The sequence below is a fragment of the Vulpes lagopus genome, chromosome 4 (assembly GCF_018345385.1).
Source record: "Vulpes lagopus strain Blue_001 chromosome 4, ASM1834538v1, whole genome shotgun sequence".
NCBI classification, from domain to species: domain Eukaryota; kingdom Metazoa; phylum Chordata; class Mammalia; order Carnivora; family Canidae; genus Vulpes; species Vulpes lagopus.
Window position 1 is genome coordinate 50,625,701 of NC_054827.1, and position 119,208 is coordinate 50,744,908.

General features: G+C 39.1%; 2 protein-coding genes and 2 non-coding genes across 9 annotated transcripts; all 4 read left to right on the forward strand.

Annotated features, from left to right (window-relative positions):
* Window positions 1-14,489: 14,489 nt before the first annotated feature.
* Window positions 14,490-87,014, forward strand: UBN2 (ubinuclein 2). 6 transcript variants are annotated; one of them, XR_005987315.1, is made up of 18 exons: window positions 14,490-15,323; window positions 20,602-20,694; window positions 36,463-36,564; window positions 40,736-40,873; window positions 41,869-41,972; window positions 43,899-44,388; window positions 48,604-48,674; window positions 54,389-54,518; window positions 57,710-57,828; window positions 58,300-58,413; window positions 59,014-59,157; window positions 59,891-59,941; window positions 62,098-62,140; window positions 66,216-67,766; window positions 73,910-74,141; window positions 74,572-74,661; window positions 77,492-77,743; window positions 81,038-87,014. XR_005987315.1 is itself a non-coding variant. In XM_041752091.1 (17 exons), the coding sequence occupies exons 1-17, from the start codon at window positions 14,796-14,798 to the stop codon at window positions 77,539-77,541; spliced, it is 4,050 nt and encodes a 1,349-aa protein (XP_041608025.1). In that variant the 5' UTR covers window positions 14,490-14,795; the 3' UTR covers window positions 77,542-87,014. The 6 variants fall into 6 exon arrangements, 5 of the variants coding, with proteins under 5 accessions (XP_041608025.1, XP_041608026.1, XP_041608027.1 ...); XM_041752091.1 differs by having other exon boundaries at window positions 77,492-87,014; XM_041752092.1 differs by having other exon boundaries at window positions 14,490-15,257; window positions 77,492-87,014.
* Window positions 30,613-30,649, forward strand: LOC121490243. Its single transcript, XR_005987565.1, has one exon. It is a non-coding gene; the product is annotated as a U7 small nuclear RNA (small nuclear RNA).
* Window positions 87,015-105,645: 18,631 nt separating the features above from the next.
* TRNAR-CCU lies at window positions 105,646-105,718 on the forward strand. The gene has a single exon. It is a non-coding gene; the product is annotated as a tRNA-Arg (tRNA).
* Window positions 105,719-106,247: 529 nt separating this feature from the next.
* On the forward strand, window positions 106,248-113,228 carry FMC1 (formation of mitochondrial complex V assembly factor 1 homolog). The gene is made up of 2 exons (XM_041753711.1): window positions 106,248-106,493; window positions 111,081-113,228. Exons 1-2 carry the CDS (start codon window positions 106,356-106,358, stop codon window positions 111,282-111,284), a joined length of 342 nt encoding a protein of 113 aa, XP_041609645.1. The 5' UTR covers window positions 106,248-106,355; the 3' UTR covers window positions 111,285-113,228.
* Window positions 113,229-119,208: the final 5,980 nt, after the last annotated feature.

Consider the following 119,208-nt stretch of genomic DNA (forward strand, 5'->3'; position numbering starts at 1 on the left):
TAAAAAATTTAAAAAAAAACTAAAGGCAATAGGAATGTTTGTATCCCTTATAAATCAACACCTCTTGCCTCATTCGGGAGAAGCAATCAGAATGGATCTGAAAATCTGCAGCTAGAAAGATGCCCCTGCTTCCATGTGTGCAAGATGTGCAACTTACATCTGAGTACATGGAAGCTGAAGGAATGCTTTCCTCCTTTAAGGCTTGGTAAATTTAAAGAGTTGACAGCAGGTGGCCATTACTAGACCCCAATAGTTATATCTGCTTTTTTTTTTTTTTGTATATCTACTTTTTAATGGTAAAAATGAATTAGTAATTTACTAGTAGTTCCTATATGTAGGATTCTGTTCATTTGATTTAGATAAATAGTCATCTCTGCCTCTTCATCCTATAAATACTTCTAAGGTGTGTAGGTATTTTATGATAGTGTTCAAACAGTGTTCTGTCTGTTGAGAGATGCTGTCAGAGAAGCAGCGCTAGAGACCTGATGATGCACCTGTGACCTAGCTTCACTCTGGACTCCAAGAATAAGTAAAGAACAGGGGATCCCTGGTGGCTCAGCAGTTTAGTGCCTGCCTTCAGCCCAGGGTGTGATCCTGGAGTCCCAGGATCGAGTCCTGCATCAGGCTTCCTGCATGGAGCCTGCTTTTCCCTCTGTCTCTGTCTCTGTCTCTCTTTCTCTCTCTGTCTCTCTTGAATAAATAAATACAATCTTTTAAAAAATAATAATAAGTGAAGAACATAAGACAGCACACACTCACCAGATGGGTACAACCAGCTGATGGGTGTATGTTGACTATGTAGTTTATGGTCAAATGTATACTTTTTGTTACATCAAAACCCTTCCTTTAAATATAATCTAGATGCCATATAATTCTAGGGAGGGGCCACATTAGTGGCTGGAGCAAAGGAAAAGAAAGAAGCAGATGCAGCAGGTCCCTACTCAGGCTGCCCCTCTTGGGGCAACACACTTTACAGACCATCATATGGAGTAAGTACACTGCTCCAAGGACCTAAACTATACATAAACTATGAATACATTTTATCTAATTTTATTCATCATAGTTTTTGTATATTCATTCATCTATTCATGTATTTATTTAGACAGTTACTTATATCCAACTCTGTTCTAGAAGAGAATTGAGATAAATTACTAAAATACACATTATAAAATATGAATAGAAGGCATTTAAGAATAAAAGAAGCCAAGAGTAAAGTTCATACACAAAAGTACATACAAGAATTACTAAAGATGGGCCAGAAGTTCACCTTTAAGCTTCCTACCAACCAAAGCAAAGGGTAAAATATAACCAGATAAAAAATTCATAGTCCACCTATGTGAATGAACTCCCTAATGAGAAGAAAAAACTGGATTCTCAGTGATCTCTGATTGTTTCTTGGGTTCTAGTTACGTTTACTACACTATGACTTAGACATAACTACATGCTTCACAAAAATTTCAAAGGAGCCTTATTGCTTCCCTAAACATATACAGGTTTTTCCTACTGTGTACAATTAAATAATTACACTTGTCTTTCTATTCTTAATTTCCCCTATAAACATATAATTATACTCCTTTGCCAGTTTTCTGACCACTGGGTAGTTATTAATATGGTGGAGCTGAGACATGTTATTCAAGTTTTTAAAATTACAAGTGGTTCAGTTGGTAGAGCATACAACTCTTGATCTCAGGGTTGTGTGTTCAAGCTCCACATTGGGTGTGGAGCCTACTTTAAAAAAAAAAGGCAAATTACGAGTGCATGTTGGGATGAAAATGTGGGTAACAGTGACCTAAAGCATAATTGCCAGGTACTGTAAAAGCAGTGAAGGGGTGGGTTAGTGTAGTTTATACATTTACTAAGGAGATTCAATAAGAAATTTAGGGAAATTTTTTTTCTCTCTTGTCATGTAAGTAGTTACATAATATTCTCAATTTTGCCTCCTGGCACATAAAGCCTAAAATACGATCTGGGCCCTTCACAGAAAAGATTTGTTGAGCCCCACTCTAGAATATTGCCTTATCAGCCTCAAGTAAAACTTTCTCCAATGGAATATTTAAAAAGACAAATTTTTGGGACATGACTGTGTATAAGTCCACTTGCATAGGATATCTAAAGCTGTCAGATTCATAGAAGCAAAAAGTAGAACGGTCGTTACCAGGGACTGGAGAGAAAGGGGAAACAGCAGTGGTTTAATGGGTATAGTTTTAGCCCTCCTGGACACAGAAGTTCTAGAAATATGTTTCACAACAATGTGAAGATATGCTACTTAAAATGATTAAGATACTAAATTTTATGTTATGGGGAGTCTTTTTGACCAAAATAAAAAAAAAAGTAAAGGTGTATAAAAAGATATGCTGTACAAATACCAGTGAGAAGAAAGCTGGGGTGGCTGTCTGAATAAGCAAAGTAAACTTCAGAGTGAAGAGTCCAGAAAGCCACCTGAATCATTCACCTCATCTTTCAAGTATCCGTATTGCTCCCAATATCCCTGACTCTGAACAACTGTTCTTGCCAAAAGGCTGATTTATTTTCTTTGGATACTGTAGTTTTTCTTTTTAATCAGCTGCTGCAAGCCAACAGAATTTAATTAACTTACCATGAGTAAATGGCTTTCTTTGCTTGGTTAACAAAGGAACTACTCAGAAATATACTTTGGTTGAAGCCTCATCCTCGTTTATTCTTGTGAAGAAATTCTGCTGTGATGAAATCTCATTTTAAATTTTCTAATTTTTTGACCTTTGTTTTCCTGGGAGTTGGGGTTGTTGTAATGACTGCTTTTCTGGTCACGTGACCTTTATTGCATTCTCTCACCACTGCCACAGTATCATTACATAGCAAGCGTAATGTGTTGCCACCTAATTTGACACAAAACAATTCCCACTCCACTGTGCCTTAAAGGCTCTAATACCACGGGCTGAGGACCCATTACTGGAGTTTCTCTAATTATCAAGTGTGTGGATCCTAAAGATATATTTAAAGAAGGGAAAATGACCATTAGGTGGCTCTGTGGACCATTGGACCCATAGTAAGATGGACTTTGGCCAGGACTATATTTATTACTTGGTGGCTGCACTCCAGCAGTGGGCTTGTGGCACATTCTAGAATCCTGTGTATCACAGCCCTGAAAAGACCTGGGTATTCCTTAGTGTCCTGCCATCTGAGTAAATGGCCATAGGTCCTTTGTGGGAAAGGACTGAGGAAATCATGAAATAAATATATAGGGGATCCCTGGGTGGCTCAGCGGTTTAGCGCCTGCCTTTGGTCCAGGGCACAATCCTGAAGTCCCGGGATCGAGTCCCACATCAGGCTCCCGGCATGGAGCCTGCTTCTCCCTCCTCCTGTGTCTCTGTCTCTGTGTGTGTGTATGTGTGTGTGTGTTTGTGTGTGTGTCTGTCTGTCTCTATTAAAAATAAATAAATAAATAAATAAATAAATAAATAAATAAATAAATAAATAAATAAAATATATGAACTCCTACAGTTCTGTGAGTTTTGGCAAATGTATGCAGTCATGTAACAAGGACCAGATAGATGATTTGGTTTTGTACAACAAAGTTATTTTTTATAAAGAATCCCAAGTTTAGGGATCCCTGGGTGGCGCAGCGGTTTGGCGCCTGCCTTTGGCCCAGGGTGCGATCCTGGAGACCCGGGATCGAATCCCATGTCGGGCTCCCGGTGCATGGAGCCTGCTTCTGTCTCTGCCTCTCTGTGTGTGTGTGTGACTATCATAAATAAATAAAAATTTAAAAAGTAAATAAAAAAAGAAAAGAATCCCAGGTGTAACTTTATGCTCATTCTCTGTGGTCACAACCACTATTCAGGAATCTGACCTGGGCATCTGTCCAGGATGGCAGAGGAACTAAAAAGGAAAATTTTAGGGGGGTGGGGGGAGCCTGAGTGGCTTAGTTGGTTAAGTGTCTGCTTTTGGCTCAGGTCATGATCCCAGGACCCTGGGATCGAACTCCGCATTGGGCTCTCTGCTCAGTGGAGAGCCTGCTTCTCCCTGTCCCCTCTATTTCTGCTCTCTCTCATTCTCTCTCAAATAAATACAATCTAAAAAAAGAGAAAATTAGGGGATCCCTGGGTGGCTCAGCGGTTTAGTGCCTGTCTTCGGCCTAGGGCATGATCCTGGAGTCCTGGATCGAGTCCCACGTCAGGCTCCCTGAATGGAGCCTGCTTCTCCCTCTGCCTGTGTGTCTGCCTCTCTCTCCCTCTCTGTGTATCTCATGAATAAATAAATACAATCTTTAAAAAAGAGAGAGAGAGAGAGAAAATGATAGAAAGGGTGATGCAGACACAAGTTGCAAACAATCAAAAATCCAATCAATAAAAAAATAAGATCGATAAATGGTATTGGTCTTCTCAGTGGCAACTCTGAAAGCTATAAAACCATGCTGCATTGCCGTAAGAATTCAGAGGAAATTATTTCCAAGTAGAAATTGTCATTCAAATATGTAGTAGAACAAATATCTTTTCAGACATGTATATAAACATAAAATTATCTCTGGAATTATGTGCCAGACCAAGAATATGGGGGGGGGGAAGCTAAGGAAACATGAAGACAGGCATATAAGAAGTGAGAACTCCAGGTTAAGAGCAGGTGAAGAGAATGCCCTGGATAATGACGGGGACGTACTTCAAGGTGCTGTGCAACTGTTTCAGAGAACAAAACCAAGACAGACCAGAGCAGGTCAGAGGCTCCAGGAGAGACTTACTCAAAATTAAATAGAATACCTAGATTATTAACATACTGAGAAGAGAGTTAGGAGATAAGCTCTATAGAAAATGAAGCAAATGGGACATTGATTATTAAAATGTTCAGGGAAGGAAAAGTAATCATTGTGTACTTCATGGTTCAGCTGGAAAAAGCATTTATAGGCCCTAAAACTCTAAGTACTAAATACCAATTCAACCAAAAATTGATCCAACAGTATTAGGAGGAGAGGGGATGTAAAATGTTCATGTACGGAGGTGTGTGTGAGAAAAAGCTGTCTTCGTATTTTACTGCACAAGGGTAAATGAAAATAAAGTGCATGATTTAGTTCTAATAAGCATAGGTGGCCGAGCAAAACCAGAGAATTGCTTAGACAAGCCATATTTGCAGGAAGCACTTTGCCACGTAGCAGAGAAGACATCACTGTGAACAGCTCCACAGCTGCTCATCGGGGAGGTGGAGAAGGGTAAATGCAAGCTCCTGGGTCATAAGCTTAATACTTGCCGGATGGATGGTAGCCTGGGTGGCTCAGCGGTTTAGCATCTGCCTTTGGCTCAGGGCATGATCCTGGGGTTCTGCGACCAAGTCCTGCATCAGGCGTCCCACAAGGAGCCTGCTTCTCCCTCTGCCTGTGTGTCTGCCTCTCTCTGTGTGTCTCATGAATAAATAAAATGTTAAAAAAAAAAAAACCTGCCAGGTGGACACATGGCCCTGGGGTCCCCAGATACACATATTCACCAAAACAGCTGGTCCAGGAAAACACTTCAAACTCAAAGATGAGTAACTCAGACAAATGGACAACACAGTTAATGGTCTATAGAAAATTAACCCAAGGGATCCCTGGGTGGCGCAGCGGTTTGGCGCCTGCCTTTGGCCCAGGGCGCGATCCTGGAGACCTGGGATCGAATCCCACATCGGGCTCCCAGTGCATGGAGCCTGCTTCTCCCTCTGCCTATGTCTCTGCCTCTCTCTCTCTGTGACTATCATAAATAAATTTAAAAAAATTTAAAAAAAAAAGACTATCTCTCTTTAAAATAAAAAAGGAAAGAAAAGAAAAGAAAAAGAAAATTAACCCAAGAGAAAAAGAAGGAAGTCAAGTGGTAAACAAAAAATATCACCAGAAAATTGGTGATATGTACATGAAAGCTATAACTAAGTATTTTACTCAAATAGAGAAAATAGTGGTAATTCACTGACATTTCATATTTAAGGTATCATTAAAAGTAATAAATCAAGTAGTATATAAGTGTACTTTACAATTCCAAATTAAAGTATAAAAAAGAAAATTCTGGGGTACGTGGTACCTCAGTGGGTAGAGTGTGCGACTCTTGATCTCAGGGTTGTGAGTTCGAGCTCTATGTTGGGTGTGGCAATTATCTAAAAATAATCTTAAAAAAATAAAAAATTTCATCATTGGTCATAGTATGGAATTACAATGTCAAAAAGAAATCGAGGATTAAGCATATTATATAATTATCTTGTTAGGTCAAAAATACAAACCTTCCAAATTATCAGAAGTAACATATCCTAAACAAAGCGAACAGATCAGTTTAAGGGGGGTTTTTAAAGAGGCTTAAAGGAGAAAGCATGACATAAAATAAGTTGCCAGATCTATGCTCAAACATACCTCTCTTTTTTTTTTTAATTTTTATTTATTTATTTATGATAGTCACACACACACAGAGAGAGAGAGAGGCAGAGTTAGTAAACAGACCAATGCAAAAAGAGAACCAATGCAGACGTTTTAAATCACAATGTCATTGGTAAAAGTTATCCACAAAATTAAGCACCTTGCCACCTAAACATCAAAAAGGAAAAGAAGGGACGCCTGGGTGGCTCAGTGGTTGAGCATCCACCTTTGGCTTATGTTGTGAGCCCAGGGTCTTGGGATAGAGTCCAGCGTCAGGATCCCTGCAGGGAGCCTACTTCTCCCTCTGCCCATGTCTCTGCCTCTCTCTGTGTGTGTCTCATAAATAAATAAAATCTCTAAAACAAAAAAAGAAAAAAGAAAGAAAAACAATTTAACAACAACAAAAAGCAAATAAAACCCTAAAAAAAAAACCCTCTTAATTTTGGGGTAAAAGAGAGTATCCAAACTGTTCTGAAACTGGATTGGAGATAAAGCTCAAAGGACAGGTAAGCTCTTGAATCCTTATTATTAATAAACAGAAAAAAAATGAGTGACTTAAGCATCTTATCAAGAAGTAGGGGTGCTTGGGTGGCTCAGCTGGTTAAGCATCGGATTCTTGGTTTCAGCTTAGGTCCTGATCTCAGGGTTGTGAGATCCAGCCTCAGGTGGGGTTCCGCACTCAGCACGGAGTCTGCGTGTCTCTCTCTCCATATGCCCTTCCCCTCCGCTGGTGCTCTGTCTGTCTCTAAAAGAAATAGATTAAATGTTTTTGTTGTTGTTGTTTTTTTTAGAGAAACAACATTGAAGTAAACATAAGGACTCCACAAGAAAAACTGGTAAACTCTGAAATTGATTAATTTAAAACTAGAAAATAGGGTGCCTGGGTGGCTCAGTCAGTTAAGAGTCTGACTTCGGCTCAGGTCATGATCTCAGGGGCCTGGGGTCATGATTATAAAATGGTAGTGTACTAAAGATTGTTCTGCATATTGCATTTTTCACTTAAGACTAGATTTTAGTAATGAAATTTTTATTTAAAGATTTTATTTATTTATTCATAGACACACACACACACACACACACACACACACACACAGAGGCAGAGGGAGAAGCAGGCTCCATGCAGGGAGCCCGATTTGGGACTCGATCCCCGGTCTCCAGGATCACACCCCAGGCTGCAGGCGGTGCCAAACCGCTGTGCCACCAGGGCTGCCCAAGATTTTAGTAATGAGATTTTTAAAAGATTACATAGAATTCCATTGTATGGCTTAACTCATACGTGAAATGTATGCCAAAATCACTTAAATATATTAGCTTGGCAAAGATCAAAAAGTTTGATAACATATTGCCAATGGTACTGGGAAATAGAAACCTTCACACATAGCTAGTAGAATACACATTGATACTTACTTTGGAGGGCAGTTTATCAGATTCAAAATGCACATATTCTTTGATTCAACAGTTGAGTCAGATTGAGCACATTATATTTGCTGAAGAGTCGTTTCTATTTCCTTTCCCGTGAGCTATCTGTTCATATCTTTCTCCACTTTTCTATTAGGTTATTGTTTCCCTTTGACCGGTAGGAGTTCTTTATAGATTAGTGAAATTCACACTTTGTGCAATATGTTGTAAAATTGTTTCCATTTTGTCTTTTTTAAGATTTTATTTATTCACGAGAGACACAGAGAGAGAGAGAGGCAGAGACACAGGCTGAGGGAGAAGCAGGCTCCAGGTAGGGAGCCCGAGGTGGGACTTGATCCGGGGTCTCCAGGATCAGGCCCTGGGCTGAAGGCAGCGCTAAACCGCTGAGCCACCCAGGCTGCCCTGTCATTTGTTTTTGACTAGCTCTGTTCTGTCCTGCAACAATTTGTTTTAAATAGTTTAAATTATCAATTGCACTTGGAAAGGCTTTCCCTAGTGTGAGATTTTTCAATCTCAGCTGATTTCTTCTAAAGTTTTACTATTTCAAAAAAAAATAAATAAATAAAGTTTTACTATTTCATCTTTTACATTTGAAACTTCGATTCACTAGAAATCTATCCTTTCGTAAGGTATGAGATACAATTTTATTCTCCTGCAGATGGCTACCCAGTTGTCTTATACTATTTAATTCATTCTTTCCTCACTGATTTGAATATTATATATTCAACAAAGACAGGAAAATGCACAAATGGAAAAGTGGAAAGTGATTATAAACAGGGAATTTACAGAAGAGGAAACCTAAAGAACAGGTATATGAAGCAATGCTCAACTCCCTTAGTCATCAGAGAAATGCAAATTCGAATAATAATGACTGGCAAAAATTAAATTGTATTTGATGGTGGTGGTAGGGTGGAGGGCTGAAGTGATATAGGAACTCTCATGCAGCCATTCTAGAGAGCAGTCCCTTAATGTGGATCTGTGGCCTAGGACTCTGGCTCTCACCTGAGCATATGTCCCAAAAACATTTTCACACAGATTCAAAGGGCATATGAATGTGTTCACAGTTGCTCTGTGGTGGTGGTGGGGGAAGCAGGAGGTAATTTGAGCGTTCATCATTAAGAGAATACGTAAAACATGCTATTGCGGATTACTAATTAAAAGTTGTAAACCGATGGGGCGCCACAGTGGTTCAATCGGTTGAGTGGTTGACTCCTGATTTCTGCTTAGGTAATGATCTCAGGGTTGTGAGATCAAGCCCGGGGTTGGGGGCTCTGTGCTCAAAAGGCATGAGATTCTCTCCATCTTCCTTTTCCTCTGCCCTCCCCTCTGCTCTCTCTCTCAAATAGTTCTTTTTTTTTTTCTTCTAATTTTTATTTATTTATGATAGTCACACACACAGGCAGAGGGAGAAGCAGGCTCCATGCACCGGGAGCCCGACGTAGGATTCGATCCCGGGTCTCCAGGATCGCGCCCTGGGCCAAAGGCAGGCGCCAAACCACTGCGCCACCCAGGGATCCCTCTCTCAAATAGTTCTTAAAAAAAAGTTATAAACTGGTGTATTATTATAGCAATGTGGGCAGATCTTAAAAATATGGTATTGAGTGAAACAAACATAATGAGATATTATAATAATAAATTTACTATTAAAAATAGATGCAGGGCTGCCTGGGTGGCTCAGCCGTGGAGTGTCTGCCTTCAACTCAGGGTGTGATCCAGGGTCCTGGGATCGATTTCCCCAGCGGGCTCCCCATGGGGAGCCTGCTTCTCCCTCTGCCTGTGTCTCCGCCTCTCTCTCTGAATAGATAAATAAAATCTTTAAAAAAAAATAGATGCATATAAGACCATATATTTACAAAGTCACATGTAAACAAAAAATTAAACTTTATAACTTCTGTCATCGGGGTTAAGAATGATAATAAGATGAAATTTCAGGGAGGGGGGGAGTAGAGAAAGAGATTGATAATGTACCACAAACCAAGTATGATGAATTCAACCTTCTTTGCTTGAATTGAAAATGAAACAAGACAAAACTCAAGGTCACCAATAATCTCTGTTTTGCCAAGTGCAGGAATCATCTCCTTGTCCTCTTCTTACTAGACTTGGTAGCATTCAACAGATAGTTGACAGCACACTTTCTTGAAAGGCTTTTCTTCTAAGATCATGTTACTCTTCTACTTAAAAATTTCCAATGGCTCTGGTTTCATTTATAATAAAATCCCAGCTCCTGACACCATTCCACATAAGCAGGCCCCTATCTCCCTCTCAGATGTGTCTCTCTCCACCTTGCTCACCGTGCTCTAGCCACTCAGACCTTTCTTCTAACTCACCAAGTTTACTCCCTTCGCAGACTTTGCACTTGCTTTTCTTTCTCTGTTATATTTTTCCTTTGGATCTTCCCAAAAGATTCTGGTCTTGACTCAAATGTGTCTTCCTCTGAGAAGACTAACTAAAGAAGAATTAACATAACATTTCAACTGCAGTATATTCTACCTTTTTATGTTGATTGCCACTGCTATTGTCAATTAAGGTTTTACCTATTGTTCAACTCCAAAAGGCAACCGTCTTACCATATTCATTTTGGGGAAGATGGGAAACTAGAATTCGGAGACAATTCTGCTGCTCTGCCGCTAGGACATAACACTAAAAGAGAAGCACTAAACAGTGGGGTTGGTTTGTCCCTTTTCTATAAATATATGTCTCCATAGGTGCAATATTGCCATACCCTGGATTGAACATTAATATTAAACATGAGATTTGAGAGTTCGTAAAATTATCAAAATGCTGTGCTGGAAATGCTGTAGATAGTAATTTTTCACAAAAAAGGTATTAGTAGCTGGATCTCACCGAATATTTTATATACAACAAAACAAAATGCTTGATCTTATAGCATTACAGTTAGATGATATGAATACCTTAGATAATCTATGATTTTACACAAAGATATTCTGACTTTGCATTCAAGGGGAATTTGACTTTGACTTCTTCACAGCTTCCTCAAAGGCCCTTACTACTGAACAAGAGTATTTAGGATTTCCCAAATTCCCAAGAAAATGTGTAGGTAGATGTGCTCTACCCCTAAAGAAATCCCAAAAGCAACAAAATTAATTTTTTCTTACCTATTCAGTCTGTAACTGCTAAGGTGGCTATCCATTTCAAACTAGTGACTGCAACCAGTTAGAAGACTATGAAATTAATTTTAAAGGTCAAAGCAGCCTTTAAGAAAAATTAAACAGGCTATAACAGAATTTAATTTAATTTAATTGAAAGTATCAGGGCACCTCATCAATCCTTATTCAAGGCTAGAATCCAGGAGGAAGAGCTGATATATAAGCAGGTATTTCACTCCAATTCCTGGGTTAATTTGTTGGACAGATTACATTGTACAGTCTAATTTTATTTATTATGACTACTCATGATTTATAAAATTGTGTACAGGGGCATTTTATTTGTTGATAGAAGATCTAGAGTTTTCAATTGAGTTCCAATAAAGAACTTAATGTACATTTTTGGGAAAAGGTGTGTCATCATGTATGGTGTAGGTGTGCACTATATGTGTGTGTGTGTACTATTTATTAATCAAATTTGTGTAAATTGTTCTCAAAGAAGTTGCTTTATTATTAGAAGAAAAAAATAATAAAGTGAAAAATACAGGATCTGTGTTCAGGTTTACTTGCTAGATTTGGAAGTGCAGTGGAAACACTGAGAAAAAAAATGTTACTCTAATAATCAGAAAACAGATTTTACATTTTAAAGAAAAAGAGAATGCAATTCCAACAAGAGAAAGATTAATACCTTCAAAATTAAAGGACATTTGAAAATATAGCATATAAGTCCCTAAAATATGTTAAGGAAACAGGCATAAAGTTATTGATGCAGTTTCTCAGTTGCTTCACAAATATGAGAAAGACAATCTTTGTGTTTAGTTGTGGCAGGAGAGAAATGGTTCATACTCAGTGCTAAGAAACTGCTTCCTCCAATATGTTGGTGCATATGTTTTTGGTGGCAAAGAAGCTGATAAATTCAAAATTATACTTCCTGGCAATAACACAATATCAACTCAATTACCATAGAACATTGAGAAGAATCAATGATTACCATGGAGTTATAGTCCAACTTGATGAGAATACTAATTCAGTGAGTTAATACTTTTATGTCAGATATGTGTAGCAAGACCATTTTATAGAGGAGTCTGTATAGAGAAAAATATAGTTAAAATTGGAAAACAGCATTTAAGTCAATAAAAAAACTTCATGCAGTTTATAATGGATAACAATACATAAAAAGACCTGTATACAATTTATAATGGAATTGCAAGTAATGGAACAACAACTATGATCAGAAAACCATAGAGATCCAAAAAATTTGTTGAGGGACGCATGGGTGGCTCAGCGGTTGAGTGTCTGCCTTTGGGTGGGCAGCACTGCGTTCCAGCACTGCGTTCCAGCACTGCGTCCCACATGGGGCTCTCTGCCGGAAGCCTGCTTCTCCCTTTGCTTATGTCTCTGTCTTCCCTCTGTCTCCTATGAATAAATTAATTAAATTTTAAAAAAAGATAAAAATAAAAATCAAGCTCAATAGTAGACTGGATATACATGCAGCATTGTCTTCATGCATTCTAGACTGGAATCAGCCTATGAACAGGCATAAACTTCCATGGCTTTAAATAAAACCTTTACTAATTTGCTTCTGTACTATCTATATTAAGCTTGGTTTCTACATTGTATTATAAATACACTTATATTGTATTAATTTTGTTCTTTATTTTACACAAGTTTTGTGAAGGTGTACGTGTGTGTATACTGGGTTTCAATGTAGAATCTATTTCTGTGAGTTGTTCAAAAGTTGGGAAAACTATGCGTTAGAAGTTAGAAAATAACTTTGGAAGAGTAACACCTGCTGAATGATTTGGCCCACAGATCACCAGTTTGCCAGTGGAGTTAAATTGTGGATGATACTGACTATGCATTCTGTATGAAGTACAGAAAAATTTTTATTTTTTATTTAAAGGTTTTATTTATTTATTCATGAGAGGCACAGAGAGAGAGAGGCAGAAACAGGGAGCCTGACATGGGACTCGATCCCAGGTCTCCAGGATCAGGGCCTGGGCTGAAGGCGGCGCTAAACCGCTGAGCCACCTGGGCTGCCCTGAAGTACAGAATTTACTTTGTAGGTAAGTTGCAGCCAGGACAAGTAATGACGTAATAAAACGTGTTTTAGAAGCATCAATATAGGGGATCCCTGGGTGGCTCAGCGGTTTAGCACCGCCTTCAGCCCAGGGTGTGATCCTGGAGTCCCGAGTTTGAGCCCCACGTCAGGCTCCCCGCATGGAGCCAGCTTCTCCTATGTCTCTGCCTCTCTGTCTCTCTCATGAATAAATAAAATCTTTAAAAAATAAAAAAAGAAGCATTAATATAGTCTCACTGCAAGACTGGCAGGAAGAGACGGAGACAGTAAAGGGCTACTAAAGGACACTTAAGGGCTCCTAAAACAATGTAGAAATGAGACCACCAGGGCACCATCAGAATGGGAGCCACTGCAAAGAAGATAATGGAGGTAAAACATACCGCCAAGGAAAAATAAGAGCAGTTCAGAGGTGGGACGGACCCTTCGGGACATCCTTTCCATCGCTTATCTTCATACAGTTAGTAACAGAATAAAAAAAAGAGAGAGAGAATTTGTCTATGACGTCATACCGACGCCATTGAGACTGTCTGTGACGCCATACTGACTACATTAAGACTTTGTCTATAACGCCATAGTGACCACATTGAGAATTTGTCTATGACGTCATACCGACTACATTGAGTATGACATCATAGTGACTCCATCAAATAGTCATCAATAGGTGTTAACGTCGTCAATCCGCTTAATGGGATGAGCAGAAGGCGTGAGTTCGCTTTAGGATCTGGAGAAGAGTCCGGGACCTCGGGTTTGCTTCCTATTTGATGGAGGAAAACGGGCAAGAACTCCGTCATCCTTTTAAATCTGAATCCCAAGGAGTTCCTCAGAGGCGTGCCCACGGCCCCGCTCCGCCTCGAGTCGCGCGCGGTGGCGTCTGCCTCCAGAGCGCGTTCCCTAAAGCGCCACCAAATCGTGCTGAGAAGCAGGACGTCCTGTTGGTTTCGACAGTTGAGGCTTCACGGACGAGCCCGGAACTCTCCGCTTACTCAGTTACCCCAACTGCGAAACGTTATGGAGCGTTTTCACGGCGGTGCCCCGCACTGAGCGGCCCGCGCGGCCGGGCCAGGGCAGCCGGCGGCGGTCGGCGGACGCGAGGCCCGTGGGCGGCCGCCGCACCGCCAGGCTGGCTGCGGGGAGCCATTTCCTGTCCTCCCCGGGTCCCGGGGCGCCGCGGGGCGCCGGGCGGGCAGGCGCTGCGGCGGGTCCTCGCGTCCGCCCTCAGCCCCGTCTCCGTCTCCTCCTCGCGCACCCCGCTTGGCGACCCCGGTCCCCTAGAGCCGAACGCGGGAAGTGGGTGCCGCACGGGACCCCGCGCCACGACCCGGCCGGTCCCCGGCACAGCCAGGCGCCCGCTCCGCGCCGGGCGGCTCACGCGCGCCGCCGGTTTCCGGGTGCGCACGGGAAGCTCGGGAAACCCCAGACCCCTCCCTTTTAGGAAGGGCGCAGACGGCGTCTTCGTCTCCAAGGAAACCGGCCCTGCCCCGACGTCACTTCCGCTGACCTGTCTGGACTCCAGACTGTTGGGAGGAAAAGAGGAAAACTGAGCCACAGCCACGACGGTGGACGCGAGCGTGTCCTGTCTGCGCATGCGCCCGCTCAGCGGCCTGCTTCTATTTATGTGGGGGATCCAACATGGCGGCCGCGGCGACCCTGGCGATGGCGGTGGAGCCCATCAGAACATAGTGGCGGGGAAGGGGGCCCGGTGCGCGCTCACGGTGGCGTCGGCAGAGACGACTGAGGGTGGTGGAGGGAAGAAAAGCGACGGAAAGCAAAAGGAAGGGCGGGCAGGCAAGCAACTCGGCGTAGAACCGAGCGCCGGCTCGAGCGAAGGCGGAGGGCCAGAACAGTGGGGATGGCGGAGCCACGCAGAGTAGCGTTTATTAGCCTGTCACCGGTGAGGCGGCGCGAGGCCGACTACCCGGGGGCCGACCGCGAGCCCGAGCACCCTCGCGAGCCCCCCCGGCTGGAGCCGGCCCGGGCGGAGCAGCCGGCCCCGCGGGAGGCTGCCCCCCGGGCGGACGCGCAGCCCCCGCCGCGGGAGAAGCCGCTCCCCCAGCGCGAGGTCAGCCGCGCCGAGCCGCCCATGTCGCTGCAGCGGGAGCCCCCGCGGCCCGAGCCGCCGCCGCCGCCGCCGCCGCCGCTCCCTCAGCTGCACTTGCAGCCGCCCCCGCCGCGGGAGTCGGCTTCGCGGGCCGAGCCGCCGCAGAGGCCGCCGAGGGAGACGGTGCGCCTGGAGCTGGTGCTCAAGGATCCCACCGACGAGAGCTGCGTGGAGTTCAGTTACCCGGAGCTGCTGCTGTGCGGAGAACAACGGGTACAGAAGATTCTCCCTCACCCCCCAGACCCTGGGAGCCTCAGGACGCGTCCGCCTTTTCCAGTGGTTCGCACCTGCCGACGCCCGCTCTGCGCGTCTTGGGTCGCCCGGGAGGGTGGGCTGCAGGGCTGCAGGGCTGCAGGGCGCGGGGGCCGAGCGGGGGGACGAGTGCTGGGTGCTGCTTCCCCTCCCCCCCTGCTCCCCGGGGTCGGCTTCGGCTCCCACCTGGCTCCGCCGACCACCCCCCTCCCCTCCCTCGTGCGCCCGCCCCGGAGGCCGCCCGGAGCCGGTTTTCCTCTGCACCTTTCGAGACCTCAGAATTGACTCCTTTCTGCTCCCCACACTAAATTGAGAGGGGGGGGGGTGCTCTGCAAGCTACGTGGTTGGCTTTTCCTTGCGGAGCTCCAGCAGTCGTTCCAGTAGAAAAGAAGAAAAACCTTGGGGGACACGCCCCCCAATGCAAGCAGCGAGATAGTGTCACCCCTCCATGTCATCCTCCTCTTCATCACTGTTTGTTATGGTTGGCGCCTGAGATGTGCTTGCGTGCGTGGGCTGTTTCTCTTCTTTGAAGGGGTTTGAGAGTAAACCTCTTCAGACTGAAGATTCCACTGTAGGAATGATGAAGTGGGTTAGTTATTTGGTTCTTTTTCTCTCACGTTGGTATTGGTAAACCTATTTAGCTTTGTCTTCTCTATGGAGTTTTTTTTTTTTTTTTTAACTGTGATTGAATGGAAGGTGTCTTCTGCTTTATTGGCGCCGACCCATAATACTGCTATTTGAGTGTATATCATTAGCTTATAGGTCCAAAAGCTGGAGGGTGTTGGTGTTGCACGGGGCCGTTGTAATTTTTGGAGAATGATGGGAAAAAAAAAAAACAAAACCAAAACAGGTTTGACTTTTTAGGAACTGTCGAAAATACATAGGTATGCCTTCAATGGAACTAGTGAACAAGGGAGATAGGAGAGAGGTTTGTTGGTGATGGTCATTTTTATTGTAGGTTTTGGTGGTATTTAAAGTAAGCTAGAAAGGGAAACGTAAGAGAACAATTTCCTCTGTTGTTTAGAGATTATGCTCTTTATCAGGTGTTGCTTTAGCACAGGTCTAATGGATCCCAGAAGTCATTTGTTTTCATTCTCAACTATCTTTATAGTTGAATGAATGATTCTTTAGTTTAAAAATATGTTAAACAGTGTCCCTGGGTTTTGTTTATTTTAAGGCCAGTTAATCTTTTGATCATTATTTACAAATATTGTTGTGTGGTCAAATCAGTACTAAATGTTTGCAACCAAAATGACTTGTTAAGGGTAGAGATCATTTTGGCCATTTGCACAAACATTGTATCCTTCAGATTCACTCTAGTGCCCCTACTATTTATAAATGTGATGTTATTTCTTTTTTTCCCCCACAAGAATTTTGAAAACATTGGACCGGAGCATTTTTTCAAATAAATTGTATTTGATCTCCTACTCTGAGTTTGCAGTTTTACTCCTTAACCTACTTCATAAATTGTGGATGAAAAGCATCATATTTGGGCAAAAGTACGTTATGGTAGCTAACATTTGCTGAATTCTTCCTGTGTGGTTGCTAGACACAGTTCTCAGTAAGGAACATGGCTTATGGAATTTAGTTCAGCAGAGCTCCTGGAGGTAGGAGCCATTATCCCCCCACCTAACAAATGAGGCTGGTGCACAAAGCGCGTAATTTTATTAGTACTTCTTTCCATACTAATACCAATTCTTAGTCAAACAAAATTTCTTAAAATTGTATAGTTTAAATGTAGAGGATCCTGCCAAAGTGAACTAAAATGAGAATTATGGTAGACATACAGAGATTTCTGTATGAGCCTCTTTAATGCTATGATATTCATGCCATGATAAATTAATCATAGATATGTTTAAATTATGACAAAAAAGTTAATTTTGACACCCTACCTTGTTAATCTAATAATCAGAATTACTAGTTTTATGTAACTAGTACCTGAAAGATAAATAATTCAGTTTAATTTTTCTGTTTATACTATCAATTTAGGGTTATATTGGTCAAATTTTCTTATATATTCAGCCACATATTATTTGTTGTATTCTGGACAAAAAATACAATGCACATTTGTGACCTGAGTTTTGGCAGATTTATCTATGATTACTCCCAATGAACATATTTATTACGTGAGGAATTATAGAAAACATTTCTCTAAATGAGGTTGTCATATTTCCATGAATGGAAATCCTGGTAGTAGAAACCAACAAAAAGCAAGATGAGATCAATAGAATTGATCTGCAGAATGGTGATTCTCAAATTTGGTTTTTCTTCCCCTCAAGAGAAGTCTAGTTATTTTTTTTTCAGTCTAGTTATTTTTAAGGATGTTTAATATTTTCTAAATAGTCTAAAATTTTGAGTTGTAATTGAACAACTTATCACGTAACAGTTTAAATAGAAAGAGGGAAAGAGATCGTATAAAATAAAGATTCTAAATTTTGAAATAGCCATCTTGAATAAGATTTTAGTTTATGTTATTGGTACAAATCTGTCACATGTGAATACCATCTATATTGGGATACATTTAAATCACCCCCCCTTCATAAATACAAAATAAACACTAAAACCTTGAACTGAATGCAGTCAGAATTTTTTGTGTACTCTTATTTTTTTTTTAATAATAAGGAAAAGCATAGTTAAATGAGCGTATGTTGGCAAAGTATGAAAAAAGCCCTTCTTATCAGGTTTAAGTTCACAGGTTAACTAAACCCTTAACCTTGTTACCTCTGTAGACTACTAAGCCCTGATTGAGGTGGTTCAAGATGATGACTGAGGCATTGCAATCATCTCTATCCTCAAAGATAATTTGTTTACCGTTTCTGGCTAAAGAGTAATAGTACAGAACTTAGAAATAAGTTCTGGCAGTAATTTGATAAGCAAGTAAATTTTGTTTAACTCTTAGTAAACCAGAGAATCCGTTAACCAGAATATCCACTTGTGAACATGATTAATTGAGCATTTACTATGAAAAGAAAAATAAGTTATTATAGTGCCAATGTAGTTAATACTATTAGAGAATTCTGGGCTATTATGTTGCTTGTCATACTGCATATTTTCAATAATGTGAAAGATCTGAGGATGGTGTTAATGAGTTAACATCAAAGGACAAAATTATTACAATGTTATTACCTGTGGGTAGTTGATAATTTTGATATTTACTGATTTGCAGATCATCATTTCACCTGAAAAATAGAAAGCTTACTTAGAGCCTTGATTGTGGGTAGGGGTTTATTCCTTAAATCTGAGAGAAAAGTGAGTCACTTTTTTAAACTCTTTTTTATAGACTATCAAGAGTAAGAGAGTTACTTTTGATTCCTCTCTATATAGTCTATACAGAATGTTATATAATGGTATATAAGGTGATTCTTAGTAAAAATATATGTTCATGAAATGGGGCAGACCAGTAGTAAGACCTAGTATTTGGACTTCACAGTGACGTGAAGTAAAGTTGATAATGTCAAAGCATGGTGGTTGCCCAGTGTCCTTCAGTCTCAAGTTAAGGCTATCCCCTGAGCATACCTAGTATTTCTTATTTCATTATCAGTCTCTTCCTGCTGGTTTAATTATTCCTTTCTGATCATATATATTTTTTCCACTGGTAACTCCTACTGGGATAAAGGATTCTGTAAATACATTACTTATTACAATAGATACTTTAAAAAAATAAATTCTAAGATCAATTTTTTAAGCTTTAAAAGTATCTTTTATTCTAAAGCCCTAGATCTGATTGTTTTATATTCTTCATATTTTTCTGTCATATTTTTAGACTAATCATAGCTTTCATATCCAGAATGAAGTGTCTTAGTTCCAAAGTGTACAGATCTTTAGTCCCTTCTGTACTTTTTTCTGTATCCAGTATTTCAGTTGTAATATTTTTATTTTTAATTACCTGAAGATGTAATTCAGTAAAAACATCTAGCCTTCCTTTTTTTTAAATTTATTTATTTTTTTGCCTTCCTTTTTTAAAAACTTAACTTTGTAGTCAGTCATCCATAATTAGGTACAAGTAGCGTTTATCATTTTTATTCATGTGCAGCTCCTCCCCTCCTTTTTTTTTTTAAGATTTTTATTTATTTATTCATGAGAGACAGAGAGAGAGAGAGAGAGAGAGAGAGAGGAAGAGACACAGGCAGAGGGAGAAGCAGGCTCCACGCAGGGAGCCCGATGTGGGACTTGATCCTGGGTCTCCAGGATCACGCTTTGGGCAGAAGGCAGCGCTTAATCCCTGAGCCACCAGGGCTGCCCCTTCCCCCCTTTTGAATTGAAAACCTCTGTGTATAATGAAATGTGTCTGCTAAAATAGTAAACTTGAGTAAAGGACGTGATTTATCTTTTTGTTTGTTTTGGTAAATAGATGGTAAATGTGGGATCCTAGCTGTGTGTGTGGTTTTTTTAAAGCCATGTATTATGTTAAACTTTCATCCTCCCTGGCTAGAAGGAAGCCACGGTAATGTAACTTTTTTATTTGCAGCTTTCACTTTTCTTTTTTTTTTTTAAAGATTTTATTTATTTATTCATGTTTATTTATTCATGTGAGACAGAGAGCGAGAGAGGAAGAGAGAGAGAGAGAGAGAGAGAGAGGCAGAGACACAGGCGGAGGGAGAAGCAGGGTCCATGCAGGGAACCCGCCGTGGGACTCGATCCCGGGTCTCCAGGATCACGCCCTGGGCTGAAGGCGGCGCCAAACCGCTGTGCCACCCGGGCTGCCCAGCTTTCACTTTTCTAGCTTTGTTTAAAATAGTATGTACTCCCTGAATGAATATCCATGGACAAGAAAGGATAGTGGTATAGATTGAGGTTTTGATGCTGAGCCTCAACAGAAGGCTGAAGCAGCTACAGATACCCTTGTGATAGATAGCTCAGGGCAGATGATTCAGTGTTGATGCTGATTAATAACCTGGAGATTCTTTGAGAAGTATTTCCTGGCCAAAGCGGTTATCTTTGTTGGGAAGATCTCAAACTAGAGTTATAAGTGGGATTTTCATTTTCACTTCATTTTCTTGGGGATTTTTTTTTTTTTTTTTTGGTCTTTTTATTTTGGACAGGGGTGACCACAGACCATTTTGTGAGAGGAGACTATTTGAATTGTTGAGTTCTTCACCACCGAAAAACTTGAGAATGTGTACGAATCCATTAAAGCTGCAAGTGTTTTTGCTACAAACCAACATTTCTTTGTAGTTACTTTTAATGCTTCTAACTTACTTGTGTTAATATTTGGAAAATTTAACTCTTAAGTTTAAGGATATATTCAACTCTGGTTGAAGTAATGTTAATACTTCTATTTCTTTTCCTATTTACTTTGGATCAGAAGAAGCCCATTCACACAGAAGACCCATTTAATGATGAACATCAAGAGAGGCAAGAAGTGGAAATGTTGGCTAAGAAGTTTGAAATGAAATATGTGAGTATAATATATTTGCATTTAGGTAATTTTACTTTATTGGCCTCTTTTTTCTCTCGGTGACTGATTGGGAGGGCTTATAATATCCACTGCCCACTTTATTTTAGTCTCATAAATTGAATCCAAATAAATGGCTAGACAAAGATTCTGATAGGTTTGTGATGGCTATAATAGTAGCCATCATTTATTGTACTCCTTCTAGAGTCCAGGCAGCTTGCTTAACATATATTATCTCCCATTGTTATAGTAAAACTACATATTAAGTAATACTGACCATATTTTACCCATGAAGAAACTGATGCTCTGATTTCAAGGTTACACAGTGGCAAGAACCAGGCTGTTTAGCCAGATCTGCCTGGCTCTCATCTTTTGCCTTTTCTACTGCCATTGAGAAGGCTATTTTAATGCCTTTGGTATAGTAGTTCTCAAGCCTTTCTGCCTCATTAGAATTTAAGAGAATGAATGTGTGTATTTCTAGGATACACATTTCTGGGAGCAGAATCAATCAGTAGCAGCATGAAATTTCTTTGAAAGTGTCTTAATATTTACCTTAAAAATTCATGTACATTTTTCATTCTATGCCATAAACAGATTGATATTTGTTTTAATATAAAAGTAAATTCTGATTACCTGATTGTGAAGTTGCTTAACATTTTTCTCACATTTTTCTGGTATAATTGAGATTATAGGAAATCTCTCTCCCTCCCCATGTTTATCCTATGGTTTTACTCCATGGCCACTTTGCTAAAACATAACTCAAGAAAAGCAAGACCCCTTCTGGTTCTTCTGTGAGCATTGGAAAGTATCTCACAGAAATAGGAGGTCAGCTTACACTGGCTCTGTCGTTCATGTCATCCTCCAGATACAACTGGGGTCTTGGTTGACAGTTGTTGGCTCCTTGTGCTAATGAAGAATCCGTTTGGGGTCAGGGAAATATATGAAAATACTTTGGAATGTGAGTCACTGTGTGGGCCATACTTGACCACCAACATATTGTCCTTTGAGGAAATTATTTAATCTTTTGAGACCATGGTTTTCTTTTTTTGAATATTTTTCGAGGCTCCTTCTGGCTTTATATTCTGTGACTATATGATAATTTTAGTGATGGACTTGTGGGTGTTTTGATGGAAAGAATAGCAAAAATTGTTACTTAAACTGTAGTGTTTAATTACAATATAATGTTCTCAAATTAGAAATCCTAACATACTGTGGCTTTTTTTTTAAGATTTTTATTTTTATTTTATTTTATTTTTTAAAGATTTTATTTATTTATTCATGAGAGAGAGAGAGAGAGAGAGAGAGAGAGAGGCGGAGACACAGGCAGAGGGAAAAGCAGGCTCCATGCAAGGAGCCTGATGTGCGATTCGATCCGGGGTCTGCAGGATCAGGCCCTGGACTATAGGCGGCGCTAAACCGCTGAGCCACCTGGGCTGCCCAAAGATTTTTATTTTTAAGTAATCTGTACACCCAGTGTGGGGCTTGAACTCACGACCCCAAGATCAAGAGTTGCATGCTTTACTGACTGAGCCAGCCAGGCACCCCTATGGGTTTGTTTTACAAGTTAATACATTGGTTAAATTTAATGTTTTAACCAGGCAATGTATTTACATGGTTCAGAACTCAAAAGTTATGGAATGAAAAATCTTTCATTCTGTTGTTCACCTACATAATCTCACTTCCTAGAGGCATGTAACGTTTTTTGGGGTCCTTCAGACATATTTTATGTATATCTCTGTATATACATATATTACCCCCAGCCCCCACATCTCTTTTTACACATATTACAGAATATACAATTCTACTCTTTGCTTTTTTCAGGTACTCTAATTTGGAGATTTTTTTTTTCATATCAGTACAAAGAGAGTTTTCTTATCTCTCCTTTTTTTAGGGCTTCATGGTATTCCATTGTATGGACATACCACAATTTATTTAACCAGTTCCAAAATGATCTGAGTCCTTTCCAAAAATTTGCTCTTATAGTGTTACACTAAATTACTTTGTAGCATGGCATTTCACACATTTGCAAGTTTATCTGTTGGACAGATTCCCAGTAGAATTTTTTAGGTCAAAAGATTTATGTGTTTATTTAGTTTGGGTATATATTACGAGTTTCTAAGTTACCAATTTCCATTCTCTCCAGCACTACATTAGAGTACTTAATTTTGCATAGGTTATGAAACTACGGATTAGAATTGTCCTTCGCAAATGGAAAAATTCCTAGCATATGATCCTATAAGTGTTGTGATTCAGTATTTGATGTATTGCCTCAGAGTTAGCATTAAATGTTTTTGGGGAGGGGCAGCCTGGATGGCTCAGTGATTTAGCGCCACCTTCAGCCCAGGGCGTGATCCTGGAGACCCAGGATTGAGTCCCATGTCAGGCTCCCTGCATGGAGCCTGCTTCTTCCTCTGCCCGTATTTCTGCCTCTCTCTCTCTCTGTGTTTCTCATGAATAAATAAATAAAATCTTAAAAAAAAAATATTTTTGAGCAGCCTTTGGATGGTACTTGGCATGGAAAAACCAATGTTCTGAAGAGGTTGGTTGATGTGTAAAATTGAGTTCCAAATAACTGGGCTATCTCCAGGTACTGTCATTGTGCAGGGATAAAATGTTGCTCTTGTTATCTGTATTTGCTCTCTAGATTTTTATTTTACTCACTGTCTTGTTTTCATTCTAAGTGGAGGATTTAAAATGTCTTACCTTATGAAGCCTTTATGCCCTATGCATATTACAGGTATTAAATATGTGTATTATAGCAAATTATTTGGACTCTTGTAAGAAAATCATCAAGTTAAAAGTGACCTGAGAGAAGACACCTCATTCAGCTCTAGGCTCTGGGCTGTCACAAAAGATCACTCCTAAACAACAAAGATTTTTTGGTGTTCAGAGGTAGCAAATTCAGATGTCTATGTCTGTTTATACTTATGCATATATTATATGTATATGTATATTTTAAATAAAGAAACTTTTAAATATCGTATGTAAAATCTTGTAAAATGTTAACCCACCAAGGTTACATTTCCCTTAAAAAAATATTTTTTCACAGTGACAAAAAGAGGACTCAATTCTTGGAGGTTTATAAAACATAAAACTGGCCACCTTCTCTTCTTACTTTTGTTTCCCTCATGTTATAATTTAGATGTCCTTATCATTATTTCTGAAATTCACTTAAGGTCACTTCTAGTTCTTTGTTTTTTTAATAAATAATAAAGTAAGCATTTGTATTGAATGTACAAAGGGGCATGATACTTGCCCTCTCCTGGAACTTTCAAAATATTTGGGAAGATGAGACATATATATGATTCACAAATATACTACTGAACAGTAGTGTGTAGTGCCTATGGAATCGAATGACTGGAGATTTGAAAATGAGCAGAAGGGCCAGTTCCATTCTTGAAATTGGAAGGAATTTTGGAGACTTTGGTGCAGAATCATTGAATGGATTCTTCCAGTCTCCTGTGGAACCACATTTCTCTGTAATCCCTGGAATAGCTTTCCTATCCTTTGTAGGATATCGAGTGGATAAGAGGCAGCAACAATGTATTGAAGTGGAAGGAGCACAGGATTATGAGTTAGCACAGCTGGATTCTGCTCCTGTCTTTGCCATACTAACTAGCTGGGTGACCTTAGTGAAGGCTCTTGGCGTCTTTATGCTTTGGTATCTGTGAGGGGAAAACAAGATCTGCCTAGCCAACTTTATATTTATAGCACGGGTTTTGTCAACGTCAGATGAAAAAATAGATTTTTAATGTTGGAAATATTTAAAGTGCTATCTAAATATGAAATACTGTTTATTTAAACATATCACTCTTGCAGAGAACTGCTCCATCTTATTCTGTATATGTCATAAATTCTTTTTAACATAAACATGTATGGGATTTTCAAACTCTATTAACTACTCCGCTGATTTTGATTTTTTTAGTTCAGGCATTCTGTTCCAAATGGCCTTTATGTTTAGTCCTTCAATCACTGTTTACAGGTTTACTAGGATCGTCTTAAAAGACCATAATACACATTATTTGGAATCCTTTAAGATAATCATTGAGCCAAAAGTGGCCTGGGAGAGGATACTTTGTCTAGTGCTAGGTTCTCACAAAAGATCATTCTTAAACAATCACTGAAGATTGTTATTGACCATAGTTTACTGTAGTTCAGGAGTAGCAAATTCAGATGTCCCCAGCATGCCCACTGAAGCATCGGTAAAGCAGGCCAGGTAGGTGGACAGTGAAGCTGGGGGATTGTCTGAAATAGGAAACAGGTGCTATTCAGCTTCAGCCCTTGTCACTTCACAGGGACCTGGGCTTAGGGTTGCCGATCTTTACATTTCTCCAAAGAAGGCTGAAATCTGGATATTTCTCTTTCTTTTCTTACTTTTAAATGTTGGCTTCTGGTTAAAACACCTGCTTGACGAAACAAAACATCTGTGGGGCACATCCGGCTCTCAAGTCCTAGTTGTAGGCATTGGTATGCCTACAACTTTTTTTCTAATTTATTTAATTCATCAGTCCATCTTTTTTTTCTAATTTCACCACTTTTTTTCTAATTTATTTAATTCATCAGTCCATCTACGCTTACATTCTTTCTGCCCCTTCTTTTCTGTGAATCGGAGGGGTTGGAACAAGTGGGAGGGCTTGCCATTTCCATTGTGGAGGAGGATGCATTTGCAGGATGTTTCAGAGAACTGAGCAAGTTAAACTCCATTGGGGGTTTTCAGATACAGGAACAAATACGATTCCCTGAGGGGTGGCTGGGTCTATAAGTGATGTTAGCAATGAATTGAGTGGTTTTTGGAAAGTGTGGAGGCAAGTTTATGGGCTTCTTGTGGTCTTGAGTATGTGTAGCTGTTGGCAAGTGCTGGAGAGGAGTTGTGTGAAGTGGAAAAGGCCATCACTCGTGGGAGAAGGAAGGAGAATTGTGGAGTTTGGGATGTATCTTTTCACTTGTAGCAATTGCTTGGGGAAGGAGGATTGAGACAGTTTTGGTAGTTGAAATGCAGTAATAGAAATTATAGGGAGTGTAAAATTATAAAAATAGCACCCTGTATTGAATTGTTTGTTTTTTCCCTCTATCTTGTTTTTATTGCCTTGTCTTGTTCCCCTTATGTTACTCTCCAGGTAATGTGACAATGCATGTTCAGCATCAGTTGCTACATATTTTCTTGGGAAAAGCAATAGAACTATTCGGTACTTAATTTTACCTCGAGTATTCTAAGTTGGTTATTGTACATAAATCTTATTACAGAGCTAAGTCCAACTTTGAACACTTTTCTATAGGCTCCAAATTTTTCTTGTTGGTTACTATAGGAAGGAAGTATGATACAGGTTAAAGAGGATTGTGTTCTTTTCCTCATTAGCAATTTTTTTTTTTTTTAAGATTTTTAAATTTATTCACGGGAAACACAGAGAGAGAGGCAGAGACCTAGGCAGAGGAAGAAGCAGGCTCCCTCCAGGAAGCCTGATGCAGGACTCAATCTCAGAACCCCAGGATCATGACCTGAGCCAAAGGCAGACGCTCACCCACTGAGCCCCCCAGGTGCCCCCTCATTGGCAATTTTAAGTCTCCCAATGTTTAAGGTAAAAATCCTACTTTGCTGAATATCCTCAATTTCTAACTCAATCTTTAGATGGTTTCTAGATTGTGTATGCGTTTTCTGAGGCCATATAATACCGTACAGATCAGCGAATGCTGTTCGCTTTGATGAGTAATAGGCTTCTTCTCTAAGCCATCTCGGGCATAGGATAACCTGTGGTGGTTGGAAGATTGCTTTTGTGATTTTTCTGTTACTCCAGCTATCTTGAAAGATCATGCTATTCTGGAATTGGATATAAACCAAATAATCTAAATGAAAGTGCTTAGCACAATATATGGTGCTTAGCAGGGGCTCAGCTAAGACTGTTTGCATCTGAATGACCCATGGAATAGGAAGGCATGTAGTCTGCCAAGCATTTATTAGCATTTCTAAAATCACATTATGACTTTAAAATTTGCTTACTTTACCATACAGACTTTGAATACCACATTTTTTTGCTTCATTCTTTGTGATTTTGGACTCTCAGAGCCCTAGTAGCTTTGTATTTATTTTAAGAGGGAGAATAAAGGTAGATTTCATGTATAAAAGTAATTCTGAGCAGTCTTATAAAGCAGTTGAAAAAAAAATAAAGCAGTTCAAATGGAGTTAATAAACTTTTTAATAAAATATATGAAAAATCTTGATTTTCTTGTACGGCTTTTTTTTTTTTTTTTTAAAGATTTTATTTATTCATGGGAAACACAGAGTGAGAGGCAGAGACCTAGGCAGAGGAAGAAGCCACCCAGGAGTCCCTGCTTCGTAACCTTTTAAAACAAACTGAGGTTGGGGGTTCTTAAATACAGGGCAAGGGGGATCCCTGGGTGGCTCAGCGGTTTAGCGCCTGCCTTTGGCCCAGGGCGCGATCCTGGAGTCCCGGGATCAAGTTCCACATCGGGCTCCCAGCATGGAGCCTGCTTATCCCTGCTCCTGTGTCTCTGTCTCTCTCTATGTCTATCATAAATAAATAAACAAACAAATATACATCTATTTATCTATCTATCTATCTATCTATCTATCTATCTATCTATCTATCTTTAAATACAGGGCAAGGGGCAGCCCCGGTGGCTCAGCAGTTTAGTGCCGCCTTCAGCCCAGGGCCGGATCCTGGAGACCCAGGATCGAGTCCCACATCCGGCTCCCTGCATGGAGCCTGCTTCTCCCTCTGCTTGTGTTTCTGTCTCTCTCTCTCCCTCTCTGTGTGTCTGTCATGAATAAATAAATAAAATCTTAAAAAAAAAAAAAAACATTAAAAAAAATAAAATAAATACAGGGCAAGGAGGAACTCTTAAGTAATAGTTTTCTCTGTTGCAGTTACCAGTGGTAATCGTGTGACATGACATGCCCTTTCAGTGCCTTGGCCTCTGAGTTAAACAAATTCTCTTCAACTTCCTTAAATCCAGTAGGAATGATCGAGAATCAGCAGTTTTAGGCTATTTGGAAGGAAGGCCCTATATCCTAAGTCGTGATTAAAGAAATCTGTTTACACTATATCTGTGCTGTTAAGTCAGCTCTTGCCTGTCTTTCTACTGACTTAAATTTCTCTTTTTTTCTATTGGTAGGTTAAGGAAATCAAAAGAAATGGAAAAGGATAAGGTTGTGACTGGGCTAGACAGATAGGGAAGCTTGGTAACCAAGAAATATTTTCTTCTCAGTTATAAGACTGTAGTCTTAGCATCAGTGTCATGCTTCCTCTGTCTTCCATAGGTAATGAATGTTGCTTATTAGGTCTCTTATTACTTGGAGGCAACTAGGAGGGAGGTGAGGGAGGGTCCTGTGCTAAGAACATCTTGTTTGTTTTCTAGCTTAGTATTATAGTGTAATGAGACAGCATTGGCTTGAAACACTGATTATCAGGTTAAACAGGTACTAATGATTCAGTAAGTCATTTTCTTCTGAGTCATAGTAAACTAGTGCCCTAGGGGAGTAGATTTATTTATTTTATTTTTTTTTAATTTTTATTTATTTATGATAGTCACACAGAGAGAGAGAGAGAGAGGCAGAGAGTCACAGGCAGAGGGAGAAGCAGGCTCCATGCACCGGGAGCCCGACGTGGGATTCGATCCCGGGTCTCCAGGATCGTGCCCTGGGCCAAAGGCAGGCGCCAAACCGCTGCGCCACCCAGGGATCCCCGGGGAGTAGATTTAAATGGGGTTCTTCATTTTAGGTGTAGCAAAACTCAAAAGGTGTTTTTTTTTTTTAATTCAGAAAATAAACTTTGTGTTTTTATTGTAGGCATTTATCATGTAAACTGTGAAGCATCAACAACTGCAAAGGTTCAGGGAGTTTATCAAGTAAGACTGATTCTGTTGCAGGGAGTCTCCTTGCTAAGGCTGCTGGAAAAGAGACCAGTTCAAAATAGGCCTAGTAGGGAGGACACTATAATATAATCTTTTGACAATCTATCTTGAGTTCCTTAAGTGAAATTTTATTTTATTTTAAAGATTTCATTTATTTATTCATGAGAGAGAGAGGCAGAGACACAGGCAGAGGGAGAAGCAGGCTCCATGCAGGAAGCCCGATATGGGATTCGATCCTCAGACCTGGGACCACACCCTGAGCCAAAGGCAGACGCCCAACCACTGAGCCACCCAGGCGTCCCAAAGTGAAATTTTAATATTTGTGAATTGTCTTTTTGACAGCTCTCCGTTTGGTTCCAGTTTATACTATTTGCATATCACTGGACTTGAGCACCATTAGGGAACTAGAGAACTAGAGAGTGGAAAATAAAAAAGAAGAGGTAAGGCAGAGAGGGCGAGCCAAGGGAGATGAGTTTCCAAGAAGGCCAGAAGAATGAGGAAAAGTAAATTGAGGCCAGAAAACTGTACTGTGATGGCCTCTTTGATGAAGGAAGGAACTGGGATGTGCCTGACAATAAATGCTTTGGCAGAAAGCCATAGGTAGAGGAAAGACTATTTAACCCTGGCTAATGGGAAGGGATTTAAGAAAGAGCTACTCAGTTGTGAGTTTGTCAAATACAGCTTGTCCAAAGGACAAGGAAGCAGAACCATATAAGGAGTGAAAACCCAAATGGTATTGAACATTGGGTGGTCCACACCTAAGAAAATTTTTTTTTCTTTTTTTAAAGATTTTATTTATTTATTCATGAGAGACCAGAGAGAGAGGCAGAGACATAGGCAGAGGGAGAAGCAGGCTCTTCCCCATGGGGAGCCCAATGTAGGACTTGATCCCGGACCCTGGGATCAAGACCCGAGCTGAAGGCAGACTCTCAGCCACCCAGGCGCCTCAGAAAGTAAAATTCTTGAACAGATAATACATGTACTTAACAAAAACTCAAAAGATACAAAAGAAATAGGATGTCAAGTAAATCTCCCTCCTATTCCTGACTCCTAGCTAACCATTTCCCTCCTTAGAGATAATCACTGAGTTTCCTTTCCTAGAGACGTATTTCTGTATTTACATATTTCATAGATTTTGTTCATTGTAAAAGAATATATAAATACAGATAAACAGAAGAAAATAAAAATCACCTAATCACCTATAATCCCACTGCCAGGCATAACCAGTTGGATGTGTAGCCTTTCAGGGCTTTTGAAAATGCTTATATGTTTATGAATGTGCTTTCTTGCACTTACAAAATTATTTTTAACCATTCAGGTAACACATGGATACATTCTTGTTATTAAAAACAAATTTGAGGGGATCCCTGGGTGGCTCAATGGTTTGGCGCCTGCCTTTGGCCCAGGGCGCGATCCTGGAGTTCCGGGATCGAGTCCCGTGTCGGGCTTCTGGCAAGGAGCCTGCTTCTCCCTCTGCCTGTGTCTCTGCCTCTCTCTCTCTCTTTCTCTAAAATAAATAAATAAATAGATAGATAGATAAATAAATAAATAAAATATAAAATAAAATATAAAATAAAATATAAAATAAAATATAAAATAAAATAAAATAAAATAAAATAAAATAAAATAAAATAAAAACAAAATTGAGGGCAGCCCGGATGCTCAGCGGTTTAGCGCCACCTTTGGCCCAGAGCATTATCCTGGGGACCTGGGATTGAGTCCAGCATCAGGCTTCCTGAATGGGGCCTGCATCTCCCTCTGCCTGTGTCTCTGCCTCTCTCTCTCTCTCTCTCTCTCTCTCTGTGTGTGTGTGTGTCTCTCATGAATAAATAAATAAAATTTAAAAAATAGTAAAAACAAATTTGAGGGACACCTGGGTGGCTCAGCGGTTGAACACCTGCCTTCGGCCCAGGGTGTGATCCTGGAGTCCCGGGATTGAGTCCCACATTGGGCTGCCTGCACGGAGCCTGCTTCTGTCTCTGACTATGTCTCTGCCTCTCTCTCTGTGTCTCTCATGAATAAATAAATAAAATCTTAAAAAAAATTTTTTTGAAGTGTTTCAGCTCTTTTAGAATTTGTCCAGAAACCAGGTTTTCCGGTTTCTACCATAGGAAAAATAATTTTCAAGTAATACATATTAAACCAAAATCTCTTTCATTACACCTCCAATTATATCCCTCCCCAATTGGTAAAAACCATGGTTATCTGCTTGCTAGAATTCTTTGAGCATTTTATATTACATCTATAGGCATATGCTGCTGCGGTGTGTTTTTCATAAATGACATCCTACTGTTTATATGAGAAATAAAAAAGCAAGATCTTGTTATTTTAATGTCATCTCCACAATTACCAGTTAGGTTGAACACTTTCAAAAGCTTGATGAATATTAACTTCTGTAAATAGCCTGAACTATACATAGTATTTGGTATACTGCTTTTGTTGCCTTCTATATTATTAAATATTCTTTACCACATTATTTTAAAGTGGCTGTTAACATTGAATGCATGTGTCATAGTATATGTAATTTATACCTTTGTTATTGTTAAGATACTATAATTGATAATGTTTGGTGAAGATCTTATACTTGTAAAACCCTTTTTTTGAGAAGGATTGTTAGTGAGATTAATACTATTACTGCTAAGTAAAGCTTTAGCCATTTTGTTTACTTAATCATTGATTCACATTTACTTAATTAGCCATTTTATTGCATATATTAGATTATGGACTCATAACTATTAATAACAGCTACACTTTCTTGTGGTAACCGCTGATCACCTCGGCTAGACTTAAATGTTCCTAAATCTTTCTAGTTATGCATGAATTATTTGTACTTCTGCATATGTGTGATTGTTCCCATTTCAACAGAACTTATTTGTATTTTAGTTTTCCCTGGTTAAGTCTTACAGGCAGCTTGCTGTGCCTAGACAAAAGAATGTTAGAGCAGGAAAAGATTTTGATTTTAAATAACAAGCATCAAGGAGAAAAGTTTTAAAACTTACTAGCTGGGAAGGGTGCGAGACCTCAGAGAGGAGTAAGAGATTATTCCCAATAAGGAGGAGGCAGAGGAAAGATAAGCTTAAGATTGAATTGATCAAAATGTTCACCTTGGAAAATTACAAGAAAAAGTTGGAAAGGTAGTTTATTTATTTTTTTTTTAAGATTTATTTATTCAGAAAAGACACACAGAAAGAGGCAGAGACATAGGCAGAGGGAGAAGCAGGCTCCCTGTGGGGAGCCCAATATGGGACTCGATTTCAGGACCCCAGGATCATGCCCTGAGCTGAAGGCAGATGTTCAACCACTGAGCCACCTAGGTGCCCCTGGAAAGGTAGTTTAAATCAACATGTAGAAGGCACTTAATGACATATTAAGGGTTTTGGATTTATTTTATAATAGCTGAGATGCTTTTGAAGCATTTTGGGCAGGGAAATGATACGAAATGGTATTTTAGAAATATTAATTAGATGATATGCAGTATAAATTAGGATAAGTGAGGGAAGAGAGGCTAATTAAAGCATTCGATACGTTTAAATGAAAAACAATGGCCAACATTATAGATAGCAGTGGCAGGTGGAATGGAAAGGAAGTTGTAGATGTGAATATTCACTTGAACAAAGGTTTGTGGGGAGAGAGTTGAAGTAGAAATCATCATGATTCTAAAAATGAATTTAAAAATCACTACTGAAAAAGAAAAAATAAAAATCACTACTGAAAGATAATTTGAGTGCATACAATTAATTCATTTTAATTGCATAACTTTATGGATTTTGACAGATGTACACAGTAGTATAACCACTACCACAAACAAGATACAGAACAATTTCGTCTTCCCAGAAAGTTCCCTTTTACCTCTCTACAAATAATGATCTCCCTTCAGCTCTTGTCCGTCCCTGGCAATGTCAGATCTACTTCATGTCATTATAGGTTTTTTGTTTTTGTTTTGCCATTTCTAGAAGTTTTCTGTAAATGGGAATCTTAAAGTCTTTTATGTTGGGCCCCTTTCACTTAGTATGAATTCACCCATGTGTTTGTTACATGTTATCAACAGTTCCTTCCCTTGTATTGCCTGATAATCCTTTTATATGGATGTACCACAGTTTGTTTATCCATTCACTGGATAATGGATATTGGGTGTTTCCAGTTTTTGGCTGCTACAAATAAAGGTGCTCTGAACATTAGCATACAGGTCTTTTGTGAACATACATTTTCATTTTTCTTGACTAAATATAAGAGTGGGATTATTAAAAAAAAAGTGGGATTATTAGGTTATATGGTAAGTATATGTTTAACTTTATAAGAAATCCCCAACCTTAAAAAAAAAAAAAAAAAAAGAAATCACCAACCTTTTTAGAGTAGCTGTATCATTTTGTACCAGACATGTAGGAGAGTTATTAGCTCCACATCTTTATTGTTTGGTATCATCAGTCTTTTTTTAATTTTAGCTAACCGTTGAGTTTTAAGGAAGAAAAACAATGAATAAAATGGAAATGTTAAGTGGGAGAAGCTAATTTGGAGGTGACTGACAGGGGGACATTGGTCTCAATTTTTGGTATTGAGTCTAAGGTGTCTCCAAGTGGGAAAATGACCCCAGAGATTCTTTAACATATCTTTTTTTTTTTTTTCCTAAGATTTTATTTATTCGGGAGAGGCACAAAGAGAGAGAGGCAGAGACAGGTGGAGGGAGAAGCAGGCTCCATGCAGGGAGCCCAGTGTGGGACTCGATCTTGAGACTCCAGGATCATGCCCAGGCGCTAAACCACTGAGCTACCCAGGGATCCCTTCTTTAACTTATCTTCTAGAACTTTTTTTTTAAAGGTTTATTTATTTATTTATTTATTTATTTATTTATTTATTTATTTATTTGATGAATGCAAGTGGTGGAGGGTAGATGGGGCAGGGGAGAGGGAAATTCTCAAGGAGACTCCCTGCTGAGTGCAGACACACACACCCCCATGACTCCGACTCCATGCTCCAGCCCAGGCGCTAAACCACTGAGCTACCCAGGGATCCCTTCTTTAACTTATCTTCTAGAACTTTTTTTTTAAAGGTTTATTTATTTATTTATTTATTTATTTATTTATTTATTTATTTATTTATTTATTTATTTGATGAATGCAAGTGGTGGAGGGTAGATGGGGCAGGGGAGAGGCAAACTCTCAAGGAGACTCCCTGCTGAGTGCAGACACACACACCCCCATGACTCCGACTCCATGCTCCATCCCACTACCCTGAGATCATGACCTGAGACGACATCAAGAGTCCTACACTCAACAGACTAAGCCACCCGAGCACCCTTATTTTATAGAACTTTTAATAGAGGGGCACTTTGAAGTCAGATAGTCATGAGCTTGAAGATTAGCTCAATTATTTCACCTGTGATTGTAGATTATTTGCCCTTTCCAAGCTTTAGCTTTCCCCATTTGCCAAAAGTGAAATAATAGGGTAGTCACAGTTAGAATAGGTGCTAATACAAAGTTAGCATTCAGTGAGTCCATCATCATTATCATCATGATTGGTACTCATATATTTTTTATACCCCCCCCCCCAACTTGGGACTTTCTTGCAAATCTCTGAATTTTTTTTCCTTCCTAACTGATTTCCCTATCTGCTACACTCCCCACTATAACAGCAGGAGTGATTTTTGTTAATCACTAATTATCAGTTTACTGCCCTATTCTAATCCTTTTAGTGGCTTCCAAAAGTGATTGCTTCCACTCATCTTTGGGCATAAACCTCTCAGGAAAACTTTGATTAAGTCCTTTGTTAAATTGGGCAGCCCCCGTGGCTCAGCGGTTTAGCGCTGCGGTTTAGCGCTGCCTCCGGCGCAGGGTGTGATCCTGGGGTCCGGGGATCCAGTCCCACATCAGGCTCTCTGCATGGAGCCTGCTTCTCCCTCTGCCTGCGTCTCTGCCTCTCTCTTTCTCTGTGTCTCTCATGAATAAATACATAAAATCTTTTTTTCATAAAATCTTTTTTTAAAAAAAGTCCTCTTTTAAAAAAGTCCGGTACCACCTATATTTTCCTTTCTACTGTTTATTATTACTGTAATTATTTATTTAATCTTCTCCTGTATACAATACTATAAAATCCATGAATACTGGTACTTGATAGGTACTTAATTTGTTGAGTGGATTGTCTTGTTTTAAGTTTCTTAGGACATGCCTAGGTGGCTCTGTGGTTGAGTGCCTGCCTTCAGCTCAGGATGTGATCCTGGGGTCCTGGGATTGAGTCTTGATTTGGGCTCCCTGCATGGAGCCTGCTTCTACCTCTGACTGTCTCTGCCTCTCATTCTCTCTCTGTCTCATGAATAAATAAATAAAATATTTTTAAAAAGCAGTGTTTCTTAGGACAGGACTTTTCATACTTAAATTCTTTTTCTTTCTATAAATATACTATATTTTCCTTTTTGTTTTTTAATTTTATTTATTCATGAGAGAGACAGAGAGAGAGAGAGAGGCAGAGACACAGGCAGAGGGAGAAGCAGGCTCCACGCAGGGAGCCCGACATGGGACTCGATCCCAGGTCTCCAGGATCACGCCCAGGGCTGAAGCCTGCGCTAAACCGCTGAACCACCCGGGCTGCCCCTTGCCTCCTTTGCTGAAGATTAATCGGGCATATAATCGTGGGTTTTTTTTTTTCTGAGCTTCCTATCATATTCCATTGATCTATGTGTCTTTTTTTTTTTTTTTTGCCAGTACCATACTGTTTTGATTACTGTAGTTTTGTAGTATAACTTGAAATTTAGGATTGTGATACATCCAGCTTCATTTTTCTTTTTCAAGATTGCTTTCACTATGGGGCACGTGAGTGGCTCAGGGATTGAGCCTCTGCCTTTGGCTCAGGTTGTGATCCCACTGTACTGACTGCGCTAGCCAGGTGCCCCTAAAATACTTTTTATTTAAAAAGATTATAGACTCACATGAAATTGCACACATAGTACAGAGAATTTCCCTCGTACCAATGACACTTTCTTCCAGTGGTGATATCTTACAAAACTATAATTATCAAGAGTAGGAAATTGATATTGTCACAATACAATTAAGTAGACTTCAGATCTTACACCAGTTTTTGCATGCCCTCATGTTTCATTTTTCTTGTATGTCTAATGTGTGTAATTCTGTGGTGGTTTAGAAAATTTACGAATAGTTTGGATTTACAAAAAAGTTGCAAAGATAATAAGAGACTTCCCATGTAATTCTCACTCACTCTCTCCTATGACATCTTAGGTTTGTATAGTAGATTTGTTACAGCTAACAAACCCAGCGTTAGTATATTCTTATTAATTAAGCTGTATGTTTATTTTACTAGTTTACTCCTAATGCCCTTTTTAGCTACTGGATCCAATCCAGCATACTATATCACATTTAGTTTTTTTGTCTCCTTAGATTCATCTAGACTCTGACAGTTTTTTAGATTTTTCCTTGTTTTTAATTACCTTTACAGTTTTGAGAAATACTGATCAGTTATTTGTAGAGTGTCCCTCAATTTAATTTGCCTGATGTTTTTCTCATAGTTTAGTTTGTTTGATGTTTTTCTCATGGTTAACTAGGATTATAAGCTTTTGAGAAGAGACCACAGAGGTGCCATTTTTATCGCATCATATCAAAGGTACATGTTATCAATGTGAATTAATCATGTTGATGTTGAACTTGATCACCTGGCCGAGGTCATGTTGGCCAGGTTTCTCACTGTAAAGTTACTTTGTCCCTTCCCTTTCATACTCTACTTTTTGAGAGCAAGTCCCTAAGCACAATTTACATTCAAAGTTTGGGAGGACTTAAATTCAGCCTCTTGGAGGGGGAGATTGTCTACAGAAATTATTTGGAATTCTGACAGGTATTTTTTAAGTTTATGGAAACAGCATGAGAACTGCCATCAGTCTAACATATCTGTTTTTTGCAGGGTGGGAAACCCCGTAAACACCGGAAGGATCGGCTACAAGATTTAATTGATATAGGCTTTGGCTATGATGAGACAGATCCATTTATTGATAACTCAGAGGCTGTGAGTAATGTATCTTTAATATAGCAGCAATTCTTTGGGATAGAAGTCAACAATAAAGTTACTAAAATAGTTCAATATTTGTTTTTACTAACTAATCCTCTGTTGTACATTTAAATTGTTTCACTTTTTTGTGCTTACAAATGATTGAACATCTGTATACATTTATCTTTGTGTGCTTGAGTAAATATGTAAGATAATTAGAGAATGAAAATATATGCATAGGATAAGTTTCTAGCATTGGGATTTATTGATCGAGGGTGTTTATATCTTGAATTTTTATTGATATTCCCAAACTTGGGCAGGTGCATTTCCAAATGCCTTCTAGATAAGAACCCATACGAATTTGAAGATTGGAGCTCCTGGATTGAAGTTAATCTGGCAGACATCTTTAAAATGTACTTTTTTTTTTCTTTTTATTGCTGCCAAGCATTATTACATTGGTGGTGATTGAATGCCAGCCTTTATCTCTGTCTGTTTTGATTAAGTCCTACAGCTTTTCCCCTAGAGTCGTCTTTCTCTTAAAAAATGAGGAATTTAGGAAAGCATTTAAGGACTGTAGTAGTCCATTGACCACATAGCAAATGAGTGAGGGCATATCATATTTAGGGGTAGATAAGGTATATGTTCTTACATTCTTAGTGCACTAGAGTAATCTAAACCCTGACTTATGATATCCTCTGCGTTGTACAGTGATTACTTAGAATATACAAAAAGTGATGCCTAGGTAAGCATTATAGTACCACCCACAAATTAGTATTTCTTTTTCCTCTTACTACACTCCTTGGTAATATAGATGATGATAAGGCATATAGTGGTAGGAGACTGCTGGGTAGAACTTTCAGCAGGAGGCATAGTGGATACCCTGTCATACTCCCAAGTTATTTTAGTGTCCTGACATAAACTGGTTTACCATATCAGGGGCAACCTGGTCTATAGGAGTAAAATACTGACAATATTTTGGAGTAGAGAAGTCTTCTTGTTACCAGAAAGGTTGAGAAACCTTTTTGTAGGTTAAGGGATAGGTTGTTTTTAGGAGTCTTGACCTTGACATGAAACACAAGTCAGAATTCCTAGATTCTAGACTTAACTAGGTTTCTAGAGATTTTAAGCAAATCTTTTAGCATTACCCAGTTTTCTCTGCTACAGTCAGAATATTTGAATAAAGTGTTTTTCAGACTGACTTTTGGAACCCATCACTGGATTATATATCAATTTAGAGAGTATGGCCAGCATTTTTAATGATAATGAAGTAGAATAGAATAGGAGCTATCATAGTAAATCATAGTAGATTATGTGAGTTTTTTTTTATGTGTAGATGTGTGTGTGCATGCACTGGGTTTTGATGTGTAAAGTATTTTCCACTTGGGTGGTGGTGAACAAAATTTGAAAGCTACTGTTTTAATAAATAAGGACAAATTTTGTAGGTTAAGTTGCATAAAAATTTTATAATTAGTTATTGACATTTAGAGGCCAAGGTAGGTTCCTGTTTTGTAAGAGGAAATTGAATTAGAATACAGCTTGTTCATTGACTTGCCAAATAATTTTGCATTATTATCTTAAACAGATTATTGGGTTCTTTTTATGAGATATTTCAGACATAAAACAATTATAATCCAACCAAATGATTTTCTGTTCTTTTCATTGATTGTATTACCAGTAAGCTTTCGTTGTTTGTAATTATTTGATAGTGAAAATAATCCAGTTCTAAATAATTGTCAGCCTCATGTACTGCCTGTTACGATAGATACCTGAAAATAAATGCTTTTGAAGATTATGTTTAATCTCACTGATACCGCCAAATTTTGTAAAGACTGAAAGGAAAAAAATTTTTCTTATTAATAAATAGTAATGCCAGGCATGAGTTACACTTTTATTTAGGTTGTTTCTTTTAAATTTCACTAGAACTTCCTGGAGTAAGTAGTGTTGTCACTGTTCCACAATCCCAAAGTATTGATGTTAAGAGTTTTCCTCTGAGTCACAATTAACCAGTCATTGACAAAGGATCTAAATCCAGGCCTTCTGATTTTCAAGTTCAGTATTCCATTGTTTCCTAACACATTCTACTTAAAAGGCTAAATTATATATGCATAGAGAGCTTGTTCTCCTGAAGGGTGCTCCAATAGGAAATGCTTAGTAAAATACTGCAGCATTCAAACGTTAAATATACCCATGTTGCCCTGTAAGGTAGTGATGAAGGTGTTTCCTGATGGAGAAGCTGCTTAGTGTAGTAGATAGTTTGGAATACAGCCAGGGCCGCTACCATAAGCTAAAAAAATTACTCTGGCAAGGTTCTTAACCTCTAAATTTGGTTTTCACTTACAAAATGGGAATAATACTTGTCTTTTTTGCCTCAAAGATATCAGGAGGACCAAGTGAAATAATTTATATGAAGGAGGATTGTAAATTTTAAAGCAGTGTAAGCAAAAAGTACAGATGTGTTTGTCAGTTACACATTTCCAAAAATAATTACTATAGAGTCATTTCACTTCTAATTCTCCACTCTGCACATCACTCCTTTGCTTACAGATAGTACCAGACCCTTTCTGAAAGTTTTACTCCTGGATCTTTTAAGAGTAGCCCATCAAATAAAGCAACAAGAAAGCAATTCATTCCTTTCCTGCCCTCCACTTCATTTCTTTTTGATCCTTTATGATTAAACTGGAAATTCTTTCTATTTACCATTTAATTGAAATGGATACAGGTTGCAAGCAAAAATTTTGTTTTTAGCCTTTATATTCTTTTTTTTAAAGATTTTATTTATTTATTCATGAGAGACACAGAGAGCGAGGCAGAGACACAGGCAGAGGGAGAAGCAGGCTCCTTGTAGGGAGCCCGATGCGGGACTTGATCCCGGGATTCCAGGATCACGCCCTGAGCCAAAGGCAGTCGCTCAACTGCTGAGCCACCCAGGCATCCCAAGAAAGTCAGATTTTTAAGGAAACTCCTTTGCCATGGACAAGGACTATAGAGAAGGTAATAGTTACTATAAGAATATTAAGGCTAGGGACGCCTGGGTGGCTCAGTGGTTGAGTGACTGCCGTTGGCTCAGGGCGTGATCGTGGAATCCCGGGATCAAGTCCCGCATCGGGCTCCCTACAAGGAGCCTGCTTCTCCCTCTGCCTGTGTCTCTGCCTTGCTCTCTGTGTCTCTCATGAATAAATAAATAAAATATTTTTTAAAAAATCCGACTTTCTTAAAAATGTAAACTATGAAAAACCTATAAGTAGAGTTCTGGGGACCTTGGGTAGCAGGTATCTAGCTTCTATTAGATAAGTAGTTTGTTTTCTTTTTCTCAAGCACTACGGACTCCATTGTTTGGTTAAGATTGATTTTCACTTAATGTGTGTTTTTTGTCCATTTTAATCAGGTGAGAAGTAATAAACTTTAAAATCCAAGCTTAGAGGACATCAGCTTAAGTGATATTTTAGGTCAGACCTTCAGTCTAGTTTAGATAATTTGCATCTCTTGCTCCAAGCAAAGTACATGGCTCATTACAGTGTATGCTTACTGAAGTAGGTAGTTATTTTTGTACTTCCTTTTTAAACACATATGCTATTTTTGTTTTAAACATATAAAAATTTTTCACCAAAAAGTTTAGAGCCAAGACAGAAAAAATAACTTTGTTCTTCTTTATAATCTCCATATGAATAAAATTATATACTGGTATTATAGGAAATGTAATTTATTCTTTGCCTGGACATTTAGTCATCTGTTTTAATTAATGTGTTTAATTTAATTGATCCTGATCCTCATCAGGATCATTTGTTCTTGGGTGCCTGGCTGGCTCAGTTGGTAGAATGTGTGACTCTTAATCTCTGGGTTGTGGGTTTGAGCTCCACGTTGGATGTAGAGATCACTTTAAAGATACATTTTAAAAAATTGTTTAAAAAAAAGAATCATTCGCATTAAGAATAGTAGCAGTGATTTTTAAATTTTTCTTAGTAGATGATAGAATTTGCTTGGTTATTCCAGAATTTCCTTTCTTTCTGAGTAACCTGCGGTTATTTTTATCCCAGATACTAACTTTTTCTAAATTTATTCCATAAACATCCTCAGTGCAGTTTTGTAGTTAGGATTTAAGGAAGTTGCTAACATAGTGATTGAATTTCTTTGATATATTTATAGAGTTAATAATAGGATATATCTGAATCCTTTTTTTTTTTAAATATAGTATGACGAATTAGTTCCTGCTTCTCTAACAACAAAATATGGAGGCTTTTACATCAACACGGGCACTCTGCAGTTTCGCCAAGCTTCAGATACTGAAGAAGAAGATATTACAGACAACCAAAAGCACAAGCCACCCAAAGTACGTTTATCCAACATGGCAAGAGTAATGAGTATTCAGCTAATAGGGTATACTTTTTAAATTTATTTATGAATATAAGAAAAAGAATGCTAACCATTGTGTAATGAATCTGTAGTTATTTATGTGCTTTAAAGTAAAATTATATAGATATGGGGAAATTGATATTTACATCATAGAATTATATTTTCTTCTAAAACTTCTTTCTCCATATGTAGTTTAATAATCTGTTTGGGGGATAAGGGTAAGTTTCTAGGGTAAGTTAAGACTTAGTATAGAAGGACGCCTGAGTGATTCAGCGGTTGAGCATCTGCCTGCGGCTCAGGTGTGAACCCAGGGTCCTGGGATCAAGTCCCACATTGGGGTCCCTGCAGGGAACCTGCTTCTCCCTCTGCCTGTGTCTCTGCCTCTCTGTGTGTGTGTGTCTCTCATGAATAAATAAATAAAATCTTAAAAAAAAAATTCTTGGTACAGAAATGATTATAAAAAACCATTAACCTTTCCTAAGATCTAATTTATAACACTAATTCTATGGAGTGTATATATTGTTTTAGGAAACGAATAGCGTGTCCTTAAGTGTTTCTTGAAATGTGATCCAAGGACTTACTTGTGCCAGAATCATCACAATTTTTTTTAAATTAATTTTTATTTATTTATGATAGTCACACAGAGAGAGGGAGAAGCAGAGACACAGGCAGAGGGAGAAGCAGGCTCCATGCACTGGGAGCCCAACGTGGGATTCGATCCCGGGTCTCCAGGATCGTGCTCTGGGCCAAAGGCAGACGCTAAACCGCTGCGCCACCCAGGGATCCCGAATCATCACAATTTTTGTAAAAATCAGGCAGTGCTTGTAGACCCCAAAGTCTACATTTATAACAAAGCACTCTTAATGCACACTGAACTTTGAGAGAAAACAGTATCTTAGGTGCTAGATTGATAACATCATGGAGTAAATTGTTTATACTCAGATAAGTGATACGTTGTTCTATCATTTGCAGATTCCCAAAATAAAAGAAGATGATATTGAGATGAAGAAGCGGAAGCGGAAAGAGGAAGGGGAAAAGGAGAAGAAGCCAAGGAAAAAAGTACCCAAACAACTGGGGTACGTAAAATTAAATGTCATAAGGGAACTAGGGTCATAGCATGACTAGCTGCCCTTTTAAAAAGATATATTTAGCTTTAATTCATTCAGTTTAGCTGGATCTAATTTAATACTATATAAATGTCAATAACTATTAACATTTTAATATTAATGTGTATTAAGTATTAGTAAGTAGAAAGCTTCATCATCCTAAATTAACATTGTATTTATTGATAAGTAGAGACTTTATCATTTTAGAGACTCATGATGTTTTAGATCAGATTTACAAATTAGTGCACTAAGTATTCTGCTCATTACAACTTTTTACCAACAATAATCAGTTTGAAAAGATAGTATAAACATCAAACAAATCTTTTATACTTTCTGTACAAAACTAAGCCTAGTTTTTGAGGACTGGTGGTAGTCTTAGTATGTGTGTAAGCAATTTGTAGTTGTTTCACTACTTAAAAAGTCACTTATTTTATTTAGCTTTTCTTCATGCTTGTGACTTTAGGTAATGATATTATCTCTAAAAATCAAGTAGAATTTCTCAAAAGACTTAAATCATAAGAATAAAATGTTTATACCATGCATTCATAAAATTACCAGTTCTTGCTTTTTTTTTTGAGGGGAACTAAGGGACAGAAACTCTGAGAGGTTAGATTTTCTTTCTCTCCTTAAGTAGGGGAGGTGCATCTGAATTTTGGGCTATCAATACTCAAAAGGTTATCGTAAGGAGATTAACATACCTCCATACAATATCCTCCCATAAACATGAGATTTTAATGACCCTGGAGTCCTTAAGTAATTAAGGAAAAAATATGTATATTACTAATGCATGTTTTAAAAGTTAATTATTTACAAGCAAACTTCTTTGGGAACAAAGTCTTTATAATGCCTTCTATTGAATTTGTTAGTTTCTCAAATTCATAGCTTATTCATGCAGCAAATATTTATTAAGTACCTGTTGTATACCAGACATTGTGGTTTGGGAATATATGACAATAAATGAAATGTGGACTTTCCTCGAAGGTACAAACATCTTTTTGATTCGGTAGTGCAGAGTAGAAGCATATAAACCATAGAATATAGGAAAGGTTTCTAGAGACAGTGATAACTAAACTGAAACTACTTTTCCCCCATGGTCTCTGTAGGAAGAACATTTTCTTCTCTTTTTCTTTTTTTTTTTTTTTTTTTTAAGATTTTATTTATTTATTCATGAGAGACACACACAGAGAGAGAGGCAGAGACACAGGCAGACGGAGAAGCAAGCTCCATGCAGGGAGCCCGACTTGGGACTCGATCCCAGGTGTCCAGGATCATACCCTAGGCCAAAGGCGGCGCTAAATCACTGAGCCACCCGGGCTGCCCTGGAAGAACATTATCATAGAAAATTATACATATGTGATTGCCTCCCATGGCTCTTCCTAGAGGGGAAAATGAAAATGATCAGAAGGTAGTAGCAGATAGAATAGGGTCTAGAAAGATTTTGTATTTCTTTGGCAGTTTGTAGCACAAACCACCTGGGGTACCAGCTTGAAGTTGTGCTTGTGTGAGCTTCTCTGGTCACTTTGAGGAAAGTGCATTTCTTTACTTTGTTAATTTCGTAGGTGACTACTTTACCAAATATGCTTAAGAATGTGAACATTCCAAAGAGTAGTAAGTTTAACTTACTATACTCTCATAAACCTGTGGCATTCATTTTGTTGTTTCTTTCTGTTAACTTTGGTCCTTTCATTTTCTTCACTCTGATGGCCATTTACCCTCAACCTTTCCTCAGTGACAGTCCAGATGATGAGGAAGATGCTGTGATAAGAGGATAATTTAATAAGAGATTTGTTCTTCCACCTATCATGATTGTTTTGATGATCTGTGCCTACTTATTTACATGAAGCTTTAAACTTTAAAATCATACATAGCCTAATGGATGACTTTTTTTCTTCACAGAGTTGTAGCTCTAAATTCACACAAGTCTGAAAAAAAGAAGAAACGTTACAAAGATTCTCTTTCTCTGGCTGCCATGATACGAAAATTTCAGAAAGAGAAGGATGCGTTAAAGAAGGAGCCTAACCCTAAAATCCCAGTGAACTTAACGACCTCTTCTCTGAATAAACCCCCATCCACTGCTGTAGTGTTGGGAAATGATGTCTCAGACTTAAATCTGAACAGTGCTGATCCGGACCTCCCCATTTTTGTTGGCACAAATGAACACGAACTGTTTCAGGAAGCTGAAAATGCCCTAGAGATGCTAGATGATTTTGACTTTGACAGATTACTGGATGCTGCTTCTGATGGTAGCCCCCTCTCTGAGTCAGGGGGTGAGAATGGAAACACCACCCAGCCAACCTATGCCTCTCAGGTTATGCCCAAGGTGGTGCCTACACTCCCAGAGGGCCTACCTGTCCTTCTTGAAAAACGCATTGAAGACCTCCGTGTAGTAAGTGTAATAATTCCCTTGTTTCTTATTTGCTACATAAACATAATAAATGCTTCGTATAAGACAAAAATAATAACCCACAATCCCAACACCCTTATAAATAAACAACTTTTAATTTTCTATATTTCCTTTTATGCATTGGCTGTATGCATAGGCCTTTGATTTTAAGTAGAAATATGTGTAACTATAGTTACAGAATCATATGGGTGACTTTTTATTATTTCATTTCATCTTAAACATTTTTTAAAATATTTATTTATTTTAGAAAGTAAGCATGTGCGCACACAAGTGAACACAAGGTGAGAAGGGCAGAGGAAGAGAGAATCCTCAAGCAGACTCCCCACTGGGCATAGAACTCAATGTGGGGCTCGGTCCCAGTACCAGGGATCATGACCTGAGCCAAAATCAAGAGTTGGACGCTTAACCAACTGAGCCACCCAGGTGCCCCTCATCTTCTAAATGTTTTTCAGCATAAGTTTCATAAATACAATTTTTACTATAAAAAAAGTTGTGTAAAGACAACAGAGGGAAAGTATAGGCAAATAGTTTTATAATAGACATTACAAAAGTATACCTAAATTTGGTCCAAACTATATTGACATCCAGTTATTTTATAATTGCTTTTTCCATCTAATCCTTTCCAGCTTAGTAAGCATGCGTTCTTTAGTAAGCATGCATTGTGTTCCCATTAGGACAAACCTGAGAGCTGAGTTTAAGCATGTCACATTAGATACCTCTCCAGATGGACTTGGATTCATAATCTTTGTTTAGCTACAAATCCACATGAATGTCATCACACTTACCCATTTAGTCTAGGGAGATGGTATTTTGACTTAAAATAACATGCCAAACCTAGCTTAAAATGCCCTTCTTGAGTGTGTTTATTTAGTGTGTTTATTTGAACCCATGCTATATTTTAGTTCTCATTTTTTCCCTAACTGTAAAAGTAAAATGCACAATACAAAATGTATTATCATACATAGGGAAAGATCCCCCATAAGCTGACATTCCCCATCCCCAACAAAGATAACCATTATTAAACTACTTATTTTTCTGGATTTTAATCCATGCAATTGCAAATATTATACTATTATAAAAAATAACTAATGGAATGGTAATGGACTATTCTACAGCTCTCTGCTTTCTCCTGGGATTATGGTAACCCAACCTAAGTCATGTTTTTTTTTTTTTTCTAAGTCATGTTTTAAAATTTACTAGTCATCTTTATATTGTATTTATTTCTTGTAACTTTTCCTAAATTATAAATAACTGATTAGAGGAGTATTTGATTTATTTGATTTTTCCAGTAACTGGCCCACAGATCTTATTTTTAACAATTCTGTATTTTTTGTTTTTTTATTCTTTAGCATTTCTTCTGAAGTAGTGACTTAGTTCCTCTGTATTTTTACTTATTTTACTGTACTTCATTAGTCTAGAACGTAGAGAAGTATGTTAAAATATCTCATTGTATTTCTTAGATTATAAATTGTGTTTACTGTCATTTTTGCTTTATTTATTTCCATGCTATGATGTTTGACCTATAAAATTCTGGATGGCTACATCTTTGCAGTCGTTATCATTTGAAGGTGACTTTTTGTATATTTAATGCCTTTTACCCAAATTTAGCTTTGTCTGATTTATTGTAGACTCCTTTCTCTTTATTTTTACATGGTACCTACAGGTTTTCTCATCATTTACCTTCAACCTCTTTGATTTTCTTTATTGTAGCACTTTCTCTTACAGCATATTATTTCCTTTTTTTTTTTTTTTTTTTAGCATATTATTTCCTAATTGACCTCATCTGAATCTTTTAACAGATGATTTTATCTTTTTACAATTGTTAAAATTATATAATCTTAGTCATTTTTTTAATCTTGTTTCATTACTCTTCTCTTTCATTTTCATTGTTTTGCTATTTTCTGTGCTTATTTTTCGAAAAGCATTCAATCTGTAGTTTCAGTAATAGATTTTTAATTTAATATTCTCAGCTATTTTGTGTAGGAAATATAGGTACTAGTTCTTTTTATGGTTTAAGAAACCTGGGGTAGGCTAAATAGCTTGGTCAGGTCCATGCAGCTAGTAAGTGGTAGAGCCAGAATTTAGCCACAAGGGTTCACTTGACTCCAAAATATGTGCTTTTTACTATCCCATGTTACTATCCCAGGTTCCCTAAAAACCTTTATTTTATTCTAGGTTTTAAAAAGTGTTAGTGATATGATCCACATTTTTAAAGATATTATTAATAATATAGCTCTTGTTTATGTAGCGGAAATCTGTAGTGTGTATTGAGTGCAGTGCTGTTGTGTTTCATATAGCATTTACCATTCAGGAGACAGCGCCCTGATTGGGGTTAGTGTATTTTACATACTGTATCTCTAATCCTCCAACAATCAATTGAGGTAGATAGTCGTCGTCGTCGTCGTCGTCTTCTTCTTCTTTTTCTTCTTCTTCTTTTTTTTTTTTTAAGATCTTATTTATTTATTCATGAGAGACACACACACACACACACAGAGAGAGAGAGAGAGAGAGAGAGAGAGAGAGAGAGGCAGAGACACAGGCAGAGGGAGAAGCAGGCTCCATGCAGGGAACCTGATGTGGGACTCGATTCCGGGTCTCCAGGATCACGCCCTGGGCTGAAGGTGGCACTAAAATGCCGAGCCACCTAGGCTGCCCAGGTAGTAGTCTTCTATTTAATAGATGAGGAAACTAAAGTTCAAAAGTTAAATGATTTGCCCAAGGCCACATAATTTTTAAAGGGCTGAGCCGTGACTCAAAGTCAGGACTTAAAGGCAGGCACTCAGGCACTCCCCGTATGCTGTGTTATATGCCATTTTCACTTCATAAACCGAATTGGTTAGTAGTAAATGTGTTACAATCTTGTAAAAGTTTTGTCCTATTTTATATACCAAAAACTATTCTCTCCTTCTCTGTAGTAGTCCTACCAGAGTTAATACAGCTGCTCCCTAACTCCTTAGTAGGAAATCATCAGTAAGACGTTTGATTTCAGTTACTGGTATCTATGACTTCTCTATATTTTCTTTGATATATGAGATGGTATTTTTTCTTTAGGAGGTGAGAACTCATCTTTGGCTCAAATGCTTATGTGTGTATGATAAGGAGTTGCTTCTTGTGGTTCTTTTCTTACTTTGTAATATTCTCCCACTATTTAACCTCTTGACTTTTTTTGATTCTCCTTCTTGAAGTTTAGTTTTCCTTATAGCTTTCATATATTTCTGCCCCCTACATATACCCAGTTTTCATTCTTTCTATGAAATACCGAGGCATGGCTTAGAAATTTCTTTTTATTTATTGCCTATAAAATGATCAAATAACTTGGTGGGTTGACAGAGTCAGCATATGGCTTGCTCAGATTATTAGATCAGGCTTCTTGGTATTTTACATCTCATGGACCTCAACTACATTGTTTGTGATTTTTCCCAGTAGATTTTGCTTATGGTAGAGTGTGTTGGTATACTTGGTTTCTGGTCACCTGGTTGAAGTGACACACAAAATGATGAAATTAAGCTCATTGCATTAATTTTTGCTTATCCCTTGATAATAACTTCACCTGTTTCTTTGTTGTTAGTAACTAGATGGAACCTAGACAGGCTGCAGTATCTTTGTGCAGGGTTGCAGTGTTGCACAGTTGAAGTCAGAAAGCCTGTGATCTGAGTCCTGGATCCACCACTTAGTAGTAGTGTGATTGGGGGCATGTTATGTAACATCTGACAGATTTGGGTTCCTTGTTTGTATAATGGGAGCTGTCATGCCAGTGTCATTGGCTGTTATAAGGATTAAACATGGTAATGAATATAACATATAGAATATCAGACAGATATTCTGTAGACACTCAGAAAGTGAGACATCTGCTTTCTATTATCTTGGAGACCACAGCAATAATTAATAAACCTATGGATAGTCAAAGTACACAAGATACCTAAAGCACTAAAAAGTCTTGTATGTATAATTTTGTTAATTTAGGAAGATTAAGAAAAATTAAATACAGATATAATACGAAATAGTGGTATATATGCTGAATTTGTTTCAACAGTGTAATTGCCTACTCATGCCAGGTACTAAGCTGGGTACAGAAGATACAAAGTGAAAAAAATCACAATAGCCCTCATTCTGAAGAAGTTTATTCTTTAGTAAATAGGTACGGAAACAAATAATGTGTTTATTGAAAGCGATATCAACAATCTTATGTTTCTCTAGGCTGCCAAACTTTTTGATGAAGAAGGAAGGAAAAAATTCTTTACACAGGATATGAATAATATTCTTCTGGAGTAAGTAATTATCTTCTTTAATTAAAAGATTATTTAAACTTTAAGAATTCATTTAAAAATATAGTTAGTTACAACTTTACAGGTTGAATGTTATTTTAGATTTAAATGTATTTTTTGTCACTTTATATGAAAGTGTCTTTCTGGAACAGCTCTGAGTGTTCATATTAAATGTGGTATAATTTTCCTTCTATTTTCATTCAGACTTGGGAAGAATAATTCCATTGGTATCTAACAAGGTTAATTATAATTCATACAAACATTTATAACCAAATGGAAAGTATGGTTTAATATTCTCATTGTGAGGCAGGAGGGGGCCGTGTGGAGAAGACAGAGGGAAGAGTGGAAGGGGAGGCTGACTACTGAGACAGAACACAGATTGTATTTAAATTAGTGACAGTTTTGGGATGGCTCTGTGGCACAGCGGTTGAGGGTCTGCCTTTGGCTCAGGGCGTGATCCCAGTCTGGGGATCAAGTCCCACATCGGACTCTCTGCATGGAGCCTGCTTCTCCCTCTGCCTGTGTCTCTGCCTCTCTCTGTGTGTCTCTCATGAATAAATAAACAAAATCTTTTAAAGAAAATAAATAGTGACAGTTTTCACTCTTAGTTGGAGTTTGATACTGACGAAGCTGCAGGTTTTAAGGTTGTGGTCCAGTAAGCTATCCTTATAAACCTTTTGGTTTGTAAATTTTGACCATTGGTTGTAGAAATGGAGTGTATAATTGGCTGCAAGCAGAACTAGGTATAAAAAGCAATTCTGGAGAAAGCAGATTTTACTCCTCTGGCACAAACATAATGTGTGCCTGCCTGTGGTGGTTCAGTAGTGTGTGTGTGTGTATAAATAAATAAGCAGTGTTTCCAGTACTGTGTGTGAGTCCTGGTTGAGGAGGTTTTTTTGTTGTTGCTGGAGGTAAATATACATTGGAGGTAGTTTCTCATTAGATACAAAGGATGATGGATTGGTTTGCTTTGATAACTATTTTTGTTTGTTTGTTTTTCCCCCTCCCCCTTGATAACTGTTTTAATTAAGTGCAGTCTCTTTCTCCAGAGTACTTAAAAAATCTTGTTGGTGTCTTGCGGAAACACATAACCTAGTACACTACTGGTGTGATGACAGAGAAATTTCTTGTTTCTGTTCTTCTTTATTTTAGCCAGGGATTTTCAGATTGATTCTGTCTGCCTGGAAGCAAGGCCAAATGCTTCCTGCCTATGCCAGCTCCTTTTACACCCCAGATTCAATAAACAGTGTAACCATTACTCATCAGAGCTGTCCCAGATTCTCTAATCAGGAATCTGACTGGCTTCTTTTTCTTTCCACTCAAGAGTCCTAAGCTTACTGGATCGGGTCCTTTTTCTGTGACTGAGACAGTGCTTTTTTATTTTACTCTTCTATAAGAGGGACTGACTTTTTCTTTCCTGAGAGAAACAAAGGACCATCCTTGGGACATAACATCTCAGATAAGCAGAATATCAGCAGATTACTCACAGGCTTTTCTTTCTCTCTCTCTTTCTAAAGATTTTACTTATTCATAAGAGACACAGGCATAGGGAGAAGAAGGCTCCCTGCAAGGAGCCTGATGCGGAACTCAATCCCAGACTCCGGGATCACACCTGGAGCCAAAGGCAGACGCTCAACTGCTGAGCCACCCAGGCATCCCTCTCTCTTTTTTTAGGTAATCTCAACACCCAGCATGGGGGTCGAACTCATGACCCTGAAATCAAGAGTCACATGTTCTACTGATTGAGTTGGGCAATTGTCCCTCCCCTCCTTTAAAAATGTTTTTATCTTTAAAATTATTTATTTACTTATTTATTTAAAAGAAGGCTCCATGCCCAATGTGGGGCTTGGACTCAAGACCCCGAGATCAAGAGTTGCATGCTGCTCCAACTGAGCCAGCCAGGAACCTCCCCAACAGACTTCCCTTAATCCTCCCTATGTCTATCTTAAATCCTCCAGTTGTGTTGGAATCCATCTATTTTTTTATTTCGCTGAGTGTGCCTCCAGTTCTATAAGACATAGTATTCAGAGTTTAATTTTTTCCATTTTAATCACTTCTTTATGCCCGTGGCCTCTGTTTCCTTTTCCTAAACAAACATCCCTTATTTCTCTGGACTGAGTTGATCTTCTGAGGGTACATGGTACATGATTATTTTGGGTAGTAAATTCATATGAAGTTATCCGGGTACACCAGCTCTGCCTCAACCACTGTTTCCTTATGCTTGGTAGAAAGAGGGGTGAGTTTGTTGGAATAGGGGCCCTTTCTCTTTCTGCCTAATTGAATTTGACTTGGATCAGCAAATACATAACATACCAGCTTGATCTCTTCCCCTATTTCCTCTTTTACCTCAAGCATACATTTACTAACAAAGTCTTGATACTCTGCCTATGATCCCATTCCAACCTGAGTTCTGTTCAACAAATGCTCTAAAGTTGTTTAGGGACAGGAGGGATCTACATCCCTCTTGTATATTATTAATTAACACATCAACAGGCTTTTGAATTTTTGCTATAAGTAAAAAATATTGTGGATTTTGTGTTTTGGTTATTGCTGCCTAAGTCTTCAGTTACTAGTTTTCAGTGGTTCTGTTATGTGAACAGTAGTGGTAAGATATCTGGAATACTTGAGGAAAAATTCAGGAACTTCAGTAGATTCCTGAATTCATGTAGACTTTGCTGCTGCTGCTGCTGCTGCTGCTTCTTCTTCTTCTTCTTCTTCTTCTTCTTCTTCTTCTTTTTTTGACTAGTATTTTCAAACTGATTGAATGAAATATATATTCTAGGGCTTTTAAAAAAAGATTTTATTTATTTATTTGAGAGAGTGAGCTCATGAATTGGAGGGGAGAAGCAGATTCCCCACTGAGAAGGGAGTCTGACATCGGCTAGATCCCAGGACCCCAAGATCAGACCTGGGCTGAAGGCAGACAGACACTTAACTGACTCAGCCACCCAGACGCCCCTATATTCTGTTTTTTATTTTTATTTTTATTTTTATTTTTTAATTTTTTTTTAATTTTTATTTATTTATGATAGTCACACAGAGAGAGAGAGAGGCAGAGACACAGGCAGAGGGAGAAGCAGGCTCCATGCACCAGGAGCCCGACGTGGGACTCGATCCCGGGTCTCCAGGATCGCGCCCTGGGCCAAAGGCAGGCGCCAAACCGCTGCGCCACCCAGGGATCCCTATTTTTATTTTTTAAAAGATTTTATTTATTTATTCATGAGACAGAGAGAGAGAGAGGCAGACACAGGCAGAGGGAGAAGCAGGCTCCATGCAGGGAACCTGACATGGGACTCAATCCTGGATCTCCAGGATCATGCCCTGGGCCAAAGGTGGTGCTAAAACGCTGAGCCACCCGGGCTGCCCCTATTCTGTTTTTTAAAAAGAGGGAGAAAGATGCCTGGTTGGCTCATTTGGTAGACCTTGTGACTTGGGTTGTCAGGTCAAGCCCCACATTGAGTCTATGTAGAACTTACTTTAAAAAAAAAAAAAAAAAAGACTAAACAGAGGAAGTTGATGGGATAAGATGTGTCATATATATCAACGGTGGGGAAATGACTATTTCTAGAATTCTGTGTGAAAATACAGGTAAGACTAAGTATTCCTGAGCCAGAAGAATCTTGTTTATAAAGTTGGCCATTGTTTCATCTAATGGATTCCTATGTTGAGTTTCTTGGAGGCTTCTTCAGAGGCAAATAAGAGCCTTGTAAAGATAGGAATACAATAGTGGGTTTCAAGCTCATTTACTCACAAAACCCAGTGTTTGTCCTCTATTGCATTATCAGTGGATGATCCCAGTATGTTTTTATCCATTTAGAACCTGTAGTGATCGCATGTTCATAATTTATTATCAGAGGTTTGAGACCTACCCATTGTAACTTTCATGCATGGATATCTGCTTAGGGTTAGACCTCACTGAAGGAAGCAAAAGAACCTGGTGGACAGAAGGAGGCAGGCTCAGGGAAAGTTTGTTGCTTTAGGAGAAGCTTTATTTCTCTGAAATGTGAAAATAACTGAAATTTAAACTTTTCATTGCCAGGTGTTTTAGGTACTTCTTAGGCCTTAGAAGATTGGAATTCTTAGAAAAAAAATGTGTGAGGGATGTGTGCTTAAAATATACTGTTCTCTGGTAGGAATTTGTATATATTTGTGATAGACCAATCCATCACCTTTAGGGTTAATATGCTTCTCTAATTTTTACCTAGTAATGGCTTAGGAGCAGGGAGTCAGCTCTTTGTGTTTTTCAGTTTCTCCCCTCTTTGGAAACCACTGATTTTTATAAGTATGTCACTGAGTCACTCTATTTTTATTTGGAATCTCTTACTACTTGGAGTTTCTATTTTATTTTCAGTCTCCACTAACTTTTAATAATGGGACAAGCCTTGAAAGTCTCCTACCTAGAGACTAGACTTCTAATAAAGATCCACATATAATGTTATTTAGCCAAATGTTTATACACAGAATTCATGACAATAGTGATTGTTTCCCATATGATCCTCTGCATTTAACATTCTGGGTCTAATAGATTCTAAACTTTTTTCCATTTATATATTGTGTTTCACTTCTCTAATACCAAGAATTTTTATTGTCAGCGCTAAAAGCATAATTTTCCACATTTTGTTGTTCCTGAAATCGCAGTGTATCTTATAAGTGGTGGATATATTTCATATGGGAGGATTTCTTTTCTTCCCCAAAAGCTGTTAATTGAATTTTTGGATTCATCTTTAAATTGTGAAAAGTATTTGTTAAATCTCTGCATCTTCTCTAGAATAGAATGTGATGATTTGGACATGGTTTTTTGCCAAGAGTCCCAGGTTGGTCTTGGCCTTCAAATTAACATCTGTTCCTATCGTTCTACAATAGCAGTTCCCATCTTGGAAGAAACCTCAATTATTTATTAGTAAACTTGTCTGGTTGAGAATATGGCAGCTGTTCAAACTTTTTTTTAATGACTCTTAAGCTAAATACCTATTTAACAGTTTATTTTTGCTGTAAAAAACTAATTTACAAATGGAAACAACTGAAAAATTGGAATAAACGGGACAAACTATTAAATATCTAGCTTATGCAATGCAGGCACAATAAGGGAGACAAGGATGGATGAAACAGTCTGTATATGTAGCCAGAAGGGCTTCACCTTTTCCAGATCTGCAGTTTTTTCCAACATGTCTAAAGAAAAAGTATTCTAAATTCATTGAAACTGTGTGACTCTCTAGCTTAGCAATTGCAATGGGGGAGAGAGGCTGTGAAATATCTCTAAGGAGATGAGCTTCTGTTTAATAATAGGGTTCCCGTGCTTTACCCAAAAATGTAGGCTTAAATGTAGACTTTGCCCCTCTTCATCAGAAATTATTCACAGGGACACCTGGGTGGCTCAGCGGTTGAGCGTCTGCCTTCGGCTCAGGTAGTGATCCCAGGGTCCCGGGATCAAGTTTCGCATCAGGCTCCTTGAGGGAAGACTGCTTCTCCCTCAGCCTACGTCTCTGCCTCTCTCTCCCTCTCTCTCATGAATAAATAAAACCTTTAAAAAAATGATTCACCAGTTTATTTATGGTTATATAAATTATCTCTACATTTTTTTCCTTGAAAAATACTGTCTAGGAAATCATAGAATGATAAAACGAGAGAAGAGTCACTCTTCTAGTGAGCCTTTGCTTCCTTGCTTGTGTTGGCACTTAAAAGAAATTCTATACTATTTATTTGTTGTTTTTGTTCAGCATTGAGTTACAGCTACAGGAACTAGGCCCTGTCATTCGTAGTGGTGTCTACTCCCATCTTGAAGCTTTTGTGCCATGCAACAAAGAAACACTGGTAAAACGTCTAAAGAAGTTACATCTCAACGTCCAGGTAAGAGGAGGAATAATAATATCCATATCTGGAGGCTTATCGCTGGTTTCTATTTGGGACTTTTGCATATTAGTTGCTTTTCAGTCTTACTGTATGTATTGAATAACTATAGGAGTTATTAAAGACACATTGGATCTCTTGGAAAAATTTACTGTTCAACAATTGATAAATCTAGATGAGAATGTTTTTTAAGGCGTCGATTCTTGGGCTGGTAAGTTAACTTTAGGTCCACAGCTGACACAACTTTACCCTCAACAACTATCTGACAGATTTATAACTCAGTTTTTTTATTACTAAAACGATTCTATGCAGATATGTTCACACCTATCTTGCACAAACCAATGGAAAGAACACAGAGTTACATGTAAACTTAGAGATTTTTTTGGTGTAATCATCCATGTTTTGCTAGATTCTCCTGGTAATTGTCCAACTTTGAATGCTTCCAGTGGTCAGAAACATTTCATTGTAATACCAAAAAATTCTTCCAGGCACTGAGACAAATCCAAGGGCTTTCCACCCAGATGCTTTCTACCCTGTTGGTCCTAATTGTACCTTTGAGTCCACTCATAAAACTAATCATTTGTCACTTTTAGAGCTTTCGTGTTTTTGAAAGCTTCTATTATGTCCCTTCTTTCACTTTATGTAAAATGGTTTTTAGTACCTTCACTGTTCTGATTACTCTTCCCATAATTTATTTGATTACATATTTTTAAAATATTTATAACCTGCAAGTAATGGAAAAGAATTTAAATGCAGTTTAAGACAAAAAAGGACTTCTTTTTTCTATTAATAAAAGTATTTCATGGAAGTAAAAATACAGCCAGGAAGGGATAGGAACTGATCCTTTGGATTAATTCTTGTTTCTCTCTACCTGTCTCCCCATGTCTCATTTTTATCTTTCTGTGTGGATCTGAAAATAAGATTATCCTCAAGGTTTTATATTACAGAAAAGCGACACACACAGACTGACTGAGCCCTCTCAACTCGGTCTAAGCTCTTGGGTTCTGATTATACTATCTTGGGTCAACCAAAATTTTTCTGGCCACATAGCACAACTTGGCTGTCCAAGGCCCCCCATGGCTCTAACGAGGGATTGAATGTGGTGCCCTGGACCACTAGTAATGTGATCTGACAGGCATAGAATTCTTTATTATAGGTATTATACTTCTGTTAATAAAACAATTAAGAGTCTGCCACATGCTAGGCATGGAGCCTGCTTGAGATTCTCTCTCCCCCTTTCCACCTCCCTATACACACACTCTCTAAAATAATAATAATAATAATAATAATAATAATAATAAATAAATTCAGAGTTTTTTCTCAGTTTAAAGCAGAGTAATAAATAAATGAAATTTACTCGAGGTCACAGATTTTATGTCTGTGCCTGGCTCCTTCAGACATTGACAGTTGGAGCTTACTGCCATACATTCAGGATGACAGAAATGGTCCAATAAAAAAAGATCTAGAGGTAGGAGAACTTTTTGCATATTATATTTTCTAAGGAATATTTCAGATTTGATGTTTGAAGTTATTTAATATGCCTGTTGGTTGTAGAAGGCATTTATCTTAATCCTTGCTTTTCTTTATATGGTTTTATCATGTACATTTATAATCCCTGAATACTATATTGTTGGATTTTGTATATTCTTGAGCTTCAAATAAATAGAGTGATATTATCGCCATACTTTTCTTCTGCAGCATACTTTTAAAAATGTATGTATGGGGATACCTGGGTGGCTTAGCTGTTAAGCACCTTCCTTCAGCTCAGGGCATGATCCTGGAATCCTGGGATCGAGTCCCACATCAGGCTCCCTGCATTGAGCTTGCTTCTCCCTCTGCCTGTGTCTCTGCCTCTCTCTTTCTGTGTCTCTCATGAATAAACAAAATATTTTAAAAATTAATAAAAATAAAAGTATATGTATGTATGTATTTATTTATTTATTTGAGAGAGAGAGAGCATGCACACCAGCAGAGGGGAAGGGCAGAGGGAGAAATAGGCTCCTTGCTGAGCATGGAGCCCGACACAGGACTTGATCTTAGGACCCTGGGATCATCACCCGAGCCGAAGACACCTACTGAGCCACCCAGTTGCCCCATGCAGCTTGCTTTTTTACACTGAACATTATGTACCTCAGATTTATTTGTCTTTACGTGTGGTGAACTTCATTTTTAGAGTACATTTGCTGTACAATCTATAAATATATTCAAATTAATTTATTCATTTTACTGTTGATGGATATTTGGGTTGTTCCCAGACAGATAGTCTCAGCTACATAATTAAGAAATGATCACCTTGGGGGATACCTGGGTGGCTCAGTGGTTGAGTGTCTGCCTTCGGCTCAGGTCATGATCCTGGGGTCCTGGGATCAAGTCCTGCATCAGGCTCTCCATAGGTAGCCTGCTTCTCTTTCTGCCTATGTCTCTGCCCCTCTCTCTGTGTCTCTCATGAATAAATAAATAAAATCTTAAAAAAAAAAAAAAAGAAGTGATCACCTAGGAACCATGATACTAAATGTTCATATTTTTTAATGGAATTTTTATAGCAAACACTGTCATATGTATAATAATACTTACTAATTAGCATGCATGAAAATAGTAAGTCTTCCAGTTTCCTCTTTCTTTTTGGCCTTGACCTTGCATTTTTGCTTGCCAGTGTAGGTCACAATTAGTAACAATAAACGAAAGAACAGGATGCCAACATCCTGTTGGTAGTCACCCAAACCAAATTGCATGTTCCATTGTTGGCAAAGCAGTATCTCCTCTTGCGGTACTGGTTCCCTATCCTAATGAGGATCAACTAGTAGTGGTCTGCACAATGTAGATTTTGTTCTTTATTTAATCCTAAAGTGTCCATATAATGTATTGGCCAAACGGGCATTTTTAAGAATGTAAAGGAATACATTGTGTGTCAACTAAACTCAAATAAAAATTTTTAAGAAAAAACACTATTAATTATGCTGGGGTAACAAGCAAAAAGTGGGATTCTCATTGGCTGCCTGGAAAGTTTGGTTATCCTAATTTTATATCCAGTTGCATTATGAAAAGTCATTGTGGTAGAAGAAATGTTTGGATTTAAATATGTTTTTAAGGAATATGTTTACATTTCAAATCTATAATCAGTATCTTTTGAGGATCTGCTTTAATTTTTGTAAATATGTTTTAAAAAGCTCTTAGTATATTTTTTTTGTCAGGATGATCGTTTAAGAGAGCCTCTGCAAAAACTGAAACTGGCTGTTAGCAACGTCATGCCTGAACAGCTATTTAAATACCAGGAGGACTGCCAAGCTCGTAGTCAAGCTAAGTGTGCCAAGTACGTACCTCTTTTATTTGCACCAGCTTTGCATTTGAGAAATATCTTTAGCTCGTAAGGATTGGTCTTATATAGACTGCATCACCAAGTAGAAATCCACATATGCCACTGAAATGGTATAATTGAATATTTTCTAAGTGACACAGCACTTTCCATTCAATTGCTTTGGTGTCAGAAGCAAAAGGTCTCTTGATTTAGTGTATGGGTATGATCAGAGCAAGAGCTGACACTGGTCAGATATTCACATGTCAACCAATTTGACTGGATAAAGTTGGACACAAATATTTCCTAAACTGAAAGATAAGTATTCATGGCCTTATGTTACAGTTTGAAGACCTCATTTACCAAACCATTTTATAACACATTTCAAAGTATTATGTATAAAATTAAGCAATTTAACAAGTGTCTCTGGAGTATATCATTGGCACTATTGGGTTAAAACTCTGCTTCATAAATCTTTTTCATTTTTAGGTTGCAAACAGATGAAGAACGAGAAAAAAATGGATCCGAGGAAGACGATGATGAGAAGCCAGGGAAACGTGTCATAGGACCAAGAAAGAAATTTCACTGGAATGACACCATCAGGTAAAATTTAACCAAAGCCTTCACTTTTAACCAAATAGATAATGCAGAACTAAGGTTTCTAATAAAAAGGATATACAGTAAATAGAAGAGTAGATTGGAAGCTACCAAAGATTAGTGTGTAGGAAAATTCATTCCATTCAGGACCAAAGGAAGATTCATTTGGTCCTGATATTCTTAGAGCGCTCTCACTTTTATTTTCGTATCCTATTTTTTTATAAGCTAATCTTCTAATAATTAAGTGTAAGTCATACTGGTTTCAGAAGGTGAAGTACTCCATATACTTGTATAATCAGTCATCTTTTTTACCAGTATTTCAGTACTCCAAGTAGAGGGTTTGGCTCAGGACTATCCTTTCAGTCTTTGGTGCCTAGATGAAAGGTATCAAAGGAAATTGTTTCATATTGGGGATTTGGCTGTAGTGCAATGAGTGATGTGTATTGGAAATTATTTATCTTCATGTCATCTTCTGAATTCTTGAGATAATATTCTTTATTATTGCTGTCAGATTTATGTGCTTTTAAAAAAATCTGTTTCAAGCTTAATTTTCCACAATTTTGCAGTCAAGATTTATATATAAATATATATTTTTAATCTGTTTAGAACTTTGTTATGTAACCTTGTTGAGATCAAATTGGGATGCTATGAGTTAGAGCCAAATAAAAGCCAGTCCGCTGAGGATTATCTTAAATCCTTTATGGAGACAGAGGTGAAACCATTGTGGCCTAAGGGCTGGATGCAGGCAAGGTAAGAAATATGACATCCTAGATTTTACTTTACTTTCTTATTATTGCTATTATTAAAGATACATATATATACACACACGACATTCATTTTGCTAAGAACCTAGTGTGGTTAGCATTCTATACAGTCATCTCAGATGATCTCTGCTTTGAAAACTTCAAGCACTGAAAAGACAAAACAATCACATGGACCTGGAGATACAGAGATTCATATAAAGAGTGATATTTTTTTGCCAGCCACTTTTTCCTTTTTGCACCTGAATTCGCTAATAGAGAAATGGGAGGAGGAGAAGATGGTTATGAACTTTGGGAGGGGAACTTCACAGGGGTATCAGGAAGATAAGGAACCAAATACAAAATTGAGAGATAGGAAAAGACACCCCAACCTTACCTTCTGTTGAAAATAGTCAATGTAGAGTGGTATCTCAAAAATTAAGAGTAGCCCAATTTAAAGTTTAAGGAAGTAAGAATGTTAAAATTAATAAATTTGGTTATCTCAAACTCTCATTTTAAAGTGTTCCATCTAAAATCAACAAAACATCTGTTGATCTGTTAAAGATTTAAAAAAATAAATGTGCCATAAAAATCCCCACAAAATAGATTATTGAATTTACTCTGTGCCATTATAACTCTCATTTGATAAATAAGTAATAGACTGTTGAAAATCATGTAACTAAAACAAAGTGGCGATCATTATCTGTTACACAAAAATGATCATGTTTTTTTAACTTTTGCAGAATGCTTTTTAAGGAAAGCCGGAGTGTACATAATCATCTTACTTCTGCTCCGTGAGTAAAACAGAATCCAGATTACTTCATTTATTTTTGCTCACATTATGTGCTTTAATAAACAAAAGTACTATTTATTACTGCTAGGTGAAATAGTACTTTTTTTTTTTTTTAGGTGAAATAGTACTTAAATGTACATTTAGATAATCTCCCATTTTACAGTAGTAAAATACTTTAAAAAAGTAACAAAAAAAAAAGTTCTCAGGCTAGTCTCCAAAAACCTGAATCTGTGCTGCCTGAGATTTGGTAGTTAGGAGCCATGTAAACAGGAAGGCTCTGATGGTTTCCTTTGTTCCTGGGCTGCCTTCCCTCCAGTTCTTTGGTGTCTTCCTTCTTTTCCCCTCTACGACCATCAGTGTGGCTAACCTATAGCTTTGTGCAGTCCAAGATGGTTTCGTATATATGCCTGCCTTGCCTTGCCTTACAGAGTGTTTTATTCCACAAAATTAACTTATTCTTCATTTCCTTCCCTTCTTTTCAAAGCTGAGTATTCCCTTAGTGATATGATTACTGAAGAAAGGTCTCTTAACCTGATAGGCAGTAGTAAAAGCTGCGGTTTTTGTGGTTGCATGTTTGGGTGAATATGACTTGACTAGAATTTTATTTTTACCGACAACTTGGGGCCGTTTCTCTGTAGCATAGAAGTGTGGTAATAGTTAATAAAATATTAAATTAGCAGGGTATGAGAATTTATGGATCACTGTAATTCAGTATTCTAAGAGGTCTGGTTAGCAGTATTACGGAACTCTGCTTGTATACAATTACAGTGGAAATTTTTTACAACTCTTAGAAAGAACACTTTGTTAGCATATTGTCAGAGTTGTATTGAGTTGGTTGTGGTTTTCAGTTTTTGCTGTTTTTATTGCTGGTGGTTTAGTTATCCTGGGGTGGGGGGAAATATATGTATTGGTGTCAATAACATTTCTGGCCTTTAACTTAACCATAGTTATAAAATTACATATGTTTTACAATTCAGATATAAATAATTAATTCCTTTAAACCTAAAGCAGATGTTTATATAGATCCTTTCTCCCAGTTTTTTTTAGTAGCTATATTACTATGACTAAGTTCTATTTTGTATCAGAAAGTGGAAATCTATGGGATACGTGGGCCTGGACATCTTTTGCCTCAATAGTCTTTATTAAAAAAACTTTGAAAATTACTTTTGTTTTAATGAAGTTGAAGATTGACAGTTTTTTTTTTTTTTTAAGATTTACTTACTTATTTATTTATTTATTTATGATAGACATAGAGGGGGAGAGAGAGAGAGGCAGAGACACAGGCAAGGAGAGAAGCAGGCTCCATGCTAGGAGCCCGACGCGGGACTCGATCCCGGGACTCCAGGATTGCGCCCTGGGCCAAAGGCAGGCGCCAAACCGCTGAGCCACCCAGGGATCTCCAAGATTGACAGTTTTAATCAAGATATTTTTTAATTTAATGGATAACATTTCAACATATTGAAGTTGAAATAACCAGTGTGAGATATTTTAGCTTGTTAACCCTTTAATTATCCAACAGACATTTGAGTATTTTCTCCTACTATGGAACCTGTAAGATTTTTTTCGTCTTCAGACTTTTTCACACTGCTTCCCAAAGGTACCAAGGTTCCGTGGTAACTTTTTTGCATTTTTTGTTCTGTCATTTTGACATTTATTTGTATTTTTATATTAAAATAATTTTCTTTAAAAATAAAGATTTTTTTTGTTTTAAAAATAATGCCCCATTTATAACTTCTCCCCAAATTATGGTTTAATTTGAGCTGAAAGTTTCTTGAAGTTCATTTTCCTATAAATAATTATAAATTCTTAGCAGTTCTTTGAAGTGAGTCCTTAGGCAGCTATGTTACCCTACCTTGAGGTTTTTTTGTTTTTTTTTTAATTTTTGAGTATTTGCATTTAATTTTTAAAAAAAACCTTTATCTACAGTTCATGTTTTGCTAATGGTTTGGCCTTTCTTTCCAGTTGATTGAAATTGAAGGAACTGTTACTGTATATTCACATATAAACTGAGCACTTACATATAGTTCCTTCCTACATAGAGTTTTCCAAATAGCATAAGAAATTATTTACCCATGTAATGACAAGATTATGTTATAATTTCCTAATGAGTGACCTAACTGCTACTGAAATGGCCTCCTTTTTCATTTTTTGTCTTAGGGCAAAGAAAAAGGTGATTCCTGCACCTAAACCCAAAGTGAAGGTAAGTATTAGTCATGATTGGGGAATGTTGAAATACATTCTTAAGATGCAAAGGATATATGTGGTTGTTTTTTTTTTTTTTTTTTTTAAGATTTTATTTATTTATTCATGAGAGGCAGAGAGAGAGAGAGAGAGGCAGAGACACAGGCAGAGGAGAAGCAGGCTCCATGCAGGGAGCCTGACATGGGACTCGATCCCAGGACTCCAGGGTCAGGCCCTGGGCTGAAGGTGGCACTAAACTGCTGAGCCACCTGGGCTGCCCTATGTGTTTGGCATAGGTAGATAGGTACCATACTTTTAAGAAGAGTGTTTTTAAACTTTGTAAAAATCCTAGAACTATTGTATTTCAGAGAATTAAATTGTAAGATTTAGCCTAATATGTTAAAAGTGCTCTATCAAATATAACAAATATCCTTTAAAAGCATAGTTGAGATTGCAAGTATATGAGAAATCCATAACGCCCAAAACAAGCTGCTGCCAGTGTTAATCTGTCATTGAAACTTTGGTTGCCTTTAGGTGCCTTTGCTGATTTTCATCAGTTGCTTTATGATTTATTTTTAAATATCTTCTCAGAGCACAGCAGATAGGGTTTTCTTAGCCTTATATAGGTTAGGAATTAGACTGAAACTATGGATAAACCTGGGAACTTCAAAGGATAACATCTTTAGTAAAAGAAAGGACTAGAAAAGAAATCCGCTCATCAGCAGAAAGATAAGAAACTTGGGTGTCTTGGCCTGAGTTCTAGAAATCCTTCCTGAGAATTTTCCCTGGTTTCAGAGTTTAATTTATACTACCTACAAGATCTGGGAAATTCTCAAGCTTTGAAAATAACTTAAAGGTATTAGATTAGTTATTAACCCAGGGCAGATGACAAATCACATTCTCTCTGGAATAATGCCATTTCATTCCAGGCCTCAAAGGCTTACCACATATATACTATGTCAAACAAGAGCTTAAAATCTGAAAATACAGAATATATAAGGAAATAAGTTACTATGAGTGAGAGTCAGCAGAAACATTTGACAGAATTAGATCCCTGAGAAGGGCAAGTGATGGATTTATTGGGTTTAGAAATAAAGGAATCTAACTTGTTTAATATTTAAAGGAGAAAAGGGGATAAAAAATACCAAAATAGATAAAGCAGAGTTGGGAAAAAAAAAAAACAAGTATATAACAAGTGAAAATTGTAATAATTCAAAAGTAAAATTGTAAAGAAAGCCCACATCTTTAGGTTTTGAACTTTCACCCTAGCTTTCATCTCTTTAAATAGATGAATTTCCTTGCTTATGAGGTCATTGCCAGAAGGTCAATATTTGTTACTCTGTAGCCTTCTTAACTTTTAGTATTAGAAGCTCTTTGTATACAGAGTAAATAGTCCTTCTATACCTCATTTGTCTTCTAATCCAAATAATACTGAGCCAGTATTTCTTCACATCTGTTGAGTTCATGCTTTGCTTGACATTTTATTTTTAAACTTCTAATTCTCTCCATAAAGTGTTGATTAAATTTTAATGCGTGTATTCAAACATATGATTAATTTATCAGAATTCTAATGGTGACAAGGGTGGTATAGGGGAATTAACCTGTTTTTTGTGTGTGTCTTCGTGATTAAATTACCGTTTCCTTTTCCCCAAAAGGAAAAACTATTGCTGATTTGTGTTTTTCCTATCCTGCCACCCATCAAATACCTATTTTAGTTATAAAGGCAATAAGAAAGTATAGTAGGAAATGCAAATGCAGAAAAGTAAGGAGAAAAGTAGAAGTATCCAGGGAGAAAAAGCTCTTCCTTTCTGGTACACACTCACCATCCCTTCTTCTGTATCTCTGTCTTTGCCATCAGTCCTTCCATCTATCCAAACAGCCATTCATTTGTTCAGATTGAATTAACATTTTATAAATGGGATAACCTACTTTTTAAACTCGAGTATATGCCCTGGAAAATCATCTCTCCTGGTATAAATTTATATAGTATGCCGGTGGATATATTTAACATTACTTTTATAAGAAAAAATCAATTTAGGGGCAACTGGCTGGTTCAGTCAGAAGAGCATGCAACTCCTGATCTCAGGATGTGAGTTCAAATCCCATGTCAGGTGTAGAGATTATTTAAATAAAAAATAAAACTTAAAATAAAAAAGTTATTTAACAGGTACTTGGCTGGTTCATTTGGTAGAGCATGCAACTCTTGATCTCAGGGTTGTGAGTTCAAGCCCCACATTGGGCCTAGAGCTTACTTTAAAAAAATATTAAATAAATAATCGTAAATAAAAATGAAACCAGTTTATTCTTTTAAAAAAATAAAAAGTTACATTAAAAATCCATTTATATTGGTAATGCTATCATTATTATTCTGATATATTTCCCCACCCTCAGTTTCTGTACTTTTTAATAAAAATGGTATTTTCACTAATGATAATTGGATGGATGGCATGTCAAAGCAAACGTGTATCATAGGTATTACCCATTTGTCTTAACAGTTTTGATCTCAGTGCAGTTACACTACAGAATTCTGAGAGGCAGCAGGCTTTTCAATCAGGGCTTGTAGAATAGCAGCTTAGAAAAACTGCTGAGGAAGTTAGAGTTTAACAGCCTTCTTAACAGCTACTTTACTGTAATACCTTAGAAGGTGATGGTAAAGACACTTCCTCTCTATTCTTTCCCCACTCAGGTTTAGGTAAGTGCTGTATAAATTGATGTGTAATTCGGGACGCCTGGGTGGCTCAGCAGTTGAGCTCCTGCCTTTGGCTCAGGGCATGATCCCAGAGTCCTGGGATCGAGTCTCGCATCAGGCTCCCTCCAGGGGGCCTGCTTCTCCCTCTGCCTATGTCTCTGTCTCTCTCTCTCTGTCTCTCATGAATACATAAATAGAATCTTAAAAAAAAAATTGATGTGTAATTCAAGACTTTGGGGTTAGGTTTTTTTGAGTTTGTTTTTAAGAAACTAATCAAAGAAACTTTGAAGTGCTTTTTATGTAATGGTTTTAATTCTTCTTAATCTTAAAAATGACGAGTCAAATTCCTTATATTTCTCTTTTAAGGAAAATGGTTGCTTTTTTTTTTTTAGATTTTTTTTTTTTAATTTATCTGAGAAACAGGAGAGAGATATCATGAGCAGGAGGGGGGCAGAAGGAAGGGAAAGGGAGGGCTCCACACTGAGCACAGAGCCCCACACAGGCCTGATCTAATGACCCTGAGATCACGACGAGCCAAAACCAAGAGTCGGAAGTCCAACCGACTGATATATTATCATCCCTGGCGCCCTGAAACAAATATTTTTTAATTCTTTTGCTCTTTGAATATTTTAAACTGTGCACTAATTCTCTTTTCCTTGAATTTTAAGAAACTTCATTTTTTTGGAAAAAAAAATACAAAATTCTCTTAGGTATTCAGAATTTTAATTCCCAGTACCCTTGTTTTCTTAATGTATAGTGCCTTGCTCAAAGTAGGCATTTAGTAAATACCTGTTGAATAAATTACAAATGACTTCTACCATAATGAATAGAAGACATAATTTAAGTATACTTGGATTGAATCCCAGTTTGATGTACCACTTTCTCTACGTACTGAGTATGGGTGGCTACAGGACAGGGCATACAGAGGCAGAAATACAAGGGTCCAGAAAGTGAGCATTAGTTCCTAGCAAATCATACCTCAGAAGAAGGGTAGTGTCTTAGGATAAAGGCAGAGTTTCTCCTACGTACAAGGAGAATAAAAAGAAAGTACTCTCTGAACAGATGGATTTGGAATAGTATCTGAAGATCTGATGCAGGTGGGTGGGGTGAAGGAGGGTTTCACCAATAGTGTAACTAGTGTATGAATGCTCTTTTGGCTTGGTTTTAAGTCTTCTTAGAAGAGCTTACTAAGGCGTAGCAGCTGTGTTTAATGGATCAGATGCTCTGGCTTATGAGGACAGTTCAGTCAGGAGCTCTGTCCTCAGAACTGCTTTGGTTTTTTCAGTCTACAGCTACCAATAGAATTTTAATCACTGCAAGACTTTCTTAGTCCTTTTAAAGACTAATACTTAGTAACTATTTATTAATCATTTAATTTGTTCCACTATAACGCTGTTTATGCTAGGAGTGTAGTCCAAAAAAGGACCAGAAAACTCCTGCATCCCTGGTGGCTTCAGTTGGGGGTCCTTCCGTGAGCTCTAGCACATCTGCCGTGGCCTCTACCAGCTCCAGCTCTACGACAGCGCAGGAGACCATCTGCCTTGATGACTCCCTAGATGAAGACCTTTCTTTCCATCCACCTGCACTGGATCTTGTTTCTGAAGCTTTAGCTGTTATCAACAATGGGAACAAAGGCCCTCCAGCTGGCTCAAGGATAAGTATGCCAACTGCAAAACCTCGTCCAGGACTGAGAGAAGAAAAGTTAGCAAGCATCATGAGTAAACTGCCGCTGGCTGCTCCTAAAAAACTAGATTCTCCTCAGACTGCACATTCATCAAGTCTTATTGCTGGTCACACAGGGCCAGTACCAAAGAAACCCCAGGATTTAGCTCATACTGGCATCTCTTCAGGCCTTATTGCTGGTTCTTCAATTCAGAACCCTAAAGTTTCCTTGGAACCTCTGCCAGCCAGGCTGCTTCAACAAGGACTACAGAGGTCGAGTCAGATCCATGCTTCTTCCTCTGCACAGACCCACGTGTCCTCTTCTTCCCAAGCCCAAGTTTCTGCCTCCTCTCATGCTCTGGGGACACCAGAGGCCCAGGATGCTTCTTCGTTAACACAAGTAACAAAGGTGCACCAGCATTCAGCTGTCCAACAAAACTATGTGTCTCCATTACAAGCTACCATTAGTAAATCACAGACCAACCCAGTGGTGAAATTAAGTAATAATCCCCAACTTGCCTGTTCGTCCCCGCTTATTAAGAACTCGGATAAGCCACTTATGTACCGCCTTCCCTTATCTACTCCCTCACCTGGAAATGGTTCTCAAGGGTCCCACCCCCTGGTTTCTAGGACAGTACCCAGCACCACTACCTCCAGTAACTATTTAGCCAAGGCTATGGTGTCACAGATGTCCACGCAGGGTTTCAAATCTCCCTTCTCAATGGCTGCATCCCCCAAACTTGCCGCATCTCCAAAACCTGCCACATCTCCTAAACCCTTGCCCTCACCTAAGCCTTCTGCCTCCCCCAAGCCCTCTCTGTCAGCTAAGCCTTCGGTATCAACTAAACTTATTTCTAAATCCAACCCCACTCCCAAGCCTCCTGTACCCCCAAGCTCTTCCAGTCCAAATGCACTAGTAGCCCAGAGTAGCCACTCCAGCAGTAACAACCCAGTCCATAAACAGCCCAGTGGGATAAACCTCAGCAGACAGTCACCCACCTTGAATTTGCTGCCCTCTAATCGCGCTTCAGGCCTTCCATCCACAAAAAATCTTCAGGCCCCTTCAAAGCTCACAAATTCCTCATCCACTGGAACTGTTGGGAAGAATAGCTTGAGTGGAATTGCAGTGAATGTACCTGCCAGCAGAGGTAGCAACCTTAACTCAAGCGGAGCGAATAGGACTAGTCTCTCTGGGGGAACAGGAAGTGGAACACAGGGTGCTACTAAACCGTTGTCTACTCCACATAGACCATCCTCTGCCTCAGGGTCTTCAGTGGTAACAGCCAGTGTGCAGGTATGTATGTTCTATACGTTCAAGGGATAAAGTGTAAGATTGTGTGATCTTTCCTGTGAGTCCATTTAATAACCATATGTATAGCTTGTTTATAATAGCTTCTTACAACTTATAGACAAGGAATGTTCCTGGTGCTGATGTCATAGTAATGGGGATACTTGGTGGATGAGGTTTTTGTTGGGATGTGGATTTTTTTTTTTTTTTTTTTTTTGGTAAAGTAACACATACATGCTTTCGCAGTTTTTGAAAAACACGTAAAATGCATATTTAAAACTATATGTTGTCAAAAGTCCAGAACAAATCAGTGACTTACAAGTTTAACAGACTCTCACTTGTCTCTCTTCTCCCCTTCTCTAGTCCCCCTTTCTCCTGGCAACTTCTTGATTTTTTTACTTAATCAAATTTTACATTCATGGGTTTTTTTCCTGTAATCATTTGTCTTTTCAAAAAAATTTTTTATTTTGCATGAATTTTACAGCTATTCATATAGAACTCTTCACCAGATTATTGTCAGTATTCTTTTATACCACAGTTTCCCCATTTGTGAGTTCTTAATTTAAATTTATCTCACAGTTAGCAGGAGTGCCTCACTCAAGGAGTCTTTTCAAGAAGGCTAACTTGAAACCTGTTTTACCGTAGCTCGAGCATACCTGATGATTTCTGTGCTGTCACACTTGAGTATGTGTAGACTTCTTGGGTCACTGTCTCCCTCCCAATCTTATAAATACTGTTCCACTGACCTTTGCTTAGTATTCAGGATTATAGGGAAGTTGTAGGCTGTCCAGTATTTTGTTACCTCGTACGTGCTTTTTCTGCCTAAATGCCTAAGATTTTCTCTTTTTCCTTGAAATTAAAGTATCAAATTTAATTTAATTTTAATTTTTAAATTTTAATTTTTGTTGATTTTGTACCTAGAACGTGGTAACACTTTTCAGTCTAATAACCTGGTGGCTTTTTCAGTTCAAGAATATTTTGTCCTGTGATGTGTTTCATTATCGTTTCTGATCCATTTGGCCTAGGTTTGTTGAGAACTCTGTATCACTCCTATTTCATCTCTTTCTTTCCACAGCCTGTCACTATTTTCATTTTTCTGCCTCTCCTTATATTCTGAGACTTGTCAGATTTGTCTTTCACGTGATCAGTTTGATTTCTTAAATATTCTTCCTCCCTGTCCCTCACCCCAAAAAAGTAATACATATTCACTGTAGGCAAATTCACAAAAAAGAAAAATCACCCGTCATCCCACCACTGTTTATATTTTCCTGTTACTTTTTTGGATTCTTGTCAAGAAAGTGAGTTTCACATAATACGCTGTTTCACAACAAGCTTTGAAAAAATATGTAACATTTTATGATGTATTAGTCATTTAGATTATTAAGTGCTTTTTGAAGACATGACTTTTGTTGATTTGTGGAATTCTGTTGCTTTGTACTGCTTCCTGTGGATGGGGAGTAGGAGCATCTAATAACAGAATGGTTACCTTGCTGTTTGTAGATGTTTTCTGCTCTTCAGTACAAGTTAAACATTTGTATTCATAAACACGTGAAGCCCAAATCATTACTCTGCCATGACTGTAGGCTTAGTAATGAATGAATTTATTCCAGAATTCTAATCTACCACAAAATTCAATTAAATGATACCTTTAGTAGGTGAAATCTGGGACTCACTGATGTTTTATCTGCTTAGTTTTTTATCAGAAATAAAACAAAAAACCCTACTGATCAGGGATTGTATGTTAAAATCTAAGTTATAACTAAGGTCTGGAAGGTAGTCCACAATCCTCTTTGTGTATTACCTTTATTAAAATGTTGACTGTTTTTGACATTAATCTTCAATTTGAGTAAAGAGAATTATAACAAATGCCAGTTTCCTGCCACATGGGTCCTCTTTCCTAGTATCAGTTACTTTTAATTCTCTTAGCTTTTTCTGTGTTTTTAAATATTAAGAATGAATGGAAGACAATTTATTCTCTTAACTTCTTGTCATGATAAGGCTTTTAGCTCTGTTTATGCCTTTGCCATTCTCCTGAAAAAGTAAAATTACAACTTTTGCTTAAATCTGTGACTAAAATATTGTCTCTGTTGAGCTAAATTGTAAATTATGGTTTCATTTGCTTTTTTATTTTAAGTTTTTGGCTTTTGTCCTGAAGAAAAATTACCCCCCCCCCCCCCCGCCGCCCCTTCACTTTGAATTTAAGGTTAAATGTCTCTCCATCCTTTGTCATCTCCAAAGTCTCAGTTATATCCCTGTCCCACCATTGCCCACATCCTTCTTGTATTTGATCTTTTACCCCAGGAGAACCTAGATATTTGGCATAACAATTCATTTGTCAGTGGAGAACCTACATGGCAAAATTTGCATTTCCCTAAAGTAAATGCTTTCTTCTGGTTTTCATCCTTTCCAAAATGACTTTATGATTTTAAGGCCTTAATTTTCCTGCCTTTAGATTTGATCCTTTTTATTCTATCTTATTGGTTTGGCTGAAGAAAAGGTCAGTAATTGAATAAGATTGTGACTTTGGGAGAACCTGTGGTTTGTGGGTTTTTTGGTTTATGTGTTTGTTTTTTGTTTTTTTAATGTAGCCTCTAGATCCTGTCTCTCTAGCTCTAACACTAAAAGGAGATTCCCTGTCTGTGTCTGCAAAACATTCAACTCCTGTCTGAAAGAGCCATCTGTTCATTTGCAGAGTGAAAAGGACAGGTCCTGAGTTTAACAAGTTAAAATCTTTCTGGGTTCAGATTATTACCTCCACCTGCTTTCTATTTAACAATTTCCTGTTCAAGGCTTTCCTCTTCTTTCTTCCCCTTTGACTTACTGATTTTCTAAGAATTCTGTCTTTGCCACTTTATAATTCCCAAAATAATTCACTCTTTAAGCAAATGTTTTGAAGTGTTTAATATGTGCCAGGCACTCTTCTAGGTGTTGGGAAGATAGGGTGAACACCATACTCAAATTTCTCCTCTCATGGAGCATATATTCGGGTAGAGAAATACAAATGTTTAAAGAATAAAGTGCTATGAAAAATTAGAACAATAATAAGGTGCGATGTTGCTAACGTAGACAAGGGAGTTAGGGACAGCCTCTTTCAGGAGATAACATTTGAGCTGAGAATAGAATAAGCAGGCCAGTCATTTGGAGATAGGAGGGAACACACAGTCCAGGCTAGAGGGATGGTACGTGTGAAGACACTGAGATCAGAAGGAGCCTGATGTGTAGGTATGCATGGCTGGACTAGAGAGAGATGGATAGCTGATGAGGTCTTACATCAACCAGAACTATGTGATGAAGGACCTTGCAAGACCATGATAAGAACTTGGAGTTTTAATCTGTTGTGCAGTGGGACACCATTGGAGGGTCTTCAACAGGAGTGGTATGGTTTGATTTATATTTCAGAATATCACTCTGGTTGTGGAGAATGGAGGGCAGATGCACTCAGCAAAATAAAACGTGGTTAAAAAAATTCTCTCCCTCTCTCTCTCTCTCTCTCTCTCTCTCTCTCATATATATATATATATACACACACACATAATAAATGCCCACCACAAGAAGAGCATGGTTTTCCTTCATATTTTTCCCTGGAAATGAGATACAGAGGACGTGAAAGTATTTTTTATTATGGAGCATTACCCTGAACTGTGTGCCCATTTTAGGTTGATAACTTTTCCTGTATGCTTCCAAATGATATCAACAGTAGGATACCTGATTTTGAAAGATCTCCATCTTATAGGAGAAATTTATAAATGCCATGTAACATTTAGTCTGATGTTTCATTTTAGTTTTATAAACAAAAGTGGATATGAAGGTTTTTTGAAAGTACAAAATGTTACGCAGTTACGCATGATACCTTTTTTAATTGCTCAATTACTTAATTTGGGGAATTGCCTTAATTTACATTTTCCAGCTATTTTAATACTTCTGTTAACCTCCTCCAGAAAAGCTTGAGTTCTTCTTATAAGCAGTATTTAATGTTCCTCTCTAGGGGGCTCCACTTGGGGCACATGGTTTTGGAGTTGTGCCCCATATTATCCTGAGGTTACAAGAGAATTGTGATCAAAAGAAAACTTTTTAATTCTTAAATCGATGTGGGATCTCTTCTATCCAAATTGCTTCAAAATATCCTTATTTCTAACTTAGTAATTCTTTCCAGTGTATCCATTTTGTATATCGTGGTTGACCCAGTAAGGGAAAGATTAGAAAATAAGTAGCCAAATCCAAGCATAAGGTGATGAAGATTTGTATTTAAGTGTTAGAGAAACTGGATTAAAGAAAAAAAATGGAAAAAAAAAAAAAAGAATGGGCGTGTTGACAGTGAGTTCATCTCGTTTTTTTTTTGTTTTGTTTTGTTTTTTAAATGATGCCTAAAACTAAGGTTTCAAGCCCAGGTGTTGGGAAAAAATGAGACTATTAATGATAGCAGTGGACATATAGGGTGGGGGTCACATGATTGCAGGAGCTGATGAGTTCAGTTGTTGATGAGTGTTCCATATCCAAGTGACATTCCTCCCTGAGCTTTTGGATTTACAGGATTGAAACTGAGATGGGGATATAAATTTGAAAGCTACAAAGGAGATAAGGAAAGGGAAGGCTTTTGGAGAAAGAGTGGAAAACCAAATTGGAAGCCTTCTGAAGGATAGTCTTCCCTTTTTTGTTTAGCAGTGGGATGGACTCTTAGATGTATAAATGTATGTACTGTGGCATATATGAGATCAATTAACATTTTTCTCATATATTAACTAAGAAATAAAATTATCAGACCCTTTATTAATAATGTGTACTACTAGAAGAGGAGTGAGCACACACAAGAAACCTGGTAATAGTTAACATTGGTTACTAAAAAATACTCAAAGAATTCAGTTTTATTTACTAAATTTAGAAATGTAAAATTTTTGGCCAGGGAAACTTAGAATTGGTAAAGACTACAAAAGGAAATTCACAGTTGCAGAAACTATCATAGGTGATATCTGATACTAAGACAATTTTATTGTAACATTTGTTGATAAGTACGTGTAGAGAAAGTCAAAATGGAAAAAAAAAAAGTCAAAATGGGAAAAGATTATTGCTGAATAGAAAATTGTTCAAAGGATTAAATTAGCTTAATGAAGTGTAAGTAATTTCTCAGAGAAAGCTAATTAATGTTAGCATATTTCTGATTTAAATGTATTTTTCATACAAAGGGCATCAAAGCCCAGATAGTTAAAGCATTTTTAACACTAAAAGTGTTAAAACACTTTTTGCCTTAAGGAGTCTTAACAAGTTCAGAAAAGTAATGAAAATGGAAACCAGCTTTCAGAGGTTAAGGAGAAATTAGATAATGGGGAAATGAGGGGTATCATTTAGTAAATTTGATTAACAAACGAATACAAATAAGGTTGTTTCCAGGAGTTGAGGAAGAGCCAGGAATACCTCTAGTTGTTGTTGTTGTTGTTGTTGTTGTTTAATACCTGTAGTTGTAAGGAAAAAAAAAAGAGATGAGATCTCTGTATATGACAAGGCAGAGGAAAAGAGGAAACTTGGAAAAAGGTATAATACTGGATATTTGGACCAGCAAGTTCGGCATAGGTGGGATTCATGGCATAGGTAAGATGGTTAGTTTTGGAGAAGAGGCAGGTGAGGCTAATGAAGGAAGAGGAAGACCGACCATTCAGGAAGGCTTCAGTTCCTTAAGACGTTCTGATGGAACCAGAGGATACTGTATTACGAGCTCTCAGAGGGTCCTAGTCTGGAACAGTAACCACAGGGATTGTGTCGGGAAAGATGATAAAGCAATGAAATTACCAAGCATTTTCAAAGACCAAATTGAAATCACATGGAATTAATGACCAGTAGCTCAGATAGAGAGGCCAGGAGCAAAAGTGGAAAAGTGGAATTCTGAGGTGAGGAAAGAGTGAATAAGTGTTAATATAGGCATCAAATTAAGTTAAGGAGTTTAACGTGGTGATGAAGAGCTGAGTAGAGAATTATTTCCAAAACCAATATAGCTCTTAGAAATACATTTTCACCTCAGTCTTAATTTTCTGTCTCATAACATTTCTGTTAAAGTGGATATTGGACACAGTCTTGCACCCATGAGAATATTAAATAAAATAAATCAATTCAGGTTAAAGATTTGATTTCTTATTTATTTTGACCCCTGGTTTCTGCAGTCCACAGCAGGAGCATCATTATTGGCTAATGCCTCACCTCTGACTCTCATGACATCACCTTTGTCTGTAACAAATCAAAATGTGACTCCTTTTGGGATGCTGGGTGGCCTTGTTCCAGTGACCATGCCCTTCCAGTTTCCCTTGGAGCTACTTGGCTTTGGAACGGACACAGCTGGAGTGACAACCACCTCGGGATCTACCTCAGCCGCTTTCCACCATAGCCTAACTCAGAGTAAGTACGGCTCTCTCAGCTATTTAGCTACCTAGTTTGACAGAACAGGAAACCCCATGAGTTTATACTCTTTGAGAGACGTCCATTTGGAGCTAGGGAAGGTTACAAAAAAAATTTTTTTTAAGAAATAGTTTATTTCATTTAAATATAGTAAGTCATTTTAGAATCAGTTTTTATCTGTAATTCTTAAATGAACTATACTACATTTCTATCAATGAAATTAATAATAAGGAAGTCAGATTTGCTGGGTTATTTGCATACACATCCATTTTTATAGAGAAATTTTTTAATGTATGTGCTCCAGTTTAAGAAGGACTTTGAAATCAGGGGCTGTACTTATATTAGATAAATTAAACTATTTTATTTTTGATCTAAGAGAGCTTAAATCCTAGGTTGAAGAAGATTACTGACAAGTCTTTTTTTCTCTCAGATTTACTAAAGGGTTTACAGCCAGGAGTTCAGCATGCAGCAACACTTTCCCACTCACCTCTGCCTACACACTTACAGCAAACATTCAATGGTAAGAAAGCCACCTATGTTTTCATCTTTTAATATTTATGTAGATTTATAGATTGGATTATAAGTCTTTTCTGAAAAGTGAAAGGGATGACAAAGGTTGGAAAAAACATTTTCGTATGACTGAATCTTCATTAGCAACAAATTCCTTGTAAGAAAAAGGAAATAAGTAAATGAGATCTTTTGTTACATGCAAAAAAAAAGCCTTTCTGAAAACATGTATTTGTTATATTGAAATGATGACAAGAGGATTTCATAAAACAGTGTACAGAAATCCCATTGTAATGGTTCACATGTATTGCGGGTTTACTAAGTGCCAGATAGTTTTGTGACTACTTATATGTATTAGCTAATTCAGTCCTTACAACAGGCCTGTGAGTGAGCTAATGACGATCCCCATTTTTATAGATCAGGAAACTGAATTTTGAGATAAGCAACTTGCCCAAGATGATAATCCTAGGAAGTGAGCCGAGATCCAAATCTGGGAAGTCTGACTTGGTAGGCTGTATTATTATTTTTTTTTTTTAAGATTTTATTTATTTATCCGTAAGAGACACAGCGAGAGAGACAGAGACACAGGCAAAGGGAGAAGCAGGCTCCCCACGGGAAGCCCAACGCAGGACTTGATCCCAGAACCCCAGGACCATGCCCTGGGCCAAAGGCAGACACTCAACCACTGAGCCACCCAGGCATCCCTGTAGGCTGTATTCTTAACCATTACACTCTTCTGCCTTTTTAGCAATGATTCAGTCTATATGATCCAAACTGTATGCATGAGATACTTGCAGGCCAACTAGATCACCCTGAAATCTGAAATTAGATAGTGGACACTGCACATCACGTATTGGCATCCAGGTTCTTGCTTCCATCATCACTTGACCTCGGTAGGCTGTCCATACTATTCTTGAAGACCATTGTCAGGATCTTTTGGACAGAAAACTGTTCAGCTGTTCTCTGAACTTTAGTGGTTGGATGGGGCTTTGCTATTCTTCTCGGTCCCTGCATTTAAAATAATCTTGAGGGATGCCTGGATGGCTCAGTGGTTTGGCTCCTGTCTTTGGCCCGGGGCATGATCCTGGAGTCCCAGGATCAAGTCCCATGTCGGGCTCCCTGCATGGAGCCTGCTTCTCCCCCTGCCTGTGTCTCTGCCTCTCTCTCTTTCTCTGTGTCTCTCATGAATAAATAAATAAATAAAATCTTTTTTTAAAAAAATGATCTTGAACAAGTTTACAGTTGACCACATTTAGAAATGGGAGCTATGTGGCAATCACAAGGCAGCAGGTTATATAATTAATCCTGTTAAAAAACCTAAGTGGTAAGCTGCCCCAGACTCAGCCCTCCAAAGAATGAATGTAACTTTTATATAGTCACTTTACGTAAAATATAAGTTTCTATAAAGGCCTAAATAGTAAGTATTTTCAGCTTTTGTGTTAGTCTCTATCACAGCTACTCAACCCTGCCACTGTAGTGCAAAAACATAGACAAATAATGTTAACATAAGTGTAGCTGGGTACCAATAAAACTTGTACCAGATGGTGGGCCACATTTGGCCCTTGGGCCAAACCTCTAAGGAATCATAGTCCAGTTAATAGGAGTATTTTATTTTGCTAATTTACCCCTGCCTCTTTGAGCACAGTCCTAGCCATTTTCTGATAGAATTTAGTCATACCTCAGGTCAAATAATTGTCTCTACAAACACAAGTACATAATGTTTCCTTGTAAATGGAAAAACCAATTCCTCAGATGTTGTCACCAGAGTTATTTTAATAGTGTTCTATTTATACAGCTTTTGAAACAATCCTGTTTCACTGATCTATCTTTTCTTCACTAGAGCCAGTTTGGTTTTTTGTTTTTTATTTTTTCAGGTTTTACTGGAGTAATTTAGATATCACATAAATGAGCCTAGCAGTGTGACATGGTCCTTTCCAGCCATAGGATTGATCTTCTAGTACCGTAATTTGATACTTTCACTTGTGTGTCTCTACCATTCATTCCTCCCCTGACTTTTTCTCTCAGGCCTAGGAGATTAAGGCTCATTTTCCTTGCAAATTAGGCAATAACCTATTAAACTTCCTCTACATTTTGTTAGCTCTCAAGGTCACTGAGTCCTACTCTTGCCCAGTTTAAATAGAATAACCAACATTTTCCCAACAAAAGTTAAAAAGCCATGTGTAAACCTAGAAGCCATTGTTTCCAGTAGCAGACTTTTCCTATCACAACTTTTGCCAGGTTAGGACCAAAACAAAGTCTCAGCTGGATTTTTCACTTACTAGTATATCCCATTCATTTACATAAATAATTGAGAATTAACTATCAAATGCTGTGTCATGGCAAGAAATTTAATTTCACTTGCAAGAAAATGAAATTGACCTTGTCTTCTAAAGGAATCAAAAGATATGGTAGGGGGCAGCCCCGGTGGCCCAGCGGTTTGGTGCCTGGCTTTGGCCCAGGGTGTGATCCTGAGGCCCCGGGATGGAGTCCCACATCGGGCTCCCTGCGTGGAGCCTGCTTCTCCCTCTGCCTGTGTCTCTGCCTCTCTGTTTCCGTGTGTCTTTCATGAATAAATAAATAAAATCTTAAAAAAAAAAAATAGCATTTCAACTGAAACCAATTGAATCATAGTCACTTGAGATAAAAGGATCATTTTTGTTGAGTTCATTTATCTCCTTAGGTTTCTTAGCTTCTATAATGTGCTATACCATGTAAGATATTAAAGGTTGTCTTTTTAGTAATGTCATTCACATGGAAATTAAGAGTTAATTGTTCTCCTTATTTTTATCTATTGTTTTTTTGTAACATGCTAACCCATGCCAATTAAACATCTCTCTTCTCAGATGGAGGCCAAAGTAAAGGGGACACTAAATTACCACGGAAATCTCAGTGACTTCCCAGCAAGCGATGGAGATGAGACACTCAGCTGGCTGATGGAATCTACCTGATGGGAAAGTCCTCATGTGGTCATAGGGCTGCTGTTCTGTCGATGTTTACATTCTCTCGTCCCAAGCACTGTGGTGAGGAGGAAAAAAGGAAAGAAAACATGACTTGAGTAAAGCCAGATGCAGGAGGAAGAAATGCTTTCGTGCAAAGTTAGTGACCTTTGGTCTCCTCTAAAGAAAGACAAGTTACCATATTAACTGACTTGAAAGAGACTCAGTTGTCAAACCCACAGAAGTACAAATTTGATTTTTCCCCGGGGAAGGAAGAAGGAATCTGAGGATTTGGGTATACTCCATCCATCCTGGGGGTTGGATTTGAACACTTGTAGACATAATTGCATAATAAAAGGCAATATATCTGGAATTAGGCCAGTTTGTCAGGAGTAACAATCATGTCTATTTGAGTGGACTATGCAGCAAATTTGCCACACAAAAAAATTAATGACCCTGTGTCTGATACAGACAGTAGCTGAGTAAATATTGTACCCTCACAAGTCCTGAACAAACTTGAATCTTCTCCAGTGTGTAGCAATTTCCCATGTAAATCAGTGGACTAAAGATGCTTCAGGAAAGTTATTTTAGCACAGTGATATATATTATTAAATCATCGAGATTTTTAAAAGTCAAGAAATTTAGCTTGTTGCTCTTAACAGATGAAACTTCGATGTCCCCTTTTTGTAAAAGGGTCCATTTCCTCTTCCATTCAGAAGCAGGTACCTAACTCTTCTTCAGGTGATTTGTGCATCTGGTATTGACTGATTCTTATTTCCATTCTTGATGTTAAATGTGGCTGTGTTCACATTTTTCTCTTCAGAAGTGGGGATCTTTGACGTAGGGCTGCAACTTTGGTGCTCTTAGCCCTTGCAGGCCTACCACTCTGAACTGTAAATTTCCCCAGCTTCCCCTTGGTTCACAACTTCTCCTGGTCTTTTAGCTAGTGGTACTTCAGGTGATTCTTAATTACTGATATAGACAGGTATAAGTGTGTACTGCACATGCTTCTACATTGGTCATTCAAATGGCATATATATATTTTTGGAATTTTTAAGATAGTATTTTAAAGGGAGGAATTACATTAGGATCATTATGTGTACACGGGATTATTTTTTATAACAATCACAATGTATTTTTACTCCCTGTATCCAGTGTAGTGAATTTGATTTGGAGCATTTGGGATCTTAAAGCTTTATTAATATTTACTGAGAATATTGATATGTGAGTAAACCTGCAGATAATAATAAGACTGCTTAGTTATTATTATAGCTTCCTTATGCAAATACATCTGCAACAAAGGATGTTAAGGGAGAAATTTATGGTTCTTTTTGGATACATTTGATTTGTTTTTGTTTTGCCTCATCATTTATCTTGTCTCTGGCAATCTCTCTTTTTTTTCCTCCCTATTTAGGCTTCTGAATGTTTTCAAACTGTAGCCAAGATTGGTGTAAGCTTGATCCATTTATAACAAAAAAATAACCTAGAAAACAGTGTCAGATTGGTAGTAGCAAGATCACATGTTTTCCTTACAAGTTTATAAATTTATTCAAATAAGTATATTAAATAAGTGGCCCTTTTCTCCTTTTATAAGCAAAAGTCCCAAATAGCCATTAGGACTGAATAAGTTACCACAGATCTGTTCAGATTTGTATCACTTGTATTTTGACTTCAAAGTCACATTGGCTTGCTTCATAGCAAAAAGTTAATAAGTAACTGAAAACTTTAGTTCCAAGAACTTGTTACAGTAAGGGGAAAGGATTATTTCAGAAGAATCGATGTAATTACTTGCCTCTAAGAATTTAGTTTAGCAGTAAAACAAATAAGAATGTTGTGTCAACCCCAGTAGATATTTTGGAAGGATATTGGGATGTTCCCGAGAGATTTGACTTGAATTGAATATGTTTGATTAAAGGTTATTTGGTTTATTTAATTAGCGAAACTTACCCAATTCTTGAGTTACTCTAATGTAGTATTCCTGTTGCTTTTACCTAAATTGGAGAAAGTCATCTTTGCTAATACTAATACTATACAGGAATTTTCCTTTGGGAAGCTAGCCTTGGTGTCACTTCCCACACCACGAGAGTCAGAGTGCATGTTAATCTCTCTTCCTGCTGATAGTTGTGCGTGCATTCATCTGTTTGCAGATATACACAGATTTATTCCTGTATACAAATCCATTACTAGTTTAAGTCAGGGAATAATTTCAATTTCTTAAGTCCATCAGTTCTGAATCATGCCACATAAAGATTCCTGATGATTCTTTTGTCTCCATTAGAGAAGAACAGGATTATCAATTCTTCCCCCAAGTATTATTTTATAACTAACCAGTAAAAATATCTGAAGGCCCTTGGTCAGAGAAGTCCATATAAACGGAGATGATATTCTCTTCTCTTCTGTCTTGATTCCGTGAGGACGCCATATCCCTCCCTCAGCCCTATACCACATTTTCACTAACTTACATCCGTTTCAATCAAGACTACGCTTTTATGTTGTACAAATGAAACAAGCATCCTTATATTTCTTAATAGATAAGTATGATCAGAGAGCTCCTACATGTAAATACAGAACTATTTCTTTTCTAGATCATAACATTGAAAATGGTGTCCATACTTTATGGGCACCTGTCTTTACAGTTTTTCTTACTAAATACAAACATATAAATTGGTTATTTTTTAGCACAGAGACTTGTGACTCATACTGTATTTTTGCACTTAAAAAGTCAAATTATGTTATTTTTTAAAATGGTGAGTAATCGGAAAGGATATAGAGCAATGTGTATTTCTGAAGAGCATTAGCAACATCCCAATGCAAAAATAATCAGCACACTTAATTATGTCCCACTCAGCGGGATTCTTGATTCAGGAAAATTAAGCTGTTTGTTTTCAATTGTCTTGTATTTAAATTGCCTTCAGTGATGTATAAGCTGTTACTGTACATACAAGTTAATCCTCAGTATTCACAAGCAATAACGGTCAGCAGAGTTGTCTTCAGAGACAGCAGTGCTGAGCCTCAGTTGGAGACTGTTTGGGAGCAAAGTGTCAAGCTCATTCAGAGCCTCCAAAATCAATGCAAGCAATAATTCCACTATAACTCAATTGTAATTCTTTCTCATCTGCTTCTGAGATCAGAGGGTAAAAGAAATTATGGTTTAAAAATAACCTGAAGAAAACTGGGAAAAAGAAGTGAAGTTAATCTGAGGAAATCAGAGATTGTGTTCCTACATTCTTTTATGCCTACCACCCCTTTGATGGATGGTGTTAGCCCAAATTATATATATTTTTTAATATCACAGAAGTTGAATAGGGTTTATTGCATCACTGAGGTAGGAGGAAAAAAACCGGGCAGATACATGTTTGGATACTGTGGGTTTGACACCTGTCTGAAAACAACTTACTGGAAAAGATTTTTAACCCAGGATCTTTTTTTTTTTTTTTTTTTTCCCCAAAGCAGATCTAAATTGTTTACTACCCAGGTTTGGAAAGGGCAGGCCCTTCTAGTCTTTCTTCTCCGGTTGCCCTTACCACACCCCTTCCCGCCTCTACTTGGTTCACGACAGTTTCTGAGATGGAAACTCTACTGTTATTCAAACTGCCATTGATTGTGAGAACTCTCTGTCCCTTGGGACCGTCTCCTAGAACTCCAGTTGTCTATCATACTTGCTGCTACACTTGTACAATGAACTTTGCCTGTATTGGTCGATTATAATCTAATTTACAGTTCTTTAGGAGGTTTTGTCATATAACTTGACCCATCCATGTATAGAGTTAGGATACTTTATTTTAGGAGTGTACCATAAAAGCACACTGGTCCCTGTATTCTTTTTATTATCACGTAGGTTTTGAATTTGTGTTGGCTTTTTGTTGTTGTTGTTGTTGACGTTTTGTTTCTCTTTGTTTTAAATTAGAAATAGCAGAATGAGAAAAATCTATAATCAGGCCAAACTTGAGAACTTTCCCTTGTGCTTCAGCATTATAGATTCTGCTAACCATATGTTCTCAAAAGGGGCACTTTTACTTTCTATTGTGCATGTATGATGGTTTTGTTTTGTTTTTTGCTTTTGTAATGAAGCAGAAGAAAAATCCAGTCGTGGGTAAATGACTGATGACAAACATGTTATGCAATTTTATTTTATAAAATTGAAGGGGAAAAGTTTAACTCTCTGTAAATCATTTCTTAGCTCTGGTAAAATGCTTATATTACTCCTCTAAAACATGCTCAATTCAGGCCTTTGTCTTTGTTAAGTGCCTTTTTTTTTTCTTTCTTTTTCCCCCCTCTTGAAAGTGTTCTCAGATATCCTAAAGTACAGGCTAATAAGTCAGGGGATTCAGGAGGAAGAATCTCAAACTTGCCAATGTCATGTCATGCTGTAATACTCTTCCTTTTCTTTATATGTATAAGGATATATGTGTAAGATACATACATATATATGTGTATATATATGTAATATATATATATATAAATAACTAGTAGCTGCTGTACCATTGCATCCTTTTCAGACACATCCCTGTCAGTGTTTGCAAAACTTCTGGCTTGTTTATTCCATTGCTTTTAGTCAATTGAAATGGGTAGATTGGGAAATTGTCTTTACACAAGATGCTATCTTCCCCCTTTGAATATGTTTGTTGAAGTTAACAAAAATACATAAATATAGTAAGTCACTTATTTTAAGTAAAATAAATTTAGTGGACTCATTGGCTATTCCTGGATATAACCCACTGCTCTGTGCCCTTCACACTTGGCATGGGTAATATGGAGAAAGCATTGGAATAACAAGAGTCTTTTGAGGGTCCCATTGATAAGGCGTACTGTGGCGGGCAAGGCTAAGGATGTCGGGGAGCTAGAGTTCGAAGCTCGGTTTCGTATCTGAATAGGTTTTGAAGGAAGTTAGCAACTTTGTCAACATTAAACATGCATCATATTTTCTTCTGGAAAATAAGTTTTGAAGAATTCATACAGCTGCATATCTGTTAAAAGGTTAATAAACTTAGAAAGACTTCAGATACTCATGTATACACTCATATAACCTATACTATTCTTGAGAGATCTTCAGTTTTCTTTTCATCTGCCAGATAATTACATTTGGCTTAATCTGATTTTATGGCTGTTTAGATTTCTCCCTTGAGCAGAATGGCATCATCTTCAGTATCTTAAGATTCATCTGTTTCTTGTTGGAAACAGATCTGCACATTAAGGGAGACTAAGTTGAACCAATCCTGAAAGCCCAGTACAAATATGTCTAATAAGTGCCCCCTTTTAAAGACCTTTCAATTGGGAAGAGGAGACAGGTGGCTAACAAGAAAGCAGCGGCTCCTGGTGGTGTTACCTGATAGCCAAGCACTTATCAGGCAGCCTCAATTCAGACATGTTACTCTGGAAATACTCTGTTTAACAGGGGGAATATCATTTAACCTTCGTGCCTCAGATTACCCATTAGAAAATTGGGTATAATAATATTCACCTACCTCCCAGGGATATCAGAGACTTTACTATTTCAAAAATACTTTGAGTTTTTCTAAAATGTCCTATATAATTAAAGTATGACCATCTTTCCACAGAGGCTAAAAAACATTTCCCTGTGATGGGTATAAAAAGTACCGTATGATTTTTGAGTTTAAAGAAAATCACTGGAATTCTACTTTAGATGCATATTATTTAAATATATTTGTGTGGGATTAAAATGGTTAGTTTCAGGTTAACAGGTGTTGGGGGGGAATAACACTAAGTTTCTTAATTATAAGTAGTTTTTTTTAAGCCTTTTATGATGTTAATACATGTGTGATTTTTGCCAAGGTTGTGGAGCTACAGCTAGGTAAAGTTTGGATGGTTGGTTATTGGAGTTGATAAGTGATCCTGAAAGTTTTATCTCCCTCACTTTAACATCTTCTCAATCTAATTTCCTTATATCACTTGTTTGGTGATGGATAGTTAAGTTGTTAACTTTCGAAGAAGGAATGGGTGTCTTCTCATTCTTGTAAATCAGAAATTGTGTACTATTCCTGTCACTACAGGTATATCCAGCTTTGCACCGAAGGGGCAAGCACTACACGCAGTCGGTTGGGTATACTGTTAGCCAGTCTACCTTTGTGTAACTTTGGCTTCTTCCACCCATGAAAGAGGTGGAGCCATCCACTGCTCAGGTTGTAGGAAAGTGGGAGGGGGGAGGCAGGACTCATTTCTTAGCTGGGGTGTGGGTGGGAAGGGTAGGGGTAGAAGGAAACATGTTTTGCCCATCTCTGAGGAAGATCATTTTATCCCACCTCTCATCCTGGCATGTTAGGTCGGGATACTTAGAATTTTCCTTTATCATTTACAACAACAGGAAACAATGGATGCTGCGTTTGTAGTTAGGGCTAAATGCTAAGTAAGCAACAATTGTTAGAGTGTATAGATTTAAATTATAGCACATATTCAGGGTCAGGAAAGAGAATGTAGAGGGCGAGAAACTGTTACCCAGCTCAAGTGAGTCGAGAGCACCAGGCCCAAGCAGACAAAGCATCTGGGTTAATTCCCACAATCAGTGGAGGCCCGTTTAATCTCTTAGCGATAGGACATTTTTGTCTTAAAATAACTTTTTGGTTTTTTACTGCTTTTTCCAGACAAGGCCTTAGTTAGTAACTTCTAAATATCAACTATGCAGATAAACATACTCTTTATTTTCCACATTTTCCCTCTTTTTCCATTCTTCAAGTAATAGCTGTTTAATGACTTCTACCCAAAGAAATAAGGCATAAGGGTTTTGTTGAATGTGTGTTTGTTCCTCTAGGGAAAATTAACAGAAGCATAAAACAGAGATATTTTTTGTGTTAATCTATCCTAAAATGTGAACTTTATATTCAGACACTTAAGTACAGATCCTCTTATTGGTGCAAAACTGTAGTGAGAATCATGAAATGTCTTTGAGTCTTTAGAAAAAATCATCCCAGTGTTCAATTCTGAGAAAATACTAGATTCTGTGGCACAGTGTTCAGGTTTGTAGAGCTGAACAGTTGGTCAGACTCTAATTAAAAATAGCTTTGAATATTTAATGTTGAATTCCTTCTTCCTTCTTACCTCTAGTTTGAGCTCTTAAGTTAGTCCTTTCATCAGCCAGTTGCTACACTAGGATATTGGTTGCATATTGTTAAGAGTCTGGAGAGAAAAGGTTAGATTTTCACCTCCTTTTCTCTCTCACTCTGGCCGTCTTTCCTGGGTCTCTGCTGCCTTCAGAAATGAAGTGTATAGGCAGAGTCTAGGACACTGTTCCTATCCTACCACAGACTCCGAGACAGGAACTAGTACGATTATCATCAGACTGCCTTTGAACAACTTGATAGTAAATTACATTTTTCTCAGATATTCCCAAAGTATTATTCGCCTAAAAGTAGCTATTTGTGATCTTTATTTAATTGCCTCAGATTGTGATTCTTTAGCTTCTCAACTTTCTTACGTATTGCCATTTATAGTGGGCTAGCAGTTTTCTGAACTGTTTTCCCAAACAGGTAAAGGATACTTTCAGAAACCTCAGTAGTATAATTAAAAGGATCTATATGTCCAGGATTTGGAGTCATCACTGGTGACCAGAATTGTTTTTTCTCTTCTCCCTTGTATTAAAAACTAGATTTCTTTATCACTATACAGTGTAGTTGCTACAGTTCATGGCTTTCTCTTGATACTTTTCAAGGTTATTCAAAAGAGATACAGACCTTTGTTAAGGGCTCTTATTTCTCATAATATTCTGCCTTGCTTATTTTCATACTTCCTCTAGAATAAACCTGCTTTGCAAAGGTCTGCGTCACACAGGCCATATAAATTCTTAGAACCAGTTTTATGCTCCTCAGAAAACTCTGTACGTTATTTGCTCCCGTTTTGCTAATGATAATATAATTCTATTTTATCTTAAATCTAGTTTTAAAATATTTTATAATAGAGCACTAATGAACACCTAATTGAAATACAAAAAAAAAAAAAGATAACTCTTACTCAAGATAACTTGGAAATATTTCTGTTTTTGAAGTGAACAACTCCTGTCTACCCTCTAAGCACATTGAAGTGTCAGTAGTAACTGAGATCAGCCAGTCGGCACGTTTTTCTGTGTGACAACCTACCTTTAGTTTCTTGAGAAAGACCTTACCTATCCTATTTTTTCTGTCCTTGCAGCCATACACTTTCTGTGCTTTTTTTTTTTTTTTTTTTGGTGGTGGTGGTGGTAGGGGGTGATGGGTTATCATCAATTATTCTGTGCTGCGTGCAAGGTTAGCATGCCCTGTACCAGCACAGTTTTTCTTTCCCATTCCTGCAAAACTACCAAGGATTACCCTGATTTTAGCTAGGGACACTCAAAGACAAGTTATTCTCAGCTGATGAAATTATTGCTGTTTATATGGTTAGTTAGAAAGTTGGCCATCTTTGTCCAACTTTTTAAATCCTGGCTATGCCTACATAATTAATTACATATACCATCTGAGACTTTCTGATAAGCAAGGGGCCCTTCCACCAGTAGAGGCAGGTTTCCAACCTACAGATAATTTCCTCCCATCTATGGCCAGCCACAGAAAAGATTCACGCTTTGTATTGTCCTTTTGTTAGCTCTCATTGAAAAATTATATTATAGAAAATATCAAAAATATCAAATTGTCCTTAAGAAGAGTGTGTAATCTGGGGCTTACCCTTCTGTTTTGATCACTTAAACATTGTCAAGCTTAAAAAAAAAAAAAAGAAAAGATACTTCTGGCTGGTGAGAATTTTGTGCCCCAAATAATATGTTAATCAAGTTTACCAAGGTAACTAAATGAGGGGTGTGTTTTCTCTCTTTTATTACAAAAGAACGTTTATTTGCAGTTGAAAATTATTGTGGGACTGCAGATCTATTTGCTATAACTGATTGGGAATAAGGATTCTGATTTTTAGCCTGGGTAAGCACATATTTCCAACACTTGTGATATGAATTTTGATAAGGGAAAGACTTTTTTGTTTGGTAACAGAAGGAAAAACAGGACTTATTTATACAGTGAAAGTTCACTCTGTAGAGGAACTTCCCTCCAGGTACACATCTTCCTCTTACTGTAGCCGCTTCCACACTTGATAGAGATGCCAACATGTTCCACAACCAATCTTGAAGGAAGGAGCCTAAATAATTGCTGCTCCTCTAGGTGAAGGGCACTGATCACTGTCTTGTATTTGTTTATAGGGAGGTGCGTTTTTGCTAACTTGAAGGGATATACTGTATTTTAAATAAGTGTGTGACTTAATATTTTGGGATTTTTTTTCCTCCTTTAAAACTGGACCTGAACACAGCTTTGAGTTGATATTTGTAATAATCTCAGGACCTGAAAGATTGTAGCATTTAGTGTGTCTTAAAAATTATGTACTGTACCAGCCATGGATTTTTGTAAATATACCTGTCTCCCTTTTTTGTATTATTTTAGTAAAAAAAAATAATAAATTTAAATAAAAGGGGGTGGTGATGACATGTGAATGGGTGTGGGTATGTATGTGTGTGTGTTTGTATAAGGCTCTTTTGAGACGAACTGGTGCTTGTTTAATTTCCGGCTCTGATCAGAGCAGGAATATGGACAAACTGCTGCTACTGAGCCCTGCACTGAGCCTGGGTATTTCCATTTCGTCTTTCCCCATGGTTGATTGAATATGGGCTGCCAGGAGTTGACTAAGAAGTTAAATTCTTCTTCCCACCACCATCTTGCCTTTGCATTCTCTGTTCTACACACCCTTTGAATTTTAATGGTAAAGCTTTCCAAACTCTGGGTGGTTTGCTGGTCTCTAGTTTTTAGAGAGCTCTTGTCACTATTTTATAAGAAGAAGAAAGAAGGACAGGTAAATTTTTTTAACCAAAAAATAATCACATATTTCATAAAACCCCAATGAATTTTGGATATGTGAGAGGGCTTAAACATTCCTAAGTATGGATCTGTGAATTTAGTAAATTAGCCCCATGGATATACTCCTTCAGTGCAGGGAATTTTTTTTTTCTTTCTTTCTTTCTTTTTTTTTTTTTTTTTTTGCAACAGCCTTGCTCATATTCCAGGTATAGCTAGCAAACCCCTGTTTTAAAGCAGGAGCCTTATTTGATTCAGTGTAGATGTTTCCTGTCTATCCTTCTGTGACAGGACCTTTTACATGAGTGTTTTTTTCTTTTGTATGTGTTATGTGTTGTATTAAATAAAGAGGAATGTACATACTATTCTTGTGTCCATTGTATTATTTGGCCAACTTGGGTTTTGATACCTCATTCTTTCAGTAATGGTTCAGTATTCGTTGTCTGTATCGTACTGTGCTGGGTGCTATCCGTTACAGAAGTAAAGGGCAGGGTCCCCACCTTCGGTGTATTAAACATTTTGTAACCTCATGACAAGTTAAAAGATAACAGTTCAAAATTTGTCACAAAGTTGTGGTCCATTGCCGCCTGACCTCTGAGTTCATATCGGGGAAGAAACTGGACTGGAGAAATCTGGGAAGGCTTTGTCAATTGGATGGCACTTGAGCCGGTCTCAGGATAGGGGATGTGACTAGGAAGAAGGAAAAGGGAATGTCCTGAGCAGAATCAGGAAGCAGGAAATAGACTAGGCTGGTGTGAAGTGTACGCTGGGATTAGTAGAAGCCACACTGGGAGTTCCAGGATGCAGGATGCAGGCTCACTAGGTACTCCCTTTGGGTTATAGGGTGTGTGTGTGTGTGTGTGTGTGTGTGTGTGCACGCGCGCGCGTGCCTGTGCTACCAGGGCCAAAGTTTGAAATGTAGATATGGGAATTATCTGCAGAAGTGAGCATCTTTTGGGTTGCCTGGCTGGCTCAGTAGAGCATGTGACTCTTAATCTCAGGGTGGTGTGTTCAGGTCCTACATCGGGTACAGAGATTACTATACAAATAGTTTAAAATAAAAACCAAAAAAAGTGATCATTTAAATCCTTATGTGTAGAAAACTTACAGGAAAAGTATTATTAAGATAAGGAGTAGAGACGGGGATCCCTGGGTGGCGCAGCGGTTTGGCGCCTGCCTTTGGCCCAGGGCGCGATCCTGGAGACCCGGGATCGAATCCCACGTCGGGCTTCTGGTGCGTGGAGCCTGCTTCTCCCTCTGCCTGTGTCTCTGCCTCTCTCTCTCTCTGTGTAACTATCATAAATTAAAAAATAAAATAAAAATATTTTTTAAAAAAGATAAGGAGTAGAGGGATGCCTGGGTGGCTCAGTGGTTGAGCATCTGCCTTCGGCTCAGGGCGTGATCCCAGGATCGACTCCTGCATCGGGCTCCCTGCAAAGAGCCTGCTTCTCCCTCTGGCTATGTCTCTGCCTCTCTCTCTCTGTGTGTCTCTCATGGATAAATAAATAAATCTTAAAAAAAAAGATAAAGAGTAGAAAAAGAATTCAACCTGAGAACTCTAGGGAGGGAGTAGGGAAAGGATAAAGAGATAGAAAGCATCTTGAAGAAATTGAAGTTTGTCATTCGTAAGTGTATATGTATATATGCATAGAAAATATGAAAAAGGACATAAAACCCCAAAATATGAAGAGTGGCTGTATGATTGCTTTTTTCCCCTTTTACTTACGTGTATTTTTGGTGCTTTCTCATTAAGATGAACTTTTAAAAGGGATGGTCCTCGTGCATGGGGAAGGAAGATAGGCTGCAAGTGCTTTTACTAAAGAACAGCATTTAAGGACAGATTTGCCAAAGCATGCTCTTGGGAAGTAATAGCCCCTAAAGATACCTGTCGTTATTCAACTACACTCAACTACATTGTCACCACATTGTAAATGTGTATCCATATATTAAAGGTGTTATTGAAAGCAAGATTTTTTTTTTAAATGTAGGCTCCATCCCCAGTGTGGAGCCCAACACAGGACTTGAACTCATGACCCTGAGATCAAGACCTGAGTGAGCTGAGGTCAAGAGTTGGAAGCCCAACCAGCTGAGCCACCCAGGTGCCCCTGTAAGCAAGATATTTTTAAATCTATAATTTCCCCAAGCTTATTTGACATGGAGCGTTTTTTTTCCATGTAATTCCAATCAACAAATTATATAAGGCATATAAAGCAGCACTTAGCACAGTAACACGTAGCAATACACACTAGTAAGCTTTAGCTCTTATCAATCACAGTAGTTCTGTTTTATGATTTATTCTGTATTTTATTTTTATTTTTTTGAGAGATAGGGAGAACACAGGGGAAGAGGGAGAGGGGGCAGCAGGTTCCCCGCTGAGCAGGGAGCCATGTGTGGCTCCATCCCAAGACCCTGGGATTGTGACCTGAGACAAAGGCAGATACTTAACAGACTGAGCCACCCAGACAGCCCTATTCTATATTTTAGAAAAGGTTCTAAGAAGATACTTGGCTCAAGCAGTTAAGGATTTCAGAATAGCCTTTATAGAGCCAACAAGTAATGATAGAGAAATGAAACCAATCTTCTAGAGTTGAATGAAGGTCAGGTGTCCAGAATGTGGGGTTTTTCAAGAGAGTTTAGAAAAATACATGGAGCAGGAAGTATGCTTTACACTGTCCACCTAGGCAGGAAATTGTCTCAGACCTGAGCTTTAGGACAGGACAGTGGTTGCCCAAGACATGGGCGCATGGAATAGAAACCACAGATGGAGCACTAAGGCAAAGTTAACAAAATGGTGATGGAGTTATTTTGCTTTTATAAGTTGCTTCTAGGGGGAAAATAGATTGTACAAAGATTTCTGTGCAATCATGTTACAGTCTGAAACAGTCTAATGCCGTGTTAGGATTGGTTAAGTAAGGAAAAATAATATTAAATAAAAAATTTAAAAAATAAGAAATGACCAAGATGTTCAGGCATTGACTACTCTTTAAGTTATAAGAAATACACAGAGGCACAGGAAAATATATAGGAAGACCTAACGCTGGAAATATAAAGAGTGGTGGTACGAGTGCTTTTTCTCTATCCTTTTACCTAAGAGTATTTTCAACAAACGTGGATGACATGGGAGAGGTTTTTTTGTTTGTTTGTTTTTAAGAAACAAGCAGGTGGACTTGGGTGAAGAAAGAAAGAAAATGGGAAAGATGCTCTTGTCTTATCACTGGGAGAAGGGTAAAGGAACAAACTTACTTCTACTGGGATTTACTAGACCCCAAATGTGGATCTGTTTTGGAGGGAAAGATACATAGTTGGTAGAGCATGTAACCCTTACTCTCAGGGTCATGAGTTAAAGCCCCACATTAGGCATGGAGCCTACTTGATTAAAAAAAATAAAGATTTTTAGGGGCAAAAGATTATCCTTGCACTTGAAAAAAAATAAGTACTAAGTACATGAACCAACATTGAGTGCAAAGCATGTCTTTTGTAGCCATGGTTCCTATTTTCTTTCCTCTGAATAACCAATGCTACCAATTTCTTCAGGTATAAGTATAAATGTGTACCTGACTCTTTCACATAAATTTAGCATACATACCTTGCTGTACAGTGCCTAGCATTTTTTTTTTCACTTCTCTTAGAGATTATTTCACATCAGTATATGGGGGTCTGATTTGTTCTTTTTGGCAGCTCATAGTATTCCATACTTGTGGTGTCACCACTGTCTATAGTATCTTTTTTTAATTGATGAGCATTTAGATTACTATCACAAGACAAACTGTAACGTCCTGGGTGTGCACATCATGCAGACAGAAGGTCATTTTGGCATAGGGAATAATAATGACCTAATATACTAGATTCGAAAGTCAGTGTCTGGAATCTTTGACACTGCTGCTTAACCAAATAAAGCTTTGAGAAATACTTGAGAAACAGTTCCAAAGAGTTTTGAAAATTAGAAATAAAAGCAGAGGAGCTGATTCTGGGCGCGCCACAGGTTGAATTACATTGCAGGTGAGATCGTGAGCTTTTGCGAAGGACAGCGCCCTCTGATGCAGGTAGACTCTGGTATGTCATGAGTGTCCTTACCTCAAAAACGATGCTGCTCCCCATCAGTGTGTGCCTTGACATGCCTTGTTTTTTTCCGTCTGTATATTTACATCTTCTGTGACCCTGTGTCTGTCCCTTTACATTTCCCCACTATCTGTTTTCCTAGTAGGTGGCATAGCTTGAAGGAGAACAGGCTGACATCAGACAGATGGGTTCCCAAGTCCCCACTATGAAGCTGTGGCACTAATTTAGACAAGATGTTTAGTTCCTTTTAGCCTGTGGCCTTCTTTCTACAGTGATGATACCCAAAGGTGGGCATTGTGGTTGAATTAGAGACTAGATGTGGAAAGCACCTAGCATAGTGCCTAGCACATAAGAGCTAATTAATGGTGGCTACATTATTCTCTCTCTCTTCTGCCTTTTTTCTTAAGTTCATTTCTTAAATTCATGCCTCCTCTTGCTCTCTCCTAACTTCCCAAACTATAGAGGTAAAGTCGTAGTGTAAAAAACAACAGTTGTTTTTTTTTAATCTTTCCTTTTTTTTTTTTTTAATACTTAAAGTACAGGAGTGGAAAAACCTCAGAATTCTTTGATCAGAGATGCCAAACCGCTGGCTTAAAAAAGTGAAGAGAAACCTCTCTAAAAACTAAAATCTGTTAAAACATTAGAGGGAATCTTTTGGTTCATATAACTGAGTAGTTAAGCGGTAAGCCTGGTGTAGGTGAAGCTTTATCCAGTGATCCAATGTCATCAACATCTAACCCTGTCTCTGCACTGACATTCAAAATGTCAGACTTCACAGATGGCCCTCGGACAACGTGAGGCTCTCCATAGAGATGGAGATGGCCACTGCAGCTCCAAGCTATATGTGTGTTTTGGATGTAATTTATTTTTGCTTTGTTGGACCTCAAATGCAAAGCAATGCATTAATCATGTACCTCAGTTCATAGCATATGGTCATCATCACTCAGTGCAAAAACTCCCTCACTTTATTATAAATTCAGTTTCCCTTTCCTTCATCTCCATTCTCCATACTTCATAAGTACCCACTTAATATGTGCCCTTGCCATGCCTGTATACTTCTAAAATAGTGTTATTATGTGTGTATACAAGTTTAATTTCTGCAAATGGCCTGGGGCTATAAATCTTGCTGTTTCCTACTTTTCTCACTTTTCTTGGATTTGTCCGTATTGCTATGTGGACAGCCTTTGTTTTGCTAATCACCACACATAGTATTCCACTCTATATATCCACCACACTTTACATATCTGTTTCTCTGAGGATAGATACCTAGATTGCCTCCAATTCCTTAATATTGCAACAAAGGCTATGGATGGTCTTCTGCGAGTTGCTTGTTCGTCTCTGCTCATTATTCAATTACATTTTATCTTTTTGTTGTAGATAATCTCTTACCAGTTTGAGAAGTGTTTGATATTTTAGTCTGTAACCTCTCTTTTAATTTTGTCAATGACATCTTATATTGAACAGAAAATCTTATTTTTTAATAGTCAAATTGCTCTATTTGTCTACATGTATGTGTTGAGGGGTTTGCAAGGAGTTATTTCCCTACCCTTAAGTCACAGAGATATCCTCCTATACTTTCTTCTATTAACTTTATAGTTTTACGTTTTCTCTATAAGAATTGTGTGTATTGTTCATGTATTGATTTCTGCGTACTTTACAGTTGTTGCTTTTATGAATGGTTTGCTATTTTCTATTATATACTCTAATGCTATTTACTGGTATCAAGGAATGCTATTGATTTCCGAAAATTGAGTTTGTGTTCCACAACTTTGCTAAACTCTCTTATTTAAATAACTCATCTGATTATTTTGTTAGCTTTTCAATGGAGATGATCATATAATCTAAAAAAATGAGAGGGGTGCTGGCTGGCTCAGTCGGAAGAGCGTGCGACTCTTGGTCTCAGAGTTGTGAGTTCGAGTCCCAGACTAGGTGTAGAGACAGCACAAATAAACAAACAAGGGAAAAAAGACAATATAATCTCCCATCCCAATTCTTTCACTTGTGTCTTATTTTAGAACATTAGACTTGACCTTTAATATGATGTTAAACAGGGACGCCTGAGTGGCTCGGTGGTTGAGCACCTGCCTTTGGCTCAGGTTGTGATCCGGGATTCCCATGCAAGGAGTCCCACATCGGGCTCCTTGCATGGAGCCTGCTTCTCCCACTGCCTGTGTCTCTCATGAATAAATAAATAAAAATCTAAAAAAAAAAAAAAAACGATGTTAAACAGTAGGGGTGAAAGCGACATTTTTATTCCTTATCTCAGTTTTTTCCATTAAGTGTGGTGTTTATTTAGATTTTTGGTATATTATTTTTATGAAGTTAAGTAGTTGTCCTAATTTTCTGAGAATGTTGATCATAAGTATGAGTTGGATTATATCAAGTGCTTTCCTCATACACCAATAACATGATCGACACCTCCAGAAAATTTCTTAGAAATGTATTCATAATGTTTCTAATAATCTTTGATGTATCTTTGTTTTCCCCTTTCATTTTGTTTTGTTTATATGCATCACTCCCTTTTTCTTCTACAGTCTTGCCAGTCTTATTCAATCTTCTTCAGTCTTGTTAGTTTTTTAAGGAACCACAAATTTTATTGGGTATATACATGTTCATTATGGTTTTATCTTTTTGATCTATTGTTTTATCCACAAATATGTAATGTCCCCCATTTTTCTTTATTATATGTTTTGCCCTAATATTAAGTTTGATATCCGAGGTATCTTATTCTAAATAATATTCCATTGTATGAATATATCACTTTTTTTAGAGATTTTATTTATTTGACAGATAGAGAGCACAAGCCGGGAGAGTGGCAGAGGCAGAGGGAGAAGCAGGCTTCCTGCTCAATCCCAGGACCCTGGGATCATGACCTGAGCTGAAGGCAGATGCTTAACCAACTGAGCCACCACCCAGGTGCCCCATATATCACATTTTTATGTATCCATTTATCAGTTGACAGACATAGGCTGTTTGCACATTTTGGATAGCACGAATAATGCTGCTGTGAACATTTTTGTACCATAGACCCCCTTATGCAATTGGCATATGTTCCAAGACCCCCAGGGGATGCCTGAAAACCATGCATAGTACTGAACTCTGTATATACTGTGTTTTTTCCTATATATACATACCGATGATAAAGGTTGATTTATAAATGAGGCACAGAAGAGATTATCAATTATAGCTAAAAATAAAATAGAACAATTGTAACAATGTACTATAAGTTATATGAATGTGGTGTCTCTCTAAAATATTGTACTGTACTCACCCTTTTTTTTTTTACCCTTTTTTTTTCTTAAGATTTTATTTATGAGGGCAGCCCGGGGGGCTCAGCGGTTTAGTGCCGTCTTCACCCCAGGGCGTGATCCTGGAGACCCGGGATTGAGTCCCGCATCGGGCTCCCTGCATGGGGCCTGCTTTTCCCTCTGTGTCTCTGCCTCTCTCTCTCTCTCTCTCTCTCTCTCTATCTGTGTGTGTGTGTTTCTCATGAATAAACAAAATCTTTTTTAAAAATTTCATTTATGAGGGATCCCTGGGTGGCGCAGTGGTTTAGCGCCTGCCTTTGGCCCAGGGCGCGATCCTGGAGACCCGGGATCGAATCCCACATCAGGCTCCCGGTGCATGGAGCCTGCTTCTCCCTCTGCCTGTGTCTCTGCCTCTCTCTCTCTCTCACTGTGTGCCTATCATAAATAAATAAAAATTAAAAAAAAAAATTAAAAATTTCATTTATGAGAGAGAGAAAACACAAGTGGGACAGGGGGTGGTGGGGCAGAGGGAGAGGGAGAAGCAGGCTCCCTGCTGAACAGGGAGCCTGATCAGGGGCTCAATCCCAGGACCCTGAGATCACGACCTGACCCGAAGACACCCAACAGATTGAGCTATCCAGGCACCCCTGGGATCACCCTTCTTGTGAGGATATGAAAAATAAAATGCCTACATGAGGAGATGAAGTGAGGTGAATGACAGGCATAATAATGAAGTCTTAGGCTGTTACCCACTTTCTGATGATGTCAGAAGGAAGATCATCTGCTTCCAGACCATGGCTTGACCATGGGTAACTGAATTGCAGATAAGGGGGACTACTGTAAAAGTTTGTGTGGATATATATTTTCACTTCTCTTAGGTATGTACCTAGGTGTGGAACTGCTGGCTCATATGGAAACTCTCTGTTTAACTTTTTGAGGAACCACAAAACTGTTTCCCACCATAGCTGAAACATTTTGCATTTCTACTAGCAATGTAGAAGAGCTTAAATTTCTCTGCATCCTTGCCAAAACTTATTTTCCATTTTCTGATGACAGCTATTGCGGTAGGTATAAAGTGATACTCATCCTTTTGATTTGCATTTCCCTAATGACTCATGATGTTGAGTATCTTTGCATGTGCCTATTAAGTACTTAGTATATTATACTAATATAATTATACTAATAATTATAGTATATGGCTAAGTATATTAACTATAAAAGTACTTCTTAAAGGAGAGTTTCCAAAAAGACTTTGTGCTATAAACTTTCTAAGGCCTTGCATGTCTGAACTTCTCATTTTTGCATTCTCAAATGTATATAATAGTTTAGCTGGATATAATATTCTAAGTTATTTTCCTTCATAACTTAGAAAATATGACTTGATTGCTTTTTTGTCTCTACTGTTTGTTAGAAAAACTAATGTCAAGCTAATTCTTACTCTTTTGTGGACTATCTGCTCCTTCTTTCTAGCTTTTAGGATGTTGTTTTTGTCTTTGATGTTCTTAAATTTTACAATAATGTGTCAAAGTTTTGGTTTTGTCTGTTCTGTGCTCTGTTGGAATCCTTTCCAACTTTAATGTTTGAAACTTCTTTTTTTTAAGATTTTATTTATTTATTCATGAGAGACAGAGAGAGAGAGAGAAAGGCAGAGACACAGGCAGAGGGAGAAGCATCCTCCATGCAGGGGGCCTGATGTGGGACTCGATCCCAGGACTCCAGAATTATGCCCTGGGCCAAAGGCAGGCGTAAAACTGCTGAGCCACCCAGGGATCCCCCTAATGTTTGAAACTTCTTATGATTTCTGTAAATATTTTCTTTCCTAAATCCATTTTCTCTCTTTCTGGGACACATATTGTACATATATTTACATTATTATTATGATGATCTCTTAAATGTTTTTTCATATTTTCCATGTCTTTCCAGTACCTCCTGGGAAAACTCTTTCAGCTGGCCTGGATTATTACTCATTTTTCAGCTATGCAGACATTCTTTTTTTTTTTTTTTTAAAGATTTTATTTATTTATTCATGAGAAACACAGAGAAAGAGAGAGAGAAGCAGAGACACATGCAGAGAAAGAAGCAGGCTCCATGCAAGAAGCCCGATGTGGGATTCAATCTCAGGACTCCAAGATCACACCTTGGGCTGAAGGCAGGCGCTCAACCACTGAGCCACCCAGGTGCCTGCTATGCAGGCACTCTTGTTTTTATCCAATCTCTTGGGTTTATTCACTATTACATAGATAGTACCTAGTATTACCATTTGGTTCTTTATAGCTTCTTGTTTGTTATTATTGTCTTCCTATCTCAGCAAGGATCTTTATTGTGATTATTTTAAGTTCTTGATTTGTCTTATTCCATTCTGGTTCATCTAGTACAGTTTGTTCTAGTTATTGTCTCTTTTGGTGTGACTCTACTCCTCAAATATCTGATTATTTTCACTTGTGAGCTTTTTTTTTTTTTTTTTAAGTTTATGAACAGCTGTCTTAGCTGGGGATGTATACTAAGGGGTGAGGCCAAGGTGGTACCCTAGCATGTGCTTCCCCAGAACTGGGTTGGGAGCCTCAAGGGGCATTTCCTAAAGGCAAGTCCCAGGCACCAGAGTTAGATCTTGACCCAAACTGTGGATCTAGTCTTTCAGTTATTGTTTTCTGCTAACTTGCTTATAGTGGCTTATTTCTGTATGTTTGGCAACATTTTACTATATATCTCTGTATTGTAACTTCAGCTATGGGCATTCTTTGAGGCCTAGATTTAAGCTATGTCTCTCTAAAGAGTATTTGAGTTTGCTTCTTCCAGGCTCCTAGGAACATTATCAACCCTGGACCACTTCAAACTAAATGTTAGCTTAAGGATTTCAGGGGGGATCCCTGGGTGGCTCAGCAGTTTAGCACCTGCCTTTGGCCCAGAGTGTGATCCTGGAGTCCTGGGATCGAGTCTCACATCAGGCCCCCTGCATAGAGCCTGCTTCTCCCTCTGCCTGTGTCTCTGCCTCTCTCTATCTCTCTGTCTCTCATGAATAAATAAATAAAATCTTAAAAAAAAAAATAAAAAAGAATTTCAGGGTCTCAGAGAGAGGATGAATTTCAACCACAAATGAATGTGACTGTTTACTGCTTGTGGTTAGGAACTCTTAGAGAAGGCTCTCCACCTTGCTATCCCACCCTGAGCTGAGAGGAAAACAAAGGTCCCAGGGCATCTAGCAGGCTCAGTCCATAGAGCATATGATTCTCAATCTCAGGGTTGTGAGTTCAAGCCCCATGTTGGGTGGGTGTAGAGAGTACTTAAGAAATAAAATCTAAAAAAAAATACACAAAAATGGAAAGTCTCTCCTTAGTGAGGTCAGGGATATCATTTTCATTCCCACCAATGAGGTCAATTTTGGGGGTTCCATTTTTTTTAAAGATTTTATTTATTTATTCATGAGAGACAGACATAGAGAGAGAGAGAGAGAGAGAGAGAGAAAGAGGCAGAGACACAGGCAGAGGGAGAAGCAAGTTCCATACAGGGAGCCTGATGTGGGACTTGATCCCAGGACTCTAGGATCACACTCTGGGCTGAAGGCAGGCACTAAACCTCTGAGCCACTTGGGCTGCCCATATGGTGTTTTATATTGAGAGACTTCTCTGTACATCCAATTTTTCATAATGTCAAAAACAAAAGTCCTATATTTATTTTGTATAAAACATCAATATGCACATATTAATTTTATATAAAATTATAATTAATATATGCTATTTAGTATTTAATTCTATATTAACTGTACATTTACAGGCCGGTTCAGAAGTCAGACTATTGCATGTCACCCCCGGTGCATCAGGTGTCCTGATGAAAGGACAGGCGTTCCATGAGGAGGAAGGGTTGGCAATGGTAACTTCATTTACTAAAATAGGACTCTTTCTGTGTCAGTTTCACCAGAAACCCCAAAGGCTGAGAACAAAACAATAGGCGCCAAGTCTGTCCACATCCGAAAGGGAGGAGGCGCTAGATCACCTGTGCACCCCACGCTAAGAGATTGTGAAGTGGATCCTGGGAAGCGCTAGCTCAGTCCTGGGAAGGATTAGCTGGGCCTCCACCTCAGCCTATGTAAGAGAATGTGAGAGGATTTCTTTGGAAGTAGTTGTCACTACTCTGGATGTTTCCTGTCCTCCAAGCAGGATGGGGTGGGGGTGTCTCCTCTTTGCCTCGTGCCAAATGAGGGGGCACTTTAAGAGGATCATTTAAAGAGCTTGACACATCCTGCAGAGTCTGATGGACACACAGACCAGCGTCTGACTCACTCCTAAAAGCCTAAAGACAAACTGTTGGGTGGCTAGCTCCTGGAGAAGGCCGAAGTGGAGAGAAGGCTGCGTTGGGAATGGCTTGCCCGCCCAAAGTTCCTGAGTTCCTGTGGGCCTGAAAGGGAGCCAGGTTTGGTGATTTTAAGAAGGGAACGCCTGGAGGGAAGAGATGACACCAGTGGCGGGGAGGCTGCTGGCAACGAAGGGGCTGGGGTGGAATCTGGAGTCACCAGAGAAGGCATGGCCTACAGGGCCACTGCAGGTGTGAGACCCCCCGAGGATGGACGGAGTCTTGAGAAGCCATGAGAAAGCACATGTGAGCAAAGCAGCCCAGAACTCCGCTACCCCCAGAGAACCCTTAGCACCCACGTACAACTGTGCTGCTCGAGGAAGGAGAGCAGGCTCAGAATGGCAGCAAGTAGTGTGTGAGGTAGTGTGTGAGGAATCAAAATGGCCCTAACCATGACCCCTGCTCTCCCTCAGGTTGCCAGGCTGGGGGAGGGGAAAAGTTTGACGTTCATGGACATTGGCGGTTTGAATAGATCACTGGATGAGACTTGTCACCACTCAGGAAAAGAGACTATTTCTGAAACGAGGAGGAGGAGGATGATAACTCTTCAACCTGGTTGTTACACGGCAGAGACTGGAAAGGCCAGAACTCTTGTCCGGGCAGGAGGAAAAACAAAGCATTACAGCAGGTTGGCAGGGGCACTCGAGAGAAACCACGCCGCCTCCTGTTTATCCCTTGCCAGTCTAGCTTGTTCTACAAACAGGTTGCATTTGAGGAGGTGAAGGGACCAGGGAGACGGAGAGGTGGGCCGTGTCTCGGCCTCCAACAGTCACAGCCAACCACAGGGAGAAGTTCTACTGGGTGAAGTTTGGAGTTTTAATGTTCTACAGGCTGGACTTTTTTTTAAAACCAAAGAAAAAAAACGGCTAATTGTCCTGTTATCTCTTGGAATAGCTGTGCGAACCACCCACGACTCCCTGCTGGAGGGGAAGAGCTGGGCCAGGAGGCTCCCAGCCGCCGCTGCTCTCTGCCGGCGCCGAGCAAGTCGCCTTGCTTGTCAAGGGTCACATCTACTTCTGAGTATCACAATGTGCTGCAGTTTATATGCTACAGGATGCGGTCAGTTAGGTTAATTTGATTAAAAGTATTACCTTTCAATAGAAGAAAACTACTATGTAATGCAAAGTAGCCACGAAAATCCTGTAAACCACAGAGACCGAGTGATCAGCTTGTTGGAAAGTATTTCAAGACTTGTCAAACTTCAGAATTAATCGCCATTTTTCTTTTACAAGCAGCAAGTGTTTCTTAATTGCTCTCCTTCTCTGTGATGACAGAGGCTCATCAGCAGGATTGCCGCTGTGAGGCCTACAGTCTGGTTTTCCAACAGCCAGCACTCATTCGCACAGCCCTCTGTGCTACTGTCCGCGTTACAGGGCCCAGAATTATATCTCCCAGACCCCTTTGCTCTCAAGGTTCTGGATGAGCTTTCTTTCTGCCCGTGTGTGCATGTGAGATTTTGTAGGTGGGAGGAAAAAGTGGTATTTTTTTTCTCTAGCAAAATGGGTAGGTCAGGGCAGACTTAACGTCCTGCCCTCGCCTCTGGGTGATCTGTGAGCCCCCGTCTCAGTACTCAGCGCAACTCTGATCAGCAGTGGGGGTCACTTTTGTGACCTGGGAGACAGCCCCAACCTCCTAGTAACTGCTAATAACTGCTGAACCTTGGTGGCAACTTGCCCCAGACTCCTGCAGTCCTTCAAATCGTGGCCCATAGCATCTCAATGCCCGACACTCAATTCCTGTTCTCTTGGAAGGTCTGCAGTGGGTTCTCATTTGTTGACTGACCCCGGATGGTCACAGCCCCTACCTAACTGGTATTGTGAAAGAAATAATGGGTCCCTTTAAGTTCAAAGGAATTTTTTTAAAGCTATAAATGAGTCATCAACTGCCTTTTTAAAAGAAACTCATGAAGAGAGAACTTTGAAAATCAATCTTTAGAAATATTTATCACTATGTGATTCTGTTGCTCCAAATAATGTGTTAAACCAAGATTTTCAAAATACTGAAACGTACCAAATTACATTGCTTTCAATAAAATAATCATCTTTCTTTACTGAGAGAAATTAGCCCTTTTTTTTTTACTGTTAGTAAATAAAATAATTTTCCAAATATTGTATATTTTTAAAATCCTTTTAACTCTATTCTGTGCATGTTTTTAATGTATGTACTACATTGATTCTGCAGTACATGTATGTAGTTTTAAAATAAATACAAATACTTAAGGGGGAGGCACAATCAAAAAAGTTTACAGGGGCACATGGCTGGCTCAGTCAGTGAGTTCAAGCCCCATGTTGGGTATAGAGTTTAAGTAAATAATAAAATTACCCTTATTTAAAAAATTATAATCATTGCTTTTGGACACATACCTACAGCATCATAACTGATGGAAGCCAGTGCCTACACATGTATATTCTCTCAGATACACCCTCTTTCATTAGTCCCATCAAAACTCTCCCAGATTCCCATGACTGGCCACATAGCCAAGTCACTGCTGTAGTTGCAGAGTTAAGATTGAACCTTCTGAGTCTGTTCCCACAGTTTCTCTGGGCATGGAAAACTGATTCCAGAACTCCTCGTTTTCCCTCAAAGGCTCAAAGGACAGAATGGTGGCATCACAATGGTTGGGGAATGGAGGTTGGGTCTCTCAACATATGTATAAAAAAGTATGGGCACTGTTCCACCCCAACATGTGTGTACACATAAGATCAAGATGCTGGATCCCTCACATCACTGGAGTCCCTGCTCAAACATCACCAAATCAGTAAGGACATCCCTAAGTGCATTATTAAGCAGCAGGTTCCTATCTGCTGCCTCCAGCTTTACTTTTCTCCATAACACTCATCACCATTTGATAAATTTTATGTTTTATTTGATTATTGTCTGTTTGTCTAGAATGGAAACTTCATGAATATAGAAGTTTTCCATATTCCACTTGCTTTTACTTCCCTAGCATCTAGTAGAGTGCCTGACTCAATGCAGATGCTCAATAAAAATTCGCTGAATGATAATATATTTGCTTTCCCAGATACTCTTGACCAATACATAGGAACATGACCCAGGTCACGCTAATTAGAAGTACTCACCTCAGAAAGTGACTCCTGGGTAAAGACTTAATCCATTCTGGCACAAGGAAAAGCAGAGAAGCCACTGGTATTAGCCAGTGTCCTGGAGCAAGAGCTCTGGTGTAGGTCCCAGCTCCTGTCTACTGTCATTGTACCAGCCTTGCAAGTTCTTAGCAGTTGTGCCTCATGGTGTTTTCACTGGCTCATTCTGGAGCATGATTTTGGGTCAGGTTTTCATCTGTATAGCTTCTAAGTCTGGTCTCTGGCCTTACCAGGAAATTCTGAAAATCACCCATTATCTTTTTATCTTTTTAATAAAAATCCATTTTCTGCTATAACTTACAAAATTAAAAAAAAAAAAAAAAGCTTTGGAGTTAGATTGCCTGGAGCCAAATACCAGTTAATAATGTTGATTAAACCATGAAAGTATTCTGAAATTGTTCCCACATTTGTAAGTGGATAAAATCAGAGTACTAACTCATAGGATTATGGTGAAGGTCAAGCGAGACATTGCCTGTAAAGTGCTCTGGACATAGTTCACATACTTGCAACCCTATGTTATATAAGGGCCAACAGAAGAGTTTTGTTTGATAAACTGTTTTTAACTTGATTGCTAACATTTGAAAGTTAGGACATTTCATAAAAATGCCAGATTTACAATTATTGAAAAATCAGCAGCCCTGGCAGTACTGGGACCGTATTCCTACTTTGCAACAATGGGACTGAGCTGAAAATGTCTAGCCCCTTTGCAAGAGGTAGGAACCCACCTGGTCTGATTCACTCTTGTATTACCTGCCTTGTCTCTGCTGTAGAGTTTTTTGAGTTTGTAGCCCTGCAACTAGGAACATGAACATTTTCTAAAGCTGCAAAATTGAGAAATTTGGCCAAATGGTCTCTACGAACTTTTTCAGACTGATTTGCTATTTTGTTGCTGTGAAATAATTCCAAAGCTTAGTGGAATTATTTTCAAAAGACAGCCATCTTATTGTTGTTAATGATTCTTTGGGTTAACTGGGTTTAGCTGGGCAATTCTCTGCTCCATCTGATGTTGGCAGAGGCTGGTCATCTGGAAGTGCCACTGGATTAGGACATTCAAGATGGTTTACTCACTAGGTTGGCCATCTGTCAGCAGAGAGCTCACTTGGGGCCAACTCCATACTCCTCCTTAGGCCTTGGGGTTTTCACACATGGTAGCTAGGTAAGAAGCAGGAAGTGAAAGTTGTCAGTTTTAAGGCCTGGTCTTCTACAAACAGTCCAGAATGTCACTTCTGCTATATTGGTCAAAGCTAGTCACAAGACCAGCTCAGATTCAACAGGTGGAAGGGTGGGTGGGATGAGAAATGAGCTTCACTTCTTGATGTAAGGAGCAACAAATGCACGAGCCAACTTTGGAGACTAGTGGCTAGGTACAGCTAATATTTCATGATCATTTATTCCTTCTTTTTTTTTTTTTTTTAAGATTCTTTTTATTTATTCTTAGAGAGAGAGAGAGAGAGAGGCAGAGACACAGGTAGAGGGAGCAGGCTCCATGCAGGGAGCCCGACATGGGTCTCGATCCTGCGTCTCCAGGATCACGCCCTGGGCTGAAGGCGCGTTAAACCACTGAGTCACCCGGGCTGCCCCCATTTATTCCTTCTTAATGTAAGAATGACTTAGAGAAGAAGAAAACAGCTTCTTGGCCATTCAGAATTATTACTCTGTACAATAATATATCAAGTGATCCAACACCTAATTCCAATACATTCTCCCACTTCCTCAGTGCTGGCTTAAATTTGTTACATCCTTGAAAGCTCCTTAAACAAATTTATATTGTTAAATAACAAAAATTCAGCTGGCTATATTTGAAAGATTGAATTGGTTTTGTTCACCAAGTCATGACTTGGGAAGCATCCCATCTAGCAAGTATAAGGGAGCTTCAAAGGACTACATAAAGAGAGGTTTCTAAAGGTAGAAATAGTTGAAAAAAGTAAATTATTGGCTAAGGAACCCATTGTTTTAAGCAATGCTGCCTTCCTGAAGGGAACAGAAGGGGCCCATCAGGAAATTTCCTAGTGCTGACCAGGACGTTTCCATACCCCCTGGTTATAGGTTCATTTCTGGAGGGGTCATAACTGAAAGTCAGGCGAGGTGTTAATTCTTGGTTTACTGACTTGGGACCTTAACCTAAGTGAGGCCATTTTTGCCAGCGGTTTTCTCCTTAACAGTATGAACAAAAGAATAACTGGTAACATTCTCAACGCCTAATACAGATGTGCCTTTTAAAATCAGATACTTGGGAGTTACGGGGCTGATCGATATTTTATGTGTGTCACAAGGAGAGACTCATTCATTCACATCAAGCATTTTTGGCCGGTTTCCTCTGATGTCGATCCCGGGAGTGTCGGGGTTCCAGCCAGACTGTGAGCCAGCTACCTCCAAGTGGTGACCCGGCAGGGACCCCGGGGCAGGGGGCCGTCCAGAGTGGGAATTCAGGAGTCGGAGCAGCCGCATCCTGGCTCACGGGGAAGACGATGGAGCGCAGACTCAGGTACTTTACTTGCAAAAGGTACGGTTAACATGTAATGAGCCTTTTTAACTTTGCCCTGTGGACCACAAAGGCCTGGAGCAGTGCGGGGCCCAGACTTCCCGAGGAAGCCGGAAGCCCAAGAGGTAAACAGGGATACGAATACCAACGGCTAGGCTTCAGGCTGCGGGGGCAGGAGCGGAGGAGACGGTGGGAGAGGCTGGGCCGGTGGCGCGGAGGGCGACAGGCAGCGGCAGCACGAGGCCGGCGGTCACGACAGCCGGCGGCCCAGCAGTCTCAGGGGCGAGGGCCGCCTCTCCGACGTCCTGGCCTAGGAGCTAAGGCCGCCGACACCCAGAAGCCACTCGTGCAATTCACGCAACCAGGCTCAGATCCAGAAAAAGAGCTTCTGGTTATTCCTGATGAACTAATTCCCAGGGAGTTAAACAATAACTCCCCGCCGTCCCGGGCTTATCGATGACCCGGCAATTCACAACACAAGGTCCACGTCTCCATGCCGCCATTGGCTCCGCGGAAACGGTCTCAGCTCTTCAACCGGAAACAGAAAACTGACCGAGGCGGACGCCCCCTAAAGGCGGGCTGGGGGCAAGCGAAATCCGGGCAGCCGCGACCCCGGAAGGGGCAGGCTGCTTCCGGTAACAGTCCGACGCTGCAGAAGCTCCGAGGGCGAGTCTCCGAGACGCGGCCAGCGTTCCCAGCGCGCTCCGCTCCGCGACACCGCAGGCCCACGTTTGCGCAGGCGCCGGGGTTACCGGGCAGGCACACGCGTACGCAAACCCGTGCGCGCTCCCGTTCTCCGTCCGGCGCATCGGTGCTGTTTCGAGGGTAAAGCCTTTGGAGCCGGAACGCGGACTCTTGTCCTCTGAACTACAACTCCCAGCATGCCTCACCACTCATATTGGTACTAGGTGTGGTGTCTCAGGATAGGTTAAAAGGAGGTCTAAGTGACGGTGACGTACCAAAGAGGAAAAAAAATTGAATACGTTGCTGGAGCGCCTCGCTCACAGAAGCCCCAGTGGCCTAATGGATAAGGCATTGGCCTCCTAAGCCAGGGATTGTGGGTTCGAGTCCCATCTGGGGTGGTCGCGTTTTCTTTTGCACCCCCGCATTGAAAATGACCTTTTCCGTTCTTAAAGAACTGTACAGAAATATGCGAACTTAATTTTACTTTTTAAAAATAGGAAGTGTATGTGTGGTTTTCCTAGGTGTTGGATTACAGTGGGAGGGAAGAAGAAACTGCATTTCCTTCTTCCGAGTCGTGCAGTGCCGGACGACTTCTGGGAAGTATTCTGAATTCCGCTGTCCTCTCTAGATACCAAAAGGTTATCTTTCGCGTTCTGTTTCAAACCAACAGCCATTCCCACAGGCTCACTTATTCTCGAGACTCAGCGGTCAGCTAATGACGTTTCAAGTGACGCAGTCAGCAAAGAACCTCCTTTCCCCTCAGCTCGGCCTTGTTCTCAGACTTTCTTAAGGACTTGGGGCATTGCTTACACTCGGCTTTCGTTTGCTTCTCTCTTAACTCCTTAGGGCGCCGCTCGGCGTTTGATTAGTAAGGCTCCGCAGAGACGGGAAGTGAGCTATTCCATTACCCCGCGTTCGAGGGGGGTGGGAGCCCGGCCGCCTGGGTCCGACCGTACCATTTAGCTGCTGGGCTCGGGGGGAGGGCGCCCGAGGGGCGTAGGGCGCCATTGGGCGCCGGGCTCCGAGGACGGGAAAATGGCGGCCTTAGGGTCCCCGGCGCGCACTTTACGAGGCCTTCTACGGGAATTGCGCTATTTGAGCGAGGCCACGGGCCGACCGTATCGCGACACCGCAGCCTATCGGTACCTCGTGAAGGCCTTCCGTGCACATCGGGTACGGAAACCCGAGCCGGCGCTGCAGCGCCCCTTCCCCGGGGAGGGGGCGACGGGGTGGGATGTGGCCGGGCGGGGCGGGGGGGCGGCCGGGCGCGGCGCCCGCCTTGCGGGAACCCGGCCTCCCCCCCAGCAAAGCCGTGCCCTGGCCCGTGGTCTGTGGCCGGAGCCCCGGGGCTGACCGAGGGCGGCAGGACCGCCGAGGCTCTGCGGGGCCGGCGCCTGCGCCCAGGGAGGCCGAGCGGCGGCCACACGTGCTGGGTGCGGAGCCTGGGGGGCTCGCCGCAGCGTCCGCCCACCTTCTCGCCGCCCCGGGAGGCACCCCGACCACCCGTCTTTGAGGCAGAAAAGAGACCCGGCATAGGAGGAATGTGAAGGCCTTGGCGGGAGCTGTGTTTTACTTCTCAGGTCTCTGTGCACCCCTCAAGGGAACGGTGCTTGCAGGGCTGAGCTAGGCACCTGCAGCGAGGTGTCCTGTCCCTACGTCAACGTGGGGCCTGACCTCCTACACCGACGCTTTTTTTGCCTTATGTAGCAGATAAACAACATATGGGAGGCCGTCCTTGGGAAATTGCTTCCTGAACGCACACTCCGTACATCTTCCCTTTAGGCGAGAGCGGCTTTCAAGCGGGGCAACAGGCTCAGGGACGCTGACCTGTGCGAGGACCGGTCTAGGAACACCTAGCACCTGGGTTCCCAGATGGGAGTCTCACATGTACTGGCTGTCTCTGGAGCTACGGATGGGTCTTGGAAGGAAGTTGGAAGCAGCGATCTCTGAGATAGTGTGTTGGGGCGGTACTTTGGACCGCAGGGAAGGAAGCCCACTGTCTTTTGGGCAATTTGGAGAAAGGGAACCAGCCTCTTGGGAGTTAGATGCAATGTGTTAGAACTAAAATTCAAAAATTCAAAATTTTTGTATAACATATTGAGTAAACTCTATGCCTAATGTGGGTCTAAAATGCAAGAATTTTAAAAAGATTTTTTAAAAAGATTTTATTTATTAATTAGACACACACACACACACACACACACACACACACACACAGAGGCAGGCTCCAGGCGCCCGACGTGGGACTCGATCCCGGGGCCTCCAGGATCAGGCCCTGGGCTGAAAGTGGCAGTAAACCGCTGAACCACCCAGCCCAAGAATTTTATTTTATTTTAAAGATTTTATTTATCCATTCATGAGACACACACACACACACAGAGAAAGAGAGGCAGCGACCCAGGCAGAGGGAGAAGCAGGCTCCATGCACGCAGCGCGATGTGGGACCCGATCCGGGACTCCAGGATCTCGCCCTGAGCCAAAGGCAGACACTCAACCACTGAGCCACCCAGACATCCCTACCCAAGAATTTTAAAAAGATTTATTTGAGGGGAATCCTGGGTGGCGCAGCGGTTTAGCGCCTGCCTTTGGCCCAGGGCGCGATCCTGGAGACTCGGGATCGAATCCCACGTCGGGCTCCAGGTGCATGGAGCCTGCTTCTCCCTCTGCCTATGTCTCTGCCTCTCTCTCTCTTTCTCTCTCTGTGTGACTATCATAAATAAATAAAAATTAAAAAAAATTAAAAAAAAAAGATTTATTTGAGAGAGATTCTTATTTGTGTGTGTGAGAGAGTGTGGGTAGAGGAAGAGGGCGTTGAGAAATCACCAGCGGACTCCTCGCTAAGCCTGGACCCGCTGCAGGCTCAATCTCCCAACCCTGAGATCATGACCTGAGCTGAAACCAAGAGTCCAGCGCCAAACTGACCCAGCCACTCAGTCGCCTCTAAAATTCAAAAAAAAATTTTAAAGGTGAAAATCTTAAGAGACTTTTAAGAACTTGACTAAAATTATGAATAAGGTGGACAGGAGTCCTGTCCTTCTTTTTTTTTTTTTTTTAGATTTATTTATTTATTTATTTATTTATTTATTTATTTATTTATTTATTTATTTATTTATTTATTTATGATAGAGAGAGAGAGAGAGGCAGAGACACAGGAAGAAGGAGAAGCAGGCTCCATGCCAGGAGCCCGACGTGGGACTCGATCCGAAGACCCCAGGATCGGGCCCTGGGCCAAAGGCAGGCGCTAAACTGCTGAGCCACCCGGGGATCCCAGAGTCCTGTCTTTTAAGAAATCTGCAGGCTGAGGAACCATAGGGCAAAGCACATAGAATAAGAGCCAAGAGAATAAACAACAGGAGGATCTTGTGTGGGGACGTGGTGGGATTTGAGGAGGAAAGTTGCTAAGCAGGGACTTGAAAAATTAAGAGTTAGCAAGCAAATGAGGGTTAGGGAAAATGAAGTCCAGGGCAAAAAGCTGTACCACTGAAAGTCCAGAGGTAAGAAGGGACAGTTGAGAACGATTGAAGCTTAGGGTGATATGGTAGGTGAAGTAGATGTGATAGGAATTTAAACTTCGTTGTAAATGTAATGGAAGGTCGTTTACGGTGACCTTCCTTAGGATGGAAGTTCATTCTACGATTTTTAAGGTGACATGTTTATAGGTGTACCTTGTGGAGGCAATGTTACTTCCCTTGAGAGAGGCTTGGTAATGGCTCTCAAATTCCTTGGAAATACATAAAAATCCATGCTCCAAATTCCAGAAACACCATTCTGTGGAATGTATGTGAGGACGTGGGGAATGCTTTCTGTTTCTGTTGGCTCAGAGCTAACTCGGTAACCATCAATGCCCATTTTCCATATCCTTTCTCTAAACTGAAGGGTTTCATTTAGGGAGGAACTTCTGCTTTTCCTTAGAGAAGATATAGTTTTCATTTTCGTTCTTTCTTAGGATTTGTTTGAGAGAGAGAGAGCACGGGCAGGAGGGGCAGAGGGAAAGGCAGAGAGATCTCAAGCTGACTCTAGGCAGAGTGGCACTCTATCCCAGGACCCTGAGATCATGACGAGCTAGAGCTAAAACAGAGTCAGATGCTTAACCAACTGTGCCACCCAGGCACCCTGAGTTTTCTTTTTCATTTGATCTCTTTTGGTCTCTTGTTATTCATTTACTATGTATGTTGCTGGCCCTTCTCTCCTGACTCCTGCTGCAGGCTCAGCTGAATCAGGATCCATATTCTCCTATCCTACCTACACTGACATAGAATTCCTGTTTAAAATCCTATCAATTTGGGCTTATATGGTAGAAATGGATGTTACCATTTGTTGATGTGTGACGGTGTTGGTCACTCATAAATTTTTATTTATTAAAAGTTAAATGGGGGCAGCCCGGGTGGCTCAGTGGTTTAGCGCTGCCTTCAGCCAAGGCCTGATCCTGGGGATGAGTCCCACGTCGAGCTCCCTGCATGGAGCCTGCTTCTCCCTCTGCCTGTGTCTCTGCCCCCCCCCCCCATGAATAAATTTAAAAAAATCTTTAAAAAAAAGTTAAATGGTTAGAGCAGATGAATTTGTTTTTTGAGCAGCTTATGAGTGCCATTTTCACATGTGATCTGCACCTCTGTGTGTGTGTGTGCATCATGTGCAGATCTTAAACCAAACTTTCTAGTTTTCAGATTCTAACTCTATGTATTCAAATAAAGAAAGGTGAAAGAAAGGTGTTTATGTAGGCAGTGGTACCCAGAGATTATTTCTGCAATTAGGTATACTCAGAGCTCCTTAAGTCACTTGAAGCCATGCACACATATCTTTCACCTTTCCTGCCCTCTGCTCACAACCTCTGAACACAAAAAACTAGTCAAAATACAGGACAGAGTACTAAATCTAGAAATTAATTATGATGACTTCTGAATAGATAGAGTCAGAATCTGGATTTTTCAGATGGATAAATAAACTGAAAGCAAGTATAATTAGTAATATGAAAATATGCATATTATACATAACCTTCATTTTGTTACTGCTGAGAACAAAGCTATTATTTTTTCAGACAAAATGGTTTTACTTTTCATTGAGCTGAAAGACCTACCACATTAACCAAAGTCAGAAATATAAAAAGCAGGCGATCCCTGGGTGGTGCAGTGGTTTAGCGCCTGCCTTTGGCCCAGGGCGCGATCCTGGAGACCTGGGATCGAATCCCACGTCGGGCTCCTGGTGCATGGAGCCTGCTTCTCCCTCTGCCTGTGTCTCTGCCTCTCTCTCTCTCTCTCTATCATAAATAAATAAAAATTTAAAAAAATATATAAAAAGCAGGCTTTCATTTGTTTGAGGGGGAGAAAATTCTATATTTTATTCCTGAGGCGACATTAATGCTAATAGTTCCCCATCTCTTCAGTGGTTGAAACCTCTCTGGGCTTTAGTTTCCTCATTTGTAAAAGATTTGTAAGACAAGGGAGTTGAAAGGATTTTTTTTCAGTATTAAAATCTGAGGACACTAAATGAAATTCCTCAGTGATACTCCTTGTAAAATTCCTCTTCAATTAATTGGAGGTCAGCTTTCCTAATGAACTATAGTGTGCCTCTACATATGTAATTAGTATATGCATATACATGTTTATATTTCCTCTGTACAACTTCCTTTCATTCTAGAGAATGCTTATGAAATATCTATTGCCCTGTATCTTAGCTGGGCTGTTTTTTTTTTAATTTTTAAAAATTATTATTATTATTTTTAGCTGGGCTGTTAATAAAGTATGTGACCTTGCTACTTTCTAGGTCACCAGTGAGAAGTTGTGCAGAGCCCAACATGAGCTTCATTTCCAAGCTGCCACCTATCTCTGCCTCTTACGCAGTGTTCGAGAACACGTGGCCCTTCACCAGGAATTCCATGGCAAGGGTGAGCGCTCCGTGGAGGAGTCTGCTGGCTTAGTGGGTCTCAGGTTACCCCAGCAGCCTGGAGGGAAGGGCTGGGAGCCATGAGGATGGACAGATTTCTCCGATGCTGCCGTCATACAAGGATTTAATCATTTCCTTCAATATATATTTATCATTAAATATCTGTATAAGTTTAGGGTTTTTCTCTGTAATTTTGTCGACTGTTTCTTAGGGAGGTTTTATCCTTCCAGTGAACTGAACTTCTTACATTAGGTTGATTCATGCTGTCAATCTACTTTTAAAACTATTATTTTTATTTTAAAGGTATACAAACTTACTGTTTGAAGTAACTCATATGGTACAGAAAATAAAATAAAACCTTTTTTCTTTTCCCTGTCCCTCCCCTATTGCATCCCCATTACCAGGTGGTAACTTTTGCTAACAGTTTGGTGTGTGTCTTTCCAGCTATTTGCTATGCTTATACAAGCATACATTTATATGTACATATAATCTACTTTATTTAAAGATATACAAATACTGTTTTTAAGGGCTCAGAAAACGGATGGCATATCAAATAGGGTTACGGATAGAAGGTTAATGAAGGGGTATAGAAAGATGTGGGCTAAACTATAGTTAACAAATTGTGAAGCTCCTAGGGGCTAGCACCGGTTGAAAGCCATTCCCTCCATACGCTGACGGAATTGACCCTTAGGTATAGGAATATGGCCACCACGCACCTGCAGGCTGCAGGCAGGAAGTCCAGGGAGAGGGAGATGGAATGAGTGTACTGACTTCTGCTTTTTCATCTGTCAAATTACTCTTCCTCTTGAATTTTCTTTCAAGGTGAAAGATCCATGCCCTCGGCTGACCGAGTCAGCTTTGGCTTCGTTCTGTATTCCTGTCTTTCCCTACTCTTTATCTAATCAGGAATTTCTGCTTCTGCGATGGCTCTAACATCCATTCCCCCCTTCTCAGTCTTCATTACCTCTCTTTTAGTTCTAGCACTGATAATCTTTTGACTGAACTATCAAACTAGTCTCCTAAATGGTCTCTTTGCCTCTAATGACCTCAAATAGAAATTACTCTCTCTGTAAACTACTAGCAGTTCTTTATCTGTGTCCACTTTGTGATCTGTGTCAGTTTCTTGAAGGCATGCCTTTACAACTTCTTTTTTGCTGAACTGCAAGCTCCTGAAGAGTAAGGACCATGTGTCATTCATCTATGTAGTCTCCAAAGCACCTCCTTCCACAGTGATTTTTGCACATAGCATTATTCAGTATTTTGAATACGTGGCTCAGTGAGCACTACTCTCAATCCGAACAGATGTATTCATAAAGCATTTTAAAACACCATCTAAGAGATTAACTTGAAAACAATAGTATTAGAGGACAAGTGAGCATTTATTCAATTAATGGATCAAAAAAATAGAAATACTTAGCATACTTTTCCCCCCGTTTTACTTCATGGGCATGAGTATATTGTTATCTGAAGATATTTTACTTTGGTAAAATGAAGAAACCAAAGGATTAGGGTAGGTTGATATTTTGATTTCTTTTGTTGTTACAATATTGTATATACAATAAAGATTTGAGGAAGAATTGTTTAACCAGGGTAAGATATTCTAGGTTTGAAGTGATAGAAATCTAGGTTTTAATCTACTTTTATAATTTACCAGTTTTGTTATCTTGGGCAGGTTAGTTGACCTGAGCTTATTCCCTCTTCTATAAAATGGGAATGCCAACAAGATGGTTGTAATAAATACATAAAAAATGAGTGCCTGACAAAAAAGAAAATCTTATACTCTCATTCTTTTATCATGAACCTTTCTCTAAACTCTTGCCACCTGTCTTCTGGATTATACACAGGGTTTTTTTTTTTTTTTCAGGTTAAATACTTTGCTCAGACCATTTCTACCCATATATATTCAAACCTGTACCTCTTACTAATGGACTTATTAAAAAAATTAGCTGAACTTGTTTTAGAAATAGAAGGAAATGATTTTGGAACATAAGCTATTAAAGATAAACTTTCTGTACTGAGAAGTTCCAAGAACTGGGGTTTTGGCACTGTGTTCACTTACTATAGATTGGTTTTGTTTTTAATTTATCCATTTTAGAGAGCACACACATGAGGTAGGGGAGAGGGAGACAGACAGAGGGAGAGAAACTCAAGCAGCTTCACACCACGTGGAGCCTGACACAGGGCTTGACCTTACGACCCTAAGGCCATGACCTGAGCCAAAACCAAGAGTCAGATGCCCAACTGACTGAGACACTCAGGTGCCCCTACTATAGTTTTTGACGTGGTACATGCTTTATCACATTTCTCCGTTTGCTGTCTCTTACCCTCTGTCTTTTGATTTCAACTGCTTCCTTTCATTGAATTAGAGTAGCATTTAAATATGCGCAAGGCTCTTCCATCTAAAAACACTCAACCATAGGGTGTACCTGGGTGGCAAATTCAGTTAAGTGCTGACTCTTGGTTTTAGCTCAGGCCATGATGATCTTGGTGGGATTGAGCCTGCATCGGGCTTCATACTCAGAATGGAGTCTGCTTTAGTTTCTCTCTCATTCACCCTCTGCCTTTCCCCACTGCATTCTCTCTCTCTGGAATAATCTTTAAGAACACTCAACCTCACAGAGATGCCTTTTCAGCTACTACCTCTTAACAAATTGAGTGTATTTAATGAATGAATTATACTCATTTTCTACATTTTATTTTTTTATGTTTTTTTAAGTAATCTCTACACCCAATATGGGGCTCAAGCTCATTTTCTACATTTTATTTTTTTATGTTTTTTTAAGTAATCTCTACACCCAATATGGGGCTCAAGCTCACAACTTTAAGAGTTGCATGCTCCTCTGCCTGAGCCAGCCAGGGACCTATCATTTTCAACTTTTTAAAATATGAAATAGGCTGTAGTGAGATATAATTTATGTATAATAAATATACCCATTTTAAGTGTGGTCAATGAATGACAAGTGTATACATCTGTGTAATGACTACCCCATTAAAGCTATAGAACATTTCCATCAGCCCCAGAAGTTGCCCTGTTCCCCTCTGCAATCTACCTTCCCCACACCTGTTCCCAGGCGGCAACTACGACCTGCTTGCTGTCAGCATAAATTAGTTTCACCTGCTCAGAATTTTCATCCAAATGCACTCATAAGCTTCTTTTCCTCAGCATACTGACTTTGAGATTAATAATCTATGTTGTCGCATGTATCCATTTTCTGGATTTTTCATTGCCCAATCATCCTCAATCAACTGTAGTCTGGTTTCTGCCCCCGCCACTCTACCAGAACTGCCTTGCAAGGTTACAGATAACCTTCAGGTCACTAAACTCAGCAGATCGTTCCTTACCTTACTTGATCTCTTTTCTTGCTCTAACCATTTGTCTTTAGTTTACTCTCCTGCATATCCCTAACATGTTGACGTTCTTCAGTTTCAAATCTAGGTTATTACCTCACATCTGATATACTTCCCCTGGGTGAGAGCACCTCGACTTCCCAGGCTCCATTTATCATCAACAGCAAACTCGAGTCCCAAGTTCTCCTGTAGATACCTATGTCCAGCTACTTCAAAGACAACACCACTTAGATAATTTGAAGGCATCTCAAATTCAATCCATACAAAATAGAACCTCATCTCATAAATGTCCTCTCTGGTACTGACATATGTACTCATTCTCGACTGCTTCCTCCTTCATACCCTCAGTTAATCACCGAATTAGGTTCTATCTCCCAAGAATCCCCTGAATCTAATACTCTAGTTCAGACCTCTTATCTCATGCATCTTCCCTGAAACACTTACTTGTCCCTTGTAAATGTAGCACATAAAGGCATATACTTGGCTTCAGGGTGATTTGCCAGTTGTGTCGTAACAACTTTGTACTGAAACTGATCTACTTTTGGTGGGTTTGTAGGGTTAGGGATACAAAAAGTAAAGGTTAGGACCCACCAAGGTAGGCACTTTAATACTGTGCACCCAGTTGAATCTAGACCCCTGAAGTTCAACCTGAAAGATGAACTGTATTTTAACCCAGATTTTTGTCATTTTGGTGGTCATGAGGAATTAAGGCTTTGAGCCTGTATTATGGTGGTCCTTGACTAGTAAGTTCTTTTGTTACCTATCAGAGAAAAAAAATCTTCTCTGGAGGAAGATAGCATTATATCCTACTCAGGCTTATATTATTATCATATGTACTTTTTCAAATACATGTTCAACATATGAAGATAACCAGACACACAAGAAAACAAGACTCTGTAAGTAAAAAACAGCAGAAACAAGAGACAACAGAAGCAAACTACAAAAAACGTCGGATAATTTGGATTTAGCCAACTTGGATTACAAAACAATTAGGTTCACTAGGGTCAAAGAATAGCCAGGCTTGGAAATTCTATCAGGGATGCAGAAACTATTACACACACACACACACAAAAAAAAAGACACAGTAGACTTGAAAAAGAACCCAGTAAAAATTCTAGAACTGAAAAATAATTCAATTGATGGATTTTATTTTTTAAAAGATTTTATTTATTTATTCATGAGACACACAGAGAGAAAGGCAGAGAAACAGGCAGAGGGAGAAGCAGGCTCCATGCAGGGAGCCTGATGTGGGACTTGATCCCAGGTCTCCAGGATCACACCCTGGGCCAAAGGTGGCGCTAAGCCACTGAGCCACCCAGGCTGCACTAATTGATGGATTTTAATTGCAGACTAAAGGCAGACTAGATGCAGCTGAAAAGAGACTAGTGAACTAGAAAATTTGTCAAAAGAAAATCAGGAAGGCAGCTTGGCAAGACAAGGTAGAAAATGCAGAGAGTAAAGAGATAGGATACAGTGAAAATCCTCTTAAAAACATTTACTTGGAGCTCCAGAAGTTGATGAGAGAAACAATACTAGCTAAACATGGAGCACCTGGGGGGTCCAGTTGGTTGGCAGGCCAACTCTTGATTTCTGCTCAGGTCATGGTCTCAGGGTCCTAGGATCAAGCCCCACATCAGGCTCTACATTCAGTGGAAAGTTGGCTTGGAATTCTTGCTCCTCTCCCTCTGCTCCACCCCACACCCCCCCTCCCTGCACACATACGCTCTCTTTCAAAATAAATAAATCTTTAAAAACTGAATGAGGGATGTCTGGGTGGCTCAGTGGTTGAGTGTCTACCTTTAGTTCAGGGCATGATCCCAGGGTCTCGGGATTGAATCCTGCATCAGGCTCCTTGCAGGAAACCTGCTTCTCCCTCTGCCTATATCTCTGCCTCTCTATTTCTCATGAATAAATAAAATCTTTTTTTTTTTAATAAAAGCTGGATGAATCCTAAAAGCAGAAAAAATAAATCCACACCCAGAAACATTATAGTAAAATTGCAGGAAACCAAGAGCCAAAAAGGACAAAATTAAAGCAGCCAACCATCTGGAAAGGAGTAACAGACTGAAAACTGACTTCGCAGGAGCAATGGAAGCTAAAAGGCACCAGGAAGATGGAATGTACATGCTGAATGAAACTTCAAACCTAGAATTCTATACCCAATAAAAATACCCATCTTGAATTAAGGCAAAAGGATTTCAGATAAACAGAAATGGGACAGTTCCCTACTAGCAGACCAACACAAAAGCAAACTCAGGTTAGGCAAACTTCTGTAAAAAGCCAGATAGGAAATATTTCAGTCTTGCTGGCCCTACAGTATGCTGTCACAACCACTCAACAATACTGTGGTCGTGCAGAAGCAACCAGAGACAATAGTAAATGAATGAGAGCCTGGCAGTATTCCAGTGAAACTATTCAGAAAAATGGGCAGTGGGTTGGATTTGGCCTGTGGACTGTAGATTGCTGACTCCTGTCCTAAAGTTTAAACTTCAGACAAAAGGGAAATGATCCCAGATGGAAAGGCAGAGATTCCAGAAGGAATAAAGAGGAAAAAAAAAAAGTGGCCAATAAATGAACAGTATATGAAATTTGGTTTTACAAAATGGAACTAAAATTCATGATAACGGGCATATAACTTCAGGATAGGTTAAATGGAGTTAATCTTCTAGGTTCTTTATACTATAATCTGGGGGAAGTGAGAAGCTATTAAGAATGCCTATTATAACTTTTAGGGTAACTCCTAAAAGAATAAAATAAAACTTTCAAACTACTCGAAGGGGTTAAAAAGAATGATTAGGAAGCAGGCAGGAGAGAAAATTAAATAGACAAATAGTCAAGAACTTTAAGTCCAAATATGAATAATTATATAAGTTAATAAATGCTTCAGTTAAAAGTGAATATCAGGTTAAGTTAAAAAATGATATGCTGTTTATAAGAGACCCATTTAAAATGTCAGCACCAGGAAAGCAGGAAGTAAAAGATAAAAACTAAGTTCTCTTCCTTGACACATTAATTATTCAACATGTTAGTCTAATTCCAACCTAAGGATATTGTTTTTCAGATCATACTGTACATATGTACATGTAATATGCCTCCCTCTAGAAAATAAAAATCGACTTTGTACACTTTCCTCTTATTGAAAATTGTTTTCAGTGATATAGTTTATGCAGTTCGAATTTTGAGATCTTTGAATAATTGGAGGGAAACTATTTTGTCAGTTACAAAAGACCATGTGATTTAAAAAATTTTTTTGGCCCAATATGCATTTATATATATTTTTTAAGATTTTATTTATTCATGAGAGAAACAGAGAGGCAGAGACATAGGCAGAGGGAGAAGCAAACTCCATGCAGAGAGCCTGATGTGGGACTGGATCCCAGGACCCCAAGATCATGACCGGAGTCAAAGGTAGATGCTCAACCGCTGAGCCACCTGGGTGTCCCAGCTTTAATCGTTTTAAAGTAATTTTCACACCCAATGTGGGGCTTGAACTCACAACCCTGAGATCAAGAATCACATTCTTTACTGCCTGCGCCAGCCAGGTGCTCCTTGGCTCAACATGCATTCAAAGGGATCCTGGGACTGTTTACTATTTTGTTTTTTTACTAATCTTGGTAAGTTCCAGGCTGAAGCACATAACTTTTTAAAAAAAGATTTATTGAAAAACAAAAAGATTTATTGAGAGGGAGAGAGAGAGAGGAAAAATGAGTGGGGGCACAAGAGCAGGGAGAGGGAGAAGCAGGCTCCTTGATGAGCGGGGAGCCTGAAATGGGTTGGACCCCAGGATGCTGGGATCATGACCTGAGCTGAAGGCAGACGCCCAACCGACTGAGCCAGCCAGGCGCCCCGCACACAAATTTTTTTTAAAATTTTTTAATTTATTTATGATAGAGAGAGAGAGAGGCAGAGACACAGGCAGAGGGAGAAGCAGGCTCCATGCACCAGGAGCCCGACGTGGGATTCGATCTGGGGTCTCCAGGATCGCGCCCTGGGCTAAAGGCAGGCGCCAAACCACTGCGCCACCCAGGGATCCCCCGCACACAAATTTTTAATGAAAAAAATTTACCATTATTTCTTTTCCAAGTGTCTAGGAAGAAACTAGGTCTCACTTTAAGGCATTAATATTTTACAAAAATGTCTAAAAAATGGCCAGGCATTTTGTTAGCTTATTGAGTCCTCACAGCAATGCTATAAATTATGTGTTTATATCCATAAGCAGGAGATTAAGAAAGAAATTGCTCAAGGTCCCAGTTAGCAATCAGTTGGCTAGGACTTTGAATCCAAGGCCATGATGTCAAGCAACGAACACTGGCTTTCTTTCCCATGGTCAATGCTGCCGACACACTGAAAAGGCCTTATTCTTCAAACTTATCTCTTAAGCAGAAAAAAAAAAAAAAAAAAGGAAGTTCTCTAGAATGTCACCTTTCCTGAGAACCCTGCTTTTTAGGTCCAAATTTAGACTAACAGTCTCCTGTTAAAATTAATGGTGATCTCTCCGACCAGGTTAGATCATCTGTTTCCTTAGTGTATTAGTGTCAGGTATTCTTTCCTGAAACCCGATTTACCCTAATTCGGGGTGGGGGGCGGGGGAGGGGTGGCGTTTGGCCTCGGCGCATCGACGAAGGGGGTGATCCAGACGTCCCATCTCCAGGGCTCCTTT

Excerpts from the sequence above, each read along its gene's own strand:
- FMC1 (XM_041753711.1), top strand. The coding sequence starts at position 106,356 with ATGGCGGCCTTAGGGTCCCCGGCGCGCACTTTACGAGGCCTTCTACGG. Across the intron at positions 106,494-111,080 it reads AGGCCTTCCGTGCACATCGG|GTCACCAGTGAGAAGTTGTG; the intron begins GTACGGAAACCC and ends GCTACTTTCTAG.
- UBN2 (XM_041752091.1), top strand. The coding sequence starts at position 14,796 with ATGGCGGAGCCACGCAGAGTAGCGTTTATTAGCCTGTCACCGGTGAGG. Across the intron at positions 20,695-36,462 it reads AGAAGTTTGAAATGAAATAT|GGTGGGAAACCCCGTAAACA; the intron begins GTGAGTATAATA and ends TGTTTTTTGCAG. Across the intron at positions 40,874-41,868 it reads AAAAGCACAAGCCACCCAAA|ATTCCCAAAATAAAAGAAGA; the intron begins GTACGTTTATCC and ends TATCATTTGCAG.